Source organism: Nyctibius grandis, chromosome 10 (assembly GCF_013368605.1).
Source record: "Nyctibius grandis isolate bNycGra1 chromosome 10, bNycGra1.pri, whole genome shotgun sequence".
Classification (NCBI taxonomy): Eukaryota; Metazoa; Chordata; class Aves; order Nyctibiiformes; family Nyctibiidae; genus Nyctibius; species Nyctibius grandis.
The window spans coordinates 23,980,942-24,102,837 of NC_090667.1; the positions used below are offsets into that span (position 1 = coordinate 23,980,942).

General features: G+C 43.8%; 4 protein-coding genes across 6 annotated transcripts; 1 reads left to right on the top strand and 3 right to left on the bottom strand.

The window, feature by feature from the left end:
• Positions 1-10,069: 10,069 nt before the first annotated feature.
• Positions 10,070-24,156, bottom strand: KLF15 (KLF transcription factor 15). Of its 3 annotated transcripts, none has more exons than XM_068408891.1 (3): positions 23,826-24,156; positions 18,367-19,474; positions 10,070-12,150 (listed from the first exon to the last, which is right to left on the bottom strand). In XM_068408891.1, the coding sequence occupies exons 2-3, from the start codon at positions 19,407-19,409 to the stop codon at positions 11,982-11,984; spliced, it is 1,212 nt and encodes a 403-aa protein (XP_068264992.1). In that variant the 5' UTR covers positions 19,410-19,474; positions 23,826-24,156; the 3' UTR covers positions 10,070-11,981. The 3 variants fall into 3 exon arrangements, with proteins under 3 accessions (XP_068264992.1, XP_068264995.1, XP_068264993.1); XM_068408894.1 differs by lacking the exon at positions 23,826-24,156 and adding an exon at positions 20,609-20,724; XM_068408892.1 differs by lacking the exon at positions 23,826-24,156 and adding an exon at positions 20,381-20,464.
• A 22,988-nt stretch (positions 24,157-47,144) lies between these two features.
• CFAP100 (cilia and flagella associated protein 100) lies at positions 47,145-59,636 on the top strand. Its single transcript, XM_068408337.1, is given in 15 exon segments — positions 47,145-47,211; positions 47,466-47,482; positions 47,597-47,675; positions 48,043-48,149; positions 49,544-49,736; positions 50,371-50,438; positions 51,107-51,270; positions 51,907-51,987; positions 52,607-53,029; positions 54,559-54,607; positions 55,183-55,334; positions 56,160-56,295; positions 56,768-56,961; positions 58,501-58,537; positions 59,523-59,636. Coding segments are annotated over 15 exon segments (1,881 nt in total).
• Positions 59,637-60,197: 561 nt separating this feature from the next.
• ZXDC (ZXD family zinc finger C) lies at positions 60,198-72,014 on the bottom strand. Its single transcript, XM_068408814.1, has 10 exons — positions 70,928-72,014; positions 70,231-70,383; positions 69,181-69,259; positions 68,937-69,067; positions 67,844-68,014; positions 66,580-67,265; positions 65,775-65,859; positions 64,270-64,442; positions 63,477-63,578; positions 60,198-62,419 (listed from the first exon to the last, which is right to left on the bottom strand). The coding sequence occupies exons 1-10, from the start codon at positions 72,012-72,014 to the stop codon at positions 62,333-62,335; spliced, it is 2,754 nt and encodes a 917-aa protein (XP_068264915.1). The 3' UTR covers positions 60,198-62,332.
• Positions 72,015-76,569: 4,555 nt separating this feature from the next.
• Positions 76,570-121,289, bottom strand: UROC1 (urocanate hydratase 1). Its single transcript, XM_068408338.1, has 20 exons — positions 121,164-121,289; positions 114,312-114,442; positions 111,485-111,578; positions 110,311-110,370; positions 107,031-107,159; positions 106,296-106,357; positions 105,242-105,308; positions 104,497-104,640; positions 99,472-99,560; positions 98,926-98,988; positions 98,030-98,209; positions 96,420-96,517; positions 96,095-96,167; positions 94,580-94,701; positions 89,866-89,936; positions 88,810-88,908; positions 86,987-87,086; positions 84,038-84,119; positions 78,714-78,813; positions 76,570-76,710 (listed from the first exon to the last, which is right to left on the bottom strand). The coding sequence occupies exons 1-20, from the start codon at positions 121,287-121,289 to the stop codon at positions 76,570-76,572; spliced, it is 2,031 nt and encodes a 676-aa protein (XP_068264439.1).
• Positions 121,290-121,896: the final 607 nt, after the last annotated feature.

Consider the following 121,896-nt stretch of genomic DNA (forward strand, 5'->3'; position numbering starts at 1 on the left):
CCTCGGGGAACTGCTCTCACTTCCTGAGGACACAGTCCTACCCAGATCCATGAGGACACACTGCGAAGACAGGACCTAAAGCAGCAAGTCAGACAAGAGGAGACTCACAAGATGGGCCACAAAGCAAGAGCTCCTAAACAGCTACATATCAGTCAGGGTCTCCCAAAAGGTTTTGCTCCAACAAGACCATTCCTGCTGGTTCCTGGGCCCCGTCCCCCTCTGAAAATTGCATAGGGCCTCACAGAGGTGGCTGCCATGGGTTTCATACCTCTCTCAGGATGCAGACACAGCTGAACAGGCACTTTTGCTGTTCCTAGCATCCTCCCGCCACCCTGTTGCAATAAGCAGAGTTGATTGTCAACTTCAGCCAAATAAGCAAGCATAAATGCCAGTAAAAGAAAACATTGCATACATCCCTCATCTGGAAGTTATTTTTGTTTGTATTTATGTTCGCACATGTTGTCAGGGTGATGTCTGGGCTCAAGCCCACACGTGGAAAAATCTGGACCGTGCCCTGTACTAGGAAACTCTCTAGCTCAGAGGCTAAACTGTGTTTGCTCCTCCTTGCCTCCCAAAAAACAGCCTGTATGCTTACCTTTATGGTTCAGAGCACAGCCTCTTTTATCCAGAGAAGAGGAAAATGAAGAATTGACAAGAGGTTTATTTTTACAGTAGGACACTAGAGCAGGAGGAAGCCCTCTCTTCTGTGCCAGAAGAAAAAGAAGAACAGGGCCAGAAAGGAGCATGATCCCCTGAGATACACTTTGTGGCACAGCCTAGGCCCAGCCACCTGAACTGAACCAGGGATTGTTCTTACATTCCCCTAAGCAAAACCAAACACAACCGGGACCCCAGGCTGACACTTTGGTTAGGGAGCACCTCAGCTTCCTCCCAGCCAAGCACAATTCATCACTGCCTGAGCTCAAACACCAGCAAACAGTCTTTATCCACCAGCCTCAAGCCTCTTTCACCAATGCAGACACCCTCTTACCTCAAAAAAAAAAGCCCAAGAGGTTCAACCATGTCAATCACAGCCTCCCTAACACAGTACCTGCTGAAGCCTTGTTCCTCAAAGCATCTCACTGCACAGGCCAGCTGCTCCTTACTGCAGTCTCCTTCCTTGATTGCTCCCTGGAGGGCTCTGCACCTAAACCATAAGCACCCCATAACCACTCCACCCACCCAAGCTCCTCCCCTTACCGGAGCCTGGAGGTGCCCTCAGCTGAGACCTCTGATTAGCCACAGACCCAGGTGAGAATACCATTTACCTCCCAGATCAACCCAGCAGGGAAAGTCATTAACCCTGAGTGGGAAGGCTGTTTGGGTACAAACTGAGGGTGAAGCCATGGCTCCGACAAATTCAGCAAGACTTTAGCCTTCACTGACAGAGCTGAGTCTTCACCTGGGCAAGAGCCCTTTTTTGGTCTTGGTCTCTGCACCCAGAGCCCGAACAGGAGAGGCTCCAAATCCATGTGCTGCTTATCAACCCAGGAGCCGCAGGCTTGCAGATTAAACATGAGGCAGGATGTCAAAAGTTTCATATCATGTTTCCACCTCTGCTAAGGAGGTTCACCTCTGTCCCTGTGCCTGCCTGGAAAATTAGGGGAGCAAATACCTCTGCATTGCCTCAACAATACCACTGACCAGAGAAACAAAAGCACGGTGAAGAGTGACTGAGCTTAAGAATGACTGAGAATATGACCTTGAAGTTCTAAACATCTTTTCTCCGTTAGAGTTTTTCTGTCTTTTCCCTCCTGAGGGTTGCTGTCACATTGCAACATATTAATCTGGTGTCGCTGCCTCCACTTAAAGGCTCTAAAGACTTTAGTTGAGTCTTCCCTTCTCTTCAGTGTTGCACTTCCCTCAGAGTAAAAAAAATGGCCTTGAGATGGTCTTCATGGATGTAGTGTGTGTGCTGATGACAGGCAAGGGGAACAGCATATGGCTTTTATCATATGGTTGCATTTAGAGGTTGCAGCCATGGGACTCTGAGGTGGGTATTTTCCAAAGACAAGCAGGAAATAGTGGAATTTGTCCCAAGAAAAATGTCTACAAACATTAAAGAAATATGTTCCAGTGAGCTGTTCATGCTTTGGTCATAAAAATCACATTTTTGGGGTTGCTGAAAAGTGAAGGAAAAGTCAACTTCAAAGAGAACTGCTGAGGTTTGAACAAAAACACACAATTCTCCTTGAAATTCCCATCTGACAAAAAGAAAAGCATAAAGATCTTTTACAAAAACTGAAAAAACTGAAATTCATTTGACAGAAGTTTTCACTGGTGGAAGACCTTGAACAAGAAGGAGAGAGGAGGTACTGACAGCAGAGACAAGTGGGTTACGGAGAGCCCTCCACCGCCTTCGCACCCCATTGTCCCAGCGCTCCTCCATTAACGTAGATACAGACGTGGCCTCATGAGGGATTCTCAAGGACAAACTAAGAGAAGATTCCACTCCTCATTCTCTGTGCATAGCTGTGTGACTGCCACAAGTCCCCAAACAGCACTTCACTTAAATAAACCCCCATCTGGCTGCAATATTTTGCATTAGAAACTTTGTCTTTAACATTAGCTCATCAGCAGAGTCTTCCTGGTAAAAATCACAACATCGTCAGTTCACAAGGGGAGCCTCAGTGGAAAGAAAAGGAGGAAGGAGCATCACTTCAAAACACCCAACACTGGCAGGTCCAGACATGGCATCGCCACACTGAGGGACCAAGCCAGCAGCTCTGGGAACTGAACCAGCACAGCCAGCATCCCTAGTGACTGCCTGCCACTGCACTAGCAATTCTGTCTCTCTTGCTCCCTTGCTCTCTCGCATCTTCTGGTGAACACTTTCATTTTTTTTCCTAATGAAAAGGAATTATTTTTTTCTGTGCAGCCCCAAATGTGCGTTATTTGTCCTGTGCATCTTGTTAGACTGCCAGCTGACTCAGGCTATCTCTGGCTCTGCAAATATACTGCATCTATGACACAGAGACTCTATTCGTGAGGTTTGTCTGTGGGTTACATATACCTACCTAGTCACTATGAATGAGACAGGTAGAAACCTCTCTCTCTCAACAGCACATCACATAACAGTGACTAGTTATTTGTTGATCCAATAAACTGCCTTCAAAGTAATAATTAGAACTTATCACAACAAAGAGTAGAGTTTATTAAATTCAGTGAAAATTATCTAGTTGCAGAAGATGAATAAAAGATCAGAATAAACAGCAGAGATTACATTGGACTAGATTTTCTGTACTAACTTTCAAAATGGGCACTCTTATGCAATCTAAAATGTTTGTGTTAATAGATAACAGCTAGATAGAGAGCTCACATACAGTGCATCAGCAGCCTGTCATTTTTCATTATAACAGATGTGTTTGAGAAGAGTTCTGATAAGCAGAAAGTATCAAAGTTAAGGAAGGAAAGATTGTAGATAGATGTATAGGAAGATACTGCAACGTGCAAGTTGGATTTTAGTGCAGGGAAACCTCTGAGGGTGCTAATCAGCCTCCTCTTGATCACACCTTAAGGGTGAAGTCTCAAGCGGCATGGAAATGCTTTATGGGGTGATAAAGTCAGGGAAAAAAAAAATCAAGCTGAACTTCTTGCTGCTTACTCTGGGAGCCAACATGGTCCCCACAGAAGACGAAGAACATGAACCCATCTGCAGAGGACACCAAGGGCCATTACAAGGACTCAAAAAGTCACAAGCAGATACAGCCAAGTTGTTCCCTTACTGCTCCCCAGGTCCTGCAGCTGCTGCAAGGGCCACAGCACACCTGTGCCAACATTACTCATGCTACATCAGCAAAATGAACACGTTTGTCATTCCTTGTGCTTGATCTCATGCAGGTCTTAAGCCTATCCAGAGGGCTAAAAAGCATCCCCACTTCTCCCCCAAGTCAATACTTCAATTAATTTCATCCATACATCAGTGTGTACACATCCCAAAATCACACCAAGTGATAAAGCTGTGATTAAAACCCCGGTCTGAGGAAATTAGTACACTTGGGTTTGTTCTACAGCTCTGCCACAAGCTCCCCAATAACTATTGGTCAAATCATTTAAATCCTTTTTCTGACTTTGCACAATGAACGTGACAACTACTCTTCAGGGGGCTTGAAAGGCTTCATTCCCCACTGGAAAGCATGTTCTGCTCCTCATCTGGAAGATGCTAGGGAAGTGCCAAATGTTATTAATTTAGCACAGCAAACTTGTTTCACTGAGATTAGCATGAAAATGCAGGAGTAAAGTGAGGAAGGTGGCTCCAGCTCGCCCTGGATTCATGGCCCTCCACCCACCAGGGATCTGTCACAGGGTATCAGATAACTCAGATGAAGTCATCAAAACCAATTCTAATTCGCTAATCATTCCTTTAGGCATGGCATGGATTGATTCACATTAAACTTTCATGGGTGTCACTGATCTCAAGCACAAGCCTGGATTATCTGCGAGGCAGTGCCAGCGATACTGAGTGAGGGGTAAGTGCTTGAGAAGGGCTGTTGCAAGCTTTGGTGCCAAAGAAAATCCATGCTGTCTTGAAGAGAAATATGTTACTAATATGTGTTTATTTATCAGTTGTTGGAATTGCCTGTGAGGAGACTAAAGGTCCCGGGTGGCAAGTAAATGAACACCCTCCAGTTGTGCCATTAATTCCTAAGGAGCAAGAGGGAGATTTTACCAGCAAACTTGTCAGCTGTAACTAACTCAATTTTCTGAGAGAGGGCAGATTGCTTGTCACCCCGCGCTACCCTTCCAGACAAAGCTGACCTTCCCCACGAGCATCTGGCACTTCTAGAAGGGATGAGCCCGTACCAGAGGCCATTTCCACATCAACTGAGTCAGAGAGGTCTCGTTTACAACAAGGGGCTCACCGTGTCAGCCCTGACCCAGGATGCCCACATCTGTATCTCGGCTCCACACTGCCACAATGTCCTAGTCAGACCCAAGAACCAGCACAGAGGAGCTGAGGTCCAGCACAGGCACTGGTCCATGAGACCACTTGCTGAGGCGCTGCCACCATCAGCACAGCCTGGGTGTTCTTCCAGCCGCTCTGACTGCAGGACGGCTGTTCTGACACAACAAAATTTCCAAGCCCTTTGCCCTCCCTGATGCATTATCTGCCACTAGGGACACCCGGTCTAAATGAATCTAGCTCCAGCCAAGTCTCTCAGGTCCAGGACATGTTGTCCATGGAAAAACAACGCACACCAGAGAAACAAAAAGTGAGAGACTACCTGGCTGCCGTTTATAGACTTCTCAGAAAAAGTCAGCAGTCAACAGCCAAACGCGAACGTTCACGTCACTCCTTCGCTTATGGAAGGCGAGTTTACTAAATGCCTGGAGGCTTTTCAGCCCAATAGCCCAATCCCTGTATTTGCAACCATAATGTTGGAATAACTAGCAGGGCTTAAGCTGGTGCCCACTGGACTCAATAGGAGAGGCAGATGCCAGAGGCTTTTTTAGATACAGAACAGTAATTCTTTGTACCTTTCTTTTTGTGGGTTGCTGGATTGCACCCTCAGTCACATGCAAAACAACTCCTGGATAGAATTTCCACTAAAGATCTCAGAGTGCTTTGTAATTATTGAGGTTCCCAGTATCTGGGTCATATGGATAAATAAAATTTCTGCTTTGGAAAGTGCTAAGACTCACTTGAGGCCACTCCAAGAATCAGCTACAGAGTCAGGAGGAGAAAAGCAGTATCCTTATACAAGGAAGGGGACTCGAAGGACCAACAGTGAGCAATTCCAGCCCCTTCTCTTTATATCTGCCAACTGTCCAAGGCACAACCTATGACTATCATCCCCTAAGTCCCCTGCCATAAAGCTGCTGTTGCCCCAGAGCACTGTACACCAGCTGCTCTGACACTGGCTGCTAGCTCAGACCATCCTCCTCCTGCCCAACAAGCAGAGCCCTTTTTGCAAAAAGAGCCTGTCACTCTGTGCTGGAAAAGACAGAACAGTGCCTGTTACGCCATAACTTGCTTCAGTTTCTGTGTTCCTTCCTCCACTCCCTTCCAGAGAATTATAGGCCACATTCACCTCAAGTTTCTCTCCCTTGCAGGATGGTTATCACTCCAACATGAGCAGGGGAAGAGTTACCAGACGTGCACCAGTGCGAGCAAGAGGAGAGCTGGCTTGCCCAACAGTTACTTGTCATTCATGTATTTCACTCCCATTTTACCTAACGCTTTGGCTTGCTGCACTTGGCAGAGATGCAAACACTGCCCTCCACTCGTGATGGCCAGAGCCTTGTCACATGTTGCTGTAAACCACAGAACACTTAAATAGTGAGCTGGGGCTCAGCAAGATGCTGGACAAGGCATACACACTCCATGGGGCAGGATAGGTGAGCTGATGAAAGCTCTCTACAGCAGACTTCTCCAAGGACTAAGAAGTTCATCCAGCATTAGCTCTGTAGATGAAGTACTTACATGGGTTTTTGAGTCAACCTAATCACAAAACCATTAGAAAAGTGGTACTCAGGTAGGGAACACGGCAAGAGATGAAGGATGTGCTCCAGCTCCAGAAAGACCTGCATTGAGCTGGCAGAGCAGATTGAAGCTCAGATCTGCAAAACGCTGAGCACCGAGGAGCTACAAACCTCATGATATAGAATCATTTGACCAGAACAGTCATTAAGTCCCATCCCTCTAGCTGTATGCAAACACACGTTAGATGTTAACGCCAAAAGATGCCTCACAATATCTATTTTTCACACACGTTAAAACACCCGCCCCCCCCCCCAAAAAAAAAAAGCAAGAACAAAACTAAAACCTGTGGGATAAGAGATTGAAAGCCACAAAACCACAGATGTCACAGAAGAAACGAGAAAGGGAAGCCAAGGACCCACCAGGATCTGCAGTCCCTGCCTTAGCTGGGAAATCTTTTCCCTGAATAAGCCATGGTGGTCACTGTCCTTGGCTTGTGCTGAAGTCAGTGGGAGCTTAGCACAACTCATTCTTTAAAAGCAATGTCTCTGAATAACAAGCAAGCAAAGCATGGCAATCGCTGAATCAAGTGAATAACGGGTTTCATAGGTGCTGTCAAAAGGGGAGAAGGAAAATCCCAGCTGGCTCCAAGCAGCTTTCTATGTGTGTTGGCAGGTCCTTGGTATTTCTCCCAGACAGGGAGGGCATGTCTGAGCCGAGAGCCCGTGGTAAAACACATCCAGGCTTACATAACCCAAAGGGCCCTGGGTAATTATTAACGCTGGCTTATTGCCACTGGCTTTGTGCTGGAGTCACCTGGTTGTTTGGATTAAATGTATGGTGGCCATTTAGACAAGGAGAAGGCTCCCAGCAGAAGGATTTAAGTGGAAACAACCCCCCGGAGAGGGTGGGAAGAGAGGACTTTTGCAAACATCGCAGGGTCTAAACCCAAGCACTCTTCCAGGGAGCCAGCTTTGCCTCCTTTCATCACATCACCTTGCTCGATGGGCTGGTTTGTTTTCCATAGAGGTGCAGCTTCCTGAGCTCCCCCCAAAACTGCTGGGGGAAAAAGCCCCCATGTAACATAGGTCAAAGGAGCTGGACCCATTTTAGGGCTTTTTACTCAGCTCTCGTTCCTCTCTCCTTGGCATCCTTTCCAAAAGTAGACATTATCAGTGCAGCCTGACTTTATCTCATGCCCCATCTTTACCTTTCCTTGCTTATCTGATGTCTCACTTACGTGTTCTGTTACTCTTTGCCTTCTATAACCCGCTGTGTGTTATTGATGTGTGGCCTGTGCCACTGTCTGGGGCAAAGGAGATTTGGGACTTCTTGGTTCTGTTCCCATTTCCCCTCTGCATTGCTCTGTGGCCTCAGACACAGCACTCCACTGCTCTGCATTTAGCCACAGGTCACAGAAGTCAGGTCACCTTATAGAAATATCACTTTACTCTTATTCCTTGTGCTTAGTCCTTACCTCGAGTACAACCTTCCCAGCTGACAACTCCTCACCTTTCGTAACAGCGTTCCTTCGCCTCTAGCTCTGGTGAAGAGACTATAAACAACCAGAAATTACCAGTAAAACCTTTTAGAAATTTAAAGAGATCTTGTAAGTGTTAGGAACCAGATCACGATCATTATGTGAAGGCTCTAACACCGCACACGTGTCCATTCACACCACAGAAAGTCAGTTATAGGTGTTTTAAGTCAATGAGATTTATGCATATGTATAACAATGCCATGCAGAGTTGCTGAAGCAGGGACATGATAAACTTATCTATAGTTGTGGCATCAAAACACTTAAATATGTATGTATCTTCAGGTGAGTAAAAAGTAATCAGGCTTAAGGCAAGGCCACATTTTTCTCGTGAATCAGCATGGCCTAGGCAGGCCAGTAACTCGACATAAAACAAACATCAAAATCTTCTTTTGGAAATTTCTAATTTTTTGTGACAAACCTCTGAAAATGTTATTAGCTTTCATGCAGAACTAGCTCTCCTTCCACAGCAAATATGGCCTTATTCTTTAGAGCAAAGTGTTGCAGCTTTTATATAAACTTAAATTTCCCTATAGATATTAGCCAGAAAAACCCACACAACCCACACCCAGAAACAATACTTAGAACAGAAAGGAAAAAAGACAAAAAAAAGAAAGAGAAAGTGTTTCATGGAAAATATTCCAGGCTAAAACATAGCTTAGATTTCTGCACTGCTGTGCTCCAACAGCAGGTATTTTGCATTACTCCAGCTTTAAGTATTGCTTCTTGCAGAAAAATAACAACTTCTGCCTTAAGTGTCTTGCAGGGTGAACTGCCCGATGTTACAGCAATATCAGAACTCCAGAAGAGATGGGGAGGAGACTGAGTCGCTGGTTAAGATAAAGCAGCTGGTTTAATGTGTGATGTCAATAGGGTGAGAACAGAAGGGAATCGGAGATCCTCTTGGTGCAGGCTTGCTAATTAAAGCATGTCTGCAACTTGCACCCTTAAAACAGCTGTCCTTAGGACTATGGTCTTCAGGCTACATCTCAGGAGGTAAAAACAACCTGGAGTGAACAGAACTTACTCTGCCACACCCCTTGTTCCTCTTGCCTCATTGGGGTTCTCTAGGAAAAAATAATCAGGGGTCTGGAGATCCTTGGCTCATCAGCTGGTGTTTTTTGGTGGCTGTTCATCAGGGAGAGACTTTAATCCCTAAGTGCCCACCAGTCCCAGAGTGATTCTTGCTGGGAGAAGATCTAGACCCACTGCACTGTTGCTGCCATGGAGACTCAGAAGTGATTTTAACACCAGTAATGTTGCTGGTTTCTTCTTCCAGCAGAGGCCAAGCAACGAAAAGCACAGTGCAAGAGATGTTCCAGCTTGCAGATCACAAGACCATCATGTTCATGCCCTTGTTGTTACAAATGGGAAGCAATGGCTGTTGCAGGACAAGGTGTCTTCTCCTCAGGCCTGAGGCATGCTTCGTACCACAGATCCTTCACATCACTCTTTCAGACATGGGATTTACAGAAGAGCCAACCGAAACGCCTTGGCACCAAGACCTCCGCTGTGCTCAGCCTTTCTTTCACAATCTAATCCTATGACTACTGGTCTTATTGCTTGCTCCTTCCATCCAAGGATCACAAAAAAGTAAATTAAGTCCCACAGCATCACCATGATGCATTATTAACCCCATTTTACAAGAAAGGGAACTGCGACATATGGCAATTGAGTTGTTTGTCCTGGGTCACGCAGTGAGTCACCATCACAGTCTCAAGAAGCCTCTGAAGCCCTTCCTCCTTCACACTAACTACTAGAGCTTGAATTTCCTCAAAACCTGCTTGCTCTAATTTATTAACCACAGTTTTACTGCAGCTGCAGACCTGTTCCACAGTGGTCAGAAACCACAGAAGGCATTTGGGTCCCAATGCGGCTGCCAGGTGAGGTGTGAGGGCTCTGGCGAAGGGAGAGCTGAAACATCCCACACCTCCCAAGAACCTTCTGAGATGAGAAAAACTTCTGAAGGCAACTTCAAATCTGTTCCATCCTCTCCCTGTTACGTAGCACCTGACAAGTTACATCCAGGTGAATCAAAATTTCAAGCACTAATGTCCTGATTACAGAGCTGGCTACAAAAGAAATTAATGAATAATAATTTCAAGAAAGGATTTAAAATTTCCATTTTCATTTTATTGTCAAAGTAAATATATTTTTATGAAGAACAAAAGAAAATATACAGAATTGTAACTTATGTACACGGGCTTTATAGGTATTTTTGTTTCCAATTTACACAAATTTTGATACGTTATTAAAAGATATTTTATATAGATATGCATCTATGTACAGTTTTATTTACATACATTCATAGGATGTGATATAAACCAGTCAATAGATGATAGTTCATTTATATTAATTTCTAGAGGACAAAACGAATGCATTCGCTTTAGCTAGACCTGCTGTTCTTGCGCAGTGCGGGCTCCTGCTCTGCCTAGCGCTAGAATCACAATTTCGTATTTCCCATTTTGCCAACAAAAAGACAAACAGATGCTGCCTGCGAATGGAAAGGAAATGCAACATCCATTATAAAATTGTTCCTAATTACTGAATTCTATTTTCTTCTAAAGCTTCTTACAATCGCCAGAGTTCAAAAGGAAAAACAAAACAAGAAGAAGAAACACAAACAAAATCACTTGCCTGCTACCATCTGATTATTTGTTTAAATTCCCTTCTTAGCCAGCTACCACACAAATTTGTTTCTTTTGGCTACTCTTCTCACCCATTCGCCCACCCCAGCTGCGTGGAGCTCTGACATGGCTGTCGGTAAGGAGAGGCACTCAGTTGGTAAGATTAGCACTGAAGATGACCCTTGGACAGAAGATCTCAGCATGCTGTCGCACCAGGCCACGATGCCTCCCACCCTCCCCTGGGTACAGGCACGTCCTACAAGACCCAGCCAGCCAGCAGACAAACAGAGACTTAGCTCCAATCAGCGAGGCATTGACTCGCAGCGGATGCTCGGGATGCCTGGTGCTCACCAGGACCACCAGGCACCTCTGGGGCTGGCACTCTGGTTTCTCCCCCAGGATTACACAAGAGGACAGGAGCAAAGACAGGAATAGAGCTCAGCCGTTCTCACAAATGGCTTCCTGCTGCTTTACGAGCTAGACAACAGCTCTTCTGCTAAAGACAGCGGATGCTGCAAACCAGAGGCAAAGGAAAGCAGCGTTTCCTTCGACACATGGACATCCTTTCACCCACACGGCAGCACAGGACAGGAGAAGCATGCACACAGTACGCACTCAGCCACACCAGAAGGCTCCACTCCAAGCCATTTCATCCAGCCTGAGCTTCCAGGTTTGCTCAGGATATGCCTTTTCCTAAAAATATATATGTATGTATGTATGAATATATACATAAATATTTATATATAGCCCTAACCAAGGAAAAGGTAAATGTGAGATGGAGAAGTCAGAGAGGTGCAGAGGCACATTCCAGCGCTCTCCATGCCTTGCCTCCCCCTGTCCCTGACTCCCACTGTTCCTCCTCCTATGGCCAGCCCCTAGAAATCCTTGGCTCAGGCGACCCAAAAACAAAGGAGTTGTTTTCATTTCAAAAGGAATTTGCTGTTTCCAAACTGGACAAATAGAGCAGCTTAATAAAAACTCACAATGAATGGCCTGTACATGAGCAAAGCCCTCAGGAATGCCAGGGCTATAATTAACTAGCAGAAAGCAACTCTTACATTTTCCTGTGCAGCAGAAAACAGCTAAAAATAAAACACTGTAATTTCCAAAAGAAGCAGCAGCAAAGGAGGGAAAGATAGAAGGAAAGGAAAATAACATCCTGGAAAAAAAAAAAAAAAAAAGACAAAATAGAAGAAGCACCCCCCTCCCCTGACCCAAAAAGGACGTCATTCTCAAATCATCTTTAAAGGACATGGGACACTCAGACATGGTGGTATCAAGTAACAGCATTGACTGTTTTGTGGAGACAAATAAATTATCACTAGAAATATAGTGAGAAAAGTGCTGTCATCAGCTGTTGTAGGATGGCTGGGCGGGAAGGGGAAAGAGGGACCAATCAGTTCACGGAGCGGACGGAGCGGTTGCTCCGTGGGAACCGATGCACCTTGACATGTTTGGACAAGTGGTCGCTTCGAGCAAATTTCTTCTCGCAGACGGGACACTGATAGGGTTTCACTCCCGAGTGGGAGCGTCTGTGCCGGGACAGCTCATCTGACCTGGAGAACCTGCAAGAGAAGAGAAGCCTTTTCAGATAAATGGCTTTTTACACTGCTAATTCTTTCACAGTGGGGAAAAAAGTCTCACCAGGCCACTGGGAAATTCCACCTGTGGCAAAGCCTGAATGCACAAACTGAAAGGGACACACAACAGGGCTGGGCTGGACCCAGCCAGCAGTCAGCAGCAGTGATGGAAGCACACAATTATCAACCTCATCCCACGCGAACTCTGGACTCAGAGCAATGCACGGAGGCAACGTTTGTACCAACCTTGCCCTAAACCAAATAGCACGGGTACAGCTCGACAAAAACACTGCTGCTCTTGATTGCTCTGCCAGTCCCCTTCAAAGCCTGTCCCACAACCTCTCTCCTGCAAATCCATCCAAGCACAGACCCATCTCAATCAGAGATAACCAACGGCCTGCAGGTGAGGTCTGCTCCAAGCTCCCACTGACATGAGCATAATGGACATCCAGTAATTGCACCTAGTTGGAGATGGATCCCAGATAACAGCCGGACATAGCTACCCAGAAGCTACATGGCTTATCAGATCCAGCTGAAAAATTGGCTTTTGTACGTGCTCCTGCAGGCTAAATAGTCATTAACATCTCAGTACCAGAGAAGCTCAACATCACAACAGCTGAAATCCAGGTGGGCCCCAATGGCCATTAGCATAGTTACTTCATGGGTAAACGGAAATCAAGATTGAGCCTTTAATTACAAAAATTGTCTCACAGAGTCATTTCAATTTTAGGTATTTCCCACCTTTCATCTCCACAGAAAAATCCCCAAATAGCCACCGTGAATCTCACAGGCTTTACTAACTCAAATCAGCTAATCCTTTGGTCTTAACAGCGGGGCTGGCTCTATTTCCAGCTTGGATGTGACTGGGAGCCACAGGGTTAATTAATAACCTCACAATAAAGCAGCCCTGTCCAGATGGGTACAAAAAATTTGCTGCCTGACAAAGGGCAATTTAAGTGTTTTGTTGCCAGAGCAGTAACAAAGAGCGGCACAGAAAGAGAGCTTGCAAGAAATGGTATCAGCTGTTTATTTACAATAAATAAATGAAGTCATGGGCACTAGCTGAATAAATGGGGGAAAGAACATGTAGAAAGATGTGCCCTTCTGGAGCAAAATATCACATCACCAACACAGTGAATATGCTATTTTTATGAAAGGGGGGAAACAGGACTGCTGGGCTCCTATGAATAAGTCCTTCATGCAAGAAAAGTAAGTTTCCACATGAAGGTTTTAATTAGCTCTGATCGCCCACCACCAGTTGAGGAACAGGGCACAGGCACTGGGAAAGCTGGGAATGGTTTCCACGGTTCCCGCAGCTCTTCCGTCAGGTGATGCTACCTAGAGAGCATTCTGCAGCCAGCTCAAAGCAGATGCAGATACTCACCACGAGTAAGCTGTGGTGTGGACACACCTCTCCCAGGGGTGTTTCTAGGGGAGGTTTCTTCACCCATTCTCTTGCTTTTCTGCCTTGTCCTTGCTTTGGTATCCCCATGGTGAAAGAGTCAAATTCACCATTAAGAGCAAAAGGCAGATATCTTAATGGAGCCATCAACCTGTTCCTCGCCTAGGACGCATCTTCTTCACAAAGGCTACGACAGAGCTTTCTCTTCCCCCCTAGTACCTCTACATTTGCTTTCTCTAACAACCCTGCTCCTTCCAGCCACAGCTTCCCAAAACCACAGTCTGGATGTCGGAGCAGCAGGGCCAGGGATTTCTCCCGAGTCCTTAGCAGTGAGCTAGTCCCAGTGCCAGATCCTTGGAGGGATGCTCTCGTAGAGCTACAGATGAGTGAGACTAACCATCTTTCTGGAGAGGGCGGGATGTTGCCTGTGCAGACTGCCTCAGCAGGACTCTGTGCTGGACAAGCAACAGACCTGTTGCCAGTGGTGGCAACCACGTCCAGGGAAAAGAGGGAGCAGAGAGGGAAAAGCACCTTTGCAAAGAGCCATCCTCTTATATACAGGCTTATCACTCGGAGAAGGAGTAACACCAGATGTGGCTGGGTTGCTTTGTCCCATGTCCCTGGCCATTAAGGTCACCATTTGCAACAGAAGCGCAGTAGCACGTGGCTAATCCTGCACAAGAGCTCCACAAGTGCATTTCAATGGGGACTACATGGATGGTGGGGGAGAAAGAGGTGCAAAACAGGAATGAGCAGCTCTGCTCATACCCTGGGAGCTTGGATGAGTTCATCCGATAAAAATACACTCTGCCTCATAACAATATCCTTAGCTGAAGAGGCAGGAATGTTGCAGTACTGTTCCCCAGCAGTCACAGAAAGATCAACTTACAGAGCCCACAGAAATAAACCTCGAGCTGTTGGTGTGTTTACAAAAAAACAACGTAAAGGTTAGGACAAGGAAGCCAGGAGGATCTGATGGCCAGGCTCTGCAGCGAAATGATATTTGCAGCACGTTCTGGCACTAAGAGCACCCCAAGAAAACTGCAAATAATTCCTAGTGGAATGCCAAATTCAAACAAAAACAAGGTACCCCCCAAGGAATACCTCACTATCCCAAGTCACTGCCATTTCCAGGATTCTTCCTTCAAAAGAAAGGTGGAGGGATCTGGGCAATACCACAGCAACTAGAAGAGTCGTCTTCATCCTTCTGTCTGGCGGGACTCCAAAGGACCTGTAACTACATCTCCCTTGGAGACAAATCCTAAAGCTCCCTGATATGTAGGATGTGTCCTGTTTGGTCTCCCAGCCAAACAAGGACATTGCTATGTGGCTCACAGGGCAAGAAAGGTCAATAGCTTCAGCCTAGTACTCCATGGTCCCCCCCATGGCCATCAGCCATTGAGACTGACTCCGGCTGCACCTCTCCTCTGCGGTGGAGGGGAGGCTCTGGATTCATCCTGCCCATCCCCAAATCATCGCCATGGTAAACCAGCGCTCCTCCTGCGCACCTGCAAACCCCTTTGCACAGCACCAGCAAAAAAGGCCACTGCGAGACGCCTGCCCTGACCTGTCCCACGCATAGTCCTCCCCATGCCCGCCCGGTCCCATACACGATCCCGGCCACATGCACTACAAGCCGTTACACTGTCCCTACCACGCCAGGCAGAGCTTGTATCGCACGCTGTCACCCGCGGAGCCGGCTGCAGGGCAGTGCCTCTAGCTCGACGGCGTGGCAGGGCATTTAAACGCGACTGCCTAATCCCCCAGGCCTTACAACAACCGCTGCTTTGTACGCTGCTGCACCAGTGGAGGGAAAGCGAGAGCTTCTCCTGCTCCGTGCCATAACACGGTTGCTGGGGACCAGCCCACACTGCAGCTCAGCCTTTTGGTCAGGGCTGTCTCAGGAGCAGTGCTAACCAGAGGCTGCTGCGTGCCAACGGTATAAGCTGGCATGACACGGATCAGCGCGCCGACCAGTACAGCGGGGTATTGAACGCAACGGGTCACCAGCCACTTATGAACGCCTCTCTGCAGCCTGCCGAGAACAGCTCTCGCCCCTTGCCAAGGAAGGGTGCAAGCAAGCAGGGTTCAGCCTCCTCCAGGGAGGTCCTTGGGGCTCTCTGGCTGTCCTAGGGGCTGGCAAAAGGGTTTGCTGTGTGCACACCCCTGCCTTGGTGCATCGGAAGAATAAATCACCATAGCAGGGCTGCCCAGAGAGCAGGGAAAGCTTTAACCCCCCGCCCCCGCCCCAGCTCAGGCACTTTATGCTAGGCAACACTTTGTTTTGTTTTTGAAATTACTATCTTCAGTGAGCTCAGATCTTAAGTGTCTTCAGTGAAAAAACAAATACACAAGCAGAAGTCAGGGAAAGGGGGGAAAGCAGAGCCCAGCAGTGTTTTAGTGCTTAAATTCATTTGAGATTGTATAAATCTGGGAGCAAAGAGAGTCCAGATGCATTTGACTAAAGTCATGTGAGATCACAGCTCTCGATGAACTTCTGGAAAAAGTAAACATGGTTTATTGATGAAAGGGGACTGAGTAATTCAGTGCTCAGTTGGGGCTGGCCTTTGATGTGGGAGCAGAGCGTAGGAGATGTGCAGGAATCTCAGGCCGGCACTGAGAATTGCTGCGAGCGCAGGAAGCAGCTCCCCAAGCGCTGCCTCTGCTGCTGGCTACAAATCTTCCCCCTCAGAGCAGAGCCCTTCCGAAGTCTGGGGGTGTTAGGGATTGGGGTACCAGCCTGAGCTGTGACATGCAACAAGGCAAACAGCAATAGAGAGTTTGAGAAGCCCCTCTGGCAGCTGTTTGTGGACGGGACACATGTTCCTCGTAGCTGCAGTGATTAATTTCTCATATCTGTTGGGCTTCTCATCTTTACAAAGTTGTGGCTGGCTGAGAGTGAAAGTTCAGGGTGCTCCAGGTTGCAGGACCTGCACTTCTCTTGGCTCACCTTACACCTGCATCCTGGTTTTGATCCACACCACTCACTGCAATGCTGGGAGAAGGCAGGCACCCCAGTCTAAATTCAATATCCATCCCTTACCACTTGGTATTTTTCCTAAATGTTCCCCCTGGTTTTGCAGTCCGGGAAACACCAGCTCAGTAATATGACAAAGATGGAGAAGGTCACCCACAGGCAACACTACAGGCTCCTGATCCTGAGCCACAAAAGTCACTGGGAGCGTTGGTATAAATCTCAGTGTGGACCAGACAAACCCTCACGTGCCACACGGGTTTCTCACAAAAATTAGAATTTTGCTCACATCCCAGTGCAAGGAAAGCCAACACAACACCCACAGACTCGTTCACAGGCAGGAGGCACATCTGCTGCCTGTGCGCACGTATGCTGGCAACCAAATAAAAAGGAGCGAGTGCCTCTGCTGCAGGTCAGGAGCAAACCAGTCTGCGGCTTATGGGACCAACCAGCTAAATACCATGGCTTTCATTTCAGTGCGTCCCAAGCAGCAAGTCACTGAGCCCGGCTCATGGGAAGTGCCACCAGCACAAAAGGACAGAAAACCACCACCAGTTTATAGAGCCACCATAAGCTGAAATGGGAAAGAAAATCACCAAAGAAATTAATTGCATTGATCTCCTCAATCCTGTCAAGAGGCAAACTTCAAACTGGTCCAGGTGGGGAGCAGAGGATTCAGCCCCATTCTGACCTTTTCCCCCAAACCAATCCAGCCATCTCTAACTGCTGCGTGTCTCACATACTTGCATTTTTACACAACCCTCTCCTGTTACTTTTTACCTCGCCTGTTCCCCATGATCACAACCCATTTCCTCATTAGACATTGCTCGCTGAAACTCTGCAGGATATTCTTTGAAAGAAATCCAGTTTAATTTAATACAAGGGAGTTAAGATTTAGTTTTCTCCCTTCATAATTTCTGGTACTGTGTATTAACACTTGCCAGCAGGCAGACTAGTAATACAGCTAATTGGAAAGAGGGAGGAAGGCTTCTGCCAAAGTTTCCTTAAAATAAAAACCTGATTTTTTTGACAAAGCTTTAATTTTTCCTAGTATTAAAAAGAAAAAATAAAAAAAATAATCAAGAGAGACTCTCTGCAAAACATTTTGCTCAATCAAACCTGCAATATTCCATTCAAGCAATGTTTAACTCCACCTCAGCCTTATGGTTATGTTGTTACATCTGACAGCTTTTTGCAACTTTGAGTGGCACCCACGCGTTTTTCTGAATCGATGCAGAGAATAAAACCCAGAGCATGCGAGAGTGTCACTGCCAGCATTTCCAGAAGGAGTGGGATGGAGTGCAGTTAGAAACTGCACAGAACACTGCTCTTCTTAACCACACTTGCTTTTCACAGCCCTTCAGCGATCATGTTTAGCCCCATGCAGCTGGAGCCACACACAGCAATTCTGCCCTAAACCATCCAGTTCACTTCTAGCCCTCAGCGGGTACCAGCTGAGCATCTGCTGCAGCTGGCGTGTTGCGGCGTGTTGCAACCAGACCGATGTGAACACAAGGTATCGCCTGCAGTAACAAGCTTACTCTGACCCTCTTGGAACTAAATAAAAAAATAAAAGTAGTCCACTGTAATTTGTAAGACACTTAAACAGCTGGTGCCAGCAAGTGGTGCTCTGCTATTTAACTTATCAAAACCTCCGGACTACCTAACAGGAAGAAAAAAGTCTTAATTCTCAAACCAACCAAACAAGTTTTGGGAACAGAAATAGTTTATAAATCAGAGTGCAAACCTACTGGCTCGGCAAGTTAGGCCGAGTGAGCAAAAAAGGGGAAGGGGGGATTGGACAGCGCTGCACCCCGATACTAACCTCCATCCACAACCTGGCCACGTGCACGCAAAAGGCTTTTCTCCTGTATGCCTCCTCAAGTGGGCTTTCAAATGGCTGCTTTTCGTGTACATCTTGGTACAACCAGGAAAAGAACATTTGTGCATTTTAATGAGTTCTGCTGCAGGGTTCTTTTGAAATTTCTGACCCATGATGATTCCCGTCTGACCCTGGATCATGCCTCCTGGTCCAATTGGCTTGGCGGCGATAGGGACAGGAGCAATGCGGACAAATTTAGAGGACAAGTTCAAATTGGACGACTGAACTATCTGAGGCACAAGGGCAAATGTCTGTCCTTGGATGTTGACTAGGAGCTGTGCAATTTTAATGTTCTCTTGTGCTGGTCCTTGGGAACTGGGGCTCGTGTTGGACTCCTGTTTGATCTGTACAGGCTGAATCTGGAGCATAACCGGTATCCCATTCTCCAGGGACATTCCTCCATTTGAAGCTTGGCCACCTTCTGTTGCGCTGCTCAACTGTTCATTTTTACTCTCTTTTAAACTAGCGCTGGGTAACATATGGTCTTTTTGCTGTAGCGAAGCAACAGAAACTTGGCTGCAAGCTCTCAAGTCCTTGGTCTCACTTTTAGGTCTTTCTTTGAGCTCCAGCTCCATGTTCTCCTCCAGAAATTCCTCAATTTCCTCAAGCGTGGGCTGAAATGGTCCAGAGTCTTCCATATCCACAGCAAATTCGGGCAACCTAAAGTACTCCTCTTTCACTATCGGCTGAAGTCTCCTTTTGTCCCACCATGATGTAGTGGTGTTCCCCAAAGATGCCTGGGACAATAAGTAGTCTAAGATACTGTCCTGACTTTCCGCACTGGACGTGCTTCCGTAGCTGGAGCTGAGAACCTGGGAGTCAGGGCTGGAACAAGAACAAAAGCTGGACGAGTCACTGTCATCTTCCGACAGGGGAGAGGGCAGCATTTGGTAGGACCTCACCCCTGCTGTCATGTCCCCAAAGTATCCAAGAGAAGATCTTGTAGATGAAAAGGATTCATCAGTAGGCAGCAAGTGATCCACCATTCCTGGGCGATCTCTTATGGATATCCCAACAGCATATACCAGGCGGCAAAAGTTCAGGTGAGAGCCTAAGTGTAGGAAAACAAAACAGCAACAGTCAGAAGTCAGTTTAATCATTTATCTCCATGAACTAAAGCTGGTCAAGCCCTCTAGCTCACAGGAAAGTCCAAAGCATCCAGCCTCACTGAGTACACATGCTGCTACACACTTTGATACGTTTGTACCACCCCCTAAGGACTGTCAGGGCCGAAGCGTTTTGCAGGATTGCACCATGTATTTGCTAAAGAATTCTTTCAGAAATAATTTCCCAACTGTGTGCGCTCTAGATTTACAGCTCCCTTCCAGAATATTACTGGCAAGAGAAAATAAATTACGGGCTTTCACCTACCAGTGAAACCTAGAGCCAAAGAAGGGAATGGGGAGAAAAAATAAAGTGTTGAAATTTTTACCACCCAAAAAAAACCCAAATAAAAGAAGTTTATTGCTGGTGGCCATAAAACGCAAATCCTTTCTTTATCTTGTAGCTTTCCACCAACCTTATTTTTAACTTCCTCAGTTCCACAAATATAAGCTAATCAGCATAATGCAAGGATCAGTCTGTCAGGAGCCAAAAATATTTACTGTGCTTCAGCATTTACTAGGCGGATTTTCCCCTCCAGATGTAATGAATCAGTGTGCCAACGTCATCATCACCTGCACTGCCCTTAATAAGGCTGGCACTGTGCTGAGCTAATTACCATGTCCTGGCAAGCCAGCTGGTGGCTGGTTTCGCCTCATCACTCCATACTCCTCTCTCTCCGGGTATGGAGGTCGAAGCGATCTGAACCTCGTGCTAGTTGCTAAACTGGGAGGGCTCGTACGGACCCCCGGCATCTCGATCCGCCATGACCCACGGTGGGCAGCCGCACTCCCAGTTCCCCCCCCACCCCGTATCACGGTGGCAAGCGGGCAGCATCCCACAAACCCCTACTCACATGAGCCATAATCTCGCTGCAACCCCACGGAGGAACAAGGGCAAAATCCATCCTTTCTAGCGCAGCCCACCGCAACGCTCACTGACAGCAGCAACTGTCCTGCGACTTCCCAGTTAAGCCAAGCAAACTTCCTAGAAGGGTTTCTGGGGAGGGGAAGGCAGGAGGGGCATCTGCATATTTGTTTTCTTTTTTTTTCTCCCCCCAGAGGAAAAAAAATATATTGCTTACGGACAGAGACTATGCCTCTTAGAGAGCAAATGCAGAGACCTCCGGACAGAGCGAACACTGGTCCTCAGTCATTTGCTCAAGGTGACTGATTGAAAACAGAGCTGTACGTGTGCATAATAAAACAACTCTTTCTGTGGAAGGTATGCGGACTGCAGAGATAGAAGTCATTTGATCAGCCTATGAGGTTTTGTGTGTGTGTGAATTAGGAGGCATGTGACCCAGCGCGAAGGAAATGCCAGTCAATCTTGTTACACGCTGTCATTTTCCACAGGCTCTGCCGCTGCGCTTTGGACGCTTTGCCATGAATAGTCAATAGCTCCCCGTTTCATGCAGGGAAGGGGATGGTCGTTACTGTTATTGCAGAGCATCTTTGCTGCCTGATCTCCAAAATTCACCTTGTCTTTGCCTTCTCTGAAGAAAAATGAAAAGGCATCTATGTTCTCAGTGCTGCAGCGAAGGCAGAACGAGATTATTTTACACAACATCCTTAAAGAGCTCCAGCCCATTGGCAGCATCTATTAATATTTCACAGGAAACGTGGGGAAAAAAAAAAAACATATTTCTTAAAGATACAGCTTCCTCCTTCACACCACATGGAGGAAGTAGGGGCAGGTTGAAAGAAAGACTTAAAAGTAAGATTGCACATTTTCCTGGTATGCGTGGCCTGTCAGTCAGCTATGCCTCTGAACCGATAATGAAATACCCACATGTGCTGAACACAAGGAAGTTCAAACAGAGGCTAGTGGCTCTGTTTTGTGACCTTAGCCTATAATCATCTCTTATAGTAAAAGTGAAGAGTCAGAAGAGCTGAACTATTTCTAACACACAGGACTTTTTTTTTTTTTAAAAAAAAAATCTCTATGTTGACAGAAAGTTCCTCCAACAGAAGTCCCAGAGCTGAGATATTCCCAGTTTTGAAACAGAAAACACAATCTGCTTCTGAGAAGTTTGTATTGGCTTCCAGTAAGAATTCAACCAAGCAGCTTGTTTCTATCTTGCACCAAAAACTGGTGACTGCCTCATGAAATGTGGGGCAGAAAGGAGGACTTGCCCTCAGATGGTTTCTGATCCTCCCTCTTATGTCTGCATTGTTCTAGCTTGAACTTCTGAAGAATGGTGCTCTGAGTGAAATCTGGACTGTAACGTGTTTTTTTCTAAGAAAAGCTGGCGTGCCCTGTGTGCACGGGGAAAGAGCCTGCTCCAAAAGAAGTTCATAAGGTTCTTTTTAAAAAAAAAAAAAAATTAAGTTTTTTTTAAATGCCTGCAAGAACTAGGAAGCCACATATCAAAATACCCATATATTCCACTGGGAATAGAACTAAACCCTAATTTGAATAAGGGCTGAAAGGAGGTGGGAAAAAAGCCCAACAAACTCCTAGCAACTGCTGTGAGCAACGTCCCTCAGCAGAAACCAGCCAGCACGCATATTTCCCCATCTCTTTTGACAAGGAGCAGTGTCACTCGGTGTAAGCAGAGTAATTTTAAGAAGAGAGGGGACTGTCAGAGGCAAAGAGATCCAGGCACATCAGAGGCCAGATCTGCTTTCTGTGCACTCTCAAAACTCGCAGAGCAGCCAAGAAGATTTTGGGGAATGCCTGGAATGCAGGATCGGGCCCAGACTATATTTTATCCTAAAGGCCAGACTAACAACCAAAAGGCTTTCATCCCTACTTTGCCTGAAGACAGAGCCAGAACCAGAAGATTAAAAAACAAAGACAAAAAAAGGCAGGGCTACATAAGCTATGAAAACTAATAACGCTGTTTACATAAAGCACTTTCATCTCTAGGAGCCCTGAAAACACGTTCGAAATGTAAGCACCTATAGAAGGACTTAGTGCCTGAGCCACTGAAAAACAGCCGCTTCAGGAGTGAAATACAGCAGCTGTTGAACTGCACACGGCAGCGCGACGGTCTCCAACTTTTAAAGAGTTCCCTGGGTTGTTACGATGTCCTTCCTGCCAGAAACATCTTGTTCTGTTTAAAACCTGTCCATCTAATCGCCAGTTAAAAAGAGAAATAATGACAAAAAAGTCTCCAAAAAACAGAGAAGGCATATTCTGACTCAGAGTAACATTGAAATGTTAAGTCCTGGGAACTTGCTGAAACACAGGGACGTATTTCCCAGCCTGTCATTTCTGGACGGTCAGTCCAGCACAAGTGATCACACAGCGGTATATAGGCTCAGATAAACTGACAGTCATTTCCTATGTATACTGCTACGGGTCTTTCTAGTTTAGGATTAATCTCTTTAGGGTTTTCCCTTGTTCCCTAGAAGATTTTAAATCTGTTCAGGCTCACTCCTGCTCCGCTAAGGAGCCATAAACCAGGCAGTGAACCAGACCCAGCGTTTCTAAGAAATTAAAATAGAAACTTTTAAAAAAGAAGCCAAGAGCCAGGAAACCCATTTGCTCTCATCCCTTCTGCAAGGTGGCCGTGCTGCTCCCCGGACACGGGGGGAAGAAGGAGGGGGGTTTAGGGTCTCCAGTTTCTTCCCAACCCCACCGCCTCTGGGAAGCTGCAGCAACATTCCCAAAGCCTGATTTTCTGGAACCCCCCCCCACACTTTGGCTTACACAGGAAGAAGCACTTTACCTGCAGCAGCCCCCCCCCCCGGAGCGCACCCCCCGCTGCCTCCCGCACCCCGGCAGCGAACGGTGCCCCGAAATAACGCGCGGCAGCAGCCGCCCGGGCCGTGAAAGCGACAGGGGAGAGGCACACACAATTCCCACCCCAGCACAAGCACAGCCAGGTTTCCACAGCTGCAAAGCATTTGCTTGTTTGTTTTTCGGTTAGTTTTTTTTTTTCTTTGAGTTTTTAATATTATTATTTGTTTTAATTGTTTTCCTGCTCCCTCCATCCCTTTTCAGGAGGCTTTGGGGGCCTGAGCTCCCCCCCCCCCCGCTCCGGCGTGCTCCCCCGGCCACGACGACCGCGAGTAACCCACCCCCCCCCCCCCCGCCTGTCACCGCATGGCACAGCACAGCTGCACCCCGAGAACAGCCCCCGCACCCCTGGCCGCAGCCCGGCACCCCCCTGCTGCACCGCCGGGGGGTGGATTTAACCTTCCACCCCCCCACCGTGACCGGGCAGCAGCGGCGTAAACACCACCAGTGTTCCCCCCACAACCCGGCTACTGGTGCTGCGGACACGGGGTGCAGGGGCACCGCCGGCGGGACGCGCACCCGCGCAACCCTCCGCGCCCCTCGCACGCCCTTACCTGAACTCCTCTGCAAGCCGGGAGGGGGGGGAGGAAACGCCAAGAACGCTCAGAAGGACGCAAAAACAACAGTGAAAATGAAAACAAAACCAAACCACAAAAATAAGAATCAAAAGCAAAAATAATTATAGAAATAAAAACGTAAAATTAAAAAAAAAAAAACAAAAACAAACGCAACGCAGAAGACCCCACGATGAGCAGAACCGGGGAGCGCGGAGCGGCGGGAGGCGGGCGCAGCTCCCCCGGGAGGCGGGTGCGCGGCTGCGGAGCACGGCCCCGCTCCCGTAGTACTATATCCCCCTCACATGACGGGCGCCCGGCGGCGGCGGGGGAGGCCGGGGAGAGGCTCGACCGCGTCCGCCGCCCCCATTGGCCCCGCCGCGGCGGGGGCCGGCCCGGCACCGGCCTCAATGGGAGCCGCGGCACCGCCCGGCCCGGCCCCGGGGCGGTGCCCGGGAGGGACAGCACATGGGCGAGCCCCCGGGGGCGGGCGAGCCCCTGGAGGGGTGCAGATCCCTGGAGGGGTGCAGGCCTGGCCATGCACAGGCCCCTGGAGGGGTGTAGGACCCTGGAGTGTAGAAGCCTCTGGCCATGCACAGGCTCCCGGAGGGGCGCAAGTCCCTGCAGATCAGCAGGTCCCTGAAGGGGTGCAAGTGCCATGCCCGCACACCTGCCCCTTTGCTGCTCACCTGCAGGAGCTTGATGGAAAGTACTGGGTTTTGGGGTATCCCCCGCAGTGTTATTACAGTCATAACTATTTTTATATATAAACAGCTATATTGTTTTTATATATATATTTTATATATATAAACTACAGTTATTCAATGTTCATCATGGATCAAGATCCGTGTTTAACTCCTGCAGTGGTGAAGCCCAGCTGAGGAAACACGCAGGGGTGCCAGCTGCAGGAGCGATGAGTTTTTCTGCTCAGTTCGTGGTTTTTCAAATTCGCTTTTTCATTTTTCAGCCCCTTGGGAAGGTGCAGACCAAGATACCAGAATGCAGCCTTGTGACAACGGGTCTGTGCACAGGACGACATGGGCAGAGCACCAAACCTACTCTCCCACTGTGGGACTGTGGGCCTTGATGTCCTGCAGGAAGAATGAGGTGTTATCCTCATTTTAGGACTTTATGGGGAAACTGAGGCACAGAGGGTCAAACCAAACGTCTGTGGCAGAAACAAGCTGCAGTCTTTTCTTCTTTCAACTCCAGCCCAGGGCCTTAAACTGGCAAAAATATCCTTCGTCTGCATTGCTTCAGGATTGCCAGTAACACGTTTCACAATTTGGCAAAGATAAACCAGTCTCTTCCCAAGTCGACGTTCAGCCTTGACAAGTCACAGCAGACACGGCCCAGCAGCAGCGCAGAGGTGACCCCATAAGTGCTGCCTCACCCCGGTGGGCATCACCAAAGGACCCAGGGATGCTCAGGGCTCTGCTCTCATGCACAGACCTTGCTCTTCCTCTCCACGTTACCTCAATGAATAATGCATAAATACATGCTCATCAAATTCCTAGATACTATATTTATACAAAAACATCAGGGCCAAATTCTGCATTAGTTTAACTTCACTGATGAATAAAGCATTACACCAGTAAAAACGCTGGCCTTAAATATTTTTACTCAAAATAGATTTTTGGCAAACCTTGCTTTACTGTTTTCTCTCAATTAAAAACCCTGTTCCCTGAGTAGGTGAAGTTGAGGTTGATGCAATGCAAAGGGCATGAGATTTAGATACAGCTAAAATCCCAAGCCCTCAAGACTGGGCTTAAATGGAATTTGAATTGATGGCTGTACAGATATGAAATTCCCTTATGATTTTTTACTACCATGAAAACAACCAAAAGTTACAATCTTAATTTTATCATTATTATGACCTACATATGCATTGGGACATGTTAGAGGTTTCTCTAAATTTTGTTTTTTCCATGTGCAAAAGACAATTTCTTTATATTTTAGTTACAGTGGTTCCTGACTCTCTCTAAATTGCTAGCGAGGCAGTGAAATCCCATATTTACCTTATGTGGAAATAAAACGGTGTGTGTCCCAGTTCTACTTCTCAAGTTTCATCCATCTTAGGCCCACAACATTTCCGCTTCCCTAAAAGCGCCACTCAAGGCTGGGTGCATCGCCCACTGCACAGCCAACCGCACCAGTAGCCGTTGCTGAAGCTAGCGATACCAAGGTGTGACGTATTCAGTGGGCTCAAGCAGACCCAAACACGCGTTGCTGCCAGAGGAGATGTCCAGCCACCTTCCCTTGTGCCATCGCCAGCCCTTGCACTGCTGCGCACTGCGATGGAGGAGGCATCTGATGCTTTTTCACATCTGCAATGGACCAGTCGCTTCAACAAACGGGTAGTGACTTGTTAAATCAGGTAAAGAGCTTGTGAGTCTGAGTCCAAGGACGCCCACGGGATGAAAAAGCAGTTCAGTTCACGGTCACTTTGGTCAGTTCAGGGATGAGTAACTTCAACTACACTGCAGAACCCTGCAGAGCATCTTACCCGTTCAATACACGGCAACTGCGACCATTGGGAGGTGAAATGCAATGGAAAGAAGCGGGGAAGTGTAACTAGAGCTGCTGTATTTCTCCCTGAGATTCCCCTGAAAAAAAAAATTAAAAATGCAGAACACAGTGCCTGGGAAGCGAGTCCAGAGCATCTGGGATGAACCCTTGACCTGAGCTCGCTCACGCACTATGTGACAGGTTCTGGATGCACCCAACTTTTTGCATATGTCCAGATCCCCTTTGCTGTGCATGTAGGATCAGCTGCGCTGGGAAACTTCAGCAAAGTCCTTGTACATATATTCAGTGACTGTGCCTTGGGCATTTCTGGGTGTCCAGCACTCTCATAGAAATTACTGCCCTGACCAGGCTGTTGGACATCAGGACACCCTGGACAAATATCCAAAGTCCTCTTTTTTTGCCCAGACAAAATTTCTAGACAGAGACAAAGGACACGTTAAAAACAAACAAACAGGATATACGGTAGCACAAGTTCTGATATTTCACTTTAGCATCAAGAATTTCACTTCTGCACCAATCTGTCACTGTACAACAGAGAATAATGAGAAAACACACAAAAGCCACTGTCACTCGGAGCCCGGATCTGGGGTGAGACTTGTCCACAGGTTCATCCTCTACAGCACCTTTTCTGAGCAGAGATTCTTATCTGTGAAATTTTGTTTCCCAGGATGATCACATTGTTTTACCCACGAGTCTGCTGTGGGGGCCTCCAACCACAGTCCTGGTTTTGGGGTCTGTAGGAGCACTTTGGGGCTTAAACCCAAAACCGAGAGTTAGAAGCTACAGTGGCAGGTGCCAGCCTCTGGGCTGACTCAGCCACTTCTCCATCCCTCCATGATACCTGAATGCACTTCTCAAGCTGTGAACTGATTTACTGATTAATTCTTTGGAGCCGCATGACAGTGAAGGCAAATTAACACACATTTAAGTTTTGCTCAGGGTTTTGGAAACAATAAAAGCCTTTATTAACAGCAGGAGAAATGCACAGATCTACACAAACATAATGACTTCTGATCACTTTTGGCTGCCAACTTTTCATGAGAACCAGGAATGACTGTTGGGCTGGGACAGGCTTTTGGGGATGAGTTTTTGTGCAGTTGTGACCAATGCCTCACATCAGCATCCTCCATTTGGTACTGCAGCAAAACTGAGCCCCCGCTCCCTGCTACAAAATACACGTGCCTTTCTCCTGCCCCATCCTTTTTGTGCATCGCTAAGAGATTTCCTTCCCTCTGTTCATCTCTTCACCAAGTCCTTTTAAAATCTGTTATTACCTCTGTCCCTTGGTCCTGCTTGGGGATTTTCCATTCTCTCTTTTGCTGCCTTTCAGGAGAGAGCTTTGGTCAAACTGGTTCCCCTGCTCGGACAACCTTTCTAGCATTCCTACAGGCCAGTCAAACACCAGGGCTAATGTAAAGTTAAGGTCCTTTTCATTGGCTTTTGTCTGATGGCTGTGTGTTAAAGATCCAGTCAGGAAAGACAAATAAACCTCGGCATTCAAGCCTTTTAAAATTTCCCTGGAGATAATAATAGCACTGCATTATAAAGCTAAAAAGAAACTGTAGGCTGAAGTTGTTCCCGAGTTGTTATGCCACGTAGCACAGACCCACTAAAGGTGGGAAAGGCAGCAAAAGGCTCGTCAGCTCCAGGCTTAACAGTTTACACCTAAGAATTGTTTGGCTCTGCCCACACTTTGCCTTTCCATGTGTGGCTCTACAGAGGCTGATTTTGCCTGCCTCAAATTTTCCCATCTTCATACACTGTTTGAGCAGCTTTGTGTTACAAATTACTTCTCATTTTTGAGGGGACAGGAAGGGAAAGTGTTTGAACCTCATGGATGGGCAAAAAGAGGGATTGTGCTGCACAGGGTAAGGGCTTTGCTGCCTTTAAAGGTCACCTGTGGTATTTCTGCCCCAGCCCCTGCTATTCCCCATTTACTGCAGCCACAAACTATCAGTAATCTGATGAGCCAACCGGCCACTTGGCAAAACAAAGGGTTAGTCAGGCTGAACTAATTACTTGCACATTTCCATGTGATTTACAAATTAAGGCCACTCTTTTCCAATGAAAGAAGCAAAAATAATGGGGCAAAGAAAAAATTAAAAGGAAGTTCAAATTCTATTTTGGGATTTTTTTGAATTAGTCTTCTGCAGAGGGATCCCTTCTGTGTGCCACAAAGCCCGTGGCCGTGTCCGGCCGAGCTCCGCTGGGCTGCAGCTTTCAGCACCAGACAGTTACACGGGCACAGAGGGAACAAAAAAGCCTGTCAGCCTCTCCAGTAATGTTACGATCACTTTAACTCAGCAGTCCTTGACACTCGCAGATAAGGACTGTGAGTTCTCTCAGTACTACAGAAATATTGACACAAAGAATATGTTTATCCCTGACGGTGGTTCTGCAGGACAAGGTGGAAACAGCAACAGCAATCTCAGGACTTAATTTCTTTGGCCTTGCAAGGGCATCTGTGCTGCAGGGCCAACAGTTTATTGATTTTATTTTTTTTTTCTTTCCTTCCCTAGTTTGGAAATTATGTTGTCTTTTCAAGTCAGAGTCATAGGTCTGTGGGGAGAGAAGCTGGAAGAAACTCATTTTAGGATTTTTTTATGTTAATACCCTTTGGACTATTAAAGACAGTGGGGAGCTGGGGAGAGTTTCTGGTTTTCTCCCAAACTTTCTGTTCATTAAGACAGTGAGAGAGAAAACGTCAGCTGACTTTCTGGCTGGTATTTCTCTAGGCCATTTTTAACCAGGTCCAGCTCCACCCTCGGGTTTCCATGCACAATCCCTGCATTTTAATCTATTGGCAAAAGCCCCCACGAGCAGAGCTACACCTGCTAACAGTATGAATGTCCGAGGGAATCAGACCACCTTCTGCAGGGATATGTGTGTGCTGAGTGACAGACAAGTTGTCCCCTCACTGCCTCACCTGGCTTGATGGGGAGATGAAGCAGAAGAGCCGGGGCTCATCTGTTTAAATCCTGGTCCTGAAGCTGCACAGAAACTGATGCCTTCAACATGACACATGAGGCTCATTGCAAGAGGTTCAAGAGCAAGGGGAACAGCCTAGTCTAAGCTATCCGTCCTGAAGGTGACTCAGGGACAGGCAGGTCTGTAAATGTGACAAAACCCACTGACACCGAGGAGGACTGAAGCACCTACCTCTGTGTCTCATCAAGTTTAGGAAAGCAAAAATAGGACTGGGAAGACGTACAGGAAGGTCTGGGACATGACGAATGTTAGCTCCAGTTCAGGAGTGGATCTGCAATAAACTGTATTCCCCTGCCCTCTCCTGGAAGGAATACGCCAGAGCTGGGTGTGTTTGTGCAGTATCCTGCTGAGCACGCCAGGGATGTGGCTCAAGGTGGTGAGCAGAGATGGTGATTTTGAAGACAATGTTTACAGGAATGAACAACTATGACCGCGTTGCGTCCATCGTGAGTTGCCAACACCACATCTGCCAGAAACTGGCACACCTCTCAAGAGAATTTGAATATTTTCAAGGAAGAGCTGCCTGCCTGTCTGGCCATTTCCATTGAATTGGGAAACAGAGAGGATGACCCAACTGATGCAATCCAGAGCCTCTCATTCACCTTAAATAGTAAACACAGAGCCTACATGAAAACACTGGTAACCTTCGCTCAGGTCACAGTGGAACATTGCCAGGTCAGAAATGCAACACCACGGCACCAGCAGACAGTGCTCCTGGGGGTACCGCTGAAGAACAGGCAAGTGGGACCCCATCACTTGGCCAACAGTATAGTGAGAGCCCAGCAGGGAGGTTGATTCAATCTCTGTGGAGGTTATAAAGTAGAGACAGCATGAAAGTACAAAGTCCTCAAAACTGGGAAGATCCAGGTCTGGGGGTCTGGTCCTGAACCTTCAGCTGTGATGTTACTGTTAACCCTCCAGACACACAGTTGAGTGAATATGACCCATTACATAGATCCACATCTGAATGTATTAGATGTTTTTGCAAAGCTCCCTTCTTCTCCAGAGTCACGTGAATTACATTCTTCTTTTTGCTAAACACCAAACATCCAAAGAAATACTAGTCCTGTTCTACAAAGAGGGCTGATTAGCAAATTGCTGTTTTTGAGATAATAATGGGAGCAATGAACCACAAAAATCAAGTGTAGAAACTCTACAAATAAGTCTATAGTTCAATACTTACAGCATACGACTATGAATCAGGAGCTCTGGAAGGGCAGGACCAACTACATGTGCACTATACAACCTCAGAAGTGTCTCACATGCTTCAAGTTTTCATTGCAGTTGTATCTCATCAAACCTTTGTAAACCCAGCAAAGAGGTATGCCAAGATCCTCCAACATGTTGGTTAGGTGAATCACCTCCTTGCAGCTGGGGTGCTGCTCAGCACAGGGGAAGATGAGACCATGTGTTGTAGATATGCTGTGAGCAACTGTTATGGGGGGGCATTAACTTTTAAACCTTGGCTAATTGCTCTGTCTTCATGATGGGGGAGTCACTGAAGACCACAACAGACACTACGTAATATCTCGACCAATTCCACAATTGGTTTCTTTCTCTGCTCCACCTGAGCATAAGTCCCGTTTGCTGGGTTTGCAGTACGTTCAGCGCATTTCTTTACCCTCCTCTTCACCCTCTTATCAGAGATGAACTTCAGTAAAGCAGTTCCAGCTGCCATAAAAAGAGAGAAGGTTCCTATTTCTTGCTTCAGTACAGGGGTTAAGAACAACGTTTCTGTTCATCACAGAAATAAACATTAAATGAAAGTTGAGTTATATCCCTCCTGTGACTAATGTTCTAGCTTGTTTTCTAAAGTTAATTCTTCATACGCTTTTTTTCCCCTCTTGTTCTGTCTTACATTTGTCCAGACTCCCGTGTTCCTGAGGGACTAATTACCCACTCAGCAGTTACTCTGAAGTCCAATTGTAATAGTTGGCAAAATTCCGTTCTTCCATGCAGGCTTTCAAAATCATTCCTCAGTTTATTTCAAATAGCACCACTCTCTGGAGCTTCCTCCCAATTTGCATTGCCCTGGACTGAGATTTATTTCGCTCCTGTTGAGAACTGACTGCTTTGCTGGTCACAGGGCAGATATTCTCAGCAGAATAATTAAAAACAAATAAACAAACAAACAAACCCAAACTAAATGGATTTCTCACTTTAAAAAAAATTATCCATTGTGATGTAATCTTCTATCTTCTCATCTAGTGAATCCTTAGTAGCAATGTAAGCAATGAAGAAAACACTGATTCAGAGCTGGATTATTCTTCCTCAAAATACAGATGTGATCATAGCAAGTGTTTTCATTCACACCAACCTTGGACTTGTCAAAAAGTTTGGGGGAAATTCAGTCATATATCCTGTGACCTAAGGATGCGCGTTTTCTTATTCTGTACGTGTTTGAGAGTAAAATATTCACCCCTACTGGTGTCACAAGAAATAACAGAGAGCTAAATTCGGATTACTGGCATATATTTTTTTTCCATAAACAGTGCTTGAGAGGAAGCCACGTCCTTTCCCAATTCTGCTACTATTTAATCATCTATATGTCCAGAAGCAACTCACCTCATATCCTTACTCTTCAGTTTCTCCACCTTTTCCCTAAGGATCATAATCTTGACATAGTACAACACTGAACAAACTGATGTTCATAAAATGCACTTTGATGGCCTGGTGAAGAATATACAGCAAAAGGTGATGACAAAGACTTTTTTTCAGGATGCCTGAATTGTGCCAATGGCACAGGGAATATGGCAGCTTCTACGAGAAGAACCTGTAACCACTGAATGGGAGAGAACATCACATCTTATTTAATCATTTAATTCTTCCATAACCTCTATTTAATGACATGCTAATTAATTTTTTCCTAGAGAAAAGCTATCTCTAAACCTCTGCATATCACCCAGTATTTGACCAAGTGGACCTGGGATCTGTCTGCTGCAGAGGCACGGGACAGGAACTGCCCTTGGCTCTAAAGTCAATTTACCCCAGTGCTTGGGCAACTTTTACATCTGGACCTTTTCTTTTTTTTTTTTTCTCTCACTATCAGAGAAGACAGAGAGGATGTTGCTTCCGGGACGGCAAGTTTTTCACTTTTAGCATGCAAAATCAATTATAATCACAAGTGTAAGTTATTTGCTGATGGGACCCACAGCAACACCAGTACTGACTAGGATTTTCACTGGTGGGCTCAGCAGAGGCTAAAGAAATCAATTGCAAACTCTGGGTCTTTATCAAAATTGATCGAGTAATTAAATATTTACTTTCAAGACTTGTCTCAGTCCTATTTCCAGCTCAAAATTACAAATGTTTTAAAGATACTTTACCTCTGCTTCTACATGTTAAAAAATAATTCTCTCTCCCATTTTTATAAACCTAGCAATTTTTTTTAATACCGTTTTCTACATCTAATAGTTTCTTCACTTAATAAGCCATCAAAAATGTTCCTGCTAACATTACAGATCAATATCGTCTTTTTTTACTCTCCCCAGGGTATTCACCACGTGCAGCAGCACCCAGGGAGCAGCTACCACCCGAACAGCGCTGAGCTGCCCAAAGGAGAGGACACCGTACACATCTACAGGCATGCTGGAACTTCTCCTGCTGGATGTACCACTTGGAAAATCCCAGTATGTCCAAAATCAAAATTTGGGAGCTGTTCTTAATCTGTCAGCACCTTTTTAAGAAGAACCTAAGAACTGCCTGGGCATTCATATAAAAAATTGAAACCGTCAAACATTCCTTCATTCCCCCTGACCTATGTGCAGAGCTGTCAAACTGGACCATAGCTTGGGCCAGCACAGAGCTGACCGAATCAGAATCATTTCACCAAGAGCTAGGGCTGGAATCAGACCACTTCAAACTGGGTCTGGCAGATGTGAAATGTCAGCAGCCGCCTTACCAGCGGGTAGGTCCGGCGAGGGGCTGGTGAGGCACAGGCAATGCTTGTAAGGATGCCAAGAGGTGGCAATGAATCACGTCCTGCTGAGCAGCACAACGGCATTTCACAACTTTCCTGCCCTGCCGCAGCCTCTGGGGAGTGCAGCAGGCTGGGGTGCCTTGGGGCGCGGGGAAGTCAGTCTGCGCTGCCCCAAGGACATGCGGGTCTCTTCCTTCCCTGCAGTACTGGGGAACCTTCCCTACTGCAAACAGCCAGGTGCAGCAGTGTATCTGTCACCTCATTTCACCACAGCTGGTTGGGTGCAAGCTGAGGCTGCTGCTTTAACTGCCACTGTTGCCTTCAGCAGACCTCAGCAGCAAGCGTTCAAAATAGCTGCTTATAGATAATGTACGCTGCTTCTCTTCCTCAGTGCCATGGAGATGAGCACCAAACCACGGCCAGTGATTTACTGGCACCCTCTCCAGTGCTGCTGCTGCAGCTCTGTGATAAACGGCATTTGCTCGTGCCAGCCTGAGTTCCAAGCATGGGAAGGGCTATGAGTTTGCTGGGGTTTTATCTGCTCACAGGTCAACATCGGAGGATGCTCCTTTTAAATGCAACTTCCATTTGCTTTCCATCAGAGGTTTCTGGAGCAGCAGGAATTTGAGGGAAGAGCCAGGTGCGTAAGCAGACCTCCACTGTGCAACCTATTAATTGCGCTGCGCGGGTCGGACCGGCAGCAGCCGCGTGGCTCCAAGCGCAGCTGCAGCCGCTGCAGCGGCACATCGCCAGGCCGGGCTCTGTATGATATCGCAACCTTTGACGTCATTCCAGCGGAACGAAGCTCAGACATCTGTCCCGATCAGAGATTGCATACAGCCCCCACCGAGAACAGACACGTTGTGCAATGCTGAAACGGACTTTACTGAGGAATTGGGCATAGCCTGGCCTCGCAGCAAATCGGCTCAGCACCCCCAGGATCTGGCCTTCAGCATGTAGAAACAGCAAGAGTTTAGCGATGAAATCGGTGCAAGCCTGCTCAAAAAGCTGTTCAATAACTTGCCTTCAGGCAAAAACATTTTAAAATATAGGGGACATCACTGTGCAGCAGCAAAATGGTGGACAAAAGACCTGTTTGCCCTCACAAGTGGGGCTGTTTGCATGGGGTGTAGGAGAGGGTTTGAACAATCCTTGGATTTTTTTGATTTGTTTGGGCACTGCCTAGTACAATGGGCTTGGGCAAGAGAAATAAAGGCTACAAAAATCCCAGGGACCCATCGGTCTGTATGAGTGCATGGAGATGTTTGGGTCTTCTCTGGGGTAAGAGAATCAAGGAAGGTTCATGGGGAAGCAAAAAGATGGTGATGGTTTTGGAGGTGATGGGAGGGAAAGAAATCAGAGCAGAAACCCAGGCATCCCAGGTGAGGCTCAGCTGCAGCACAGCTTTTCTGGAAACGGGATGGGAAGGTGGCCCAGCCATCAGAGCCCAATGGGTGAGACGAATCCTCATAAAAATACCAGTCAGCAGAAAAGCTTCAGCAACCCAGAACAAGAGGTGCAGAAAGGAATAAAAATGCTGAAAAAAAATCACCTTGAGCAGAGGCTCCTGAGCCACACTGGAAGGCAGCCTCCACATGGGACAGGGCCAGCCCAAGGACTTGGCACTTCTCAGCCCTCTTTTGGAGTCCACTGAGACCCAGACAGGAGATGAAAAATGTTGTCAGCTCAATTACTGCAACCTTCTCCTCCCTCATCCCCACTTTCAGGAGGAAAATGTGCCAGGAGCCTTCTTTGGCTGCCTTCAAGTCCACATGCCTGCTGAGGAGCCACACGAGCTGCTTCAAGGGGCCATCTTGAGCAGCCATACATTAATGGAGCTGCAGGATTTACCATGTGAAAAGAGAACAATCTGTGACCCAGGATGAGCACAGCACAAAGTCCTGGGTCTAACACAGAGCACAGGGAGTGGAAAGTAAATCAGGCAAACTGCTGGAGGTTTCATTGGGCTTATCCCAAAGCGATGCTATATATTCAAACAGGGAAACTTAGAACAACTTAAGAGACCTTCAGTTAGGAACTGGGCTCTGTTACTACTGCTGTAACAAAACATAGATATATTGTAGGGGTAAAACTCCTTGCCTCACCATTTAACAGTGCCAAAGGCAGAAGATGATTTACAAGATGCTAGAAAAAGTATCAAGAAAATAAACAAGAGTCTTTTAACTAGTCCTTGAGAATGGTTTAGCCATAGGCCAGGCTCAGAAAGCACTGAAAGGTCTACAGGAAACTAAATACAAGGATAACAGAAATCTAAACACACTTATTTTACAAGACTTTTTCCCACAGCCACTGCTGATCTGAACAGCCTTAACAAGCTCCATTAGATTTTATCTGGGAAGCTTAAAAAGCAGGAACTGGCAAAAGGGGGTGGATCTGAAGGACAGGCACCAGATCGCTTTCCCTTCAGGGTACAGTCTAGGGAAATTGGGAGCAGTAAATTTTAGCCCATAACACACACACACACATGTGGGGGGCCATTGGAGAGGGTACAGCACAGCAAGCGTTTTCATCCCCTTTTCCATACCCAGATGGTGTCCTGCTGCTATATCGAAAAGATTCACAGTAAGACAGGCTGCCAATCTGAGTTCAAACCAAAGCTCTTCCAAACAGAGGTAATTTACCTTGGACGTGCTGTTGCTGACGGGGGGAAAAGCCCTGGGCAGGCAGCAAGCAGAGTCCCTGCCGAGCCAGCCAGTGCCGGGACGGCTGTTCCTCTGGCACTGGGCTGACCAGTGAGTTTGCTGATATTGCACAACCCCTGGGGAGATGGAGTGAGAAGGGAAACCATTGCAGTGGGCACCCGAATGCAACTGAGCCTCCCAGCACCAGAAATGGCTCTTGTCCCTACACCTGACTCAGCCTCCCAGTGTTGCAAAATCCCTGCTCATATCATACGCAGGTAGTAGCATTTCTGATTGAGAAGCTGTGTTGGAACAAGAACAGAGAAGGCATTCAAGGATGATGGCTTAACCTGGCACAAGTCTGCATTCAGCAGAGTGGGATTGCTGCCATGCCCAGAAGAAACTCCCATCAGAGGCGCTGGGCACTGCTGCCCCCCTTTTCACAGGGAAAAGTCTGGGGTTGGGCTACACCTTTCATCTCTGGGGTGTACAGATGGAGTTAGCAACCACAAAGAACAACTCAAGAAGCAATCATAAAACCTGCCCCCAGCCCAAATGCAGCAACGCTGATGCTATCTCCAAACAGTTCAGCTGCAAACACCTCTCTCAGAGCACTGCAATGGAATGGCTGCCCCAGGGAGCACCGTACCCAAGACGGAGGGGCTGCCCCACAGAGGTGGAGATGGGCTGCAGGGATGCGGGCTGCAGAAGCTGTAACAGGAGTTCATGGGCAGAGTCTGAACCAGAACCTGGCTGAGAGGGAAAACAGGGCAGGCAGCAGACCAACCACCACGCAGACTTGGAGGGCTGTTAAACTGGGGTGGGTGCTGACAAAGGGAGATGCTAGCAGAACATGGGAGGTAAGTATTAGGAGACAAATTTCCATGAAATTCATCTCCTAACCTCTAAATGTCTAAAAATCATACATCTGTCGGTGTGTGAGCCATTCACCTGTGGCTGTCAGTAGTCAACAAGACACATCCAGAAGGAAGGCAGGCACTGAGAGTTCAGTGCAGCGAGAATGGAGTCAGCAGGAGTGACTTAGCTAAACCACTGGCCTCAGGAGACACCCGCCTGCAGCTGAGCTGGGGGGAAAGAAGGATTTTCCTACAGGCTGAAGGGACCCATGGGAAATGGGTGTCATTTGGTAATGACAGCATTCACACCTAGGAAAAGAGAGCAGCCAAAAAAAGCAGAATTACATTAAGACTACTATTGGCAGCATTGCTAAGGGAGAAAACCCAGAGGAGGGAGAGAGTTTTGGGGGCAGGGTCCTGGCTGCCCAAAAGGGGATGGGGACTGTGAGCATTTCAAGCATGATGAACTCACCATTGCAGAAAAAGGACCTTTGCCCTGTCTTGGGAAAGAGGGTCACTTCAGAAATACCCGCCTCCTCCACCATCAGCAGCTCTCAGGAACTAATTCCACCTGCGAGCAGTGATGAGGTAAGTGATCTGCAGGTTGTTTTCAGGTGAGAGGCCTTTGAGTTAATGGCAGGTACAGGCAGCTGCCTGCTGTGTTAAGTGAACTTTATTCCATTTGCAAAACAACATGAGCTCCACACGCTGCCACTCAGCTGTCTGCTGGCCGCATCCATCAGGTCAAACTGTGTCAGAGGGATCTGAGTCACTTCTTGCATCAGATCTGCAAGAAAATGAGTCAGGGATAATCTTAAATATCCTGATCAGCCCCCTAAGCCTCCACAGATCTCTTGCCTAAATTCATCGCTCTCTGGCAATCTCTTTGGAAGACGAATTTGAGGCTCATTCAGTGCAAGTAGGGGGTGAGAAATGACAATAGTTATCACTCAAGGAGGTCGGCAAAAGAAAAAGGGGTTAAGGAATACGTACTAAGGAAGCAGGGAGGAGTTTGCACCAGGGGCTGCTGTCTTTGCTGCTCTTAGTCCTCTGGAAGCCAGAGCACATCCAGTTTAGATGGGAGCGCTGGTGCTCAGGAAAGCATCACAGGACAAATCTTAGCAAGGATTGCCAGACTCGTGATGGACTTGGTGAGCCCATCAAGGAAACAGGATTTGGCCTTGAGGGAGAGGGAGGAAACTGGGGGTGCGGGAATGAAGGAAGTAACAGGAGTGTGGGGGTGGTGTGTGAGCCAAGCAGTAGGAAAGGACCAGGGCTTGTAGCTGTGCCGAGGGAGCCTCTGCCTGCGGCAGGGGACTGGAGCAGGGAGGGCAGGGAACAGTGGAAGAGCCTCATTACTCGACCAATGCCTTTGCCTCATCTCTTAGGGAGGAATCGGAGACTAAGACAAGACTGAGGAACTTCCAATCTGGAACAGAGCAGTGGTGCCTGCAGTCAAGTACCCAGCTTCCAGCACAGGCCAAATTTGGATGCTTTAGAGGAAAATCTTCGATAGCATCCCAGTTCCAGGAAGAGCGCAACACGTCAAGTGTTTGCTCATGTTGGGATAGCTACAGAACCGTAGCAGGGCAGACAGGCTATTTATAAGCATATCAGAAGTCAGTTGAGCTCTTTGCACTTTCTATAGATCATACATCAAGCCTAACGAGAAGGCGCGCAGGCTGAGGGGAACAAATGAGCACAGGTTAAAGAAGAGGTGTCCTCTTAACACAATACATGCAGGGAAGAACAGCAGCTGGCCCTGTGCCCAGCACGACTTTCAAGGCTCTGAAAGCCGAGCAGGATTACTTTACTAACACCACTGTGAAAAGGAAGGGTTGAGAACGCTGGTTGTGATGATGGTTCTGCATTATTAGCCAGAGAATTGTTTGCTCCTGAAAAAAAAGGTTCCAAACCTATTCATAGATGTTTCCTTATGCTCTCTTCCAAGGACAAGAACAAAGGCTGTGCCTAACAAAATAATAAGCCAACTAAAGGATTAACTCTTTCTCTCTCCAAGCCTACTACCAGAGAGCTCGAATACAGATTTAAGCACAGACAAAAGACGGTAGTTGTTCCAATTAATGTTCCAGCTAGTATCTGCTCTTTTTAATTAGTTGAAGTCTGGTTTCTTCTGGAGACAGAACTGCTGAGCAGAAGTGTGCTGGCTTCTTTTCTGCTTAGCCGGCTATTCTGGTCTCTCCTGGTCTTTGGAAACTTCTTCTCCATTTCACAGAAGCCAGAGCCTATTGTGCATTGATAGTTGGTACGTGCCCACAGGCTGCGTATACGTTTCACTGCAAACAGCTTCAAATCTGTGTTTCCCACTGGAGGCAAAACTGACACAAGAAGATATTTTACACAAGTCCTCTCCCCCGTACAGACACATATATGCATTGCTTTGCTTATCGGCAGCTCAGTTTTCTTCTGCAAACAGGCATTATCGTACACCAGATACAGGTGGATGGAGAAGGGTTCCCCAGGACCTGTTAACCTTCCTGTTTTGCTCGAAGCTCGCTGATCCTTCACCTCACCCTTTGTAACAAGACCTTTGAGGATCTGCGATTTTCAACTACACACAGATGAATAATTTACAAGTCACGGCTGTTGCAATAAACAAGTCCTTCTGCTCTGTCCAAGCACTCGACAACTTGTCTTAAATTTCCCTCACTTTGCTAAAAACTCCATGACTTAAGCAGCATTCAAAAACCTTTAAAGGAGAAGCTGATGAGGTAAGAGCATGGTGGCACATCACAGCAGCAAACAGCTCTCACAGAAAGTATTCCTCTTATCTCTGAACAGGACATTGACCTGTTGTACAAACTCCAGGTAGGAAAGCCACTGGCAAAGCAACCTCAGATGTAATATTTACCTAAGAGGAGATATTTCAATGGAAAACAAGCTACAGGATCTGCTGATATCCTGGTAGGGAGAACAGCAGGCATTCACACAGGTGCAGGCAAAGGAATAGGGACAGGATGTGGAAGCCTTCTAGTATTTCCAAGTAATAATGCTGTCGTTGCATGAGGAGCATGTTTGTGCTGTCCATAATTCCAGCCAAACAGCGACCAGAAGTTGTGGATTTGGGGCTTGTCCCACCAGAGACCCAATGCGTGGCATCAGTGGAGTCACTTTGCTTCTCTGTGCACCAGCAATTGTTACTTAAAATAGAGATGCAAATAGATGGGTCCTTCAAGAAAACAGCCAGGCTGGCACCAAACATTCCTGAACCGTTGCAGCTGGTACCCAGTGATGCCTCATTCTCTGGCGAGGAGAAATGGATCCCATGAGCTACCCTGAGGATATAAGCCACAGTTTTGGATCACAGACAATAGTTCCTGTACAAGCGTCACTGGAAAGAAGATAGACAGGACTGAAACAGCTCAGGAGCAAAGTGAATAACAGGGTTGGTTTTATCTTTAATCCATTCCACATGAGCAGAAAGAATTTGAGGCCATGTGCTCCTTTTTGCAGCTCTTGGAAATCAGCGTGACCCATAACTTTATGGATCCTTTCTGCTCTGCTCCATACACCCCTGTTGAAGGAAATTTGTGTGCAGGGCTTGCAGGATCAGCCTGTTTTACCACCACGAAGCTGCAGTTTCATTATGTCCCTAAGCTGACCAAAGCACAGGCTGTCACTGAAAGGGGCTGTGCCACCTTCCCCCAGCCCGTGTGTCCCTCTTCCTCAAACCACGGTGATCATAATAAAAAAGGATCTTTTATTCAGGCAGGGTATTTTTCAGCTGGATCAGTTCCCATGCAGTCACAGGAGCTGTAGTTTTGCCACAAAGAAAGGGCCAGGAAAAAGTCTGGAACTGTGTCTTAAGAGCTTAATGCAAAATCATGAAGTTGCAACCTCAGGTTCCTGGGTCATTTGTCCCTGCAAATAGCACAGATTTATAGCCCTGGTTAGGAAAGTCTCCTTGGCTGCAGCTTTGTGGTTCTCTTTACAATGGGCCAAATGCAAACTCCTAGGTCCCAAAAGTACTGGCCTCTGAGGGAAGTCTGGAACTAGTTCTAGTTTTCAGTTTGGGATCAGGGCTAACTGGTTATTCAGAACCTGCCTTGAAATTGCAACCATATCATTTATTTATATCCTCACCAGAGCAAACCAGTGGGGCCACAGCTCAGCCTCCCAGACCTCACTCTCCATTGTCTAAAGAGTTTGTGAAATCTCCATCCTTAGAGGTTTTCAAAACAGCTGGGCAAGGCCTTGAGCAGTCTGATGTGACTTTGAAGTTAGCCCTGCTTTCAGCAGGAGGTTGGACTAGAGACCTCCAGAGGTCCCTCCTAAATGCTATTATTCTGTGATTCTGCCATCTTCTGCTGCATTTGCATCAGGGTCTGCTACACCACCGCTCAACTGATCAGCAAGCAGTCCCCACACTGACTGATCCATAAGTCAGGGAGCCTGAGTTAACTGACTCTTCATGGCATTGGCTGCATTAGCTCAGGAGCTAGAGGACAGCCCAGAGCTTATCTGCGTGCAGTTGTCTGAGGAGAGCACTGCTGACAGTCACTGCAAGAAAGACTCTGCCACCACAGCACACACTAGACTAAGCTTTTGCATTGCAAAAGAAACTGGCCCAGATCTGGCAAGGGTCCCAAGATGAAGATTGCAGAACATTTTATCTTCTTCTCAGCTGGAAAGAGCCTGCATTCTCAGCAAGAATGAGGGTGAAACACAAATGATGGAGCACTTGCTGCTTTTTGTCCAAGTCATTACACAGCACCCATGCATACCCGCAGTAAACGGACAGATGACGGGGGCTGTCTTGTAATTTCCACGTGTCCCTTCAGAGATTTTAGCAGCTTTCATCCACTAGATTAAAATCAAATCAGTTGAAAGAATACTACAAATTCATTTTGGCTGAGACAGCCCAAGAACATATGGGGGGGCGGAGGATCAGTGGTAGGACACACACACCTGAGTGAGTCCTGCTCCATCAGCCTGTTTGCAAAGATGAGAATTGAGCTCACAGGTCTTCTTGCAGAGCTTCCCCCTCTGGGGACACTTCCTCTTAAACAGCCAGAGGATGGGCCAGGTTTTTCTTGGTGCTCACCAAGCCTGAGACTTCATCTAGAAGGTAAAAGGGGCATGGAAAAGCAGGAGTGGGAAATGTGGGGTCACTGAGCCAAATCCCCAGCCCTGGCCTTATGAGGTTGCTGCCATCTCGTGGCTGGCTCTGGCCATGCAAAGGTTACGGGACATTTTTCTAGCAGAAATGAGATAAAAATCTGTCCTGGAAGTAAGCTTCAGCTGGAGGGAGCAGGGGGTAAATAGGAGTGCCAGTGCTTAGACATCATGGGTTCATGGCACTTGAACATCACAGCTTTGCTGTTCATGGGAGGTCTCCTGCTTACCTTCTGCAGTAGCTGCCTGCCCCTGTTTGGGGTGGCTCCACCCCAAGCTATAGTAACCCTTTTTCTGTCAGGCCATCACTTCCATGTGTCCCATAAACTAAAGAGACAGTAGATGCCCATGCTACTGTCAAGAGGCCCATGACTGGCTGTGCATATGCAGCAGTCAATGCGTGTGGCCATTCAGCCTGGCCTTCAGGATGGTCTGGTGCTGGGAAGGGACAGACATGATATGGCCCTGTGCTTTGTCAGATGGGATGGATATGGTCTCCAGTACTGTTTCTTTTGGCATCATTCATTGAGCTGTGGTGCTGATGCAGGGATTTGTATTGTGAATAAAGTACAAACAGAGGGGAACCACATGGTCACTGTTTCTCCCCCTTTCAGCCTCTCTACAGAGCTCAGCAGCATGCACAAACCTTGCAAGAAGGGTGTGAGCAGCCATACATTTCCCATGCGATCTCCATAACCAGCTTGAAGCTGCTTCCTCCCAGGCAGGAGAACAATGTCCCAGAGATCCACCAGCAGGAAAACTTCTCCTGACAGCTCACCAGAGACCACACTGAAGCAAAGAGCTCGCTGCACTGCCTTCAGCAGAGCTCTTGTAGGTGATGTCTTGCAGACACTTGCTCGTGGATCCCTCCTCCTTCCTTGTGTCTAACCCTGGGAATAGGCTCCAACTTCCCCTTCTCCCTCCTGGGACGCTCCAGGTTCTGCAGCTGTACAATTCACCGTGAAACAGAGGAACAAGGGCTCCAGAAAAAGAAAAATCTGCCAATCCATCCTGTATTTCTGTAGTGTTTGCTGGTTACTGCCAGGCTTTTCTCTTTGTGTGGCACACGTTGCGGCTCACGTGGCAGAAACTGAAGTGAAATACTTAAATAAATGAGTCCCCTTGAGAAGACTCCAGGTAATGGGGAGATGACTGCTCAGTGACCTGGGCAGTATCCTGGCTACACAGGGAGTTTCCCGTAATGAGAAGACTGCAAAGGAATATTTGTTTATCTAGCTACTTATTCAGCTTTCATCTTTGGCAGCGTTTCTCAATCAGCCATTTCAAAATGTTTTGCCAACACTAATTAACCCTCACAGCACCTCTGTGGTAGGGATCATCATCCCCATGTCACAAATGGGGTGACTGAATGGAGAAGACAAGTAACCCCTTCACATCACAAGCTGGGTGACCAAGGAGTAGAGAAGACAAGTAACCCCTTCAAGAAAGAAATGAAGGGAGCAAAGAAATAACAATATCCTGAAATCCCGATCCCATGTCCTAACAAAACCACCCCCTACAAGCCCCAAATCTGCAGACATCCTATTGGAAACATAAGCAGCAACCTGCCATTCTTATCATGCAAACTGCCTTTCTTAGCTGTGCACTGAGGAAACACTGTCTGGACATTTAATAAGCCCCAAAAACGTGGTGTCCTGAAGCAACATTAGACAACCCAGAGATCCCTAACGAGCTGCAGCATGGGTCGGCTCCACAGCCTATGACACCAGGCAGATTCTCCCATGATGTTGCACATGCTATTTATTCCATTCATTAACGAAGTTACTGGTGGCCAAGAATAGACCCCAGATGTCCTTCTGGCCTTAAAAACTTCTTTGTCCTCAAGGAAATGCAAAGCCTAAGTGACTTATGGCATGTGTGGGACACGAACAATGAACCAAAGCTATGAAGAGCTTGCACATTTCCAAGAATTTGCAAAATACAGCTCTGCTTTTAAATGATCTCTGTTCCGGTTAGGGGAAATAAGTGTTTAGCAAGGATAGCACAGAACAGAGCAATGGATATATAAATGTGTCATTCATTGATATAGAGATGATGCCAGACAGAGCCACAGCTAGCCAAATGTCTTAGTTTTCTGTTATTCATTTCTGTGATGTTACCACTGTGGCAAATTCACAATTCTGTAATAAAATGGTATTTCTGAACAAAGACCTTTTGATATTATGCCTTTAGAAAAATGTATTTTAAGTACAATTTACTCCTGAATTATTTTTTTGGTAATGGAAATTATTCTATAGTCTCATTTTTTATACATACTCCCCAATACATTTGGGAAATTTCCCAAAACATACTAAAGATAGCACTATGGTTTTCTGCATCACTGCTAAAAATCAAAGCATTCATGTGCAGAATAAAGAGAAATTTCTTTCTGTATAAGCATTTTCCTTCTGTTGCCTGAATCCAGTCTCTTGATAATGAGCAATTACAGAAAAGAACTATCACAATCAAATGGGAGTTTGCACTTACAGAAATTCATGCTATTTATTGTATGAGTTATTCAGATGGAGAAAGCTGTTTTGAAACCTATCGCTAAATGAAAGAAACTGTTATATCAGAAAACTGGAATTGTATTAATAGAGAGTCTAAAGAGTCTAGAGAAGAACACAATCTATTTGGAACTGACTTGGTCTTCTCAGAAACAGGGAAGATTAAATATGGGGATTTAAGGATCTTTTCCTCCATTAAAATGTATTACTTTTTTCAACTGATATTTTATCAAATCATCTTTAGAATTATATATTTTGGAAGGTGATATTTGGGTTCCTATAGCACTATTGACTTGGGGAACCTCCAGTAAATGATGGTTCATTCACCCAAACCACACATAGTGTCCAAACTGTGACCGTTCAGACTTTACAAACAGAAAGACCAAGGCAGAGGCTATGAAATGACAAATTAGTGTCATTTCCCCAGTCAGAGGCTCCAGCTCCCATTTCCTCAACCCACCGCTTTGCTTACAGAGATGGGGTTAAATACCCAATTCCCGGGCCATGTGGACTGAAATAATGAGTAAACCCAGCAAGCCAGGGAGACCTTTTACACCACAGAAGTTTTCTTCCTTTTCCATCTCGATGTTTGGTTTGAACTTCAGAGAGCTGCCTGCTCAGGAGAACTCCCGATGCTCCTACATTGCAGCCAGGCAGATGATCTTGTGATGCCTCCCGTGGCAGACGGGCTCTGGGAGGACCCACCTGGCTCAGCCCTGCTCCATCAGGGTAGGGACACTTGTCCCGGCCGCAGGGGACCCGGCCTAACGCCAGAAGGGAGGGCTGCATCCCTCCCACGCCTGCGTTGCTCTGCAACAGGAGCGCAGGTTTCCATGGCGCTGCAAACAAGGGACCGGCGGGCGGGAGCCCAGAGCTGGGCCCAGCTGCACCGCCGCCACGTCCACATCCACGTCCCTGTCTGACCACGGCATCCCCGCAGAGAGGAGCCCAGAGGAGCTCTCCTTTGGGTGAGAAACCAAAAAATAAAGGGGTGCGGGCAATCGTAGCAATTTCTTTTCTGTTTTCGACATCAGATACAGTGTCACTCAGACAAGTAGGGGTGCTGGCATGTGTCACAGGGAAATCACACACAATAACCACCTCCCTTTCCGTGGGCGACGGGGGGGTATGTAGTGGGAAATGGGACACATCTGTCCCTGGAATAGTTGCTCTGTAGCTCAAAACTTGGAGTGGTTTCCCAGTGAGCAGAACGAGCCTTCTCTGCAAGCGCTGGTATCATTTAAATCACTTGAGTGTATAAAACATACACTCTTCCACTGCTCTGGGAACATGATGGATGGATTTTATTGTGTTATTTTTTAGAACTGTTAGCATGTTTACTTTGGCATATTTTTTTTCTGCGCAGCAGCTTGATGCTAGGGAAAAGCACTGAATAAATGTTTCAGTAAATTAAAACCATGAATGCCTTATCTATTGATTCACATACTACTGGCCATTGGTATGTAGCTACTGAAACATAAAAATGTCAGAGGCAGTGAAATATATGCCAAATGATTCTAGCAACAAAGCAATTTTTTATTTGCATTATTGAGCTTAATAATTATAATTAGCACAACTAGCGCTTCTGTAGCTTTTGGCATTATTTCTAAAGTGATGTATAAACAACCTGTTAAAAGAAAACAACCACCTCAAACAAAAAAATACCCTGAAAAAATGAATATTTATAAGTTAGTCTTAGAAGCAGATTCCTGTACTTTGCTAAAATTATATTATAAAGCACTTTTTATTTCAGAGGGTTGCACTGATAATTATTTTCCATATGCCTGTATCCTCTGTCTAGTCTTGTTTTTCAGTCCCATTCCCTGTAGCAGGAATTTAAATCAACCATATGAACAAGAAGATTTTTATGAGAAGGGCTTTAGATGACAGAAGCCAAGGCGTGCACTAAGAGGGCTGAACATCCAGCTCTTTGCTGCAACTGCTCTGCATATTTCACAAAGTGTATTCAGCTGAACACTGCAGGTGTTTAACTGCCTTCCTACCCCTGCCCTGATGGGGTTTTCTCCAAAACTCACATCATCAGCAGGGGTTATGTTATTCCAGGACGTAGATGACGGACTCCTAGAGGAAAATAACCCATGAAGTTACGCAAAGTTCAGAGAGACATGAAATCAAAGCAACCAGTCAAGGAGGCTTATGGAAAGGTACTTCAATAACTGAAAAGGAGAGAGAAAACATTTGGGATGTATTCAAACAGCCTAAATTCTGCCTCAGCCTCTGTGTCTCATCAACAGTGAAAGTTCAACACCTCCAAAGAATAAGATACTAATTGGGCAGCTGCAGAAACACAGCCAATAGGAAACACAAAGCACCAAAGATGTACATGGAAATTAGGACAGACGAGTTTAGCTCAAAATACATAAAAACTGGAGGCTGTTCAGAGCAAAAAATGATGCTCTAAAATAGCCTTAAAACTAGTGCAAGCGGAAGAGGATATTTTCTGCTGTGTCTTATACCAGTGCAGACCAGGAATAATCCCAGCAGCAGAATCACATCAATTGAACTAGTACCTCATTGGGCCCAGCTCACTGCCTTTGTTGATTAAAGGATAACTTTAACAATGGCCTATCTGTTCTGTGTAAGGGAGTTTGTTACAATTATGCCTTTTCCCCTAGGACCCATAGCAAAGACTACAAAAAGAAATTGGATTCAGAGGATCAAAAACCTAATCTTCAACAGTTTACCAGCCTAAAATTAAACACGACAGAGTTCCCTACGACATGTCTGTGCTGTCCAGCAATCATTCAGCCTTATCGCAAGAAACCCACAGTGCTGAAGCAATTACTGGTAAGAGCTTTAGGGAGCAAAAATGAAAAAGTATATGTGTGGGTCAGAATTGGAGATGTGGGTGGAACAAGAGGCAAGCGACTTCAGTTGCTTGCCATCTCCGAATTGTTTTGTCTTTGCTTTCCCATCCGTGTGTGTGTAAGGAGGACTGTGCTTTACACAGCTTTCACATAAGCCAGGGATGAACATCTCCTTTTTGGGGTCAAAACACAAATATCTTCCAGTTTACTGAAGCTTTTTGTTAATTCCTACAGACACAAAAGACTCGGTGGTTAAGATCCAGAAAGCCCCTAGGGCCACCACTGCTGTAAAACCTACTGCATCACTTACTGGCAGGTCCCAACTGATTAATTTGTTTATGGTTTTCCTTGGGCCAGGGTCAAAGACGCCATCTCCACATACAGAGTCAACATCTAAAAGTCTCTCTTCCAAACCTGGAATGGAAACCCAGCTTGTGCTGTCAGGTAAGGTCATGATGCTCCCACAGCTTTTCATTGTTACGTCAAAGGAGAGGCCTGTATTCAGACTCTTCTGCCCACGAACAGATGAGATGGGTAAAATAGCTCCAGACTTACAAAAATCCCTGGCTGAAATCCCGAGTTGATCAGCAGATATGGTCAAGTGACATAAACAATACAGAGGTCTCAGTTGTATCACTGGCTTCTTATAAACCCTATCCAGCTCCCTGCTCTTGATTCAGCATTGTTAGACAACTGCAACTGTGAGCACAGCTGCCCACCCTTCAGGCGTGATGCAGCAGATCAGAGTCCCTTTGCACTGGGTTCTGATATTCTACCTCGCATCCTCTTTATCCTCATCCGTTTTTTGCAGAAAGCCCAAAAGAGGATGAAGAAAACCCAATGAAAAATCCATTTACAATTCCTCAAGATATCAATATTTTCTCCATAAGGGAGAAGGAAAGAAAAAAGGCTCAGGCGGTATGTATACATGCATCAGGCCAATGTATGTACAAGCACATATATGTACACTAGGGCAGGCAACCAACCAATCTAATAACAAAATTTAGTGCTTGAGAGAAATAATAGCTGCCAAATTCAGCTGAGATTCCCCCAGATCAGCTTCAAGTCCACTGAAGTCCATGATGAGAGATTAATTTTATCAAGGGCAGATCTGAGCACAGGCTTGCTGGTTGCTAGTGCAAAATCTGGATATTGTCACTTTGTTTACTTACTTCAAGATAGATTTACCTGTTCCTGGAGAAGATACCTGCCAGTGCTGTTAGCATTAATTTCTACATAAAGTTTTCACGCAAGATCTCTTGCCTTCCACTTCAACAGGCCTGGCTTTCTGCTTGGGAAGCTGTTTTCCAATGTTTGATGTGACTTTCTTCTGATCTGCCAAGGAAATGAATGCCTAGGAAGAAAGAAAACATGTGTTTCATGCCATAGGTTTCTCTCCATAAGATAGGGAATTGCAACCCACCAGATCAGAGAGTTGGGTCTCAGGAATGCCTCTTTCTTTCTTATTTCTGCAGTAGACTTTCCTTAGGACATGCAATCCAAAGAAGGTTGTCGTACCTCTGAGAGGTCTGATTGTTGCACGTGGTTGCAGAAGCCAGGCAGTAGCGTGGAAGCAAGAGGTCTTTGTTTCTAAATCACAAAGGAAAGGCTCCAAACGTATTTAAGCAAGCCTCCTCACCTCACATTGATGACTGATACAGTCTGGTTTCTCCTTGAGTTTGAAGATCACCATAGAAGTATGGGGAAGGGCTTAGGAAGATGTGCACTAAGCATGTCTGCTGAGTGACGTCCCCAGCCTAACCCATGCCCAAACTGTGCAGACAGCAATGAATGAATTACATTTCCGCCCATGTGAAATCACTGAGTGTGAACAACCTTTTACCCTCCAGAAAGCTCTGGAGTGAATTTGAATAGAACCTCTCAATTTGAATTGTCAGGTTTACATGTCTTTGCGAAAGTTGGACCTAGTCAGTATTGAGTGTGGGCTGTCCTATTATTCCCTTTTACTAGGGGACTTGAAGGATGAATCTCTGAAAATTTCCGTTCTCTCACAGGAATAATCCAGGAAGGAAAAATGAGGACACTGAGTAGGTACAAACTGGCACAGCTGGTGGCTGGATGCAGAATACAAATCAACAAACTAATGAGAACAAATGCTAAGAAATGAAGTGTTTCAGTTGCCTCAAGAGAGAATATCATTTAGATTAGTCAGATAAACCAGGCAAACATGCATCAGCAGGGTATCAGTAGCCTGCAAATTTCTAGACTGTGAATAACCATTCATGTCTTTAAAAGCCACAGCAAACAAAGCACATAATCAAACTGTCCACATAACTGACTCCTCCCCATAGGAACATGAAAGGATGAAGACCATGAAAATCCATGAGAAAATGACTTTCTCCACTAAAATAAAAGCAAAGCAAAACAGGTTCAGGAAAGCTGTGCAAAAGGAGGAAGAAGAGGAGGTCAGAAAACAGACAACAGATGAAGAGAGACTGAAGACTCTTTGGAACATTCTTTCATGGAAGACAGGCATTAAAAAAGGTAGGGAACAGTTATTATCTTTGTAGGGGTGCTGCTCAGCTGGGTGACAGCCTAAAGTGAAAATCAAAGAGGGGATGGGAGTAGTAGTTAGTGCTAGCTGCCTTTGGTGAGCTCTCGCACACACAGTAGTTATACATTGCATCTTGCCAGCCTCTGCGTGGCTGGGCCACCTCCATCTCATACATTTACCTATGGAGCATGTGTCACCCCCACTGCAGCAGCCTGGGTTCCACCATCCCCTGTGGCCTTCACAGTAGCTGGGAGCTCTCAGAATCAGCTGGGAGTCAGCTGAGAGTTTGCAGGACCTTGTGTCATGAAGACATTTCTACTAAGCTGAACTCAAGTTGGATTTTAGTGGATGTGGGCCTAAATGTTCTGCATCTGAGATGAGGAGTAGCTTTGCCATTAATGTCTAGAGGACATTGATGTTTGTAAGGACAAGATTCTCCCCTCCATTCTACTCCATGAAAGTCCACATGAAACTGATCCTAAGCAAGGTCAAAACTATAATAAAATAATCAGTATTGCTGGCTCCAACACCAACCACATCCATGCTCATGGCAGCCAACATATTCACTGTTTTGCCTTGGCCATATTTCCCCCTCTGGTCTAATCAACTATATCCTCATTTCAGATTACCCATTAGAAAACGGCACCTTTCGTGACTACGTAAATAACGAGAGAGAGATATTTTTACTTGAGGTACTTGGCTTTAAGAATGTTATTTTCTGTTCATTTAATTATTCTTCCCTGCATTGCTTTGTTTTGCTCCCCCCACCCCCCGCCCCGCCCCGATCCATTGCCTAGAGATCACACCAAGAAGGCACTCATCAGATCTCATGAACTGATTGTCCAAGTCTTGTGTTACAGACACTCATAGTCTATAGCCCAGCACTCCCCAGCCAAGAAAGAAATGAATATAGGTCATTTGCACTATCCAGTAGCAGCCATGCAACTATTTCACTTGAGAGACATGCAGATATACTAACCTTTTGGCTCCTGCTGTTCCATACATAAATTACAGCTGGGAGCCATTCTGAACTTAAAATAAGAGAGCCATGCTGGAATGTCCCTATTATTCATCTCTATTATTGTGCTGTAACACAATTGAATCAATCTTTGTCAGCCAGCAGTTAACAGGATTTCTGGATTCTATCTTTAGTTTCACTGATTATTTGCTATGTTACTTCTGAAACACCTCCTGGCCTCTATGTACCTAGTTTGCACTAAGACACATACCTTGGTTTGAAATCCTTACCCTCTCTGCCAACAACTACAAGGCAATAAGCTAATCGACAACAAAGCTAAACCAATACACCTTTAAAACCAACCAACCAATGTGACTGTGTTGCCTTTTGGGTTCATTTCAGTATGCAATGGCAATAAAGCGAGATGAGATTCAAAGGATGGAGAATACAGCAAAGAATGAGGAAAGAAAACTGGAAGAGGCTGAATACTACCTGAAGAAGGATGCTGCTATGTTTGATGAGTTACTGGAGGAGAACCGTAAAAAATCTATTCAAGCCCTGAAAATGTAATGGAAGTTGAGGGAACCATCTGAGTGCTCTTTTGTGCTGGACACAGGGTCTTTTTCTTGAGCTCTCTGAAGGATTTTGGCTAGCATCCATCCTCAAATGCTCTGTGTCTGAGTTTTCCCAGAGTTACAGTCCTGGTGGCACTTTCTCCCCACACATTCAATGAAGTAAAGGAAGGAGACCAATAGCTGGGGAATCCCCTCATTGCAAAAGCCCTTGATTTGGCTGCAGCAAGGAACCTGCTGTTGACCCCATCACTTCTGTTCTTCTCACAATCACCTTACAAGAGGGAGATGCTTCTGCCCAATCTCTCGCAGCAGGAACAATTCCCTAAGTGAAGCAAGTTGAGCGCTTTGGCCCATTACAGGTATTCACAAGGGCAGAGCAGCAATCGATGCTCAGGAGTAGCCAAATTAGGGATGCCCTAACCTGGAAGTGTCACTGGGATCCCATACTCTCTTTGCCAAGGCAAGCAGGGCCTTCAGGTAGGAGCCAAGCATCAACCAGAGTGCATCTATAAGAGAGATTTCTAGCATATCCCCCACATCTTTTTTCTCTGTTTTATATGCACCTCAATTCACTACCCACTTACTGGTAAATTGTTTTATGTCTTATGTTTATGCATTCTTCCCTAGTGCCGAAAAAGAAACTGCAGCAAAGACAAAGAAAATAAGAGAGATCCAGGCACTCACTTCCCAAATAGAGAACCTCCAAAGGTAACAGCTGCATGCTATTCCTGCCTGGCCTTTAACAGCCCCTACAGCGCTATATCCTCACAGCCCTCGGGGAAAAAGGGAATCGGGGAAAAAGATTTCTGAACATGTTCAATTTTAAGAGTCAAAACGTTTCAGCTTTTGTTTTCCAGATGCTGGCTTTGTTTCTAAAACATCTCAACTAGTTTTTTGATTATATTTTTAAAAAGTATAAATATTCCAAAACTAAAATTAAATGCCTGGTCTCAGATTAAAAACCAAACAAAACTAAGTAATGCACTGTAATGGTGACCTGAGGAAAGAAAAAAAAAAAAAAGAATTATAATTCCCATTATGAGTTGAGCTGGCAAGATTTCTCATTCATTTTCAAGTAAAAATTTCCAAATTAGCAAGTCCAGTGCCATAGCAAGGGTCTGGCCACAGAGATATGACCAGAGAGCTTCCACATGAGGAACCACAGAGAGCACATAGGCCAGGTTCCTGTTTGTCTTTGCTTGTCCGTGAAGACACATGCCCTCTTGTCCCTTCTCTGGGTGAAGCTGAATATCAAGAGTTAGAAAGAGCCAATTCAAACAGGGCTTCCCTCCCTTCTAACCAGCTTTGTCCACTTCTCTTACCCCAGTGATATATCCAGATTCAAGAACACTCTGGAGGAGTACAGGATGTACAGGGACCTCCTCTATCAACTATCTCCAAAGGAGTGGCAGGAGGAACATGGGAAAAAGCCTGCAAAGGAAAAGTATTTGAAAGCAGCATCCAAAGCTTATGAAGGAAGTGCCTCACCTTCCGCCACCACAGAGCAGGGTGAGTGTCAGTGAAGAGCTGCCCACTCCTCACTGGGACAGCCCCATGCTCTAAGTGTACATCTCTTCTTCTCTACAGGCCAGGGTCTGACAGCCAGGACAAACACTCCCAGTTCCTATAGCAGCAGTTATACAGATGTGCCAAGTTCCCTGCTGTCTTCAGAAGGTTTGGATTTCAGCTCATTACATGAGATCAGGCCACAGTTCAAAAGCATCCTGAAGCCTCTATCAACAAGAAAACTGTAAGTACAAGACAATGCAAACAACAGACAAGTACTGTAGAGAGCACTCACCTGACTGGGAGTCAGTGTAGAGGAAACCTACTCCTCACCTTCACTGTGAGCATATCAAGATGTCTTACTGGAACAAATCCAAATACTAGGAGAAAGCCATCAGGTGTGCAAGTCAGTACCTATATACCTACTCCAACAGAGCCCATCCTCAAAACCTCTGCTAAGAGCTTGCCCAAAGAGTTTGGGCTTTGACCCCAGGAGGAATCATAGACTTTGGGCATTTGTCCTGGAGGAGAGCTTCTCTGTGGCCTATTTGTGGACGAGTTACTGGTTCACTCTGTTGGTCACAGCTGCTGTGCAAATAGCTGCCTGTTGTTTTGCCATTAATGAAGGTCCAAGGTCACTGTAGACCCACATTGCATTGACTGTCTACTTTCAGTAAGAGCCTTCAGACAGTGCATGCTGCGGTGCAGGCAGAGTAACACTGCTGTAACATAGGCAGGGCCAGCAAGAAGAGGGAGGGCAGGTGGGAGTATGAGATAAGTATGGCCAGCTCTGGCTTCTTGAATCAAAGAAAGAAATTGCCTGGAAAAGCAAAGCGTGAGTGGCTGGTGAGTCTCCCAAGGCCAAAAACATGCATATCTAGAGTTTGAACTAAGTCATTGCTTGCAGGGCCATTTCCTCTGCCTCCACTCAGAGCACTGCAGGTGCAAGGTCCTCCCAAGCAGGGCTACCATGTGCCACCCTTGTGAAGGCACTGCAATTACTGGGCTGCTGCCACATGGCAGGAACGATGCAGACGCAAGTGGGACTGACATTAAGATGGTGCAAATGGAGTTTTTTCACCCGTCCATGGCACAGGGTGACAGCTGCAAGTGAAGGTGATGAGCAGACTGCTCCCAACATCAGTCAGGCACCTCTTGCCTTGCTCTTCCAGCTCTCATGCTGGCTTGTCCCTGGGGCCGAGCAGGGAAGAAAGAGGCCATACTGCTGATTAATAGCAGTAGGCTGTGCAAAGGAAGATGCACTCAACAACCTTCTCCCAGGGCAGGTAAAAACTGCGGACTCCTATGGTGGCTACACCATGTTGTTTAGGAGCAGTACTACATCCCACACGGAACACAAGGTTTTCTCTACACTTGTTGTGCTGGTGCCTGAGCCTTTTTAACAAGGCTCTTGCCTCTGTCTTCTCATTGCCCAAGAGCCCAGCCTCCCATTGAGTTTAAAGCGTTTGGATCAACACCCTCAGTTCAGGCTCATGCATCATGTCCTGACCCTCCTGGCCAGCAGAGCCTGGGGCAGCTCAAAAGGCGGCTTGCTTGTGGACAGATGTAGCAGCCACGCTGCATGTTTGTGTGACCCCTAGCTCCTACTGACCCCCAAATAGCCCACAGCCACAGGGGGCCAAAAGTGTGAATGTGCAAAGGACTATTCAGGAACAAACAGCAGCAGCAAACAACAGTGTTCATAATTCACTAACAAGGTCTTCTTTGAGCTATCATTTCTCTAAGGGCCTGATGCACAAAATGCTTTTTCAGAAGTTCACTGGAGGATGCAGAAAGTGAAACCTGCTCAGATGAAAATGAGGTCAGAAGTCTTGTGTTGAAATATTTACACTTTCTGTTTGTCCTGTGTCATTTATTGATGCTACTAATTTCTCTCACCTCCTAACCATTCATTATGGTATTGAGGAGTTACTGTAGCCACTAATTATAAATGTATATTTATACATTCATAAATGTTCATGATTTAGCAACACGCATTATAAATACCTTAGCTTAACTTTCCTCCTCCACTTTCCAAAAACCTACCATCATCTCAAAGCTTGCCATCCCCCAATGAGATATGACATCATATAATGGGAGATTTTGAAATTAGTGAAGTTATTGTTTTATGTCTGAAATGGAAATTTTCCCACTCACAGATGTTTGCACCATTTTTTACTCCCCAAAATACAACTTGTTTTGGCGTTGAGCTACTAAGGCAGAGTCAAGCCACACACAGCAGAAAGGTGGCTGAAAGTTATACATGGGCAGCCATGGACATCTCTACATGGGAGAGCATTTGAACAACCAGGGCTGGTGCAGACCAACATCCATGTAGCTCAATGGAAAAGAAACTAGAGGAGGACAAAAATTTATCACATGTGTTTTCCACTCCAGGAGCCTGAGTTGTATTTTACTGATCCCCAACAACTGCTGTCTATTTTCACGGAGTTGGAGGAAGAGAACTCGTCCTTCATCCAGAATTCCCAGGAGATCGAGAAAAGTTTGGACAAGGTCCAACACACTTTCATCACCACACATGAAAGCATGTAAGTGTGACCCTGCGAGTGGTGGGAAGAGGCTCCTGTGCCTCAGCTTTCAAACATTACTGACCCCCTCTTCCCCCCACTAGCACCTCGCCATCAGACTGCATGCTGCAGACCACATGTAATGCTGTTCACACAGCACACAACAACGAGTCTCTTTCTCATACCTGAGAGCCCAGCTGCAGCCCATCCAACCCACCACCTTGTAAGCTCCTAGGAAAGTGTCCCCTCTATGTAATTTAGGAGATAGGACTTGAGCTTGGGACTAGGTCGTTAGTCCTCAAGGCACAGGCTGGGGAACCGATGCATTTAGCATCCTGGAGTGGACATAAGCCAGTAGTATTCTGTAATTCTCATAAAGAAAGATCAAAGGAAGAAATAAGGCATATCCTGGAGTGATCCAGATCAGCACCTATTCCAACTCAGTGGAAACCCTTCCTAGAGGAAGCCAGCAGGGAACCCAAGTGTAATTGCAATGTAGTATTTCAATGACAGGTAGACACGCGTATTCCCATTTAAAGTGCAGCTCATCCCCTTGTGAAAGTTTGTAAATGGAATCTGCTTCCCCCATTGACTTATTAAAAAAATCTTGAACGTTTAGCTATGCCACTTCTCCCTCCCTCACACCAGCACAGTAGCTGTTACTCCAGAAAAATCACAAGTTCCCTCTGCTCTCAGAGCTGGGGGTGCAAGTTCCCCAGCCATGGCATGAAGTGTTACCTCCATCTGCCGGCAGCAGGAGGGACGGCCCAGGCTGGAAAGCAGCAGAGGAGTCATGTTTTTCAGAGATGCCCTTTTCAAAATAACCTCCTTTCTCTTCTGGCCTAGGGAGAAGAAGTTAGTAGAGCTGCAACAGCAGACAGTCACCCTCAAATCCTCCGTTGCCAAGGAAGAAGAGAGAGTAGCAGATCTGAATCTCAAAGCTCTCTCCTTTCCCTCTGGGGAACACAAATCTGATGACCAGGTACATCCCGAGATGAAGGCAAGGGGAGTTAGCATGCCAGAGTCCCTCTCCACCAGCCATATCCGTCCTGGGAAAAAAGCAGACATCGGGTTGCCCTGCGGAGGGATCCGCGCTGTTTCTCAGCAATGGAGCTATAGTAAGGGCACGTTTGGGGCACTGCTGAGGCAGCAAACTGGGGCAAATGTGTCTACTCCATGCAGCTGCTACGAGCTGAGAGTAGGGCTCGCAGAGGCAACTGGGCAGCTGCAACCTGTCCCGGGTCACAGCAAAGCTGGGAAGATGAGACCAACAGCAGAATGGCTCAATACAGCCATCTGTCCTAGACACGGGTGCTGAGCAAACCAGGAAACAAGCTATTGAGTCTTGTTGAGGGAATTCAAGCGGACCCATTTCCCTTGCTTTTGAAGGGATGATGTGGTTCTACTGGGCAGAACCCAGATGTGCCTCTCACCGTATTTCCTCTCATCTCCAGGACAAAATGCTCACAAGCCTGAACAAGAAGGTGACGGAAGTCTATTGCCACTGCACTGGAGAAAATGAGACAAACCTGCAGACACTGCAGATGCTAGCGGTGATAGAAAAACGGCTCAATGATTTACTGGACAACCTGGAGCGAATCCCACCAGCAGAGACAGAAAAGGCTGAGAAAGCCATAAAAAAGGAACAGTGGATAAGGTGAGACAAGACCCTCTTCTGGAGATGGGGCCTCTGTTTTTAAATGTTGACAGTCAAAAGCAAAGCCACTGAAAGGGCCAAATTTGTCAGATCAACCCAAGACACTGTAACAGCAATCTGAAAGCCCATGTCACCAATACATCCCATTTTACTTCTGTAATGGGTTCACATTCATAGCACTTGCATCTCCCAATTGGCGAGTAGCAGCCCACAGCTACATTAGAAAAGACCTGGAAGTGTCATTAAAAAAATGCAAAATCTGGAAGAAAAAAAATACAAACCCAAAACCCAACAAATCTCCTGAGCAGAGTCAATGATGAGAATCATCATTTTAAGAAGACAATTTGCAGTAACAATATTTAAACTAATTAAATAGAAAATTACTCCTCCATAGTTGTTTAACACACTTGAAGCCTGACGCTCCCTGTTATTTTGTCAGACTTCAATAGGTACATAAGAGCACTCTTCAGCAATGCCAGCTTTCAAATGTTTCTTCTACAAAACTCTGAAGTTTACCTTGTGTTATTAAATTAAATAGTAGCCAATTAAGACAATAAATTTAGGTTCTGAGATGAGACACATTCCTTTTGGCTCAGTCACACACATGAAATTTCCCCTCACAAACAGCAAAGATGCAACCGGACCACTGATTCTATCTGGCCATCTCGAGGTGAATCAGATCCAGCAGTGAAAAAAAAAAATAGTGGGGGGATTTAAAGCCAGAACAGTGATATTTCCCTCCTACTTACTCTCTTTCTCTGCATCTTTCTTCACCTTTGTAGCAGAAAGGGTGTGATGCTTCTTCCTGATGTTCTGTGAGTGGTTTTGCTCTTAACTTACAAAAGAAATAAGACACACATTTATTCTGCTCTGGGGGTGGAGGAGAATAATTCAAGAAGGAATCTGAAGCCCCCCCCCCAAAAACAAAACCAACCAACCAAAACCTTCCAAGAGCTTTTACAAATTTCCTGAAGATCACAAGGTTAAGAATTAATTTCCTCTCCACTGCAGCACTCAATAGCTTGAGTCCATTTCTGTTCCAGTGCTGCATTTCCACAGGGCATCAGAGCCAGTTAACAGTATCAGCCTCCACTGTCCCCATTTATCCCCATGGATGTCAAACGCTCCTACTCACATCTGTACATTACAGACTTGGTTGCACCGGTGCGCACTTAAGACACAATAAGTGTCGTTAACCCACAAAGCTGGTGAGCATCCTGGTCAACTGCAGAGCCTAAGTCAGCTGCTGAAGGTGGTACAGAACGTGTCTGTAACAGAACCATCTGACATCTCCATTTGCAAAGCTTGATGTGCTTTTTCCCCCCCTCACTCCAGAAAGAGTAGGATCAACTGCACCAAGTGTCCCCCTTTTACCACCTTCACAGCAACAAACTCCAGCATCAGCTATACCCAAACCCCTGTGCTCTGGTGGTCTTACGCTTTTAGGCAAGCTGTGCATCAAGAGCGTATTTGGTGTAACTGCACTCCGCATTTAACCCTCTCTTTATTTGCTCTCTTCAAAAGGCTCAGAGAGGAAAAGCTCAGAGAACAGGTGGAAAGATTGCAGGTAACTACTAAAAAAAAAAAAAAAAAAAAAGGTAAGTGCAGAAATCCATAGGAATACTGTGCCTCAACAGCCCACTTCAGAGAAGCTGGGGGTACCTGAACATCAAGCGTATAAGGGTAGAGTGTTACCAGGGGCTTCCATAGGTGGGTGGGGATGGCAACCACACTCAGGTGTAGCCCAATTGACAGGACTGATGCAACCTAAGCAACTCCTGGGAAGTCAGTTATGCTGCCAGTTATTCCAGCTCAGTGTCCTTCCATTGTCCTTCTCCTATCCTTCTGTCTTGACTGCACAGTGCCCTCCACTACTTGCCAATTTTCTCATTAAGCTTGTTTCAACTTGTGAATATGGCAGTATTAAAAAAAAGCATGAAAATCAGCAAATGAGGAACCGGGCAGCAGCAAGCCCCTAGATCATCTCAGCCATACCATCAAACCATACCTTTCTTGGCATGTTCCACATTACGTCAATCTGAGCTTTGGAGGCACAGTGAGGAGCTTCAGGCCATGGCTCCTGCTGCACGTTTCACAGGTCAACACGATGGTGAGGACATCCCAGCTCTCAGTCACACACCAAGCCGGTGACAGCACAAGTGATTGAGAACAGGCACCATGAGTCCCTGTCCCTTTACCCAAGATAAAGTAAGAGGGTTCTGCAGGCTCCCGCAGATATTTCTTCAGACTTACAACTTCCCATCCTCTTGAGATCATTCAAATAAGGCTCTAGAGTCAGAGAAGTTACAGTGCAATAGTACTTTGTAGAAGCTGAAGCACTAGCTCATGCATCGCCTTTAGGTGCTTGACGCTCATTTTCTAATAGAAAAAAAACACAATAGACACATTGGAACCTGCCTAGAAAACAGACAGCAAGGGGCCATGGTCCCTCGCAGCGGGAGAGCCTGGCAGCATGAAGCAGGTTTAGCTGAGTGGTTCAGGCACACTACTCCAACGCAGCACTGATGCACGGGCCTCTTCTTCCTCTGCAGCGCCGTGGGAAGCTGGCGTCTCATTACAACCCACCTGCCAGGACAGAGGAGAAAAAGCACAGTCAAGAACAAATGGATAAGGAGAAGGAAGAACAACTCTATTATTTCACTTGACAGCACAGCCTTAACCACAGCATGGAGGGCTGATACCACTCCAGAAAGAGTTTTTCGTAGATCTATAGTCTGTTAAGCCATTCACTCAGTTGATGAACTTCACAGTCCCATAAAATTCCCTACCTTCTCTGATTCCTCCCTGCTCCCCGCCCCCGATCTTCTGCCTATGAAAATAAATTAAAATTTTCTCTCATTTTGCTTCTCAGGCTCTTTCTGGAAACAATGCTTTTGTCATTCAACTTTGACACAAATAGCACTATTCCTACAAACCTGACTACTGAGATTTATCGCAGTCCTGGGTAACAATCTTAGCTATGGCACGACTAAGCCAGGCACCTGACAGACATTTATTATAATCACAAATCTGTTAAGGACTATAAAAAACAGAGGCTATGCTTTAACCCAAAGGATGGGTTTCATTATAGACTCCACCCCAGTACTGCGGAGACAACGCAAGCGAAGGAAAAAGACAAGCTCTGCAGAAATCAAGCTGCTACCAAGTAGCCTTACGTCAGATGCATCCACACAAAGAACAATACCCAGTGACAAACTGACCATTAAAAAAAAAGCTTTATTAACCCTTTTGCACCAGCAGTTCTTCAGGTATCCATTGCCAGCAACGGAGTTCAACCCAAGTGATCCAATTCTCAGCCCCAAGAGGTTAGCACTTTACATTCACTTACAAAGCTGAGTGAGGTACATTTTCAGAAGTAGAAAGATTCAGTTGCAAGTCCCATAAAAAGTTGGAGTGTTCCTTGGCCATTTTAATACATTAAGAACTGGTATGGTCCTTGAGAACAGAATAATGCAGGCATATGGAGCTTGAGGTGTCTCAGCTTCCAGGGAGAGCATGGTGACCACTAGAACAAGACCCAGTAGTCCCTTCAGCATGATTCCTCCTCAATCTTTCTACCTCTCAAGAGTGGACTCCATGCTACAGTCACAGCTACTAGGTAGAAGATCTCATCTACCAATTAGTTTGGTTTGGAAACCCAACCCGAGAGGGTTAAGAGATTCCCTGGACATAAGCTGTAAACTCAGGACGAGAGGAACAGAGACACCTCAATGCTCAGGTAAGCTAAAGACAGAAATATAAACCTGGTTCAACCAGAGGATAAAATACAGCCTACAAATCAGGATCTGAAGTTGAATGTAACCTGTATACTTGTTTTTTCTCCCCAAGTCTTCAACCAAAAAAAAGCATTTATCTGGACACATACATAGTTCAAAAGGCACAGGAAGTAAAAGCATTTCTGAATGACCTCATGTGAATTCAACATCAGTATAACTGTAAAATAAATAAATATGTGCAAGATTAGAAAGATCACAATGTTCTTCTGCATGACATATCTTATTTTGTAAAAAAAAATACACATACGTGCATACACATACCTCATTGAGAATAAAAAACAGTACATACACCCTTTTATCAAACTCCTATATATAATTTTATAGGCATTCAGTACATCACCATAAGAAACATTTAAATTACTACCTTAAAATGTAACCAAAGGGTTTTTTTTTCCTATACAACCCTATACTTATTTAGGTGTCTGCAATCCAGATAAGTACAGTACATACAACCTCTCCCCCTGCCCCCAAGAGAAACTGCAGTTTTTCAGTGGGGCAAATCTTCCTAGGTAACAATTATTTTCACCTCATAAAATACTCTGACAACTGCATAATCTATAAATCAGCCAGAAGCTCCACATGCATGTGACACTCCATACCAATAAACAAGTGTTAACAGTGTCCAATTGAAAAAAAAAAAAAACAAACAAACAACAAAACCCAAAAATAAAAAGATAGTGGCCAGTTTACACGTAACTTGGCAGCAGTTTATAGATGAGATAAAATCAAGGTGCTTACATTTACGTAATGTAAATGGGAGGTCAACATTCCTCCCAAAAAAAGGAACACAAAGATAAAACAAACCTCTCTCAGATGCTGCTGGACTCTTAGCTAATCACCTACAGTGAGTACAGTGCTATTGCAGTTTTCTTTTCGAAGTTTTGCTGGAAGAATTCAGCAAAGTATTTGGGACACAGGAGCAAGGAAAGGGAGAAACTCAACATGAGCTACAAACTGATTCACAGCTAAGTTAACATTTAGAATCTAGCTTTCTAAAAAAAAGAAGATTTTAGAGCATCTCATTTTCATGGCATAGTATATTAATTTTGTTACATGTGACACTTTCTTCCAGTTTTCTGCCAAAACACAGGGGCCAAAACATTTTTTTTGTGTGTGAAAGACACTTGCAAATTTTAGCTCTTAATTCCTCAATGCCACTGGCTCCAACAGGAGACCAACAGAAGGAAAGTTTTAACTGTCCTAGGCAGGATTATAAATTTATACTTGTTAGCTGTAGAATACTTGCTTTCTGTGAAAACAGTAAATATTACCTCAGTTTGAAGTTTAATACAGTACTTCTCCCTGAAACAACACTGTACAGCAGTCTGCCTCAGTCTCTCCAACCACAAGGCAGACAGGGTATCTTACACAGGCACATCAAGTGGGATTTACATTTTTTAAGAAAATCTTTCAGCTGCAACTGTCCTTAGTAAATCGCAAAGAGTGCAACCATAATCCAGTACTCCTCATTTTCATATTTTCCTTGGAAAACGACCCACACAGTTATCTCATTCTGTCAAGACATGATTGCCCAACTGGTTTTCAAGTAACTGTTTTAGTAACAGTCATTCCAGATCCTGTAAGTTTATTGTGCTTCCGGTGAACTGAGAGTTATCAGAACCTGCATCATCTTCAGTGGAATTGTGTGGTTCCTGTTAAAGCAAACAGACAGCATGAAGAGTTCAGTGCTTTCACCTCTAGATGCTTTTAACACATATCAGTAAGGTTACCTTGATATTTATCCAAGACCAGAGAAATGCTTTGAATGGTTTAGAGGAAACCCAAAGCTTTCCTGCTTTGGGGACCCACTCAAACAGTGCCACTCCAGTTTTTATTTGGAACACTTCAGATGAGCATTACTAATGGGGATAAATTTAAAATCACTGACTATTTGCTTTTCCTCTATTAACTCTCCACCATGGCCAATGATTCTAGTACTTCTAGATTTATCATAGTAAGGTGCTCCTCGCAAATACAAAAGCAAATACAATTTTCTATCCAGGGGAAGCACACTTGGTAAGAATAACTGCATTGCAGAGTTTATCAAAACCAAAGCCCTGCATGGTCAAGTAGAAAATGTGATTTATATACATGCTAATCATTCATTGCTGCTCGGTTCTCAGACGCTCCTACTCACTAACATGCAGTTTACTGGAACAGCAGATAAGAAAATGTTTACACAAGAAGCTATACAAAGCTTTCTGCGTTCAAACAACACTGACACTCAGTAGTTAACAAGGGCAAGCAGTGAAACCAAAGACTGTAAAAGCAAGCAGACTTTTTAATCTAACTGCCATTCCCATACAGACACCGTGCTGAAATCTAGGCTCAAGATTTTATTTCCCACTTCCCACCCTTCCTGTAGCCTGTTACATATCAATTCTAATCCTCTTTCTTGACCCACTTAATATCTGCAGGATAGGATCAGGAAAACAAGGATGAGGCACTTCAGTAATAAATGAGTAACAAGTAGTTACTCATTACTCAGTTACTGAGGAAGAAAAACAACCACCTATGACATGTCAAAGGTTGGTAACACACACAAGATAAATCTTGCAGTGCAGCTCTCTGCTTACTACTTCTTGTAAGTGAACTTAAACTCCCAATGGAAAACAAGGTATTTTCATTAGGCAGAACACCAGTGTTCACAGTAAACTGTCTCCACTTTCAAGCCAGGCAATAAAACCCAAGGGCTCTGACATGCTGTACCTGAAGTATGTGAACAGGTAAATCCACTGTAAGCTGAGAATGTGACGAGGAGGACTGAGAGCTCAGTTGAAAGGGCAAGTCTCCCTCTCCTGGGGAATCATCCTGTGAATGCAGAAACATGATGGGATTACAAGACCCCCAAGCATCTCAGCACAATATGGCAAACTTCACTTAGCCTCACAATCTTAAAAAAATCTGATAAAGCTACTGCACTGTACAAGTAAGGCCTAGATCCACAAAGATATGTGGAAAGCTAACTGCCACTTAAATCTGAACCTAGCTGAGGTACACTGAACCTAGCTCGGTGCACTTCATTATCCTATCATAATCAACTTGGAAAACTGGCAAGATCTGAAAAGGAAGGAATGCTTCATCTTTCAACAAACACAACACTCAGAAATATGCTACAAGTTTCATGTTGTATCATTCAGCTTACACTTAACATAAAAGTTACAAATGTTTACACCCATCAGAAAACTAGATAGATGGAGAACTCTGACCATAGCTTCCTCCATACTATATGTTGTTGGGAATAAAGTGGAAGGAACTTGCCCTCTCTCTGGATACTATACAGATACACGCCTGGCCAAAAATGCATTACCTGCCATGCTCTACTATCAGCCCACATCTATCACTAAGTATTTTTAGAAAAAAATCTTAGGCTTTAAGATTAACTGGTACTACTGCCTACTTAAGGGCAGTAGTACCAGGTCCCAGATAGTCAGATTCTTCCATAAATGTGCCAGTTTGGGTAACAGAGAAGATGAGCATGTTTTTCCTCCCCAGCTCTTACCTGAAGAAGCTGAATTTGCACGTACTGGGCTCCAGTGGCAGGGTCCCTTATTGTCAGCCCTCCATTTGGCAGAACTACATTGCCACCCAGTCGACTGCCAGGAGTGGATGATGAAAAGTTGGTAGGGCTTACTTTACCACCCTTGCTTTTCCTCTGGCCAGAGCCAGAGGCCCCTAAAAGAGAGCAATTTTAACATTAGATGGTCAGAAGCAATTTGCCAAAGCTTCCTGCTAGTATTTTTCAATTTTATGCAGTTATTTACACTACACAGCAAACGCCTGGAACAGTGCAATATAATTAAGCACCATCTGATAACTGCTAAAAGGCCAGACAGCAATCAGCTGACAAACTCCAACTGCTGACTGAGCATCTTTTTACATGAATGCCATTAAAACCATATCACAAACTGCTAAGCTTAGGGCTCACCACTGTGGTAGCACAGAAATATCAGCATATTTGTGGAGTTATAGAAAGGAATTAGGAAGTAGAACTGCATTTTCTATTTTTAATTTTGCAGTTCATTTCCTGAGAAGTCATGTACATCATTCTTCCAAACTGTAAAAAGAGCGCAGTGTTCATTCAACGTAGTTAAACCAATTAGAAATACAAGACTCTTTAGACCACTTGGAGAAGCACGTAGTAGCATTAAGGCTGGTGAAGTGAACTACTGGGAGTCTTGAGTAGGAACAGAAATAGGAATTTTCTGAGGTCATTTTTGAGACATGCAGATTAAGTACAATCATTTTTTAAACTAATGTCCAAAAGACATGTTTGATGATACATGCCCATGTTTGATAATACATGCACATATTTGATAATACAAGAACAGTTAGAACTAGCTCCATAAAGCAGTTATCCTTTCGTACGGTGATTCACTGAACCAGACAGAATTTATGCAGGTATGCCATTTACAAATACAGAAACATGACAGTGCTCAATTCAGAACTGGTCTCTTAACTCACCTTAAAAATTATCACCTTGATTTTCAGAGGTGGAAGGTATTAAGAGCCAGTAAGGAAGAACTAAGCTATACATATATAAAATATTCCACTCCAGCCCCAAGGGTAGACATAACTCAAACACCTGAGCTTGTGCAAGTCTAGTGAGCCATGGACCACATCTGATCTGACAAAGTAACCGTGTGTAATTCACTAAGTGAAACACAGAAACAAAACAAATCCAGCTGATGTTTTCATTGTGTGTACTAAGTAAAAGAGAACCCAATAGGTAAGACCAAAAGCATAAACAACAGAAAAGAAAGTGACCTTATTTTTTTTGTTTGTTTTAATAAGAAAATAAAAAGCAGATGAAGAGATGGAGCAGATTTCTTTGTTAACTTACTGTGAATTTGATATTCCACAGAATGCGATTATCTCAAGTAAGAGATGGCAGCAATAAACCGGATGGGATATGTAAGAATGTGCTCGGAGACCTGCTCCCATTTCACTGGCAAAACCCCTTAATAATTGTAATTAGTAAATTTAACAAAATTAATGGCTTCTCACCTGTGCTGCTCCCATTCCCTTTTTGTTTTCTTTTCTTGGCTAGCTGAATGGCTCTGTAGTCTGTTCTCGCAGACCCACTGCTCTCCTAGTTAAAAAAAAAAGCCAAGAGATGCAAAGTTTTTTGAATGCAAGAACAAACCACAACAACGACCACAGACTAACGAGTTCTCAGTTGCAGTTATCTTTTACACTGCAAACACTGAATTCTAGTTTCCCATGCTCTTCTGATTAGTTTCAATTAATTCCCTGTATGTGCTTAGTATCTGGAGTTCAACACAAAAAGAAGTTAGCTCCACATTTATAAGTCTTCAAATTTTAACCATGTAAACGTTTACTTTGTGATGTAAATAAAAAGTTAAATCTGCAGTAACACAGTAAAGCAGAAAGGGAAGAGTAAAACAGGAATGAGGACTAAGATGAAAATGTTTCTGTTACTCTCCCAGACCAAATCTTTCCCTGGAATGAAATGCACAAGATATACCACGTATTCTTGGGTATTATTGTAAATTCCATTTCATCCTCAGACAGACAGCTGCTTATTTTTTAATCCCTTATTTTGAACGGTTCTTTTAACTCTCCCCACCAGAACTGCAGTATTTCACAAGTGAACTTATCACCACACTGAATCTACTTTTGACAACACACTATTCAACATAACATATATCCTTCATCATAAAAAGCCAAAATGTATGATCTGCAAAATCTGAGAGAAAGGTCTCCCTATAAGGTGTAAGTCGCAGTGGATATCCCCGATGTCAGGCTGTCTCAGTCATCTAGGGGTAAAATGAATATAGTTACTGCATACCAAAAATGAGCAGCCAGTCACTGTGCCAAGATCCATTTCTTTCTGTGCACTGTAGCTCCCTGGAGGGTTAGAGAAGACAAACTGTGTCACTACTTTACTGCCCTCTTGTTGACCAACAACGTCCGAGCTAGGAAGCAAATTCCGTTCAACTTTAGTGGGTGTTAGTAACTCAGGCACGTTGGTACCACCGAGGCTACTAGAAGGAGTCAAAGTGGCTGTGTCAATTGTTAAGTTATTGCTGGACGTCAAACCGTGCACATCTTGACTGGAATTCCTCACTGACAAAGATGCTAGCGAACCCAAGGCTTCCGCATTGACAGTCTGTACATCATCCAAATTTAAAGTGCTTTGCTGTAGAACTGTTGCACTGGTTCCCAGCAAGAGAGAACTGTCCAGGCTCTGCGGCATATCGCTGCTAGCCACCAGTATCAAGGGATCGACTGCCTGGCTTAAAGAACTGCTACTGACAGGCAGGTTTCCTCCGAGTGTTGAGCCCATCGAAGCAACATCGATCGTGACAATTCCAGAGTTCACTAGCGCCATATCTGCTGCAATTCCCGAACTGTTACTAGACACGTTGGAGAACAGGGATACGAGGTCGATGTTGCTGAGATCACTCTGTCCCGGACTAGTGAGTTCACTGCTGGGTGTGAGGGAGTTGGTTGCTTCGAGCTGAGTTAGGAGATCTGGAAGAGAAGGGTTTGGTTATACGACAGACCCTTCATCAGACAATGCTAAGGAAAAATATGAAAGATCAAAGGAGAAAGCTTAAAACTCTAGATTCTCAGCCTACTAAAACACTTTCCAGCTTCCCTGAAGCAGATTTAAGGAAAAGAAGCTTACTGAAATAAGTTCACTCCTTTACTGAGGAATTTCAGTTACAAAAGCACTTGCCAAAAGATAACGTTAAGGCAGTCCAGGCTAAGTTAGGTTGTAGAAGAGTGGAAAATGGAGTACAAAAATAAGTGCCCTTAGTCCTTGCTTATATTTTACAGAAGGCACGGAGAAAGGACAAGCTCTACTTCATTCAAAAAAGCTGCAATTTCTCACAGTTTCACACAGGTCAAGCTCAAGCCCCACTTTCTGATACTCAGTTACAGACCCCACCGAAAATTTTATGGGAAAACCAACTCCAGTCTCAGTGAAGATTCTGCCATTCATATCAACAGGGCTCAGATTTCAACATCAGTAAATACACTTTTTCCTTAATAGAACATATGGTTTTTCCATTGCACCCTCATATAGTTTGAAACAAATACTTTACCTGGGCTGAAGTTATGCTGTTTGACCATGTGCGTCTTCATACTGTGTTTGGAAGTGAACAATTTATTACAGCTGGATACAGGGCAACGAGTCTTTAATGAGTCCACATCCTGAAGATGTTTTTTGGAGTGAATATACAGACTACTTCGTGCTGAAAATTTTGCACAACAGCCTGCAAGAAGATATACAAGGCTTTAAAGTTTAGTCTAATTTCAATTTGATGTTTATATTTAGTGCCTTAACAAAACAAATCAGAGTAGCTCTGCAGAACTCTATTCGCTATTTTGCAGCGCTGTGCATACATTCAGAAGAATCAGAAGAAAGCTAAATATATATTCCCTCGCTTTACATCACGGACATCTCAACGGATAGGATAGCTCAACAACCTCTTTCTGACAACAGACTCTTAAGTCAGTCAGTGTAATGCACAACCTTTCCCCGCTATGGCATCTGAAACATAAACTCTTCATGATGGCTGCTCACAAAACCATTAAAAGGACAAACAATCACCACGTAGAGCTGCTTTACTTTACGAAGCAGAATATTCCAGATCGGACCCAGAATCTTTGTTCCTGGAGCCCTACTGAAGCAATGGAGGTAGTGCCAAGAAACCCACGGAGCAGCAGAGAGGGAACTGTATGACCACAACAGACACCATTCACATGGTCATCCACCATCCCAGCAGCAGAGACTACCACAGCGCAACCACTCAACATTCAAGATGACGTGTCACAACAGCAACACATGGCCTTGAAGATGTTGGACAGGACCACTTTTCACTACTTCTGCTGAATCAAGTGAAAAAGCTGAGCTACAGAAACTGAGTATCAGAAGTAGGATTCTCCAGAATAAAGTAGTCCTGTTCATCATAAGCAAAAAAAATTAAAAAATCAAGCTAGAGCATGAACTAACATCTTCTCCACAACGAGTTACAATGTCTTCTGTTTAGTTTTCCCTCTTCAAACTCTGTTAGAAGACTCACTCTAAATTGTTCCAACCCTGTAACAAGCTTGCATTTGGGGAAAAGGCACACACAATCTTTAGGCAATACACAGACTAATTACCCGTTAACACATGCAAGAGTGGAACAATACCTTCTACTGGACACTCAAATGGTTTTGTACCAAGGTGAGTTATACTGTGGCCTTTCAAGTGTTCTGCTCTTGTGAAGGACTTCCCACAGCCTTCTACTGGGCACATAAATCTCCTGTCATCTTCGTGTTTCCTACAAAGAAAGGAAATTGCCATTGGCATGATTAAATCCACTGCTGCTTGAGTACTGGAAGAAAAACAAACAAACAACAAGTGACTGAGGACAGTATAATCAGAAAAGGGTACCTTTTGTGTCTCAGCAGCTTGGACATACTGGTGAAAGACCAGCCACAACCTTCAAAGTCACAGATAAAAGGCCTTTCACCTTAAACAAAGAAAGGTTACAATAATAATCTAACACAGAAATACACACTGCTACTAGAAAATCTCAAAAGCTGCTTAAATTGAATTAATTTAAGACAAGACTCAACAACCCTCTCCTGCAATTCACTGCAGAGTACTGTGATGCCCCTTCCCTCTCATACAGTTTGAGCCTTCTTTAACTCAAGGCCATCACATCTTTCCACATCTTTGCATCAGGGAGAACAGATAATTATCAATCCATCTCATATTAATCTGAGCTGTCTTGAAGGTGCTTCAATAACCAATAACAGCATTAATCAAACCAGAGACACAACTGAAATGTCTTTTTCTGTTTTCATGACCTGTGACTATATGTTGATAACAACACAGTGAAGCATGTAAAGTTGGTTTCCATCACATCTATGAACTTAACAAAAGTGACACTTGAAAAAAAAAACCACAAAAACCAAAGCCCACACTGTAAAGCCGTGAAAGCAGGAAAACAGAGGACAGTAGAGAACACACACAATTGTCTTTAAAACATCAAAATGCTGGATCTCAGCTTCGCAGTGGTCCTTGCAAGTCAGGAGTGCTTACTTGAGTTGAAATTTATCTTCTTGCAGTTCCAAATCTTGGTACATACAGCCCACATGTTCTGAGAGTTTTTTAGCCATTTGTTTTGACCAGGATTAGAATTTACACAATGATTTGAATGTCTATGAGATTGGGAATAGAGCTGGGATAATTCTTCTGAACAGAGTTCACCTGCCAAAAGCCACAGCTTTGCACATCCATAGCTACTTTGCATTTGGCAAATTCATTCAGCTGACTCCTACCCTCCAGAAAGCCAAGAATCAAACATTTTCACTGACCATATAATTCATGTCACCCTTTCTCCCTTCATGACTTTCATTTTTTCCAGCAAACTGAAGTCCACTCTCCACATATTATCTCCCATGTACTTCCCCAGGTACAAGTCACCCTCATGAATACCTGTGTGACTCCTCATGTGGATTTTCAGTCGGCAGGCTTTGTCGTACTGCTTGTTACAGCCAGGGAATGAACAGGTGAACTGCTCTTGCTCTCTGAAGTGGGCTCGATTATGGGAGAATAACGCACTGACTGTGATAAACGTTCTTTCACAGCCTGGGGAGAGAAGGGAAACTGCGCATCAGCTTGATACAAAATTGAATCAGGAAAACTGCATTCTTTTCTCCCTCCCAACTTTTAGTGATGGACCTTCCTAATCCTTTCTCCAGGATATTATATCCTGGCAGACGGAAAAACCAAACAATGCAATTCTAAACTACAAAACTCCCAGGGATTACAATTATTTAGACAAGGTGGGCAATCAAACCACATACAGCCCGGTTTAAGGTGTGCCACTGAAGACTTGTGCTGTGACTTAAGGCGTTTCACCCCACCAGCACACAGCCACACGTAAGCTGACCAGTGAAGGCGCGGCATCCTCCAGCTCCCAAACGTTCCCTCTTAATAACGGAGGTGGCCTGGAGCGAGGGCCTTCGTTGACATCCGGGGAGCGACCCGAAGGGGAAGGAGGGGCAGCGGGGAGGCAAAGCGAGCCGAGACGCAGCCCAGACTCAGGGCAGGGATCCCATCCCTACCTGGGCGAGCTATTTTTTGGAAGGGGAGGGAAGCGAACCAAGCCCCAGGCCCGGAGGCGGCTTACCGGGGAAGTCGCAGCGGTAGGGCCGCTCGGGCTCCAGGTGGCTGCGGCGGCGGTGGGCGGCGAGGCGGGCGGCGCTGGGGAAGCGCTGCCCGCACGCCTCGCACTTGTGCGCCGCCTCCTGCTCGTGGGCGCGGCTGTGGGCCCGCAGGTTGTACACGGTGGTGAAGCGCTTGGCGCAGCCCGGCGCCGCGCAGGCGAAGGGCCGCAGCTTGTCGTGCGAGTGCAGGTGCCGCCGCAGCTTGTAGGCCGTGGCAAAGGACCAGGCGCAGCCCGGCACCGGGCACCCGAAGGGCCGCGCCGCCGCCCCCGCCGCTCCCCGCCCGTCCTCCCCGCCGCCGCCGTGAGCCGAGAGGCGGTGCAGCCGCAGCTGCTGTTTGCGGGGGAAGGCCTCGCCGCAGCGAGGCTCTGGGCAGGGGAAGGCCGGCGGCGAGCGCGGCCGTGGCCCGCCCGGCGGCTCGGCGGGGCTGGAGGCGGCTGGTGGCGGCGGCGGGGCGGGAGGCGGCGGCGCAGCACCCGCGGCCTGCTCGGCGCCGGGCCCCAGCGTCAGGACGCCGTTCTCGATGCGCACCACCAGGCTCTGGTTGTTGATGGTGATGGTCCCCGCGAAGGAGCCGTCCTCCGCCCCGCCGCCTCCATCGCCGCTAGCGGGGGGCAGCGGCGGGGGAGGAGGCGGCGGCGGTGCCGAACCGGAGGCCTCCTCCGGAGGCTCGGCGGGCGGCGGGCCGGCCTGGGCGCGCCCCGCTTCGCCGCCGCCCGGGCCGGCCTCGGCCGCGCCGCGCACCACGTTGAAGACGAGCAGGAGCCCGTCATTGTCGGGCGCGGGCCCCGCCGGCGGCGCGCAGGGGCTAGGCGCCGGGCTGGCGCCGGGCTCCGGCTTCTCCTCCACCAACAGCACCGGGAAGCTCACGTAGACGCCCGACGCGGCGCTGCTGACAGCGGAGGAGGAGGAGGCGGCGGTGGCCGCCGGCTCCCAGTCGGGCGGCGGCGGCGGGCGGCGCGGGGCTGCGGGCGGCGCGGCGGGGCCGCCATGTTGGGCGCCGGGCCGGGCCCGGGCCGCCTCCGCGGCGGGCAGCCCCTGCGTTTCCATCTTGGGGGTCCCTGTAGCAGCGGCTGAAACCGGAGCCGCGGGGCGGGGCCGGCGCGGGCCAGCGAGGAAACCCGGAGCGTGGCGCTACGGAGCGGAGCGGGCGCGGCTGGCGCCGGGGAAACCCGGAGCGCGGAGTTCCGGACGGGGCGGAGCGGGGCTCCTGCGGGCGGGGGTGCCCCGGGGGAAGGCTGCACCGGTGGCTGTCGTACACTAGCGAGCTGCTGCACAGCAGCTGCTACCTTTGATGCCCCTCGATAGCTAAAGGGGCAGAGTAGGAATGAACTGGGGATTATTCCGGTATTTATTTCTGTAAGTAGTAAGGAAGCTTGCAGCCCCGTTTGGAGAGTTGCGGTAGGTAAATAGCACAATAGCCTGTGCACCTTCAGCAGAAATATGACAATAGCATCATGAACCAGCCTTGAGCGATGCACATTGCCCGTTCAAAGAACGGCTGTGCCCCTCCGTCCTCCGCGACAGCCAAAGGCGCAGAAGCGGGCCGGGGGGCAGTGAGGAGGGCTGCGGAGCTGCTGCGGGGCTGTGCGGAGGGATCACGCTGCAAAGGAGCGGGGGGGGAAAGGACAAACACTGACAAGAAAGATTGAGGGTAGGAAAGAGGCTCCCAACTGACACGCTGATGCTGAAGTCAGTTGAGCCCAGGCGAAAACCCCCTACAAATTCAGCTAAAGCATGAAACAGTTTTTTTCATTCTTGGGTGAAGCTTTCTTTGGGAGAATGCTCAGCTGCCTTCTGGCGCTCCAGTACTTAGGGAAAATTACCCTGCATTTGCCGTGGAAATGGCAGGAGCCCCTCCTGCTGCGGGACCGAGGAGCAGTCCCAGCAGATGGTGCTGTGATCCTTCCACCGGCCAGATTATTTGTCCTTTCCCCTGAGCAATTTTGCATCAAATCTCCAACAGTAAGGCTGGGAGACTGCTGGCCAGGCACACTCGGCTCCTGGGGAGCTGGTACTTCTCGCCATAGAGCTGTAGGTACACCCAGAGCTCCACTGTGCACCCTCACAGCCATGTGTGCAGAGTCCGAAGGCCCTGGGTACTTGAGGTCAGCCTCCTCTGAAATCCCCCTTACCCCACTGCTGTCACTGGGTGTGGGTCGTTCCTGTTCTTGGCTGCCCCTAGCCATCCTGATCTCCCCGTGGAGGTCTTTGCAGAACCTTCCTTCGTGTTCCTAGGAAAAGAAAGGTCTGCTCAGGAGTTTATTGCTTAACATATAGGTGCATCCCTGGTTGAAGGATGTCAAACCTGAAGGAGAAAAGAAAAAAAAAAAAAATCAAGCCACAAATCCCTTATATTTGCCACAGCCTGGAGAGATTCAGCAAGACCCTAAGTAGGAGAGCTAACAGCTCTCTCATGTCACAAGCTTTATACCTGTAAAAACTACTGCAGTTACAGACATATGAGTGTCCTGCATGAATTATCCTTCGTCACCAAGTTCTTGCTTCTATCTGCAACCAGGCACAAGCTTTCTGGGACAAGTGTCTGTGGTTTGAGGAAAGCATTAAGGTCCTAAAATTCATGGGAAGGATGCTTCAGCCTGTGGCAAGCTTGAGACTTCACTACAGAAATTCACTACCTTGATATCTACTGTCTGGATCTGATCTGATGCAATGCCTGCACATGGATGGCCTGAAGACTGCTATCCCAGTATTTGGTTTGTCCAGCACTGAGGTCAGCTACCTAAAAATGACATCAGCATCCCCACAGAATAGCCCAGTCACAGTCTCAGCTTCTCTGCAAACAAGTAGAGAACAGATAAAACGAGGCTCAGGGAATCTTCACACTGGGCTTGTTTATGGTTTCTGTATGCTGGAAACCACAGGCAGTAACAGGTTACTGTTTCCCTGTGCCCTCCCCAAGGTATTGTAAACCTCGGTCAGTTCACGTTTAAGTGCTTGAGATATGCAGTTAAAAGACCAAAGTAAATGTAAATGTATACACATAACTATATACTTCATAATTAAAATAAACAACAGTGAATAGTCAAATATCACCCACTGCTCATCAGTTCACTGCCTTTCTGTAACCCACTTTGCCTTACTCATGCTACCTCATTAATAAAGACTTTATAATCAGAACTTCAACTAGTAGCTCTTGTATAGCACTCATACATCCAGGTTCTATGTCTCCCTACAGGTAGTCCAGAGTTATAAATTCCCAGGGACTTGGGTGGCATTAAACACAGGTATACTTGCAAGGTTATGTCCTCTGGTCCATAAAGCTGCAAGGATGAAAACAAGGTTCCTTTTTTGTCTGGGATGTGAAGGTGAGCATGCTGGCAGGTACCCCAGTACTAAACAATACAAAGGTGAAGAATTCATAGTAAATATTTCTTCAAGATTTTGTCTTTGGTGGATTTTCAACTCAGAATTAAGATGAATCTACGGAGCAGCTCTACATTCCTTAGTACAGAAAAGCCAATGTATTTTCTGGTTGTTCCTCTTGACAAAACAGTACCCTAGTGCTTTTGGGCTATGAAGACTAGAGTGGTTTTGTACAATACCAAGATACTAACTTTGGACCCAGTCCAGTGTGGTTATTAATAATAGGTAATGCATAACATATGTCAAAGCAAAAGCTGTCAATTCTGGCTGACAACTACTCACATCTCCATCATGTAACTTGGCAATGTGGGCGGTTTTTTCCATAATACGAAGCAATCCCGATCAACTGCAGATTGCACTTCACAGAAGGTTCAGTTACAAGCAGATGCCAGGCTCTCACTATTCATCTGGAGACATATACAGTACGTGAACAGAGTAAAGAACTGGATTGTGATTCAAAATAAATGGCTTCCTTTACTTGGCACCAGAGGCAACACAGAGTTGCAGAGTGTGCTCACCAGGCAAGTACCGCAGGGTCTAACAGTTGTAAAGTTTTTTGAGTCCCCACAGTCCTGAGAACTGCAGCTCATCACATCTTATCTGCAGCAGCCACGCAGGTTTACCTGTGTAACCCCTTTCCCTTCCAAGGGGTAATGGATACAGTGCCAAGGAGACTGACAGGCCAGATCAAGTCCAGTACCCCGTGCACACCAGGGCAGGGATTGCTGACGCTCTGGGTTCATGTCTGAATGAGGCCCATATGCAAGGGCCATGCTTAGCATGAAACACAATAGCTAAGAATTATTTTTGTACACGCACCCACATATAGAGATGTGTACAAAATATGTGTATGTAAAATATGTTTCTGTAAATACATACATGTATATATCTGTTAATATGCATGTGTATAGGAGCTTCAAAGTAAGCCTCAATTTTTGGTTCAGCATCACAGCTGATCAGAACAAAATACTTCAGTGAGTTACTGTTAACACAAATATAACAGTAGGTTCAGGTGCAAAATATGCATTCCTTCAGTTGCATCTAGGCCCCCTGGTTCTGTGCCTTCCTAACTCTTCCCAGGAAGAAGAAGGGAGAATAAAAAGACCTTTCTATCTCCATTTTACTTTATAATCAACTTCTGTGTGAAGGAAGACCACACTGTCTTGTCTTTGGTGCTTTAGTTTGTTTCACATCAGTTGTGTTTTATTTCAGAAGGAAAGCCTACATGATCATTTTTTTATAGTGCTTTACTAATTCCACCACTCACATCCAAATGGGTGAGTAGCCCATGTTTTTTTCACTAAAAAGCACCAGCCAGCACCAAGGATCTAGATTTTCTGGAGGTTTCCATCCATTTAGAAGCTGTTCAAGTGCAATGTCTTCTACAAAAGAACAGACTTGTTGTGAGGCAGCAAAGCACATGTACCTGATTCAGCAGAATGGCACCATCTCAGGCTGATGCAGAATGTGGCTCACACTAATTTATCATGAGTTGTTCCACATTTTCCTGGCCTTGCTGTAAGACGTTTGGAAACGGTCTAGTACATACTGCTTTCACGCTTTTCCACCCACTTCCTGGCACTGCATTCTGTTCCTGCTTCTGGTGAAAATCTTGGGTGAAAATTTCAGGGAAAACCACATGCAGGCTAGCTGCGCTAACCAGTTACAGTTTATCTGTCGCTTTCTATTGTGATCACCAAACGCTTTTATGGCAATATAGAAAAGCTTGAGTCTAGCACGTGTGGTATCAGTACATCCTCCACCAGCTGAAGAACAAGTTTGTTTACACACCCACATGTTTGGCTATTGGATTTCATGGCTATTTGCTGATAGCAGCATATCCTGAATTAGAATGAAGAGTTCCAATTCCCATTCCACATTTGATCTGTCAGACTCTCCTTAATTTATGAATTACCAGGAATAAGTGGATTTTTTTTTTAATTGAATTTTCAAGGACAAAATTCCAGTTCCTTTCCTTACAATGAATAGTTTCTTATTGCAAACATTGTTCCAAATATGATAGTGAAAAGACTGTTCCCGACATCAATGGACCTGTCACAAACAGATACGGGTTTGGCCCATTAACAAGGGGAAAAAAAAGAACTTACATGGAAGAGACATTTGCAAGGCTTTTATCATTTGGCCAGAGAGCAAAATAGGATATCAAGAAAGCAACTTCAAATGTATCTGCAAGGACAACATTGCACTTGGAACATCACTAACGTTTCAGGACTTGCTCCAAGATGTTCTCATCCACCACCTTGTGAGGGAGAGTCACCTTCAATGTGGCATTCTCTTTCATTGCTTGACAGATCGTTTCATAAGCATAATCATTACCCGACCAGCAGCGTCTGGCAACCTGTCAGACCAGAAAATCAATGGGCGTAAAAATCGTACATTTCTCTTGCCACATCCATCTTACACAACATTTGTGCAAACACTGGCACCCAATTTCATTACAATAAATCTTTCAACCCTCTGCCAGTCTTGAAGTAATTTTTGTAATATCTACTTTATTTTTCTGAGCAGGATTTGGATGGACTTGGTACATTTTAATGCAGAAACATATTATTGGGCAGGTAACATTGGTAGAGCCAGGTACCTTACAAACTTTAAAAAATTCCCTCACTAAAAATAATTCTGCACTCTGTAATTAGATAAGAGTATGATTTAAGCAACTGATGTTTTTGTAGTGGGATAAATATTTTAAAAAGGAAGATGTCACTCAATGCATTTTCAAACTGTGAAATCAAGGCACCAAATTCTCCGCCAGGATGTAAGGATGAAACTCCATGGACAGCCAGGGAACTGGTAAACCCCTCTTCCAACAGCAAGATTCCCCAGATGAAAAAAAGTCAAGATTAGGCACAAAGGAAATAAGTCCTTCCCCTGTATTCAATGCCTTACAGATCTCTCTCTATTATGAATTGCAAATCAGTGTCTGAAACATTCAGACTCAAAATTGTTCAAGAAAGAAAATACTTAGGTTCCAATTAAGAAAAATATTTAAGCATATGATTAATGTAAGGCTAATAAAAGTTCCCAGGATCATAGCAATAACAGCTAGAAATGAACTTTCAAGTCAACAACTCAATTTCCCTGCCACTCACCTATGATTATTCCTGGCAGTATATTTTCAAGGGTACACTCCAGTTTCTTTCCAGTCTTGTATATAATATGGGTAACATTCTCAGATTGTCCTTTTTCAACATGTGTGTGGGGGAGTGGAATTTTTGCTTGCAATAAATCAGAGCAGCAAAAGATTTACTGGGTTTTTAACAGGCTCTCTCTGATACACAGTGCTTGTTAAGGGTTTGTCATCATTACTCTGATCTACAAATTAATATAATTGTCCTCCTCCTTCTTCCTTAATAGTTTATTAATGTGTTATTTCAAATCTGGGACAATGAATACGTGCAAATTGTTCCTCCTTCTCTTCTACCCTCAGTCATGCCAGGTCTTAGGGGAAGAAAAAAAAATGTTTAGTTCTAAGGCAAGAAGGAATTCTGCAATACTCTTGAGAAGTAAAAAGGAACAGATCATGTCAGCATTGGCAAGGAGCTCCCTCAATACATCAGATCCTTGTGAGGTTACGCGACTGAAATGCAGCAGGTTTTGTCCTTTAATTGGACTGTGAATCACTATGTCCTGTTGATTTGGTTCCTTGCAAGTATTGAATCAAAACCTTTCTGCAACTTCAGAGATGGGATCCTAATCTTAAACCCAGACAGGACCTATCTGGACACTAATGGAATGAAAAAACTCTTAATGGCAGAAGCTGGAAGAGCTGGCGCTTAAATGACAAGCCTTTCAAGATATCTAGATCTAGAAGATAGGAATAGACAAGAGTAAAGTTCATATAGTTGTCAATTGTATTATGTAGGCAAACAACAATGCCAACATGTCTAACAAAATTACCATAAGCATGCTTCCCTTTCTGCTTAAAAAATAACAAAACATGCACCAAGATATGTGGAAAGTATTGGACTCCAATATGTTGTAAAGTCAGAGAGGGTGGTCCCAACACATTACCAAAGAATTATTCGGCCTCTTTTATTGACTTAAAGTCCTTTGAAGTTGGTTGGAGAAAAAAAAACAGCCAACCAAACAACCTGTTGACTCTAGAGAAATCACGCCCATAACCACCCATATTAGAAGCAGTGAATAAAATTAATCACTTGGCCCATTAGAACTATTGCTGGGATGCAAAAAGCCAGATCCCAAGAACTCCTGCCTGTGTGCTCATACTCCTCTTCAGTTAGAAAAAAAAAAAAAGGAGCACTGGAACCTGAGTACCTAAACAAAGATAGTCCCAGAGGAAGGAAGATAATAAAGTGAACACATATAATGAGTTTTGCTTACTCCATTGGAAACATCCCAGCTGAGCATCATCTTAGCCCGTTCCTCAGCCTCTGTGGACCCATCCAAAACCAGGCCAAATCCCCCATTGATCACTTCACCCCTAAAAATAATATAAAGATAAGAGAATTAAATGAAAATAATTCAAACCAATCCTACAAAATTCACAGGAATGGATTTGTTAAGTTGCACTGGAAGAAGGATGAGAACATAGAAATGGTCCTGAACAAGAGACTATCAGTGACCTTTTATACTTAGGAAAAAAAAAAAAATCAGCAGGGCAAAAGTCTAGTTTCCTGACCTGCAGCAAACCTATTCCTCCTTTCTTGTAGTGCCCAGCTAGCAGTCAGTATCTGCTCCAAGCAGGAGTGCCAAAAATTAAGCTTGCATTGCATCTCCTGAGGACTGCACACTGTAACAAGTAAAGAAAGGATAGCACTTCTGATGGGCTGGAGAGTCACCTGTCTCAGGGTATTTTTAAAGGTTAAGCTGTTTGTGTTTGCTGCACTAGAGCCTGCCATACAGATAGGATCATGAGGAGGACTGTGTACTTATTGAAGCAGACAGATGGATCTATTTATATTCTCTCGGGACAAATGACAGAGCATAAGTATTTTATTAAAAAAGTGTTAACCACCACTTAATGAACATCTGCCTCGATCATTTCAAAAACAGTCATTCATTTTGTATGAGATACATAGATGTTTAAAGACATCAGTGCCAACTTTTGAGGAAGCAGACGTGTTGGCAGGAGAAGAACAGAAATATGTTAAAACTAACAGATTATACTTAGAAGAAATACCAGTCTGGTTTTAAAAGGACAGGGAAAACACGCAGAGAAAAAAACATCTTGTCTGACTTGCTGAGTCTGGCCTGCTCAAGTTCCTGTTTTGTTGCATATGGTGAATCGTGGTGAATGCAGCTGGGTAATTATCTATCTGATGCTGTAAATCTGTGAGAGTTTCTGGCATTATAACTCAGCATCAGCAGTACCTGAGGGACGGGGCATATCATACAGCAACACCTGCTATGAGAGACTACTAATGGAGATCCCCCAAGGCAGGATTTTGCCCTCTGTGTTTTATAGTTAATATAATGAATAAGTTTACAAAATTTACACAGAATAACATCAGACATATCCATGAATCAGGCAGGAGTTAGGTGCCTTCCAGTCCAGGAAGGAATTGTTTCTTACTGTATATTTTCCAGCAATAACTTGAGCTTCTCAGGAAATGGAGAAATGAGGCTACACTGGAGCCTCACAGACCTGAGATCTACTTCCTGAAACTAGAATGCACATTTTCTTGTTTTCAATGTAATGTTGTTACTTACGTGATGTTAATTCCCTTTCACTAGTTATAGACACTACCTGTGTGCTAAGTAGGACTTTGTCACATAGTTGAGCAAGGAACTTAGAGCTCCAGATCTCACCATCACGGTACCATTCTGCGAATTCCCTCCACTTTACCATATTAGATATATCATTATTACAAAAATACATTTTCTGTTGAAAGGCACAGTTTTCTTGAAACTGACAGTTCTCATGCAGAATGTCAGTGAATGGATCAGTTTCTTGTCTTTAGCAAGAAAATTTGAAACAGTCATGTTTTCAATTGAGATGTTTGAATATTGGAAACTCCGACTCTTCAAAATAGTGTTTCTTTTTGATTGACACTGTCAACACTTTTCAGCCTGGAATTTAATTTCCAGAATATTTTTGCCGTGTGAAATCTTTCATTAGTTCTGTTCTTAGTCTCATTTGGGGATGAAAAAAACCATCCAAACATCTGCATTTCTTGCAAATTCTACTTTTTTAATAGCTCATGTTGTTATTGTCTTCTCCAAAAGAGGGGACCAGACTGGATGACAACGTTACAAAGGTAATTATATCAAGACCAGGGCCAGTTACCTCACCATACTCTGCTGCTTCTGTGTACAGAGACCAAACTAGCACTATTCTTTACTGTCAAAGTACCAAGCTAGAGGACACTTATGAACGTCAGTGATGCCACTGCAATGTAAATGGGATCACAGTATGAGCACACCTCAAGATAGCCTGTTGGCAATATCAGACAATGAGAAAATCAGACCTCTGGACCAGTGCTTTATAAAGATATTCCACACAGGAAGATGATGTTCTTTTAGTGGCAAAGATCCCCGCTGTGCGCAGCATCCCTAAGAGCATCCTTTGAAGCTTAGGCATGAACAGTGAGCTTCTGATTTCACTTGCACTCCATAAATTTAGAGTCTCTCCATCAATTTCCATGGAGTTACTCCAGTGTAAATCAGAATGAGTCATCAGAATCTGTTCTACTGTCTGAAAATCATTCATAAATTAAATGCCAATCTTTGTTAGGATGGATTTTCTAGCAAAACCTCTCACTTTTAAAGGGGAGCTCTCTGCCTTCATTAGCATTGGGTCACATTTTCAGGTAATTAAAGAAACATGTGGCATTTTGACCTAAGCTACCCTCCTATAACTTCCAGATGTCGTCTCCTAAGGTGATCAAAGAAAACAAGGCCTCTCTCACAACCAAGATGTCACACTGTCAACAGTGCAGTTCGATTCTTAAATTGCTTCTGCCTTTTTGTTGCTACAGGTTACTCAGGCTCTGTACTAATATACATTCTCCTGCAAATAAAAAGGCAGCAAGAAATGAATAACACTCATTTACTGTAATTATAGTCAAAACTATGTTAATCTTAAGTCTCTCAAACAGCACATGTGATGCAGATTCCAGCTAAAGAAATATTAATCCTGCTTTTTCTCTTTGCCCCACAAGGCTATAGTACAGAAAAATCAAAGCAGGTAAATAGCACTTCTCTATTGTCGTAGGGAAGATATGGCAGATCTGTCAGCAGTTCCAGGCAAGCCCAGCTTCTACAGGGAGGACTGGTAGCTGAAGACAGTGCAATTGCCATTCCTGAACTCCCTGAACAGAAACTTGCCAATGAAAACTTCATTTCTCTCTAATCACGTGCATATTTGTTTATAAATATATAATAAGCTTCCACATGCACTTTCATGTTTACAAATCAGCTGATGACAAGAAGATTTTATCAGGCACATGGAGATTTCTTTATGGCAAAGTCAGCTGAATTTTTAGCTCTCTAGAGAAAAACGAAAAACAGGGTCCTAAAACCTAAAGGCATCTGTCTCTTCCAGGCAAAGAAAATAATTTTTTATGGTTGAGTGGTTTTTTTGCTTCTTTTACCACCTTTAAATTATTCCTCTCTTTCTCCTTAGAAGGCAGAGGAGTGCAGCATTTTAACTAGCCAGGGTGGTGCCATGATTAGTTAAGCCCAGCAGAACCACTTGTCGTGCCGTGGCTTTCGGGGGCTCTCCAGGCCGCTGCATCTAATGACACGACATTGTTACCACATCTGACTCTCAGCATGGTGGCTTATTAAGGCTCGTGCAGAGACAGGCCTAATTTTCAGGCTCCGCATTCTTCACTGAAGCACAGTAGCTTAATCACAGAGGGCTATGACTGCTCCCGAGAACAAGGTGAGCAGATACTGTTCCATAACGACAAGCCGCTAAGGAGCCATAGGAAATGTCAAAAAGGATAACCAAACCCTGTTTCTTCATCGATATTTTGATTTCAGTGACTAGCCACACGCTAATTTTCTGATGCATTATATAAATGACAGCACCTCTGCTCTGCCTTGGGGAAGAGCTTCTTTCTAATGATGTAACTCTGCTTAAGAAACAACTAAAACAATATAACTGAAATTGCAGTGTGGCCAGTGCCAGTTTTCCAGAAGTAAGGGCAGTCTCACCATTCAGCCAGTGTCTCTTTGAATTGCTCAGAGGGCTAGAAACATGAAGGAGGGATTGGCCTTACAGAGGCCAGAGAGAGACAGGGAATATGATCATTTGTGTCCTTTGAATTAAGCATCATTGATGCACAGAACACCTGTGGCATAAGCAGTTATTTTAGCAATTCTAATAATTATAATTATCATAAAAAGATTCCAAATATTTTGCACAACATGTAGTGGAAAGTGATTTTTCTTTGGCAGTTTAGACAGAACTGGTCTGCTGCTATCTCTGGAGTCTGAGACTGAGATGATCAGAGTAAGAAGATATTCTGGTATGTACTTTCCATTCAGAGTTATGGACGTTGTGAATAAAATCCTGGCCATAATGGTTGTTATCACTGAAATCAGTATAGGCAAATTTTTACTCCATGTGTCTAAGCCCTCAGAAAGCTTTCTTATCCCGTTGTTCAATTTTGCTCTCATGTACCTTCTTTTCAGTAGTTACTTCACTGAAATCAAAGGAATCAGGGTACTGGAGAGGGAATTCTCCATCTGACTTGAAGGGATATTTCTAGATTCAGCTCATCCGGATGAGTAACAATTAAGTCCCATCAGATGTCTCTGAGGATAACATCTGCTACAAGTTCTCTGGCTTATTATGTTGTTGGCATATTCCAGAGCTGGATAGAACAGGGAAGTGGGAGGGTTCACTACAGTATTTGATAGAGGGCTGTGCCCCTTTTGACTGACAGAACCACCAAATGAAGACATGACTGTAAATGGAAGAGGCTTTGCTGGACTATGCTGGAAAGAACAAACCAGAACTAAAGCCTCTGCAGTGTGGCCAGGCTCTCCTTTTCCCTACATCTCTGCCAACCCAGAGTAACCTTTTAGTGTCATATGAAGGAGATCAGTTTTCCTCTCGATATATAATATTTCTTTCATTCTGCTTCTCAGTTTAGGCATTTCTCTTAGTTCTGCATCTTATGTAAAGAAGGTGTTTAATCCAGTCCTTACTTGGCTGTGGTCTTTTATCCTACCAGGCACGAGTAAGGGGAGAAAGGCTGGGGGGTTTGCTGGCACCTGAGCTGTTTTTTATCAATAACCCCTCGTTGCATTTTAGCACATGAGCATTTATACTGGGGTCCTAAGGTCACAGATTTAAGTACAGCTTAAGGGGAAACCTAAACATAATCCATCCACTAACACTCTGGCTGTGCATGTGTGAAGACAACTTTGGAAGCAGGATCTGTTCAAAAAGACCATGGCAGACTGTCCTTGTTTGGCAAATTAAGTTCTTCAAACTGTGCTGTGGCCAACGTCCAAAACACTTTTTCTAGAGATATGTGCATTCATTAAAAAAGCTTCATACAACACCACACTTTACCTTATAAGACATCCTTGTCTCCAAACCCATCCTTCCCATGATCATGACATTGTACTACCCCAGTAATACACACTTCTTTTCTGCAGTTCCCCTCCTGTCCCTCCTCCCCACACACATACACAGCAGTGGTAGCAGGATTCAGAGTCCAGCTTTAGAAATATAAATAAGTTCTTACCAGCCAACTCCACCACCGTTGTGCAATGCGACCCAGGTCGCTCCTCTGAACGCATCTCCTACAAAGTTTTGTACCGCCATGTCTAGAAGGAGAGGAAAGGTGTTATGGCTCTGACATGCTGCATTCATGTTTTTGTTGTGCTGCTCACTCCTTCCACTAATACCTTGATTTTGCTGTATGAAGGCCGTGTTGGAGGCAGGGTTTACTCACAGCTTCTCTCACAGATGTACACTGAACATCTCATTCTTGGGAGGAACAGGCAAGAGATATTTTCCTCCCACTCTTTGCCCCTACACTGGGAGAAGCAAATGCCAATTTCACCCTGTGGTTTGTGAGGACCCTGGTGCTTTCTGCATTGATCCAATTCAAGCAGATGAAGATCATACCAATCCTCAGCTGGGAGATACCTCCTCAGGGTAGAGAGAAATACAATCCTCTCTCCTTTGGAATGCCTCAGTCACGGAAGAACAGGCTGGACACATCCATGTGGAGGGTTTCAAAGTAGGGGGTGGGTACCTGGAAAACTACACACCTTGCAGTTCTCAGAAGCCTGAAGCATTTTCAGATCAGACTGAAGTTAATTCAGCCCTGTGCAGAAGCCAGTCTAAAGCTAAGGATTTGCACTTTGGGAACAAATTTGGGATGAAAGTGATATTGGCCCTGATTCTCTGGACATGGGGGAATTTTACCCTGAAAAATTTTACTGCTGAAATCACACAGGAGGTTTCTTTTGTTTTAAAATTGAAGAAAAATAATTTAGCAGACAAATGTAATTTGACTAATGTCAAATGCATGATTTCCACTGAAATGTTCACTAGAGTTTTGTATGTTCACTACACTTTGTGCTAAAGCATATACCCAGAGAGGTGGAAAGAGGTACACACAGAGGATAACAGGGTAAAATTTATTGAAAACGTTTGTCCAGATTTAATAGATCATTTGCTGTGCTTTTAACAGCAAAAAATAAGAGACAAACAGCAATGTCCCCACCAGCCACATTTGCATGCCCACAGTTGTTACATGCCTGATGGAAAAATGAGTTTACTTGAGCACTAATCTATGTTAAACCCTGTCAAAAGCCCCATTATGGCATCTTTTATCTGGCATTATGTCACTTTAATAACCCAATTATCATAATTACAGTGCTGTCAAGAGGGAATGGGAGAGATCAAAATCCCCATATTCTAAAGTGTACAGATTTCTTCCTCAGCCACCAGCATGATAAGAGTGGAGGTTGGACAAGGAGCATGGCCAGTCGACTAACAATGTAATAACGTGCTGCTCCTTGGCTTCGATAAAGGTCACTAACTGTGCAAATGTCTGTGCTGAAATACACTTTGCAGAACAGTGAAGACCCATGTTTGCCAAGGATCAGGCTGAGGTACTTACTATAAACCAAAACGAGACAGGCAAACACTCTGGAAAACTCCTGTGTGCTACAGAGGAGCCAGTTTCACCTGAACCAGCTCAAATGTGGTGTTAAAACAACGGGAAAGAAGGGAGAGAGGAAGACCTAAGATGCTATTTTATTACCTCCAGAGGCTCATCTGGTAAAACAGAGTTAGGGCTGGTTTCAAAGACCAGGGAAATCAGTGGTCAATAGGCTTTAGATAAGCCCTTGGAGAAGGCAAATGGTTCATGTAAATCACAAAATGCAAAGAAAAACACATAGCATGATGAGCAATGGGATTTAGCAAGCCTTGTTTCTATTGCCCTCTTCTGAGGGCATTGCCTGAGGTTTACTTATGTTGCTAAGCCCTTTGGTGGAGACATTACTTTAAATTGCTGTTCTCTGTGCAGCTGCACTATTTTCTCACAGCTTGTCAGAACCAAATATTATTCAAGGCATCTATCCATCTGGCCTATTAGAAATAGCCAACATACTCAAGAAGTGTTGAAGTGGGACTGACAGACACAGCTAAAAGCCTCATTTCTTCAGGAAATCCACTTAAGTTAGCAGGGAACTTTCCTCCTTGAAATTGAGCCATAATTTGGTTCTATTATATGAATTCCCATAATGGAAGTAATTCAATATGCTCAGCTACCTCTATCATAATTTCTCCTTCTGCAGCAGCTTGTATCCTCCAATCTTAAGCCACTTTGTGATTGTCAGTTCATGACATGTGGAAACACTACTGGGCTAAAGCTATTATCATAATTTCCACTTTATGGATGGAAATTGAGGAAGATTCTGGTTTAAAATTGCTTAGTGCTTCATTCATTTTTTCAGGTCTCTAATCTGATATGTCTTAGGTTTATTTTTCTAAAGCATCATTTCACAAACTTAAAAGCACAGTCTGGTTAGCTCAGGTCAGGTGTGCAGAATTAAAGGCTCCTTTTGTATAGCAAACCTACATGATTTGCCCACAGTCACACTGTAAGTGAGCAACAAGGCTTGGAGTCTAATCCAGAACACCTGACTTCCGTTCTCACGCTTTTACTGTCAAAGTATGTTCCCTTATGACCAGAAAAGTTCCTTTCAGAAACTCCAGACTGTTTTCTTGAGTCCTCAGGCAATGAAATGAACTCAGCTGTGAATCTTTTTGCTTTAAGCAAAATACTATTATAGACCTGATTTTGATCTTGTGGATTCTAAGGAAATACAGCTGTAATTCTGCTCAGATCACCTCTTTGAAACAGTGAGATGCAAAATTAAAATCAAACAGAAGATACAGTCCTCTGAGACAGACTGCTCTCCCTGGACATTCAGGTAAATCTGGTGCATCTTCATTGATTTTTCAGCATTGTTCTGGACCTCTCCTATTTAACTAGCTCCATATTCATCTCTGTATCACTATTAAATCCCACAAAGCTTCTCAGAAAATCTGATTAATTTGGATTAAAGGGTTAAACAAAAACATTTTTAAAATGTTGCATAAAAAAACAATTTCTCTTTTAAAGCAATTTCCTTGTTTGCCCAGACAGACAAGCCTCAGCTGCTTTGCTGACCTGCGCAAAAGGCTGATCCATCATAAATGTTTGATGTTTCTCTGTAAGGACTGTCGGTCCCGCTCACATCATGGTGATCTCTGCTGAGGACTACTGGAGCCTGCAAAAAGCCAAGGACAAAAAAATGGAATCCTTCATGGACTGTCAGTGCTACCAAGTATCATAATTTGCTGAATTCACGTCTGTCATTTCAAACCTCAGCTTTGTCCCCTCCCCTAACCCCCCTGAAACACCTCCTCTGCCTGCTATTATTTATTATAAAACAGTTGTTCACATGCTGTTCTTGAAAGCCACCATTCTTTCATAACTAGGAACAAGAGCTTGTTTTTATGCCAATGGCATCCTCAAAGGAGGGCAGGAAGAAGAGGGGAAGCAGTAAGGTTATTTCATCTGAGCATTTCTTTGCTGAAATTTCAAAGACATTTCAGTATGCAAAAATCTTCATTCAAAAATAGTTCTTGTTTGCTGTTGAAAATGAAAACTAACAGTAAGAAGTTTTACACTTTTTCATTCTTTTGGAAGACTTCAAGACTAAAAATAAGTTAGCAATGAAAATCAGTTATTTCATACAGCTCAAACAAGTCCATTCTTGACCTGGAATTTAACTGACAGTATGAATCTAGATCAGCTTGCAGGTCTTCATTATCATTTGCCATGCACAGGGTTTATATAAGAATAATTCACTCTTGGCATGGTGTGGTCTGGAATTAGCTGGCTCTGTTTTATGCTGGCAGTGAATTAGAAAATCATTGAAAATAGACATGAGCACCCAGCTTGCAAGAGGAGGAATGGAGAATCACAGAAACAAAAAAAGGGTGCAACAAAATTCGAAGGGCCTGGGAGTCTGACCTTGTCAGTCATAGCTCCAAGAGAGTGCTCTGTTTGGTTAGGTTTATTTTTTGAGACTAGCTTGCAGTGACGTTCATTTCGAATCCCAAGAAGGTCAACAGCATTTGAAATATTTTAACAAACATTTTCTGAGTAACAAAACCCAGACCTTTCCTAGCTGGAATCCATTCTAAGTTTTACTTGAGTTTGCCCCTTTAAAAAGGGTAATTGTAATTCAGCTATAAAAGAGATGGAGATGAATGAGTGACAATGCCTTGGTCTGATGCTGGTCTACGCACAGCAAGTAATGAGTATAATTACTGAGTTGTGCCTTCAGGATTTTGGTCCCCTCAGGATGTCACATTGTATGTCTACCTGCAATACTCACAAAGAACTTAGAAAATCCCTATACAGTCTTGCCCATATTACCACCACCACATATGGTCAGTGGGATTTTACCCAGACAACTAAGATATTACTCATTATGCACTAGAGTGGTAGAGTCCAGCCTAAAGATTTTCTTCATTCACATATGCAATGCAAATGAAAATTGACTGCAGAGCTGGCTGTAGCTATAATATGGCTGAAAGTGAGGGACAGCGGGTAAGAAGCACTGAGGAGTGGCACAGACTCTTGTTATTTTAATGTTTGGGGCAGTGCTGAGAAGTTACAGTCCCTGCCTTGTGTTTTCGGAAATCACAGCATGATATGTTGTGCTTGTAGATGCCCAAGTAGAAAATAAGGCAGATTCCCAACATGAAATAAAAGGTAGCATATTTCAGAGAGTTGCTAAACACATGTCTCTTCTATTACATAGCACAATACTGGTGACAGGCAGAGGACTGAGCTCTAATACATGCTAACAGAATACTGGTCCCATGTAAACAGCAGGCACTTTTACTCTCACTGGTTGAGCTTTCTCCTTTCCCACCTGCCACTCCAGTCTCAGACATTAAATGCAATTACCGGACCATATCAAGACAAAGAAGACAAACCTTAATCCTTCCTTCAGAAATCGCTCGATTAATAGCCATGGCTATAGACACACGACCCCTCTGATCAGAATATAAGATTCTAGCTTGAGAGCCAACAACCTGGAAAATAAAAATGCCAGAGTGATAAGATTCTCTGTGCAACTGGCTTATCTTCAGGCCCCAGATAAATGGAGTCACAGGATTGAACCCTTCTGTAGGAGAAAGTGCAGATTATTTCTTCATCAACATCCAGCTTCCAGAAAAAAAGAAATTAAAATCCCTCTTTGAACTGAGTTTTATCTCTACTCACACAATCAGCGAGATGTATTTCTGTATTCAGCTGCTACTGTCCAATAAGTCCCACTTTTTAAATCAACATGATTGTTCTGTTATAATCCCCCTATCAACAAATCCCTTATCAACAGTTGAGAGGTTTGGAACTGGCGGTGGTGGGCTGGAAGGCAAGAGAAATATGGAAACAAAGAATGGCAAAGAACATCTGTGCTGCACAGCTATGCTCCTCTCCAGCTTTTACCCCACAGACCAATCTGGCTTCCAGATGAGGAGAGCACATGTGAGCCCTACAGTGTTACCGGTTAGCTTCACAGTGAGAGCCTGCCCTAAAAGAAAAACAAAGGATGCTTCACTGGTATCCTGCTTCCCACAATGCAAAAAGATGGCAGTTCTCTGGCCTCATCACCTGTTTTGAAAGGGGTACTGGGAACTGCAGGCACGAAGAGGCTGGGCCAAAGCAATGCCAAGAGGGACATTTTGAATAGCGCTCTGAAAGAAAGGTAGTTACAAATGAAGTGGAGGGTGAATCATTGACGTGTTTCACTCCAGATACAAGACTAGATATTGCTGGATTATTTGAACATTTCCAGATGAGGAAGTGAAGGGAAAGAACTGCTTCAGCTCTCCCTAAAACCCTGCTGTGGAGAGACGTTTAAGTTATCAGCCCTGGGAGTTACAGCCAGTGTTTTCATTCATGCCCATTCCTGTTTTTCACTCCAGCATTCAAAAGCTGCATTCTGGACCAGGAGTGGCCACATGTGCTGAAGAAGGTTGTGCACTTACCAAGCTGTGCCTGCCAGCTTCCCGAATCCAGCGGATGTTATCGTGGTACTGCTGCTTCACAGATGTGCTTACTTGCAAGAGAAAGCAAGAAAGAAAAGAGGTCTTGAAATGAATGCAATATGGTCTAAATTTAATTTAATTCATCTGACAGCACTAGGAAGTCAAATTCTACTCTCAGATACAAGCACGCATATAGGAAATGCTATATAGAATCCTCTGTGCGGCTGATGCAGTAACTGGTACTATACATTTAGAGGAAGGTATGAGATGTTGCCCAGGAGACAGCTGGAATGATAACTCTCATTCAGGTCTTTAGCAAACCAAATTAAACCTCAAAGTATGGGTTACATGTACTGTTTATTTTTGGTCACCTGGCTTGCTGCCTACTAAATGCCAATCCCTTTCTGATCCTTTGCTAAATTAGTAGTTTTAGTATACTCCATGACATTGGGTACCAGACTTCAGTCTTGCATCAGGTAGTAAATAACTCCTTTGAGTCAGCCAGCAGAAATTCTCAGAAGCAGCTGGCAATAAGTACATGAGGATAAGTTACATCAATGCTGGGATATAGATTTATGACACAGCAGTTGCTCTGTACTAAATGGCCCACGTGAATGATTTTATCCCAAGATAAAACTCAGGTCTCTTATCCTACAAACTGAGGTATGTTGCCTCGCATTACTATGGAGAACAAACTGCACAGAAAAACTTACAATGGAGTAGCTACTTTATGCGTAAATCCACCCTACACTTTGTTTAGATATATATGTTGTTACCTAAGAATTGAATTACATATAAGGGTTTTATATTCTCCATCTTCTCATTTATATCTGTGCCATTCCATCTCAATCAGCCAAACCAAAGAGGAGTAAGAATAAAGATATTTGAAGTGACAGTGAAATATGGCATGTATCAGTCAGATACATGGTGAGCTCAGTACAATCAGCTGCCTCCAAAGGCATGGCACCACTGTAGCAAGTGAGTAACAAAAGGGAGAGCGGGTATGGAATGGGACAGAAGCATTGTCTTACTGCCTTAATTTTGGGGGCTTTCACAGTTATGCCTTTCCACACAGGCTCAGTGTGAGCTCAGATGAGGTTATAGTGGCTGAAGAAGTTACTGCCTGTAGGCTCTTTCTCTATGGGTGAAGCTACATCACATTACCTTGTCCTAAGAGACATGGTCAGCTACCAGAGCTCAGCTAGCATGTGGCAATGTGCTAAGCCACAGTGACTTGCTCATGCATTGGAGGTTGAAGTTATAACTTCTGCAGATGCCAAGATAGCATGTTCCCCATCACTTTCCCAGCTCTCATCCATTTTCAAGTCAAATTATAATATACATATAACTTTATGTTTGAAAGCCAGTAAAACTGGAGAAACTGCATGCTGCTAACTTGAAATTGTCCCTGGTAACTGAAAGAGTGTTTAGACTACTGTCTTTCCATTAGGAAATATGTGAGCAGATATGCATAGTAAAACTACAAGAAGGAAAGAGGAAAAGTCAAGATACTCATATTTAATCCAGGTTAAAGACATTGTGAAAGGGAAATGTAAAATATGCTCGTTTCTGCAGAAGCAGGTCTTCCATACAGAGCACTTTAATGATCCTGAAAAGACCTGTCATGCTTTAGGGGTTGGCTCCAAGTGATAGCTTCTAAAGTCTGCAATGAGGATTGTCAGCTCTTAGCTTTGTAGGGAGTGAAAGATGAAACATCTGCTAGTGCTGTCCTAGTAGGATTGTGCTGCCATTCATAAGCTTTAAGAGAGCCTCTTCTAGAAGTTAGTGGGTAGTATTCACTACTATTAGGTTATTATAGATATTTAATGAGAGTTTACAGGAGTTACTCTAGAAAATCGAATAGAGAATGAGTTCCTTCCTATCACTTTTATAAGATATCTCAGAGAATACTTACCATATGTTATACTTCACAGTGCAGAGACTTATAGAAAAGATCTTACTGTCTTTTAATTCTACAGAACATATCCAGAAGAGAAGCCAGATGAGAATACTGGCTACAAGGACATATCTCAACACAGCACATCTGTCTCTCCCAGCCAGCTCCAATAAACCGTCATATTCTCTGTCCTAAACTGTGGTGTGTCTAAAGTTGGATTTCATCAGTTATGCCTGGAGAAGTGAAGAATCCTCTCTTTTATTTAGTCTTACTTCCTGCAATTGAAAACATCTTACCATTCTTTCTAGAAAGACCTTAACTTTAGAGTAGCTCCATGTGTCTCATTTGCTAAACTGCTGCCTCCACCTCACCACCCCAGCAGGAGTGTGTTTTGAAGTCAGACAAGCTACTGTGCTGCTTTTGGTATTTCATAGGCACTTGTACTTACTTAGGGTTTAAAAGATACTAGAAAGCATTGTGTACTCAGAGGAATAGTCCTCATCAACACAGAGACTGGCTCCCTTTGCTCTTGGGAGATTTGTATTGTTGTTGCACATCAGCTCAGCCTTCAAACTAGTACTATGACCACAAAGGTCATAAATCTAAGTTACACTCCAATCATCAGTGCTGCATCTCTTGTGCAAAGGCTAACTTAAAAGCTCGGGTACCTTAGGAGTGGAAGCAGATAATAAAACTACATTGGACTTTTTCACAGTTTGTGAAGTTTAAGCACAAAAATTCATCTCCACAAAAGGAGAAGAATGGTTAACATTGGACACAAGGCCAGGTCAAAAGTTTAGACTTGGAATGCACAGACTTCAGCTCTGCGGAGTTTTCACTCAGCCTTCATAGCAGATTCTTTTACAAAATTCAAAGGTAGATTCAGAATTTTAGATGTATATGTGTGTGAGGATATCCAGACCCTGGAATTTGGTCTGTGCCCAGGTCCCATAGGAAGTGGATAGCAAGTAGCATACTCAAGAACATGAATCCATGAATGGCTGTTTATTTTCTGGCCAAGTTCTGTTTTCATTTCTCTTTGAAATCCTGTTCCCACTGTCCTGCCAAATTCAACAGCAAATCCAATAATAGCCTTGCCTTTAAGCTTGTTTTCACCTGTTGGGATTTTTTAAATGTCATTTTTCATTTGATTTAAGAATATACATGTAAAAGTACAATGCTTTTTGTCTGTGGAAGAGACTTCTCTCCCCAGCTTTACATTACCATCTATATAAACACCCACATACTATTGTACACACAGTAACTAACTGATTAATTTCCTAGTCTTGCAATGCAAACCATCCAAAGGGCATGCATCAGTTCAATCTAGAGAAAAGATGACTGGAGATAGCAGTACTTGGCAGAAAAATTACTGCGAATTTTTGAAAATAGATCCAGCACTATAGTACTGGATTTCACCCTCCCTTCAATTAAGCTGAGGGACTAGGTTTAAAAACATGGAAGTTTCAATATCCGTAGAACAGGGTAGGCAATTTTGGGTCATTGCATTAAAAACACCTCATGCTCCAGTGCTATTTCTTGAAGATGACTCCTAAGGAAAGTTTAGGAGAATAGACAGAACTAAGGACCTTGCAGGGTCTGACCCACTCTATCAATAATTCACCTCTTGGGAGGAAGAGGAGGCTGGACACCAGCATTACATTACAGGAAGACAACAGTAGTTTTGTTTCAAATGAGACATATCTGAATGTGGTATATCCTTTTCAGAAATACCATCATCCTTGCAATGCTAACTGGTCCAAAACAAACAGGAGAGCATTCAAACTTTTCACAGTTCTATTCATATTTCAATGATGTCTTTCATGAAAGAAGCAACAAATATTTCAATATTACCAGATAAAAATATTATGCTCTCCTCCCCATAAAAATATGCTTTGGACTTGTGATCCATTTCCTTCTGATCCCTTCCTTGATTCTGAGAAGCACAAAGCCCCACTCTCTGGAAACAGAAGAGCTGAGGACTTCATTGCCAGGGGACAGTGACACTTAAGTCTTTGAGTTTGCTGTCCAGTTACTGCAAAAGTAGACAAAGAAAGAGAAAGTAGTATGGCCTTCCACTGCAGCCTGGCAGATTAGGATTCATGTTTGCTGACACAAAATCAGCTTTGTCTCAGTGCCCATTCATAAGCGGGTGATAACTGTAATAGCCCACTTTCAAGGATACAGAAGAGTGAAAGACAGTGTAATTCCTAGATACTGGAGTAGCATACAGAGCCACGCAGATACTCCAGATTGGTTCCACCAGTGAGTAGAAATAGCTGTCAATTTATTAACAAATGACAAAAAAAACCCTCAAAATTGCAATCACAGATAAATGACACTGGACGGAGCACCACACCCATGAAACCTGGGTTTCCTGCCACTGATCTCTTGCTAGCCTCTCAAAAACCTCCCTGGATTCCCATGTCTCATTCACCTGTGAGACAGGGGCAAAGCAATTTGATTCCTTTAAATAATTCTTGGAGACCTGTTTGATGAAAGATACTGTTTGCCTTAAAGTTTTAAGGTGACAAAGTGCAGGAAAATCTGTAACAAATGAAAAGGCAGGCTCTTCGCCAAAATTGCAACAATAGCTTTGGGATCAATAACCTCTCTACATGGTGTTTTCATATTTTACCTGCTGGTTACACTCCTTACAGGAGGTTTGGAGAACAGCAAGATTTCCTGCCCACATGGAACAGGCAAGAGACTGCTTTGTATGGTTTCAACCAAAAGCTATCACACATTTCACAACTGTCAGTTTTCTTTTCTTCCCAAAAGCACCCCCAGTGATGGGGGCATGGTGTGGTGTCTTACCTCCCTGATGTATAGTGTCTTCCAACACAGACATGGCAATTGAGTCAGTGGCAGCAAGATCCTGTGGGTCACCTGAGGTACAAACCCAGCGGAATGGCCCAAATCCCAGCGAAAAAATGTCCCTTGGAAGAGAACGTGTTTCATTAAGAGATAGTTGAAATTCTTTCCTTATTTATCCTGGCTGCTAGCAGTGCTTTTCTTTCATTAGCTGGAGACGGAAGAATTTGAAACATTTTAAATGAACTAATCTAAACAGAAGCATCAAGGACCATTAATTAAGAAATTAAACAGTGCTATTTCATGCAGCCATCGACTGATGTATAAAAGTACAGTCAGGCCAGAATTTTGATAGGAATGTTGGGCAGTTCAATCAAACAAGTGCATCATCAGATGAATTGTAATTTTTCTTTTCTTTCATCAAATATACCCTCCCTGCTTCCTGGTCTTTTCATCCTTAACCCAGGCTAACTCTGAGTGCATCTACACTACCAGACAAGCGGAGGTTCTGAAGAAGTGCCTGAGTCCAGACTCATTTGCTGTCTACATTGTTTACACACAATAGTAAGCCACGCTTCAGCTGAGTTTCAGAAGAAGAGATCTAGTCTAGTTGGTGCCTTACTCTATTTTCAAGCTCTTATTCACATGGTATAGGCAAATTAAGCATGAGTCAGAGGCAAAAGGTCTTATAAAACCAATCCCTCAACAGATCTCCTGAGCTCAGCTTTTTCTACAAGCAGTATGCACAGCTTGGGTAAGAGGTACAGTCAGCAACAGGGGCAGAAGAGTGCCCGATTTCAGACGTGCTTTTAACTTCAGAGCAGACATAAGCTTTGATAATTTGGAATTGAGCTTTACTGCTCTGAAGGGACAAGCTCTTCATTTTTAGCACCTAAAAGTGAAGTTGCATATAGTTACAGGTTGAGGCTATTCTCTTGAGTAGAACTGCTTAAGAAAAATTGATGCAACAAAAGAGAAAATGCAGCTATTCATGTAAAGGAGTGGAGAGTTTTGATTTGGCAATGTTTTAGCTTACTGTTCACACATCTGGTCTCTGCTTTCATAAGACCTTTTAATTCTAAAAATGGTAAAGCTTTACACCAAATTATCAAGACATGACATGCCTTTCAGGACAAAATATTAGCAAAACCTTTCCTGTCAGAGTTTACTTATGTTAATCATATACAACATGTCCCTCCAGTTCTGGCTCTTCTTTTCCCCTGTACACAGGAAAATGCAAGGAGTAACTCTAAGAAAGCTGACAGAAAACATAAGCATGATGCTTACAGCCAACAGGACTTCTTCCTAAACCACACTGGGCATTACTCCAGAGTGGAGAAAAATAAAACTAACTCTGGCATAACACCTGTGAGATCAATTTTCCTACTGCTTCCATTGACTCCTTTTAATCACTTACAGCAAGATTTGCACTAACTGGAATCTCTGTAGTACCCTCCCCCTAAACAGAGGGAGTCACAAGGCACTTGAGTGCTTTATTCCAAACTCTCCCCAACATACCCCATGATGTGCTGAACATAGGAAGGATACCGAAATTCTGTTTTATTGGCTCCTCTTTTCTCAACATCAGCACCTATAAAAGAATTTTAATAGTCAGTGACTTGATAAAGAAAAACTATAAAATGTAAAACCAGACTGCACTTGGGTTCCCATAAAGGCTCTATCACAGCCACAGAGAAGGTCAGGGGTCTCAGAGAACGAGAGAAAGAGAGACTAAAGAATTAGCATAACACAGTGACCAACCCTATCCTACGGAAATATATAGCTGGGAAGATGCTTGCAGGATTGTCCTTGTTTCCACCTAACAGCTCCAGGATCTACTCACCAGCCCTTTGAGCTTCCAAGAGAAAAGCATTGCCATAATCCCAAAAAAACATGCCTTTATCAGCTAGTCTGTTAATAGCAGCCACATGTCTCTTCAGACTGAAATAAAGAAGGAAACCGTTATTCTTGAGACTGATAAAATATCAAAAACAATATCATGACATCACTAAAGGCATAGGAGTAGGGGAACACAGGTGGAACTGAAAGACCCAGAGAAATGCAGACATAAACCCATAAGATATCAATTAAGATGCTTTCAGTCTCTGTAGCACCCAAAATCTTGAGGTGATTTACAGTCATTAAGGGAACTTCATTAATTTGCAGAGAGAGGTCATGTCTTTTAGTAAAGAAATGCAGCCAGCTCTGAGGATGGAAGGTAATAACAAAAAACAGCCTACACAGAACTGCAAAACAGTTTAAGAAGTTCACAGAGAAAGTGAGCAGAGACAGAAAATCTGAAAATGGCTAAACATCACTGTTCTGTCCTCTCCCTTCGCCAAAACAGCCCAAATTTCCCTTTGTTCCCAATACCCTGGACCATACCCTAGGACTGCTCTCTGTGATACCGTTTCAGCTTAATATTATCTAGTTCTATTCTCAATGCATAGTTGCATATGGAGTTGTACATGCATAGGTGTAACCTCTTGGAACTCTAGAGAGGTAAATCAATGCCTAACAAATGAAACTGGATTTTTTTTAGGTCATACATAGGTTGTTAGAAATGAGTCCCTCTCAGAAATTTACCTTTCTGTTACCTTTGTCTTAGAGTACTATGATACAGATTTGGGAAACTGGAAAGGTCCTTGTAGGTCCCCATCTAAAGTCAAATAGATTATATGCCCATATTCTACCTTCTACTGGAAAAAGGTCTCCAGCAGGAATGTTCAAAGTGAACAAAATCAGAGTAGGAGCCGTAAAGTCTCCAAAGTACCAGCTGAGAACAACAGTACAGCTTGCTGTGATTATTCCACAGTTCTTTATTTATATATAAATCATGCCAAATTGCTCCCTTTATAATGTCCAATTCCAATTTCACTTGCAAACCTGTAAATCAGAAGTAGGTCCTCGAAATCAAGATATAAACAGAACTGTAGTTACAGTTGCAGCAAGCTGGGAGGAGTGACTGGGGGAGATTGTACCCTCCTTATATCCCTCCCTAAAACACCATTACTGGCCACAGCTGGAAGCATGGCAGGCTAGATGGACTTTCTGGCTTACCCATTGGGTTTTTATGCTAGATTCAGTGAACCTAAATCAACTGGTAGACTATGTGGAATTGTACTTACTGTCCCAGATTTTTAAAACCTAATACAGTTTAGGTATTTATAGAAGTGAGATAAATCACTAGCGTTCAGACCTCCGGTCTTATACACTAGAGACTGCTCCTAAAATGGTGGGTAACTGATGTCTGCAGGATTCTGAGTGATAACTGTATAAGTAAAAGTTGGGAGTTATTAGTACTGTAGCTCTACCCCAGATTTCATAGATCATAGAATCATATTTCTACTGAAATACCAAAGAACAGAAACTTCTTGCGAGAAAGACAAAGATCTGATCACTTGCAGAGCAACTAAACTTAAAGGTTAAAACATTTATTGCCAAAACGTTTACCTCTCTTGTACCAGGGTCCGGAACTTCCCTGGATTGGTGGAAAGGAGCTGCTTTGCTTCCTTAAAGCCAAGCTGTACCGGATAGTATCCCCCACTGAATGGGTTATGACACGAAGTTTGGTCAGACCCCAGATCAACCAGTAGCTCTCCTGTTGTGTCCAACTCATATACTAGTCTCTCCCTGGGGAAGATAATGAATGGAGTGTTTGAACAGAAGCTGTCATTGCACATTCTAGCTCCTCTTTCAGGTGAACTCCTTCCATTCCAAGAGGTTGTGTATAAAGGTATGCCCTTGGCAGGCTAAGTCTTTGTTTTAGCAGTCAGAAGGTGGGAAATAATGGTGATGAAGATTTAGGTGCAACTTTTATACTTCACATTACCTGTACAGGAATGCTGATAGATGATTCAGATACCAGTACGACATACCAGTCTTATTGGTCAGTCTCAGCCCTTGGTATATGGTGTGACAGCAAGATTTACCATCGGATAAAGCCTCAAAAGTGCCAGAATTTCTATCCATCATCTGATTATTTTTATTCAATCAATACCTCAATACTTCTATTCTTCACTGAAGTCAAAGACATTTTCTTGCTATCCAATTAGTGAAAGGTTAGAACAAAAGGGATAAATTCTTTCTCCATCCAAGGAAGAATCTTTGGGATTTGTTTCCCCAAGAAATTCATTGTTCCATAAGGAAAGGAGAAGGTACATGGGAAGCAACTGGGAACTGGAACACAAGGATGAAGACCCCTCTTCATCACAACACAGTTTTTCATGAGCATCTAGAGTAATGAACTCAGCACTAGGTTTAATGCCTCTTCCAAGTTTAGGAACTAATTCCAGGTTGATTAACAAGCAAGAGTGTTAATATATCCATTATCCATATATATTACTTACCATAGATCTACCACATTCCCATGGTAACCCAAACTAAGGGCAATTTTATTCCTTCTTGCATCTCTAGAATAGATTAAAAAGATTGGTTGAAGAAAATGCACCTCACGTAATTCCATCTTGCAATGTACAAATCACAGAGTCAAACCCAGCAACAAAGTCTATATGTGGTTTCCAATACTCATCTAGGCAACAGATCTTTCAACCTTTATGTAATTGTTAGTCACTCCAGAAAGCTTGAGTGATGATGCTTCAAGGGTAACATTATTTGTAATTGCTCTATGCATATTCATGGAACTGAATGAAGACACATTTAACATATATAAATGATATGAAGCATTGGTAGTGGCTTGCAATAAGCATTGTTAGTCACTAATAATGACTGCTGCTGTTTGGAAGGATGGATTCACATCCAAAAGCAGACCTGGAATAAGAATAGACATCCCTCAACCCCTTCTATATGCACACTAAAATGGCACAATGCAGAAGGATGTAAAGTGAGGATTAGGAAGCAGAGATAAATTCAATGAATTTTGTTACAAGTCATACTTAAGGCGAGCAATGCAATGGTCCAGGTTGTTAGAGATTTCCATCAGCCATCCCTGCTTGTGACGTTTCAAAAGTGCCGCTTCATCTACCTAAAAGAAATAGCAAAGATCTTAAAACTCCTGTTTCCCCTATCCATTCACTTTTACCTTTAATTTTTCAATTAGCCTGCAAGAAAGAGTAGCAAATAGGCAAAGGGAATAGCTCTACCTTGGCCTTAAGAGTATGTAGAGATGGTTCAAATACTTATTTTTCACCTCTGATTTTTTTACACCTTCTGTTCTCTTTTACTCCAGGCTCAAAGCAAGAAAAACAGACTTTCTGATACATCACTTTCCCAAATATTTTACAAAACAAAGATTATCATTAAAATTGTACAAGCGGTAATATTTTTCCAATAATTTTAATTATTCTTATTGTTTCTTTTCATTATTATATTGAAAAAATAAAAGCCCAAATGATTCTGATTTATTTTTTCAAACCTGGCTCTTTTCTGTGAAAAGAATATTTCTATTTAATTAAGGAAATATTTTCTTTGATCAGCTCAGAGGTAGACATTTCTGCCAGACTGCCCAGGATGAAGCAATGGTTTGCTGAATAAAATTGACCCTCACTTTTGTTCTTCGACTGCTGGTTGAAAATCTCAACCAAATATGGAAAAGAAAAGAGGAAAGCATTTTCTTGTCCCAGATGGCTAATGCCTCTGAAAAAATGGAATGGGTCAAAACAAAACTATATCTTTAATTCCCTCTTGTTTGAACTCTGAAGCTCCAAACAAGCTCAATCGCAAATCTGTACTCTCTTCTGGGCTCAGCTTCTGTGTGTGTCAGTGTGTGTATGCATAAAAGACAGCTGGATAAAAACATAAATGGATAGGCAAACTGTGGAGGCTTTGGCACAGATTCTGTATTAACGGTTCAATGTACAAACTTGCACATCATTAATACTTTTATAATGAGCTATCAGTGGCATAAAGTAAGCAGCAAAATTAATTCAAGCCAATTTTCCGTGGTAGCAACAGATTTAAACACCCACAGTGGTGTGTGTACATAAGAACACATAACCTGAATATCTTCTAGTATTTCATTAAAGCATTTTTACTTCTCTGTAGTCCACCCCCTCATTTTCATTCTATTATTTCTCATTAACAAAGTATTTATATGTAAATTGAATAAGTTCTGTATTCAGGAGTCGCTTGAACACCAGGAAACCTTTTCTTTCCTAATTATTCTTAGCATGAGAAACCTTCCATCATTTCCCACATCAGTAATAAAGACTATCCTTCCAAAACCCCAGATTATGATAATATCAGCGTCACTGCCAATGGAATTATTCAATAAAGTCAGGTGCCATGGGGGACTGCTTCTTTGGGCATTATTTAAATCAGCACAGGAAGAAAGATATTAAATGGTCTGTATGAATTACAGGAATTCAGCTCATTTAAAGCTCAGCATAAGACAGATCAGATCTATTTAAATCTTACCACATCCTACATATTTTACTTCAGCTCTCTCTGACAGTCTTAGTCTTTCACAGACTTGCTATCATACTCGAGAAACCTAGCTTCCTTTGAATGACACTTTCAAAAATATACTCATTTTTTGATCAGCATCTCAGTAGTTTTAAAAATTGCACAAACATGATGAGCTAATGTCACCTCCAGTGTAACCCTAGAGAGCTTAGTGCAGCTCAGAGGAGACAGCCTGGCCCTCCACGCAATTACTTCATAAAATTACAATCTGCTTCGTGTCAAACAGAAAAGGTAAAAGTCTTGCACCATTAATCCCTTCTGCCTGAGCTTTGGAAGCCCTGGCTGACAAAATGACATCTCTTGCACAATTCATCAATGTAATTTGCATAAATGGTTTCTTAAATAAACAATATGTACATATATATAGCTATCCACATGTGCTCCTGAGACTCATTTCCGACAAGGATCATCTCACAGTAGATAAAAAACAGGCAATATTCAGTCTCCTGAACAAAATCATCTGCAGCCGTAGAGATGAAAAGGACAAAGGACTGCTGTGAATAGCATTCATTGTAATCTTTCCTTTGTATTCTAGCATTTGAAAGATCACGATGACAGAGTAGAAGTCTGAATATAGATAATTTATTCAATAATCATTTATTCAATAATAAATTGAATAAGTTTATTTCATCTGCAGGGAGTACCTGATGAGATCTCAAATACATGCAAAACTCATGCACTAACAAAAACACTTTTGCACCATCATTGTAAAACAGATGAAACCCTAACCTTCCATGAATAAGACCTGAGCTAGCCAGAGCAGGTCAGATTTACTGCATACCACATGGGCAGTCTGACCCATTATGTTTTGAAGTTTAATTACTATTACCATCAGTCAGATTGCAATATTCTTACCCTTTTCATTGCAGCAAGTGACATGCCCATAGCAGAGGTCTGCCAGCTAATTCTCTTTATAAGTGACTTTGGCTGAGAAAGCTAAACTCCCACTCCAGTCAGCTCCAACTGAGTTTAGTTCTTAAAAATCTCTTTTCCTCCGGAGCAGTAACAAGAGCTCATCACCTGCAGATAGTCAATAGAGCTCAATGCATTTTGGTCAGTCCTATATCTGCTCCACCAAGAATGTTTCCCCAGTGTATTGAAATCAAAGGCAGTCATGAGGAAAGAAATACATGGAAATGTTTATTGCTTCTCAATAGTCAATATCATTAAAGACATCCGCTACCATTTTAACAGAATTGCAGAGCAACATTTGAGGTGTTGGAGCGAGTCCAGAGGAGGGCAACCAAGCTGGTGAAGGGTCTGGAGGGTCTGACCTATGAGGAACGGCTGAGGGAGCTGGGGTTGTTTAGCCTGGAGAAGAGGAGGCTCAGAGGTGACCTTATTGCAGTCTACAACTACCTGAAGGGAGGTTGTAGCAGAGTGGGAGTCGGCCTCTTCTCCCAGGCAACTAGCAATAGGACAAGAGGACATAGCCTCAAGCTTTGCCAGGGGAGGTTCAGGTTGGACATTAGGAAGTATTTCTTCTCCGAAAGGGTCATTAGACATTGGAACGGGCTGCCCAGGGAGGTGGTGGAGTCACCATCTCTGGATGTGTTTAAGAAAAGACTGGACACAGCACTTAGTGCCATGGTCTAGTTGAAATGGTGGTGTCGGGGCAATGGTTGGACTCGATGATCCCAGAGGTCTCTTCCAACCTGATTGATTCTGTGATTTGCTGTTAAAAATGGTTGCAGTGTTTCTGTAGTCCATCCTTCCATCTGATTTGTTAGAACAGAACCCCATCATAAGCATAATAGCTAAAAAATGCGGGTATTGTGAGAACCTAATGTTACTTTTTTATATGAAAATGTATTTCATTCAAAACTTACAGGCATATATACTTATCAAAATTATGATGTTGGTGTTCTGCATTATGATACTTAAGATAATGTGTGGATCTAGTGGATCCTATCATACACTATTCTGATTGCTTGGGCATTAGCAGTCTTTGAATGACAGATCATTATGAGATTCTCTTTGCTTATGGGGAGAAATAGCTGGGCTATTTTAACATATTTGGAACAGAGAAGCATTACATCAAGATGAAAGACTGTCTACAAAGAATATATACTGTGGGTGAGCTTCAGGGAACAGGGAAAAATGGTACTACAGAACTTCTACCCCATCAGCATTTACCCTTAGCAAAACTTATCTTCATTGCCTACAAACTGGGATTCTCATAAATGCTTGTAATTAGCCTCACCATCTTCATACTGAAGCCAACTTTAAAATTCCCGGTTTTACAAAATCCCATTGACTTCAAAGAATCACAACACTAAGCAACTTTGTTAGTCCCAACCTTGATGAGTGAATCATACCAACATTTTTAATGGCTACTTTCCATTGCACCTGATAAGGATGCCAGAGACATTAAAGATTAATCGTAATGTAACTAATACCTTTTTAATATAGACTTTTTTGGCATAAGAGAGTGCATTTCCCATGGGAGTTGCCTGTGGAAGTTACACCCTTTAACTCATGAAAGGAGGGTAGCTCAAGCACTGAGAATGGAGAATGGATTGAGAGCAACCCTGAGGAGAAGGACTTGGGGGTGATGGTTGACGAGAAGCTCACCATGAGCCGGCAATGTGCGCTTGCAGCCCAGAAGGCCAATTGTATCCTGGGCTGCATCAAAAGCAGCGTGGCCAGCAGGTCAATGGAGGTGATTCTGCCCCTCTACTCTGCTCTCGTGAGACCCCACCTGGAGTACTGCATCCAGCTCTGGGGCCCCCAACATAAGAACGACATGGAGCTGTAGGAACGAGTCCAGAGGAGGCCACGAAGATGATCAGAGGGCTGGAGCACCTCTCCTGTGAAGAGAGGCTGAGAGAATTGGGGCTGTTCGGCCTGGAGAAGAGAAGACTCCAGGGAGACCTCATAGCAGCCTTCCAGTACCTGAAGTGGGCCTACAGGAAAGCTGGAGAGGGGCTTTTCACAAGGGCTGTAGTGATAGGGCAAGGGGCAACGGTTTTAAACTGAAAGGGGGTAGATTTAGATTAGATATTAGGAAGAAATTCTTTACTGTGAGGGTGGTGAGACACTGGAACAGGTTGCCCAGAGAAGCTGTAGCTGTCCCCTCCCTGGCAGTGTTTAAGGCCAGGTTGGATGAGGCTTTGAGCAACCTGGTCTAGTGGAAAGGTGTCCCTGCCTGTTGCAGGGGGGTTGAAACTAGATGATCTTTAAGGTCTCTTCCAACCCAAACCATTCTATGATTCATTCTATGATCTGACAGCATCATTCTGCATTATTTGTGAAGCGATCATAAGAAGTTACAGTCCATATCATTACAGTCTGATCCAGTGAGTGAACAAACAGAGAGTGCAACAGCAGTGAAAAATGCTCAGCAATGAAAAGGACAGACAGATCTTAGACATGAGTATCTTTTTTTGAGTTTGGTTTGTCAGGGTTACTTGAGGAACATGTCAGATCAGGAAAAAGAGGGTTCTGATTCAGCACATGAAGGAGAGAAGACAGGATAAAAGAAGCATTGCTCTCACCTCTGCAATGATTCCCACACACCCGGCAATGACTGCAGCCTTTGCTTGAGCCCCACTCATCCCTCCAAGACCAGAAGTAACAAACACCTTTCCGGACAGGTCTTCTGCCTTCAAGTAGCGACGGCCTGCATTGAGGACTGTGAGCTGCACACAACACAGCAATTATCAGGAGCTATTTTTCCTAGAGTCTCTGAAATGTAAAGATCTTCTGTCCCTTTTGCAAACAGAGTTTGAAACTCGGGGGTCATTGGGACAATGAAACTGTTTTAAACTTTTAAGAAGGAAACATGTTACAAAGTGATGTCATGAAACCATCTGTCCTGATTATGTTTATTTCTCTCACCATTGAATAGAATAATCAGCAGTTCCCAACATGCCGCTCTTGGGGTATAGACACTTATTCTGGATGGCTGCAAAAGACAGCTAAGGAAAACAGCTAAGAAAACAAGCTAAGAAAATGTTTTTATCTAACACATTTGGTCAATTCATACTTCACTTATTGTAGCTAGATAAGAGCTCAGATTGAGACTTTGATTGCAGATTCCTTCAGGTCTGTGTTCTGGATAAGATGCCATCAACTATCTGAGTGGAAGGACACTAATTTTTTACGGAGCAGGCAATGAGAATTTCTTTGGTAGCCAGAACATCCTCTCACAGCAATCCAATCCACTCCAGTCACCAGCCACTGCGGGAGATACCCCCCTCCAAAAGGTATTGATAAATAGACCTTTTTCCGGTTTCTTACCACAGTCCCATGGACTATTCCCTGAGGCCCAATGTAGCAGTAGCTCCCTGCAGTCATCTGACCATACCTAGCAATAGCAACAAATGCAATGATATCACATGTTACTCAGGCTGGAATGAATTCTGTACATGTCTACATATGTTTCCAGTATAACAAAAAAAATCTGTGCTTTGATTTGTTGTTAAAGATTCACTATTATCAAATTCATAACTTAATTGATCTTCATTGACAATGCACCAACATGTTTTGGAGGAGCATTTAGCTTGTTAAATTGAGTTCAAAAATGCATGGATCAAAAAACTGAGTATAAACTTGTCTTGGCATTTAGCATAGTGACTAGAACACAAGGACACTCCTTTTCACTTTGTTAGCATCTTTATGCCATTGGTTTGCTGTGGCACTCGTGCTTCTAAGTCACATAGTTGCTTTTGAAGTTATTAGCCCAAAACGGTAGTCCACATTCCTATGAAAGTCCCAGGAAAGTGGCAGTGGATATTCTCTATTCATGCCCTTTCATTTCTTCCATCTTCCTTATCTGTACACACTCAACTCTCCAGTGGTTTTAATTTATTCTCTCTATAGTACACAACAGAATAATAATCCTGTGCTCATCAACTAGATCAGCAGCAAAAAAGTAGGTAAATAATAATTTTTTAAAAAGTTATAACTTTCTACTTCAAAGCTTTCTCTTAGTGTGAAGGAATGTTTCATAACTTGTGTTTTCTGTAGATTGCAAAACAACCATTGCAAAGTGGAACTAGCCAGTGCTATAGGTAGGTTATGATTAAGACTTCAGGCTGTAATTCAGCCAAGTCCCACACATAAACCTAATATTAATTCCTAGAAGACCTCAATTACATCCTTATATATGTGGCTGAACATAACTCAAACTTCTAATTCCACTTCAGTGTGCATTAATGCTTTGCAGCATAAGGACTCTTGCATCACAGTTGAAATCCATCTGCATTAGAAATTTTAACCAGCCATTGCTTGATGTCTGAATTACATTTTAGTTAAGTATTTGATACATTTTAACAGTGAGGTATCTTCTTACATTGTTACTCCCAAAGCAAACATTTTCTCATATTCATCTCTGGTGGAATAGTTGGGAATAACCTAAGAAAACAATCAAAATAACACACACATAAGAAAATTGGAGATTTAAACAGATCTTTTTAACAGCCTACCTTTCTCTAACTATGGTCACACACGTAGAAAAACAGTGAAAAACAGGAGGAGTAATTCAGGTGGTTTATTCCATGCATTCTAGTATTGGAAAAAAAAGATGTCTGGTCTTTCTGGCAGTGTGACTGTCATACAAATTTTAAGGAAAGCAGTTCTCTAGCCACAAAACTAGCCAGCAGGGAGATAGATATTGAATGACTCAAAAGACTGGCAATGAACCAGTATGTTCACTTTTCCAGCTTGCCTTCCAAACAAAGCAGTCCAGATATCTGAGCATCTGATTAATAATCATCTGCTTGCCTATTGGGGGCTTTTAAATCTTGCAGACTGAGCCTAACAGAAATGTTTTGGTTAAGAACATGCACAGCTCAGGCTCATTCAGAACAGAAGTTGTCCAATAAGGAGAGGATTGTTTCCTCCATTACTGCAGATCAGCACACTTGAGGTGAGAGCAACTGTACTGGAATAAAAGCTGCAGAATTTGGACGACAGATTCTCCTGCGTGCTGTTGTAAGTTCAGGTAGTATAAATATTTTAACTCAGCAAACACTTGAAAACAAAACAGAAGAGGAGGAAAAAGAGAAAAGAAGATGCTAATACCTACCATGCCATTAGTAATGATTAATCGAGGAGCATACTGATGGCTGGGAAAGAGTCCCAGAGGATGTCCACTGTACATTACTAGTGTTTGCTCTTCAGTCATCTCTGACAAATAGTGCATTACCAACCAGAACTGAAAGGAAAAGCAAGGAAAGTAAGGGAATCTGTTGGCATCTTACATTTATGTTTCTTTGTGAAACTGCTAAACTTTGAGTATGAAGGCAGCTATAGAGATAGCGAGATGCATTCACATAAGGAGTAACAGCCACAGCTCTCAACACATACTTGCTTTTAATAAAGACCATTAAGAGATGCAACTCAGCAGGAAACATAACTCACCAACTAGCAAAAGTCTGAATAAGTTCCAGAATAATTTCTCCAATACAAACCCCAGAAATCCTTCATTTTTAAAGCCATTCTAATTTTATCTTGAGGTTAACCATATGGATCTGGCACTTTTCTGGCAATCTTTCCAAAGCCAAACTGCATAATTTTCCTTATAAAAGTGATAAAAATACTCATGCATATTGTTGATCTTAACCTGAAATGGATAATTCAGCATCTTCTAGTGCTTGTCATCTTTTCAACAAATGGATATTACAATGTGCACTTAAAAATGATATCATTTTTCTTCTCAAAGTAAAAAATTCAGCTTTCTTTATGGACAGTGAAGAAAGTCCTTGAGGCACCCCGGAGTATATAAATAAATGCATTTCAACTTTGTCTGCCTAATTCAATAGTTACTCTTGATATATGCCAAAAAGTAGGCTTTAACCATCTAAACTGCCTATAGATTTGAATCACATCCATCATTGTCTGTCACAAAAAGTCCATTATATTCCACAGGACTTTTAGTATGTGACAGCTAGGCCTGAGAGGGGCTTTCCCATGCAATATTGGAATTCAACAATAGCTTGAAACTAGAGTTTCTGTAGGGACCCAGAGACAAAGTTTTGAGAAAAAAAAATAGAACTGCTGATCAAAGAGACAGCAATATGAGTGACAAATAAACAAAACCAGTTGTCATGGGCACTTAGCCTCTGTGGCTGTGTCTTTGATCTCAATTAAAAATGGTAGAGATTTGAAGACAGTCCCTTCCGACCCAGCTAATTTCCCAAGCTGCAAGTTAAGTTCAACAGGACAGAGTTACTAGAATTACTGTCTTCCTTTTCAAATTTTTTTTTTATTTCATGAAAAATGTTGAATAATCAAATTCTGGTACTAGGACAGAACAGGTAACTAGCTGAACTCTCAACTCTTTAGCAGGCTGGGAAAAACATTGTAATAAAACTAGAAGCTGTAAGATAGATCTTTTTTGCATTGAAAGGCACAACTAGTAAGAAGGAAGCAGAAGCCTTTCCTAGCTTAAAGAACAGTTCTGTCGTCTGCAGGCTTGTAAAGCTAGCTCTGGACATGGTTCTTTCTTTTAAAATTGTTCAGAAGAAAGCACAGGTCTGCATGGATGATATAAACCAAACTGAACCTTTTCACTAGGAATTTAGCAATGATAGATTTCCAAAAAAGCATGTTGTTTCCAAGCCACAAAGAGAACAAAATGTTCTGTCATAACTGAGTCATTCATGCGATTGCTACTCTAAGTAAGCAAAAACAAAAAGGTTTTGTTTGTTCTGCTGTGAAACAACTGCAGGTCATAGCTCTGGCTTGGATGAGAACAAGAGAAAATAGAATATTTCTGACTTTGGCAGCTCTTCTACTTTACCTTGCAGCCCAGCATCTGCCTAAGGGATGTCAGTCCAATAAATGCTACTATATAAACTGCTGGCACTGCTCACATCAGAAATGCTGTAAAACTCATAGTTAACAGGCATTAGTTAACTGGCATTTACTAATTAATACACAGAATAAAGAAATGGTGTGCATTGCCATGGTACTTTCTTTTAAAAAATCAGAACAGTTTTGCCTCAAAAGCTGCCCAAGACTTCCATTCAACTCCCATTTACCAGATTAGGAAACTGAAGCATGAGTTTTCTTTTAGCCCCAAACTAAAAATCACAGTCAAACTGGGAAGAAAACCCAGGTCACTCAGTCCCATGCTACAGTGAGGAATCCATTCCTCTTCCCTAACTAGGAACTTCATTTACACATTGGTTTTGCTTGAATTTTTCTATAAGCAAGAGGCCAGATTCAGATAAAGTCACAACAAGGTGCATACATGATCCTTTATGACAGAAGTTGGCTCCTTTAGTCAGCTTTGCTTATGCAAGCTACAGAATCAGAAATCAAGATCTTCACAGCCTTTGGGAGGGATGCTGACTTGCAGGGTGACGTAGCTTTCTACCTGTGCCATTTCTGTTCTGCACTGCAAAACTCAATGCCCCATCTCCACCTGCCCCCACTCTGTGGCCTTGGGGCATACCAGAGGGTGCAGGGATGATGTGGTTTTGGCATTCACAATAACCACATTTGTGCCTATCCAGAGACATTCAGGATGGTTGTTCATTAAACATTACTCCTGCCACCATACATCTGTAGATCATTCAGACAGAATAAATTGAGCTCATACAAAACGTAAGTCTAAATATGTTGCTGATGCCAAAGATCTCCTGAAAGTGTTTCCCATGTGCATTTTGCAGTACTTGGATTAAAGCTAGTGTATTTATTGCCATTTTTGCGTAGAGAGGGAGAACAGAGATTATACAACCACACATTAAACATCCCAGCTGTGTTTTTAGACAGGCTTTTACCCACCTGCCATTATTCTCAGAAGATCAAGGACAATGTTGCTAGGCCTGACAGTAAAGTGCACTATGATCTGGCCAGCTAGCATGTAAATATTTACAGCTACTCTGATCTACTTGGAAAAAGACTCAGGACTGCACTTTCTTAAATCAAAGCCTTTTTTTTTTTTATTCCACTAATTGGGAAAAATGTTGCAAAAGTACCAGAAACAAGCAAGAAAAAGGTAACATTTTTTTGTTTCCTAGAATTCATTTTGACTCTAGAATTATCTGTGCAAAGTACACAGGCACACACAAATGCATCAGAGAAAGACAAAGAACTGGTCTTTACGTCATGATACACAGGTTGGTATGTTTATGGTATTATGTTTAATATTTCTCTTGGGCTGTCTGTTCTCTCCTTACTAAATAAAGCTCTTCATCTATGCAGTTCATAACTGAGCATTCCTCTCTCCAGACAGGATGTTTTGGAGTATTTTGAGACAATGACTGCCAAGAATTATCACAAACTGCCTAAGCAGAATGTGCGTGGGGGAGGGTGAAACTGGTTTCGTGAAACAAGTTGCAAAAGCAGCAATGTCCTACCTGCGCCCAGTTGCTGAAGACCTGCCCATTTCCTCCATAAGTGACAAGCTCCTGAGGAAACTGTAAAAGACAATTTAACAATAAGACAAGCACTTTTCTGAAACATTTCACTGTATCTCCAAGCTATTTTTTTAATCTCAGTAATAAATCATTACTATAGCTTGTTGCATCAACACTCTCTAGATTCTTGAAATCAGAAAATACCATCACAAAAGTGATAATTTAAGAAAAAAAAAACTATTTTTCAAAATGAGATGTTTGTTATTGTTACAGTGGTATTTTGGGTGTAGAATGCTACAAAGTGATTTCTGGATTGCAGTTTCTGTAACAGACAGATATCCCAGCAAACTCCCTTAAACAGGGAATGAGTGAGCTTACAGTTTGGTTGCCACTGGTATTTACAGCTGGAAGAGTCTACGACCAGCAGGGCATAGTTGCATGGCCTCTCCCCTGACATTTGCAAAAAGATGTATTACACTGGGTAGTGCTTGTAAGGATGGACTTTGGTCCTGTAAACATCTAGTAAAAACCTGTCCTTGAGGGACAAGCTGTCAAAGACACAGGAAGCATCAGCACTAATTTTTTCAACCTATGTTGTAGAAGCAATGTACTAAGAGTTGAGCTCTACTTATCTCACAGACAGCGACCAAGCTTCTGTGTAAGCTGGAGTGAGCCATGTTGGTGTTGTAGGAGGCCTCAGAGCTCCGAGTTAGGACCAGGACCCACCATGCAGGATTAACAACTACACACAGCAGGGAACTGAAGAACTTAATACAAAAGACGCCAAACCCCAGGAATCAAACCATAACCACAAGAAAACGTAGAACCACCGTTAGTCCCTTGCAGGCTCAGTCTCACAGAAATGGGCATCCTAGCACATCACTCCGTAAGGAGGCTGCCTTGGCACTACTGCAATTGCCCTGCTTAGCTAACACACAGCAGCCAGCTCTACATGTACAGGGGCTGGCATGTACCTTGGGGCACAGAACGAGCAAAAGGCTTATGAACAACTAAAATGCTATTCAATCTATGAAAGAAGGATCATCCGCACAAGGATGAATTTCATCTATATGCCTAAATTCGTCAGTTTTTATGTGAGAGCACATACAGGAAGTAACTTGCAGATTTGCTGCCACTCTACGAATCCAGCTTCCTTATTTTCACTGCACCTTACCTGAGCCACTGAGGGATCCAGATTATTCATGATCATCAACATAATGGCAGCGGCTGATTTGGTCTTGCAAGGGTAGTCTCCTATGGGGTATGCTCTGAAACAGTAGTCACAAAAATTTAGGAGAGACACTCCAACTCACTCACAAGGGCAACCACAACAACATAACCTACAGAAATATCACTGCCTGCCAAACACATTCCTTTCAGTTGCAGGCTTTTATTCAGGAAGGAAGAAAAAAAAAAAAAGAAGAAAGTGCAGATCTGAAATGACATATGTACCTTAACAGGCAAATCAGGTTTTAACTGTTATCAGAACTAAGCAAAGAAAAAAATGTATTCAATTTATCATTTGCTGAATCAGTTAATCACAATTGGTTATAAACATGGTGGACAAGTGCTCTAATTGTTTTTTAACTAGATTATATTTGGGATGCTGGAACTGGCCTCTGTAACGCAGTTGCCAAGGCAAGCAGCTAAGTCCTGCAAGGCCAAGGAAAACAGCATCAGTAGAAGTTGCCTTCAGGATCATCAGCCCTTGCTATTTAAGATCCTATCTAAGAAAAAACACCCAGCTTGAATTCCAGTCCCAAAGAAGCTCTCAAAACCTGAACTAGTTAGGAGAAACATGGCCCTTTTTACTGAGTAAGATGCATTTCATCCACAAAAATGAAAGGTGAGATATGGGAAACGCTCACAAAGGTATTCTGAGTCAGGTTTCCTAGCACTAAGGTGCATCAATGCCAACTGCTGTGATCATCTCACTGTTATCTTCTCCTCCACCATCTGTTTGTTATATCAAATTGCTCTAAAACTTCTAGTCCTAGATTCATACTGTAGCTCTTCAGGGCAGGGACAGTTCCTTTGCTGTGTTTTGCACAGGTCTTTGTACAATTGATGTCTCCAAGGTATGATACCAAAAGGAAGTATAACGATTGATCAAGAGTTTTGCTCTTTCCCTTTCTGTAAGCAACAACCACCATTACAGATGCTGAAAATTCCTAAAGGTAGATAAGATTGTTAGATGTGGTTTCGAAATGATCTTCCTTTAATTGGACCATAGATCTTCAGTGGCTGGACACTTCCTATTGTACAGGGAAGAACAGTTACACTGAATAGGTTAGGCTAAAGAGTGCCAATTACAAAAAAATTGGACATGTGCTGACTGGCTCATGAGCCAAGATCTGGAATGTATATTCTACAGATTTAGAGAACGGGTTCCTCCCATGATCATATGCAACTTATCCTAGATTTTTACATCAGGATACTAAAACAAATGCCTTGTAGTTGTTGCCAAACCAGGAGGGAAGCATTTGAGTTTTCCACAATACTTTTTTATTAGTCTTTTCTGCTTTTCTAAGCTTGATGTGATAAAATAATTGTATTTCTGTGGAATGATACCAATTCATCAAGAGGAGATATTTCCACATAATATTGCTCAGAACATAAGAAACCCAAAGTTCAGCTGAGTGTGCTGGTATGGGAACATGGCTGTTAAATGGAACAGAATGAAGTTGGACTGTGCTCCCTGGGACATACAGAACAAAAATTGAATACTACCAGGCTACAGAGAACAAAAGGCATTTTTTTTAATCTGAGACTGTAAGAATCTCTTGGAAAGAGTGATCAGTGAAGTGATCACAAAGAAAAAAATATTTGAAGCTATCAAAGAGTCACTGATGCCAGTGATGGAAACAAGCTGCTGGACTGTCTCATCCAAGCCTACTTGGAAGGTGTCCTCATCTGTAGTTCAGGACTAGGGTCCTCTGAAGTCCAGCTCTGCAATATCTTTCAGACAGCCTTCCAGTTGTCCTCCCCTTAGCTGAATTCTGCAAGAGCTGACCCCAGACTAGTATGGACAGCACAGAAATACGGATGTCTGTGGAAATCAGAGTGCTTTCTAGTTGCTTGCTTTATTCAGATTTCTGTATAGACATTAACCAGGCCCCTGCTGGATGCAAAAAAGAATCAATCAGTCTAAAAAAAAAATGCAGCTAGCCCCTGGCAGCCCTTTCCAAAACTGTTCTGCTTCACAAACATTAGCCCCATCAGCCCTAGAATGAAGTGATCCTCCAAGACCAACAGGCACAGCATATTACAAACCAGGGTCAGATACAGGTTCCAATGATGGAAAAATGTACTGCCTTTCTTTTAAGCCTGGAAACGCTTCTCTCTGAAACTGGGAAACAACCAGCCACTCACAGCAGGTCTCAAGCCATCCACTCATCTGATCTTACCTCTTGATTCAGTCGAGACTTGACTTGCAGCAGCTCAGGACTATTGCAAGTTTCCTGTCCATGTTGCAGTCAGAGGTCTCTGAGTAATTGCTGTTCCCTAGAAACTAAGACTTGCCATGGGGCAGAGCATTTGGGATCTCTGTGTATGGTAAAGCTGGCATTACCAAGCACAAAACCTTGCACAATCCTTTCCCTGTGTTGAGTGGTGCTGAGCTTTCCATCAGCGAGACTGTCCTGGCCCTGCCACAGCTTATCCAGAAGGGTGCACACTGTTGCCCTACTAGTCCCATGGGACTCTCACGAGGACAGAGAACAGGATGAAAGCTGGAGGATGAAGGATCACTGTTACGCAGCTTTACAGAAGAGCATCCCAAACATGCAGTATCCCTCACTGGAAATTAAACCACTGCTCTCTAGGTGATTACACAGACCATCCAATTTATTCAGATGATGCACTTCATTAATATGTTATGACATGACTTCTACAAGAGGTAAATTAGGACACAGCAATGCCACTATTTAAAGGTCAGTTTCACAGGTGAAAGCTGGTAAGCAAATGGCAACCAAATACAATGTGAAGCAGCCAGTCCTTACCTCATCTCAATATCTGGAAAGAATCTGTACATATAGATATGGCCGTACAGCCTGAGCTCTTCTGCAAATTCCAGTGCCAGCTTCTTTTGTATGTCAGGTGGGAAATATCGCAAGGCATTGCGCAAAGCCAGCTGCCAAAAAAAAAAACCCAAGAGAGACAAAAATCAACGTAAAAGAGAAATGGAGGTAAATAGGTGGTCCTGAACTTTCACCAGACTCAGCTGGAAGCCTGCCTAAGCTATCACAAGGATGATATAATTTAAAAGGCCAGGCTCACACCAGAGGAGCTCCATTTCTGCTTTCCTATTGAAGTGTTTCCACCTGCTTCTTTCCTTTTAGATTCAATTGCTGTACACATGTAACCCTCCCCTTCCCACACACCCCCAAATCTGCATGGAGAGACCTTGGAGATTTGTTAAGTAGTGCTCAATCCTATCAATATCAGAGATGGATGAATTCCCTCTCACAATGCTAGGGGGCACTGAACTACCAAGGAAAAAATTGTTCACAAATACTTAGACTGAGACCCTGAACTCCTAGAGACACTGAAGACCCTACTGTACTTGCCATTCAAAAAAGGGATCTTAGCCCTGAGTTAAGTGACATACTCCAAGATGAAGATGTTCTTAGGCTAAGTTTTATTAAAGATTCACTACATTTAGCATCCTAATGTATTGCAGAGGATGGTGGTTTACATTATTTTATTGATGCTACATGTATCACTTCCAAATTAGCTAAAGTGATGACTAGGCACTGAATTAAATTCTGATGATGATACTACGTGGCTTATACTCCCTATTGCCTTCAAAGACATAACCCATGGTTTGCAGAGTACAGTATGTCCTTTTTTATGAAAGATACCATAAATAAATCACTATCTTTAGTAACAGTCTGTTAAGTCATGTCTCTGTATTCCATGTTCCGTTTGATTAAAACCATAATGAGAATAAAGGTTTTGTAACCTTTAGAAAGCAAATTTCATGCAAAGATGCTAAAAGACCTTGTAAGCTCCCTGACAAATGGCAACACTATCCAAATGACTTTTAGTTGAAGAGATTCACAAATCATATGGAATTTCACATCTTCTTTAGGCTGACTTTTAATGGCTGTGGATAGAAAGGGATCAAGTTTGCTTCCAAATCTGGTAACAGTCTACAAAACAATCAGGGAAGCCCAGTTTCAGAGAGGGATGAGTATAGCAAGGATACTCCATGGTTGTGACACCTGCCATTGGCAGTTCAAAGCATTATGGAAGCAAGTATTTTCTGGAGGAAGTGAAGGGGTACGCTGTAGCACAGGAAATAAGTATCTAGAACAAAGGCACCTAGAACCAGTCGAGGTGTCATCACCATCCATCCTGGTAAGAAGTCCCAAAAAGCTCTATAAATCTCTTAGCTCAGTAATAAACCTTCTCATTCAACATTACTGTGTTCTGGCTTTTATGGCTAGAGCTCTTCAGTCCCTTCATCTGAATATGTTGGTCTCTCATACCTTAGAACAGACTGAAAGAACAATATCTCTAAATCTAAAAATGCCCCACTCTAAGAGAGATTCTTGTTGGCATACTTGCTACTGAACAGGCATATGGGTCAGACCCTTTCAGATCAGTGAAGCTATACTGATTTACACCAGCTGAGGATCAGACCAGTAAAACCCTACAAATTAGATTTGCCATTCCACACACAGAATAACAAGGGGGAAAACCTATTTACCAGATGCACGCATGCAAATTCCATCTTTAAATACCACTTTATTCCTCTCCAGTTAGATAAGCAGTCATTTTTCAAGGGCATGTTATTAATAAACACAAAAATCCCAGCTATATCCACACCATGACAAAATATGTGGGGATTTTCAAAGTCAATCAAAGAGGCAAGCAGCCACCACAGTATGTTCTAGATCTAAGAAATTTCTAAAGTAAGAATAAAATCACCTGCACCCCTTGCAATAACAAAATCAAGAGCAAAATACTGACACATTTGGCATTTTGGCTGCCTATAAGAACTACAGAGAACTACCAGGATGAGCATCTTGCTTCCAGTCTGGCAAGGATCACCCAGTCTTTGATCAATATATCATTTGTATTATAATGAAACTGATGGGCAAATTTTTTTCTTCACCCTAAAAATACAAGCAAGCAAAATCTGTTTGGATTTTCAAATAAATTCACTTAGACTGAGCCTCTATCCTATTAATGTTACACATTAGCAGAAGCTTGAATTTTGATGATACAAACATTAATGAAACATGAACTTGGATGTTACATGAAGGGTGGGAAGGACGCCTTGGTTGCACAGACAATAGAGAACCCATCTTACAAAAGAGGACTGAGACTGGTTTGTTTAGCTTAACTGAACAAAGGTGACATTCGATTGCTGTCTCACTGCGGGATAAATGTCAAAGCAGAAGGAGCTGGAAATGCTGGAAGAGGAATAAGTAGCTGTGAATTTGCCATAAAAAAAGTAGTCTTGAAATTAGAAGAATTTAAATATAAGAGATTCTGAAACAGCCTCTCAATAGGAGAGCTGGAGCTCTTAAAATTGCTTAGATTGAGCCTGACTGCTTTATGAAAGAGCAATTGCCATGTGCATTGGGGAGAATTTTGCATATTCATTATTGAGCCATAAACTGAATAACCTGAGAAAGGCACTCAAGGAGCAAATTCAAATAGGCTGATCATCATGCTTTTGTGGAAAGGCAATACAAGGACATTATTCCTTACATTTCATTAAAGCACCATATAAAACATTATTCTGACTTTTAAGTAGGATTGATATTACCTATAACTGACATATTGCATTCTGAATATTAGACATTGTGCATTTAATATTGAGGTGTTCTTCCTTTTTATAACATCCACTGACAGAAGCTTAAGCTGCTTGTGCTCAGCACCTCTGAAAAACCAGGTCCAGAGTTTACTGGTGTCTTAAAATAACAAGATCAATTGCACTTATACTCCTGAACCTGATAAAGTGTTTTGAAGAACCCCACTGTGAATTTGCCAAGTTACCAATTCAGTTCAGTTCAGCTCAGTGCAATGTAAGCATCAGATGCAAAGTCTTCCTCTTAGATCTATCAGGTGGATCTAACATTTTATTCTTGTGTTTAAGCTCCAGTCATTAGTAGGGCACCTTTTTGTATTCACTGGCATTTATACAGCAAAACATGATCCTGCTGCTGTTTAATCAAGATTCAGACCTCTCAATGTCAACAAAATGTAGTCAAAAGAATCCATGAAATCCTGCTCCAATGTAAATATCTTTGTTGTGGGATTCTCTTGAGAAATCAAGTATACCAGCCTCTTTGTTAATTAGCGTTTGTTGAAGAGCCAGTGCCTCTTCAGAAGGAATGGCATTCATTTCCCTTTTTAACAAGATCATCAGGACTTCCAATTTAAGGATTTTGAGACACTCAAACACTACGATTTGCGGCCTCCCTGGGGAAGTGACTAGCTTAACTCTACAACAGTTTAATTCTTAGTTCTGCCATTTCCCAGTGGGGATGTTGCTCGCCTCCCACCTGTCATCTTCTGCCCGATGATATCCAGGCCCAGTATCTTTGGTGGCACTATTCTCTAAACAGCAACTGTAAAAGCAAGATTGTTGTTTCATGTATTATTCTTCCTGATAGGTCCCAGTTTAGATCAGCTCATTTGGGAAGTAAACATGGTGATTTCTGACTGGCCATTGCTATAAATGCCCCATGGGCTGTGAAACTTTAACCGAGCTCTTTATTATCCAGTTGGTCCAAAACAGGAGCCAACAGGTTGGCCTTCCCAATCCACATACAAATGTTTAAAATGGCCTCATTTCTGGATGTGTAAAGCAACCATTAATGTCCTGCTTCTTCTCCAGAAAGTTCAACAAGAGCTATGTTGAAGGTGCTATGCAACTTCACAGACTCTGGTTTTCAGCTCTTTGTAAGAGGATGTCATGAAGGAACAAGGCCCAGCTGCTCCCTAAGGGATAGCGAGTCAATCAGAGTAACACAGCCAGCAGGACAGGTACCTCACCAGCCAGGGTCTAGCCTCATAGTACCTGAGGGAGCTGAGCAGGGCAGCCCAGAGACGGCAGCCAGGTTCCACCAGGAGTCCAGATCATCAGGCAAGATCATGGCAAAGTGCAGGTCTGGAGCCAAGCCAGGAGCAGGTCTGGTGATGGTTACCACAGAGACACAGAGCCCAGAAATGACCAGGAAGGTTCATAGCAGCAAGTCAGCCCACAGGCTGGAGAACAGATCAGTGAGGTCTACAGCTGGGCACAGGGACATTCTGTGACCGAACTGGAGACAGACACGCCTCCAGCATAAGCAAGACTGAAGCCCCAGCCCCAAGCTTAAATGGAGCCCATAAGGCTATGGGCAGAGAGCATGGGTGGAGATCTCAGGTGAGGCTCATCAGGGTCATTAAGGCCCATTAGTGCCCTTAGGGCCCTATTACAGAAACACAAATGATACTGCAATCAGCTAACAGATGATCACGCTGCGGTAGCAGGAAGACTGTAACATGACTCGGCTCTAAGTAAGGGAACTGCTGCATGGATAAAAACACCATTCTGAGCAACACTGAGAAGTGCACATTCTTCCCAAGTTGCACGAGCTTTACCAGAATGTCAATTGAGTATTGAACATGCAACATCCTTGTTCTGCAAAGGACACACCATGCAAAAGATTTTAGGGGTAATTTCTTTGTAGCATATTTACATTAAGATACAGATGCTGAGAAACAGAAAGCTAGGGTTTCCTGAGCTGTAGAGGGAAAGAGAGAGGATGTGGCTGTTACAGGCCTCAGGCAAAGAATCCTGAAGGAAGAGAACTCGGGAAACATATAAACAGAATCAGTTCTGAGAAATGGCTTGATTTATCCAAGAAGATTATAGTTGGTATGATAGGAAGAGTTATATACCTCTTCAGCAAGCCCCAAAACACACAGAACTTTATAAATCTCACTTACAGAATTTCTATTATAACCACAAAAGGAAGCCCAACAAAATAAAACATTGGCAGTGCTAAGGTTTATTATTGTAGAAAGGGCTAAAACTGGAATGAAGGCATAAGAAAAGAGGGACAAACCCTGAGGAAAACAGCAGAGCATTATTAACTTCACTTCTGTCAAAGCTTCCCCCGAGTACTTCAATTACAAAATGAACACAGTGTCATACATAAAGACAAGCCTTGCAATATGCTCAGCATTACACATTGCCAACAAAATCTGGAAGCCTGTCTCAAGACTGAAAAACCACCTTGTAGACAGACAACCTTTTCTATAGTTGTCTGTCTACATGCTTTTCTAAGCATGGAACACCTCTTAAAAAAAAGAGATTTGACCTTTCAGATATAAAATAAGTACCAGCTGAGCCTACAACCCTGTTAAGAGTTTAAGGTAGAGATTAAGAGTAAAATAAACCAGAAAAGAAGCTTTTAAAACTTTAAGAGTCTAATAACAAACCTAACTAGCATGACCTCTTATCACATGTGATAGATAATGAGAGATGAGGGTAGGATGTTAGACAGTAGACTGGGACTAGAAAATCAGACTACTGCTGTCTCCCGGCAACACTTAAAGGCGGCAGGAAACTATGCCAATTTTTATATAGGGAGTGAGGACTTTGTCATTACCATTCTCTCCCAGCTAGAGAGTAAGGTTTGGCATCCTTTTGAGAGATACCATCTCCTCTCCTGCAATATGGCCTCCTTCATGCTATAGCAGGCTTCTCCTGGGGAAAAGTGATTTAGCAAAGGCAAGGAATAAAGGGGAGATGATTAGCAATGTTCTACCATGCAGTGAAGCTCACTCCCTGCTCCTTTATCTTCACAGCCATCACCACAGCCCCCTCTGCACGCTTAGTAGCCACACTTCCATGTGTCTGAGCTGTCCCAGGCACAGACAGGATGCTTCAGCCATGAATGCTCCTGACATTGAAGTATATCCTCTTTGGATATCTCACAGCTGTTCCTCTTTCTACCCTTTGACTAGGCTCTCCTCTGCCTGTGGAAGTGGACTTTGAAAGAATTTGGCTGCCAATGCCAGTGGGGAACTCCCACGAAGACAAGGAAGTTGTGTGCAACTTGTTAGCAGGGAAGGAACTTCTGTGTTCTGACCAGAATGTCACATTATAAGTGATGTTACATGTGATGAAGCACAGACTTTCAAACTAAGGAACTCACCTTATCCTCTCCCACACAAATTCCTAAGGATCTCCACCCATCGGCCATTGCTTTCTGCTGATGATTTTTTTTTTAATTTCTAATATGAAATAATGCAATGAGTGTGTACTTAGACTACACAAACAAAAAGACACAGGAAAAGAATTACACAACTAAAGACAAATAATTAACTCAACCCCCTACAAATTTGCCTAAATTCCAGGACTCTCAGACTACTGGTTAAAATAAATTATCTTTGCATCTTTTATTCAAATATACAGATGTGTAGCTTGTACCATGATGTTGATTCACCACATTTGATGTTTATTGTATTTGAGGGCTTGCACTTCCATACATACACAGTGTTTTTGCAACAGCATTCATAATTCCATCTCCAAGGAACAATGCTGGATTGACAGCATTGAAGTCTCATGCCTCTTGTTTAGCCAGTTAAAGTCATGGAAGCTCTTGTGCAGCAAATCTCCCTCATATCAATCTGCTTATCTCTGGAGGAGGAAGAAAGCAAGCAAGCAGAAGAGGTTCCAGTACTTTGTCCCATTGCCCACTGAAATTAAAACACCAAGGAAATACATTTGCCACAAAGTTAGGCACACACTCAGAAAAGCATTTGAGGCAATCAGGTCTGCTGCCCCGAGCTGCATTTATCTGAAAGGAAGAGAAGCGAGGCCCTGTGAAACCCCATGTTACCTTTTTCTCCTGAGCAGTGAGATTAGGGGTTCTCACAGGTGCATGGGGTATTCCTTTCCTCCGACCTCTGTTTTCAGGCAATGGGTATAGAGGAAGGCCACCACAGATTTCCTTCAGGCTGGCCATAGCTGCTGAGGAAATACAAGGAGGAAAGGCAAGGCAAACTGGAGAGGTACAAGGAACAGGGAACGAAGGGTGCAGGCAAACAAGATGCGAAGCGATTGAGATGTGCCACCACTCTGGGGTGATCTCGAAGAGGACAGCCTGTCTTCTGGCTTTTGCAAACAGGCCTGTCAAGCAGAGAGGGCAGGCGGCACAGGTGACACACCCCCCCGCCCTGTGCCATGCCATTGGCTCTTCCCTCCTCCCCCAAAATGAATGATTCACAGTTTTGCTGTTTATTCTCTGGGTGCTTTGTCAGCAGGTGCTGTGCTAAGCCACTAGAGCAAACTCAGTCACTTTCCAAATCATCTGATTCCCCCAATGTCCTAGTAAGAGTCATGGTCTGGAGCGTGAACCTTGCCTGAGACCTCAAGGATTGTGCATTTACATTTCTATAGTTTAGGAACTGACTAAAGTTAATCATTATTATTCATGTCACTGTTCATACACACTGTTAGCTAAGATGGGCATTCTCTGTTTGACACCTCTAGGTATGGGCTGTTCCTCAGATCTCATCAATTCATCTTCTAGACAACAGCAGTTGTCAATGATAACAGCAAAATATCCCCCT

Excerpts from the sequence above, each read along its gene's own strand:
- KLF15 (XM_068408891.1), bottom strand. The coding sequence starts at position 19,409 with ATGGTGGATCACTTGCTGCCTACTGATGAATCCTTTTCATCTACAAGA. Across the intron at positions 12,151-18,366 it reads TGGCCAGGTTGTGGATGGAG|GTTCTCCAGGTCAGATGAGC; the intron begins GTTAGTATCGGG and ends CTTCTCTTGCAG.
- ZXDC (XM_068408814.1), bottom strand. The coding sequence starts at position 72,014 with ATGGAAACGCAGGGGCTGCCCGCCGCGGAGGCGGCCCGGGCCCGGCCC. Across the intron at positions 65,860-66,579 it reads TGACTGGCTGCTCATTTTTG|GAGAGCAGTGGGTCTGCGAG; the intron begins GTATGCAGTAAC and ends TTTTTTAACTAG. Across the intron at positions 64,443-65,774 it reads AGGGAATGGGAGCAGCACAG|GGGCCTCTGGCTCTGGCCAG; the intron begins GTGAGAAGCCAT and ends GCTCTCTTTTAG.
- UROC1 (XM_068408338.1), bottom strand. The coding sequence starts at position 121,289 with ATGGCCAGCCTGAAGGAAATCTGTGGTGGCCTTCCTCTATACCCATTG. Across the intron at positions 96,518-98,029 it reads CGGACCCTGGTACAAGAGAG|TCTGAAGAGACATGTGGCTG; the intron begins GTAAACGTTTTG and ends TCTTTATTTCAG. Across the intron at positions 76,711-78,713 it reads GCTGGGATGTTTCCAATGGA|GTTGCCAGACGCTGCTGGTC; the intron begins GTAAGCAAAACT and ends CTGGTCTGACAG.